The sequence below is a fragment of the Bubalus bubalis genome, chromosome 2 (assembly GCF_019923935.1).
Source record: "Bubalus bubalis isolate 160015118507 breed Murrah chromosome 2, NDDB_SH_1, whole genome shotgun sequence".
Lineage (NCBI taxonomy): Eukaryota > Metazoa > Chordata > Mammalia > Artiodactyla > Bovidae > Bubalus > Bubalus bubalis.
The window spans coordinates 132,337,576-132,481,754 of NC_059158.1; positions in this window are offsets into that span (position 1 = coordinate 132,337,576).

A 144,179-nucleotide genomic window follows, 5' to 3' on the forward strand; every position below is an offset into this window, starting at 1 on the left:
AGTATTTATCACAAAACTGAGCAGCGTATGGTCAGTAGGGAATTCTCTCCAACTGATTCTCAAGTCTTGAGAGGGGAATTCTGTGGTCATCAGGGTCACATGGATTCTCCTCTCTAACGAGCTCAAAATCACACCATATCTGGTTTAATTACATCTGGACCACAAATTTCATGTAGATACTTTGTTTTTCTTAAAAGTTCTGCTTGCCATTTCTTATTCTGATTGTTAGAAGAAAACAGAACTTGTCATATCACTGGTACATGGCCCCTTGACCTTCTATCAACTGTATGGAGCAGTGTAGTTCCTTTATGGGTTTGCTCCACATGTGTCACTGTGGGCTTTCTTTGTGGTGTACTGCTTGGCTGGTTTCCCTGTTTGTTAGATCTCAGGTTTCCTCCTTAATTGGATTTGCTTTTGTGTTTTGCTAAAACACATCCTTAATAATTATTTCAGAAATAGTATATGAGGAATCTATTTTCCAAGGGTCTGCATATCTGGGATATCTCCCTGCCACTCTTGATTCAAATTTCATAAGAAAAAAATGTTCTTTGATTTCCCTCTTAAAGTTTTTAGTATGTCTTTATTTGTATCTAATACTAAGTCACTGAAATTAATGTCATGTCTCATAATTTCTTCTGGAATTCAGTACTATCTTAATATCATTTTAATTAGTATATTAATATTATTTTAACAAAGGAGAGTCTATGAGTAAATTTTGATCTTTGATGAGTCTTTTGGGCTGCACCCAGTAACAAGAAACCACCTCCTATTTCTTTTACACCTTTGCAATACCAACTAGGCATCTTTTTTTCTCATACATTCTATTTTGTTACCATGAAGCCTTCTAGAGGGGTTTTATTTTGTTTATTTTATTTTTAAAAATTAATTAATTTATTTTAATTGGAGGCTAATTACTTTACAATATTGTAGTGGTTTTGCCATACATTGACATGAATCAGCCACGGGCGCAAATGTGTTACACATCCAGAACCCCCCTCCCACCTCCCTCACCATCCCATCCCCCAGGGTAACCCCAGTACACCAGCCCTGAGCACCCTATCTCATGCATCAAACCTGGACCAGCGATCTGCTTAACATATGATAATATACACGTTTTAATGCTACCCTCTCAAATCATCCCACCCTTGCCTTCTCCCACAGAGTCCAAAAGACTATTCTTTACATCTGTGTCTCTTTTGCTGTCTCGGATATATAGTTATTGTTACCATCTTTCTAAATTCCATATATATGCATTAGTATACTGTATTGGTGTTTTTCTTTCTAACTTACTTCACTTTGTATAATAGGCTCCAGTTTCATCCACCTCATTAGAACTGATTCGAATGCATTCTTTTTTAATGGCTGAGTAATACTCCATTGTGTATATGTACCACAGCTTTCTTATCCATTCGTGCTGATGGACATCTAGGTTGCTTCCATGTCCTGGCTATTGTAAACAGTGCTGCGATGAGCATTAGGGTACATGTGTCTCTTTCATTTCTGGTTTCCTCAGTGTGTATGCCCAGCAGTGGGATTGCTGGGTCGTACGGCAGTTCTATTTCCAGTTTTTTGAATCTCCACACTGTTCTCCATAGTGGCTGTACTAGTTTGCATTTCCACCAACAGTATAAGAGGGTTCCCTTTTCTCTGCATCCTCTCCAGCATTTATTGTTTGTAGACTTTTGGATCGCAGCCATTCTGACCGGCATGAGATGGTACCTCATTGTGGTCTTGATTTGCATTTCTCTGATAATGAGTGATGTTGAGCATCTTTTCATGTGTTTGTTAGCCATCTGTATGTCTTTGGAGAAATTTCTGTTTAGTTTTTTGGCCCATTTTTTGATTGGGTCATTTATTTTTCTAGAATTGAGCTGCAGGAATTGCTTGTATATTTTTGAGATTAATTATTTTTCAGTTGCTTCATTTGCTATTATTTTCTCCCATTCTGAAGGCTGTCTTTTCACCTTGCTTATAGTTTCCTTCGTTGTGCAAAAGCTTTTAAGTTTAATTAGGTCCCATTTGTTTATTTTTGCTTTTATTTCCATTACTCTGGGAGGTAGGTCATAGAGGATCCTGCTGTGATTTATGTCAGAGAGTGTTTTGCCTATGTTTTCCTCTAGGAGTTTTATAGTTTCTGGTCTTATGTTTAGATCTTTAATCCATTTTGAGTTTATTTTTGTGTATGGTGTTAGAAAGTGTTCTAGTTTCACTCTTTTACAAGTGGTTGACCGGTTTTCCCAGCACCACTTGTTAAGAGATTGTCTTTTCTTCATTGTATATTTTTGCCTCCTTTGTCAAAGATAAGGTGTCCATAGGTGTGTGGATTTATCTCTATTTTGTTCCATTGATCTATATTTCTGTCTTTGTGCCAGTCCCATATTGTCTTGATGACTGTGGCTTTGTAGTATAGTCTGAAGTCAGGCAGATTGATTCCTCCAGTTCCATTCTTCTTTCTCAAGATTGCTTTGGCTATTTGAGGTTTTTTGTATTTCCATACAAATTGTGAAATTATTTAGAGGGGTTTTAAAAGCAGTATTTCTGTCATTATTTTTTGAATCTTATTTTCCCAACTCACTTAGAAGTTAAATATTTCATGAGAAGTGGTGTGGGGCCCAGAACAAGTGAACCACTGGTTGTCAGGCAAGATTTAGAAAATAGAAGCTTCCTGTAGATTTAAAGCTAGAAAGCCCACATGCATAAAGAAAGTCCTCTTAGTCCACTGAGAAATGCTTGTGGGTTTCTGAAAACTCCCTTTTCCCTCCACAAAAGAGAGAAAATCATTAAACATGTTTATTTATGCCCCAATCAATTGCTTTCTGTAGCATAGAAATTTGTAATTCTCTTGCCAATGGAACAAAAGTTGCTTTTAAATGGTAACAGTCAAAAAATGCCCAAACAAAAATATTTGCTGCATTTTTCTTTCTAGTGACCTCAATAATACCTAAGTGGATATATAGTTATTTCTTGGACTAAAGGAAACAGAGGATTGTGTTTAATGAAGTCTAAGGGACTTTACGGTGTAAACATCTGAACCCCTGAGAAAAAGTGGGGCCATCTCCTCTGCTACTGAATGTGTGTAAAACACACAAAGGGCTTCCCTGGTGGCTCAGTGGTAAAGAATCCTCCTGACAATGCAAGAGATGCAAGTTTGATTCCTGGAGAAGGAAATGGCAACCCCCCTCCAGTATTCTTGCCTGGGAAATCCCACGGACAGAGGAATCTAGCAGGCTGCTGTCCATGGGATCACAAAGAGTCAGGCACAACTTAGCTACTTAACAACAACAAAAATATACAAAGATAGACATTGTGGGGAAACCCAGGAAGATAGTCCATAAAAAGCTATGTTCCTGTGATTCCATGTGTTAAAGACTAGATGGAGGAGGGGATAAAAATTTAAATGGAGATCAAATCTAGCATTAAAAAAAGGATAAAAAAATACATAAAAGCTGTGGGGATGTTCAAGATTCTTCCCTGGGATTTGAGGCAAATTTTGAATAGTGTTCAGTGAATATCTGGGTGTCTGTGCAATAATGTTAAGAAGGATGATGTCAGTTTCGAGGAAGAAAGTCCTCATTGCTCCATTTTCATAGGAACAGACAAGATTAAGAGTTCTGCTCACATGGACCCCTAAGCTCTACTAAATTTAAAACCTGACATTGTTTTTCAACAATTATGTTGGGATTATCTAAAATTCACTCAACTATATATTTTTGATATCGTTAGCATGGCTTGCTAATTGCTAATAGCTTAAAGCTCAACATTCAGAAAACGAAGATCATGGCATCCGGTCCCATCACTTCATGGGAAATAGATGGGGAAACAGTGTCAGACTTTATCTTTTTGGGCTCCAAAATCACTGCAGATGGTGACTGCAGCCATGAAATTAAAAGACAGTCCTTGGAAGGAAAGTTATGACCAACCTAGATAGCATATTGAAAAGCAGAGACATTACTTTGCCAACAAAGGTTCGTCTAGTCAAGGCTATGGTTTTTCCCGTGGTCATGTATGGATGTGAGAGTTGGACTGTGAAGAAGGCTGAGCGCCGAAGAATTGATGCTTTTGAAATGTGGTGTTGGAGAAGACTCTTGAGAGTCCCTTGGACTGCAAGGACATCCAACCAGTCCATTCTGAAGGAGATCAGCCCTGGCATTTCTTTAGAAGGAATGATGCTAAAGCTGAAACTCCAGTACTTTGGCCACCTCATGTGAAGAGTTGACTCATTGGAAAAGACTCTGATGCTGAGAGGGATTGGGGGCAGGAGGAGAAGGGAACGACAGAGGATGAGATGGCTGGATGGCATCACTGACTCGATGGACGTGAGTCTGAGTGAACTCTGGGAGTTGGTGATGGACAGGGAGGCCTGGTGTGCTGTGATTCATGGGGTCGCAAAGAGTCAGACACGACTGAGCGACTGAACTGAACTGAACTGAACTGAATTGCTATTGCTACTGCATATAGTAGGTAGGTTTTGAGTAACTCTCTTGAAAACAAATATTCAAAAAGAGTTTTTATGTCCATTGCATTCCCTTTCTTGAGCTGAAATGAGCAAAACCAGCTGTGCTTCAGCCTGGAATCACAAAAATTAAGGTTAATGGTTTATCATGAATGAACTTCCAGCTATAATTTCAAGTCTTGACCTCTCAACCATAGACGCATGGAGTTCTCCATTTGAGACTGTAAATAGTCAGCTCTGCTGAATATTGTTGCAACCTGGATGACAAACAAAAGGCACCTTAGAAGAAAAAATGACTTTTCTTGAATGTAAATATGTCTTTCCAGAGGTTGGAAAAGTGCAGATGATCTCAAGATGTCCATCTGACAAAACCTGGCCTGACAAAGGGCTGAATCAGGCCAACAGGGCCTCCAAATGCATCAGGCACTATTTTTTCCCTGATATAAAGCACTACAAACTCTTTTTTTACCCACAATTTTACCAGTCAGAAAGCTAACACAGCCCTTTATCCCCAGACTCCATCTTTAAGAGAAAGCAGGAATTAACGTTGTGTGACTTTAGGGCTATATCAACACAATAGGACCACCTTAATTTAAGGCCATTCTTCAGATGATGTCAATTTTGTGTGACATTCCTGGTGGTACCTCTAAAGCAATGCAGAAACTTGGGGTACCTGTGCCTCCTCAGAGATTAAATTGTACAGTGTCAATTTCCTAGTTGTATTGTACTGGTTTTCTACTTCCAACCATCTCTAATCATTTCAAATAAATCTAAAGCCAGACACAGATGCAGTGAGCCGAGTCCCTATATATATGTTTAAAATAATCTTTGAGTGTAAAAGTTTTCCCTGATAAAATGACTTTTGACTCTTCCCATCCTCCCTACACAACTTACCTTTAAAAATTGATAGATAAACAGATAAATGGATGAATCAAACAATCTGGCTGTGCATATTGATAAGATATAATGCAAGAAAAAGGTTAGGCTTCCCAGGTGGCAAAATTGGTAAAGAAACTGCCTGCTAAGGCAGGAGACAGAAGAGACACGGGTTTGATATCTGAGTCAGGAAGACCCCCTGAAGGAGGGCATGGCAATTCACTCCAGTATTCTTGCCTGGAGAATCCCATAGACAGAGGAGCCTGGTGGGTTACAGTCCATAGGATCACAAAGAGCTGGACTCAACTGAACCAACTTAGCATGCACGCAAAGAAAAAAGGTTGACTCAAGAAACCAGTGGGATCTTTTTTCCTTAAAGTCATCACTACTTTTTTTCTAAACTTCTTATGAAAATAACTCAGTTTCTAGCAGCAGCTTGTGCTGGTAGAGGCAAGCCTGATATCCAGTAACTGTGGTATGATTTGAGGGGCATGTGAATTAAGTGAAATTTCAAGTGCCTTGCCCATCACTTTACACACAAGGCCTTTCACAAATATTAATTTCTTCAGAGTCCAGCATTAGCATCAATCTTTGAATTCTTTTTCCTTTCAGTCCTCTTTAAATATACTCAGTTCATCCTTTCATTCACACCTAGATTCTTTCCCCCAGTATTCATCATGACTCCCTGTGTGCCACTGCCTGTGTTGGGTATGGGGAAACAGTACTGAATAATAAATCCCTGACCCCACAGAGCAACGAGTCTAGTGTTAGCAACAGAGCAGAGATTATTCTTCCCATAAGAGGAATGCAGCCAGGAACCTGGAGGAAAGCGGGGGAAAGGGTCAGGAAAGTGTCCCAGATAAGCAAAAGGAATTTTTAGGTCCCTCAAGCTATTTCTCACTATGGTTCAGTGCTGGCTTCAATACCACTCTTGACTCTGCACCAAAGACCAAGGTGAGTATGACTTCCCTTCGTTAGCTCTGGCTCACATCCAAAGGCAGTAATGCCAGAAGAATTGCTACTTTAAAACAAAGAAAAAGAACAAAACAATAACCATCATGAAATAAAAGCCTTAAAGCTAAAGAAAAACAAAAATGTCATGATATGTGCATTTTTTTCTGCAAACTGATTTGTTCTGTGGTGGAAGACAGAGTCTGCATTTGATTTCTACAAGATATGCAGTAATGGGCTATGTACTCCAGGGGAAAACTATCCTTAAGGGAGCAGGAACGTGATGGATTCACTTCTCGGTGAGGTTTATAATATGTGGCAGTTTTAGCGCAAGCAGGTACTTGGTCTATAAACTGGGAGAGCACAGAATTAGCCGTGGCTCGTTTCAAAATGAAGAAGAATGCAGCTCTCCCTCTCGCTCTTGGTTGTGAGTCCTTCTGGGGATAAACAGGAAGATTAAGTGTTTTCCTGATGTTGTGTTTGCCTGTCACGGTAGTGTGCACACGCCCCATTGCCAGCACCTTTACACAGCCCCCCAGACCTGCTATTTTTGTCGGCAGGAGATGTTCATTGTGAGACCCAGGTCTCATTCTGTGCTGAATGAAGTCAGGGTTATTTCCGCTTCTTGTTCCAATGCTCCCTCTCAATTAGATACTCTACGATTAGCTGCTTCGCAATTAGACACCGGATCTCTCAGTCTGTGAACATCCAGTTTCTTGGTCCCCGGAGGCCATTTCATGTCCTCCCTCCTCAAAGCCTGCTGTTCTGCTTGTTGCCATTTAAATGGTGCTAAAGAGAGCAGCCTGGCTGCCAGCTGGCTTCCCGGGGGCCCCCCGGTGCTGCTGGGCCTCCGAGACCCTGGTCTGAGCTTCAGCCGGTGTGTGGAAACCCCAGCTGTCAACTCCAAAAGAGATTTCATGTTACTGGCCTGATTCATGCTAACTCATAAGAGGTTGCTGATAAACTAAAATCCCAATATATCTATTTACCATTAGAAATATACTTGCCAAGCAATAAATCTGCATCAGCCACTCAGCTTGTTTTTTTCACACAATTAAAGTCTGTTGGGGAAACCAAATTCTAGATCACAAGGTTTCTTGGTGAGGGGGAAAACAGACTCTTGAACGCTGCTTGTTGGTGTGTAAATGGAGACACGTTTTCTGGAAGGCAGTGTTTTATTATGTGCAACATTTACATTGAACAAGCATGATGAGTTCTTTATTTGTGTCTCCTATCACCCCTTGAAAATTTATTCAGTGGTGGAGCTCCCATGTCACTGTCTGAAAACTTGGCCAGCCCCCTGACTTTTCCACTTACTCATATGGAATAGATTGGCCTATGATCAAAGTCATAAACACTGGCTCAATTCAGAAATGAAAACTATACAGTGCAAGCTATTAATCAAACTTCAGTCTTCATTCAGAGGTCAGACTTCTCCTTCCTTTCTCCCAGCTGGGGCCTCCGGTTGATGGGCCACCTATCTTTAGGATGATGGTTTTGGTCACGTCATTGAACTCCTCTCTTTCCCTCTTTCTAGTGACTAATTGCATCTTCTGGCCTCCCAGAGGATGGAGCAGGGTGAAGGAAGAGGCTGTCAGGCATGGTGAGGGTCACCATGCTTCCCTACCCCTAGACCTGCCCCTCTGACAGGGCCTCGCATCACAGCTCAGCTAAAGACACTCTGGTCAAAAATCCACTTCTCCTTCCAAACTCTCAGCCCTTTTTGCCTGAGTGATCCAAGGGAGGAGGAATTGCCTTTATTTTCATCCTTGATATTTTGTTCAGGCATTTAACTTTGGTGTAGAACATCATTGCAATTCAGATCCATGTACTTTTGGTTTATTTGGGTCTATTTTCTCAAACTGAATGCCTAGAACTGAAAAAGTTGTTTTCGTGGGTGTTGGTAACATGGTGGGTAGGAGCGAGGGTTCTGGAGTCTACTGTTTCCAAGGCCAAACTTCACTTTTTAATGTCCTGTAACATACGCATTGAAAGACTTAAAGATGTGCATAATAGTAGCAAATGCTTATTTATCACCTGCTAGATAGCAGAGACTATTCCAAGAGGTTGATCTGTTCTGATAACTTCAGTTTCTCAGCAATCTTGTGTTATGTATTATAATTATCTCCATTTTGCTGGAAAGAAACTGAGGCAGAGAAAGACTACACGCCTCAAGTCATAAAATGATAAATTCCATCCAACAGTCTGACTCCAGAACCCATGTTCTTGATTTCTTTGCTTAGTAGTGCTCATGAACACAAGAATTCTAGTTCTAGGAATTTAGCCTCAGGAAATAGATACACAAAATAACACAGCAGGATCTTAATTGAAATATCTCTAATAACTTGAAAAAACTGGATACCACTTTTGTGTTTGATAGTAGGAGATTGATAAAATAAATATGCTAGTATAAACCCAAACCCTTTAAACATATATTTTAGAGGAATATTCACAGATAAAAATGCAAAACCGCACCAGTAGTCAGGGAAATGCAAATGAAAGTAAGATCAGATACCATTTTTAACCCCCCAGAGTGGGAAAAAGAATGAAAAGGAGACGTAATGTTCAGTGCTGGCAAGGATGCAGGAACAGGCACATTCCTTAACTACTGATGAGGATGGAAATTGTTAGGATATCTTTGCAAAGGAATTTGACCAGAACTTCTAACGTGCTTAAAAATTAGAAAGGTGTAAAACCTTTGGCTAATAATAATATTTATGGGAATCTTCATTATTTAAGATAAAGCATGTACATAAGGCAAAAATCTGGAAATAATGGAATGTCAATAAGACAATGATTGACTAATTTTGGTACATTCATGCTATGTTATGTTAATCCAGCTCTTTAAATAATGAATTGGATCTTGATTTATTGACCTAGAGGAATGTCCATGATATACTGTGTGAAAAGAAAAGTTGCTTTCGTGATAATGTGTAAAGCAAAATCCCATTTTGTGAAAACAAGAATCTATGTGTGTATGAAAGTTTGTATGAGAGTGGAGAAAAGTGTGGATAGTTACAAATCAGGATATTAACTTTGGCTATCTTGGTGGGTAGCATAAATATGTGGGGTGGGGTATGTGTGTGTGTGTGTTTATGAATCTTTGGACTATTTCATTGGCTGCAGAAAGCAGTTATATTTAGAAATATTTTATTTAAGAAAAAAGAATATTAGATTATATGAAAGACATATGTGTTTGTTTATGTGAGTGCTGAGAAAAAGACTGAAAATATTATAGAATACAAAATATTAAAAGGAATTATTTCTGACTCATGGGATTTTTATTGTCTTATATCTGTCCATGTTTTCTGAATATTAATTATATAAGGAAAAAAAAACTTTGCTAGAAAAAAAATGAGAAACTTGTTTGTAAGGAAAGATAGACTTAAGAATTGAATTTCAAGAGAAATTTTTTTAAGAGGGTGATTGGTAAATGGAGTCAGAGCAAAAAGTTGAATGTACATTTGAACAGTTCAGGGTTTGAAATGTCTTCTCCATTAGAGGGCAACAGCTTCTGTGTCATTAGCTAGTAATCTTGTTCACAATACGTGACCTACAAAGATTAGGGGGAAGCCCAATTTTGAGATTTCCTTTGGCAATATTTGCTATCTAAAATGCTGTGGCTTATACAAAACTGTCTTTTGTCTAGAAGAGGGGAGATAAAGAATTTGGATTAAGGAAAAAAAGTAATTTGGAATAGAAGCTTAATAAGAAACAAAGATGGATCCAGGCAGGCTTGGGGACACAGGACATACGAGGAGTGCAGAGGGGGAAGTGGATCACTTGATTTCAGAGCAATCCTGATGCAGGGTGCCCTAGGGCTTAGTGCAATGTAGCCATAAAGCCATGGAAATATCCAGTGAGAACAAAAATGCATTTTGTGTTAAGAATTGGACTTAACTTTTTCAGCCAAAGGCACATGGTATTTGTGTCATTCATCACTTGCCATCTGCAGCGCTTTGTAAGGTACTTTTGTGGGGGCAGCGGGGGAGACTATATGCAACATTCATCAAACCCTCACAGAATTAGGAGGGAGGTATTTTAAGAAAAAAATTCTTTTTATTCTTCCTCATCTAGGTAATATTCAAACCAAAGCTTTAGTTATACAGAACCTCAGCTCTGGTATCTTCTCAGGATAAGGTTAGTACATGAAGAAAAGGAAGAAGAAAAATATTATGTAATTAGAGATAGAAAGAAGAAGGCAATGGCAACCCACTCCAGTACTCTTGCCTGGAAAATCCCATGGATGGAGGAGCCTGGTAGGCTGCAGTCCATGGGGTCACTAAGAGTCAGACACAACTGAGTGACTTTACTTTCACTTTTCACTTTCATGCATTGGAGAAGGAAATGGCAACCCACTCCAGTGTTCTTGCCTGGAGAATCCCAGGAATGGGAGAGCCTGGTGGGCTGCCGTCTATGGGGTCGCACAGAGTCGGACACGACTGAAGCGACAGGAGCAGCAGAGTTGGAAATTTAATGACGATTAAAAATCCTAAGCTTCTTTGTCATTTACCACTGTGGTTGAAGCAAACCTTCATTGAGCAGACTGGATCATAAAACTGAAGCTGTGAAAGACCAAAGACCAGAATTCTGGTTTTTCTACAGGGATCCCATTCAGGAAGAGGACTGTCATGTGAAAGGAGGAATAGACGGCAATTTATTTTTTTACTGTCTGTGATCCCAGTTGTACAATTTTGAACCCATTGTTGTGGGGAATGTCAATGGTCCCTAATTGGTCCAGCATAACCAGGTAATGGGTTTCAGTTTGGGGCTATATGCTGTTTATTGCAGCTGTTGAGAGGTAGTGGTTCCTGGTAATGGTGAAATGGAATGCCTTTTCTTTTTATGTCCCTTTTTGTCTGATACAGTATTTTTAGTTGTTAACTCAAGGTTGAAATAGACCTAAATAACAACCTGCAAATAGGAGCTTCAAGTAAAAACCTCTGTTTGGCCCATGCCAAGTAAACCGAAACCCAGACTTCTGGCTTTTCAACATCAATTAGAACAAGTGCTATGGAAGATGTTTCTAATTAGGCATTTCTGGAGAAATTTATGACATGCAATCAAGAAACAATTATAATCCTAGAAGCTGATTTGTAAGGAGCAAGTCCTTGTTTATGCTTACTCCTTCCCTCCTATTTGGAGGCTTAGATGTGAATATTCCTACAAAAGTCACTCCCCACCTCTTCTCCTTCAGCTCATCCTCTTGTAGTCCACTGACTTTTATCTCTGGCCTCTCTCTGTCCACCAAGGGCTTTCCCTTTGTCCATAAACACACTCTAGTCTACTTCATCCTTTGAAACTCATTATCCACACACACCCTGAAAGCCTTCCTTCAATCTCCAGTCCTTTTGACCTCCTAAGTCCAAAGTCACTAGAAGTGTAGTATGGATTTTCCTCTCCTACTGTTTTCTCTCTCATTCTCCCATTACTCACTGGTGACTCAGGAAAGAATCCGCCTGCCATGTAGGAGACTCACGTTTGATCCCTGGGTTGGGAAGATCCCCTGGAGAAGGGAATGGCAACCCACTCCAGTATTCTTGCCTAGAAAATTCTATGGACAGAGCAGCCTGATGGGCTACAGTCCCTGGAATTGGATACGACTGAGTAGCTAACACACACACTGCTGTTACTCATTTCCAAACTAGTATTCATATTCGTCTCCGTATGGAAGATAAAAGCGACCCTAGATTAACAAGTTCTCTTCCTCCCTGGGCTCTAGAGCACTTGACCTTTCTGTCCCTTCTTCTTTCTTGAAATTCTTCCTTGGCTTTTGCAATCCCAACCACATTGTTCTTCCTCAGCCCTTGTGGGCTCAATCTCATTCTTGTCCTTAGAACCTGGTATTTTTCAGGTTCTGCCCTTCTCTCTCTTCTCTGCTTGTGTACATGCTAAGTCACTCAGTTGTGTCTGATTCTTTGTAGCCCTATAGACTGTAGCCCCTCAGGCTCTTCTGTCCATGGGATTTCGCAGGCAAGAATACTGAGTGGGTTGCCATTTCCTTCTCCAGGAGATCTTCCCAACCCAGGGATGAAACCCATGTCTCTTGTGTCTCCCTGAATTGGTAGGTGGGTTCTTTACGGCTAGTGCCACCTGGCTTTGGGATAAACAAAATGATATTTATTCATTTCAGATATTGCGATAAAAGGCAGGAATGCAAGATGACTAAAATATCACCACCTATTAGGAATACTTTGACATACTAACCTCTCATAGCCTAAATTTCTAGATGTCGTCAATACTTGAGATCCAGATCTTCATTTCCAACTCTTGACTGTGGATCCCCAGTTGAAGACCAAAAGCAAAGAACTCAAAACTCCTCCCTCATTGCTTCTTCCCTGGTCCCTCCCATGTTTAATGGCAGAAACATTCCTCTCATATAGACACACTGGAAACCTGTGAGTCATCCTACGTTCCTTTCTTTCAACCTCCACATCCAATAAATTTCCAAGTCCATCACTTGTCTAATAGAGGTTGCTTGAATACCTGTCATTTCTTCACTGCTTGGTCCCCCTCCTCATTTCACACTTGGAAAATATTAATACTACAGAATCTTTTGCTTCCCTTTTCTCCAAGTTCTGCATCAACCCCAAATTTATCCTCCACAATGCTGCCAGAGTTCCTATTTAAAAATACAAATTTGATCTCATCTAACCTGCTGTACTTTGGCCACCTCACGTGAAGAGTGGACTCGTTGGAAAAGACTCTGATGCTGGGAAGGATTGGGGGCAGGAGGAGAAGGGGATGACAGAGAATGAGATGGCTGGATGGCATCACTGACTCGATGGACGTGAGTCTGAGTGAACTCCAGGAGTTGGTGATGGACAGGGAGGCCTGGCATGCTGAGATTCATGGGGTGCCAAAGAGTGGGACACGACTGAGCAACTGAACTGAACTGAACTGAACCTGCTGTAAAAGACTTCAATGGCTCCTCATTGTCTAAAGATAAAGCCTAGATCATTTGTAAGACCCTTCCTATTTTGTTTACAACCTCCTTTCACAGTTTCTTATCTTGCCTTCGCTCTTCACCCAGTCACTCTCATTTCAACCACGTGTGTTACTGGATGTTCCCTGAGAGGAGTGAAGTCTCTGTCTTGGTTTATGTTGTTCCTCTCCTCACAGTGCTTTTCTCCTATCACCCCACGTGGCAACATCGTCCTGTTTCAAGACAAGGTCCAAAGGCTGTCTCTTCCTGAAGTTTTCTTTGACCTTTCTCAGGAAGAATAAAACACTCCTTCTTCTCATGTGCTCACAGAACTTTTCTCCCCCTTCTTTTTGTAGCCTTATCAGGTTGCATTCATAGATGTTTGAAAGTTATCTTGTCTCCTTGTGGATCAAGGACTGCTTCTCAGGCATTCCATCATCCTCATATCTTATCTTGGTCCAGCTCTCAACAAACATGCTCCATGAAGAGAGGAATGAAAGATCCTGCAGAATGCCACCGGGTCCAGGGTTCTGTGGCCAAACCAGTCTTGTGTGATGTGAGCATTAAAGCAGTATTTGTTCCTGGTTCCCACAGATCCTAGCATATGCACCACTACAACTGAACCCTGTGACCCACCGGAGTCTAAGGAGAAGAGCTGTGAAGAGAAGCATTTTGTCCTTGTGGGAACAACACACTCATTTCTACAATCTGCCCATGGTGTCTCGGTCTAGTTAGGTTTTCTACCCTAAGGGTGAGAATTTCTAGCCAGAATTGCAGATTCCACTTCTTCCTGAGTTGAGTTTCTGTGGATCACTTTAGAATCCAATTCTCTTTCATCACTTTTTCCTGGGCCACAGACCTCCAGACCAATAGTGCATGCATATGTACTAAGTCACTTCAAGTAGTGTCCAGCTCTTTGTGACCCTATGAACTGTAGCACACCAGGCTCCTCTGTCCATGAAATTCCTCCAGGCAAGAATACTGGAGTGAGTTGCTGTGCCCTGATCCAGAGAATCTTCCCTACTGGGGATTGAACCCATGCCTCTTGTGTCTCCTGCATTGCGGGTGGTTTCTTTACCCTCTGATCCACTGGGGAAGCCCCAGACCAATAGTAAGAGGCCTTAATTTTAAGATGATTAAAACAAACCAAAAAAATCATGTCTGTTGGTTAATTGTAAATTGCTTGCTCAGCAAATTTAAGTTTACGGGGGTAAATTTAAATCATTCATTGTGTTTCTAAGTAATGAAGGCACTTCCCCATGGCACCATCATGCACCCAGATGGGAAATGACTTTTTTTGGTGGGACTGGACATATGTGTTGCTCCCTCAGATTTCATGCTGGTTAAAGACAAGCGGCTAATAACTCCCAGACTTGTGCATGATAACCACATCTCTGGTGGCAACGGTACTACTAATTTTTCCACAAGAATTTTCTTTCTGTTACATGCGTACTTTTAAGAGTAGGTAGCCACAGCTGTGACCAGGATGACATTCCTTTCCATTTGTTTTTAATAACGACTCAAGTTAGCTTGTGAAGAAGATTCTCAACTGAGATTTTTCTTTCTGTCTGTCTTCTAAAGTGTTTATTACTAAAAGATTCAACTTTCAGATTCTCTGAAGAAAATTCTTTCCTAGGAAAGGTAAGAGGTTAAAGAAAATGTAGCTAAAATTAGTTTCTTTTTTGACTCTGCAAAAGGGATTGCAGCCATGGCAATAGTCAGAAGCAGTGACTTAACGAATGGTTTCAGAAATGAGCTCTTCACTGTGATTTGAACGAGCTCTCCATGAATCCTATTTTATAATTACTGCTCGATCCTTATGGGGCACTTGAAAGCATGAATGACTGTCTACCAGGTTCATTCCTCAGGTGAAGCTTCTGCTTAACTGTGTCCAATCTGAGGCATCACACTGAACTCTCACCCTACCGTTTGTTTGCTGATGATAATTTAATTACACCTGCTGGCCTTCAGAAATCTCAATGATTAAGAATTGCTTTGTTTGTTTTGTACTCTGTTTCATTAATCTTCCTGGATTCCTTTTCCTCTGAGGAAATCAAAGTGTTTCTTGTTAATAATTTTCAGTATACCTAGAGGAATTTGGTGGGCTTCTCTGGTGGCTCAGAGGGTAAGAATCTGCCTGTAATGCAGGAGACCTGAGTTTGGTCCCTGGGTTGGTAAGATCCCCTGGATAAGAGAATGGCAACCCACTCCAGTATTCTTGCCTGGAGAATTCCATGGACAGAGGAGCCTGGTGGGCTACAGTCCATGGGGTGGCAAAGAGTCAGACACAACTGAGCGACTAACACTTGTACTTTTTCAAAGAGATTTGGTAATAAGTTAGAAGAAAATAATGGTAATTGACCTCCCAAGGTCATTCTAAGTCACCAGAAATTGGGATAGGAATTTGGAGATTCAAGTGTCCTGGTTGCTTAGTTAAGATGAACTTTGACCAAAACATCTAGACCATATTGTCTGTCATATGTAGGCTTAACTGGTCCTTAGCTCTGTAAGCAGGACATGCTGTGTCTGTGTATATACAGTGTGTGTCTGTATATATACAGGATATACTCCAACCCTACAGCTGTTGCTTATCTCTAAAATTCAGAGAGGACAGGATAGCAGTGCCGAAGTGGGTCCACAAACTTCCAATTACTCTGATTCTCATGCTCTTTACCAAACACCCCACCAAGATTTACAGAACAATCTGTGGCTAACTTTTGGAATTTAGAATGTTATCATTATGGGTTTGCATGTTCTGTTGAAATGAAGGGAAAGGGGAAGGAATGAGAAGGACAGTGATGATCTAGAGTCTAATTTAATGTTGCCACAGATCTCTGTGTAAATAGCAGTGAATTTCTATTCTTTTTTTTATAATAAGTATAAATATTTTATTTTTAAAAATTTATTTAAATTTATTTATTTTAATTGGAGGCTAATTACTTTACAATATTGTATTGCTTCTGCCACATATCAACATGAATTTCTATTCTTTATAAAAGATGGTATGATTCCAACCAAGTCAATTGTTTCTGGAGTCAGGAAATGGGGTGTGTTGGTAATGCATGGAGGGGAAAGAAGGGTGTTTATGCAAATACAGGCCTCCCCACAATGGCTGGGTCATAAAACATTCACCTAGCAGCTCGAGATAAATATTAGGAATTGAGGAAACAGAAGTAAATGTCTTCTTCAAAAACAGGAAAACCAGGGATTTCCTTGGTGGTCCAGTGGTTAAGACTGTGTGCTTTCAATGCAGAAGGCACAGGTTCAGTCCCTGGTCAGGGAACTAGATCCCACGTGCAGCATAGTGCAGCCGGAAAAAAAAAAAAAAAAAAAAAAGGAAGAACAATAAAAACAGAAAACCAGACTAGAGGCCATGAGCAGAACTTGTTCCTAATGTTTGTACTGTGATAATCAAAGGTAGCGGGACTGACATCTAAAATGTGACACTCATCTGATCAGTTAGGTCGTCTGAGGACAGTTCGGATTTGGGGGAGTCCCTGTTCCATTTGCAGTGCCCTGAAGGATCTCCAAAACTGTTCAGCTCAATTTAGGTCATTCCTTTAATTATCGTTTTCCCATCAGTACCCCATTACTGACTCTGAATGATGGCTTTGTGCATTTTTCACTTAAGGGTAATGAACTGCTCTCTTCATAAAGTGCCATCATTCAACTTTGTTCCAAGGAGCTTCCTTGTAGACAATTTCCATTTTAATCAGAAGTGAATGGGACTATTGCCTTTGAAGTGGACCATCTGTGGGTTTACCAGGAATTTTATCAGCTTTGATCTTTATTCAATTTAACTTTCTGCCAGAGCTTCCAGTAAAGTTCTTTTAAGGCTGCAGAAAGCAGAGCTCAGAGCTCAGGGCAGGCAGTTCCCTTGCACTCACTGTGCCAGCCCATATGTTCTGCTCAAAATGAGGCCATTTGCTTTTGTGAATCCCCATGTTGGAGGGGTGGGGAAAGCCAGTTGGGAAGGTGAGAGGATGGAATGTGTGGACACAGACTTTATTGTTGGTGTCAGTCTAGATGAAAGTGAGAGCTGGAACCTTCTTCCCCAAGCTCATGGTCTGTTTCTTTCTTTCTTTTTTTTTTAAACAACTTTATTGAGACAACTGATATGCAATGAATTGCAGACTGAAAGACTACAATTTCATAAAATTTAACATGTTTATCTGGGAAACTGTCACTTCAATCAAGATAATACACATATCTTCCACCATAGAAGTTTCATAGTGCCTCTTGGTCATCCTTTTTTGTTCCCATCCCTAGTCAAGCACCATGACTATAGATTACTTTGCATTTCTAGGATTTTATGTAAGTGGACTCATGTTTTTGGGGGGAGGTCTGGTTCCTTTCACTTAGCATAATTATTCTGAGATTAGTTCATGTCATCACAAGTATAATTATCCCCCTTTATTGCTGAGTGTCCATTGTATGGGCATACTGCAATTTGTTAACCCATTGAGCAATCATTCTTTTTGTTTTATAAAATCATTAAGTATTAGAGATAGAAGGGGCTTTACAGTTCCCTTGTGTGTGTGCTAAGTTGCTTAAGTTGTGCTTGGCTCTTTGTGACCCCATGGACTGTAGCTTGCCAGTCTCCTCTATCCATGGGATTCTCCAGGCAAGAATACTGGAATGGGTTGCCGTGCCTTCTTCCAGGGGATCTTCCCGGAGGAGGATTGAACCCATGTTTCTTGCATCTCCTGCATTGGTAGGTGGGTTCTTTACCAATAGTGCCACCTGGGAAGCCCTTAGATTACAATTCCCTTAATCTAAGGAAATTGTTGTAAAGATAACTGGAGCCAGAACACTACTTGAGAATTTCCTTGGAGATATTGAAAATACCTCTTCCTGCCCTTCAATCCCAAAGATGAGGTGGACCCAGGGTTCTGCATTTTGAACTGTATCTTCTGGTTATTCTAATCCAGATATGTGGCTAATAATGCTTCAGACGATGAACCAAATGGTTTCAATAATTTGTTCCAGGTCATAGAAGATTAGGAACAAAGGCTGGATTTAAATCCAGTTTCTGATCTTATATCATGCCAGCACCAAATCACATCTGACACATGGATGCTGACACTGTGTGCTGGCATGAATCATTGCTTTCTAATGAAAGATAAGGCCACAGCTCTGGTACTCTGAACTGCTCTCATCTGCTTCCAGAAGAGGGCACTGATAGCAAATCTTTTATTTTATGTCTGCCTGCCTGTCTGCCTCTGTCCTTTCTTCCTTTCCTTTCTCCCTTCCTTCTTCTTTTCTCTCCTCTCCTCTTTTATTGTCACCAAAGTTGCAACATGAAAAGAAATGCAAGTGAGACAACCATGGTATGGGAAATTATTTTGTTTCAGTAAAAAGACAAGGCCCCTGCAGAAATTTCTTGACTTCATTGCACTTCTTTTTGGCAGGGCTATATGGTTAATTCCCCGACCAGGGACTGAACCTGAGCTCCAGCAGTGAAAGCCCAGAATTCTAACCACTGCTGCTGCTGCTAAGTCGCTTCAGTCATGTCCAACTCTGTGCGACCCCATAGATGGCAGCCCACGAGGCTCCCCCATCCCTGGGATTCTCCAGGCAAGAACACTGGAGTGGGTTGCCATTTCCTTCTCCAATGCATGAAATTGAAAACTGAAAGTGAAGTCGCTCAGTGGTGTCTGACTCTTAGCGACCCCTTTGACTGCAGCCCACCAGGCTCCTCTGTCCATGGGATTTTCCAGGCAAGAGTACTGGAGTGGGGTGCCATTGCCTTCTCCGATTCTAACCACTAGGGAACTCCTTTCACTGCATTTTAATACAACCTCACCCATTGATGTTTTCACTTATTTGCTTCTGGTGTCTAATTTTATGACTCAGCACTTTCTCTAAGTGAGTATCTGAAAACTGTAGAGATACATAGGACTGAGTCAAGAATGCTGAAAATTTAACCAGAGCTAGAAAAAGGGAACAGGACTCAGTCTTTCAGAAGAATGTAATTTATCTTTTTTTCCTTTAAAGTAGTTTATCTTTGATAGTGTTAGCATTTTTCTAATAATTCTTTTATGGTGAATTGGGTAGTTAAGATGCGCTTGCTACTTTTGAAGCTTTAGGATGAAAGTGGGCTTTTCTTCAGTCAATGAGATAAAGCAAGAAAAGGCTTTGAGAACTCAAACCCTTTCTTGGGCAGAATTGTGAGAAGGCACACTGTGTTCCCAGGGCCCCCAGACTCTGTTCCTTTTCTGTAAGGACCTCTTCCTATCCTATCTTTGTCAGGTATGGATTTTCCACTGTTTCCTTATTAGATCCTTAGTATGAGTTACAGTCTTATGTATCCTGTGCTGACTACATTTGCATTTTAACATTAATTGCGGGCATAAAGAGCTTTGTCTTTGAGTCACAAGGTTTGGTAATAAGACGGAAAATTGGTAATTAGAAGTTCTAATCTGTGTTCATCTATTTATCACTTATAAGCCTGTAGGGAAGTCATTTAACCTTTATGAGTCTGTTTTCTCATCTGTAAAATGGTAATGATGCTCATAATCTGCACATTTGTGAGCAGTTTTAGAGATTAGAGATTATATATATATATATATATATATACACACACATATATGCAGCTAAGTTGCTTCAGCTATGTCCAACTCTGTGCGACCCCAAAGACGGCAGCCCATCAGGCTCCCCCATCCCTGGGATTCTCCAGGAAAGAACACTGGAGTGGGTTGCCATTTCCTTCTCCAATGCATGAAAGTGAAAAGCAAAAGTGAAGTTGCTCAGTCATGTCCGACTCTTCGTGACTCCATCGACTGCAGCCTACCAGGCTCCTCCGTCCATGGGATTTTCCAGGCAAGAGTACTGGAGTGGGGTGCCATTGCCTTCTCCGATATATCTATCTATCTATCTATCTATCTATCTATCTCAAGTGCCTGGGCCACAAATGATAGTTAAAGGAATGTCAGATATACAAGTATCAGGCCTGCAGAAGATGAAGACTTCTGGACTTTTCCTTTTGACAAGAGGACTTTTCAAGAACAACTGAAACTGGATTACCAGGATGGAGAGTGACGGCCACTGATTCAACGAGGGTGATTTGTGTTTGTGGCCTACTGTCTTATTGCCACCTAATTTGTCTAGATACTCACTGTGACCATGAAGCTTGAATGAGGGTCATAAAGCAAACTAGGTGAGTGTTGAATTGAGAAGGGGCTCCAATATACTTAAATGAGTTTAGCTATTTCAGTGTTGCATTTGAAACACAATTATTGAATACAAACATATACAGAATGACAAATGCATTATTCCATGAGTCTGACAAGGAAACGAATCTCATTACTTTATGGTCACACTTCTATGACAGAACAGTTCTATTTTGCCAAAATGTATATCTGTGTTTATGCATATATACATGCTCCTTGATGGTCTATTTCTATACCCAACCCAAAATAAATACAATGAAAACTGTCTCCTTACAATCCAGTTAGTTATTTCTTGCATGTGTTGTGACAGAAACATTTTCACTGTGATTTCTGTTCTCGGATAATGAGAAGCTGTGATAGACATTAACAGAAGAGGCTTCAAGTGGAAAGTTCTCCCAGATTTTCTCACCGCCTCCCTCCAAATTTGATATGCTGCGATGTTTTTAGTCTTATTATTCTAGTGTCTGGGTGGAGATGTCAGGAAAGAAAAGATGAAGTGCTGGAATCTAAAAATGGGTAAACAGCTGTCAAGAGAAATTCTGAAGATGTGTCTTAAAGCTTGGAGAAGGTTTAAAGAATTTATTCTTGGCACCATTTCCTATAATCAGTAATTAGTAACCCATTGAAAGGATATTTGTTAAATACCTACATTTTAGATAAAGACTATTGAGATTGCATTAAGCCAGTGGGAAAACATACTGAAATATTCGTTCTAGAATAGATTTCAGTATCTGGCAGTAGGTAGCCTCCTGAAGTCAAATCGTTCTTGGGAATCAATAACCCAATTAGGCCCAGGAGACTGGGATCTCTAGATTTTAGTAGACTGGCACAGTTGCTGGAACATCTGCCTATGGCTATGCACCTTAGAGGAAAGATGTTTTCTTTTCAGGCTTTAAAGCTCAGAAGATTTCAGAAAACAGCTCTCCAGGTACTGAACAACTACTTATCGATATTACAGTTGGGCTCGTTGCTGTCCCTGCCCTGAAGCTTTTGTTGAAGTCGCCTTCCAATCAGTCAATTCAGGGTTTAATCTGGCTAATCCCTTTAAGCACTGGAATCCTTTTTCTGTTGTAATTTTTCCAGTCCAAGGAGAAGGAATACATGTTTAGATTCATAAGAGACCTGTGTTTTCTAGCACACTGCAGCAGTATCAGACATATGTAGCAAAAAAAAAAAGCAAACTATTTTTCTTCTTCTATAGTTTTGTTGTTCAGTTGCTCAGCCATGTCCAACTCTTTGAGACCTCACACACTGCAGCAGGCTTCCCTGTCCTTCACTGTCTCCCAGAGCTTGCTCAAATTCATGTCCATGGAGTCAGTGATGCCATCCAACCATCTCATCCTCTGTCGCACCCTTCTCCTCCTTCTGATGAGAAATATTTGTAGTTTCTTGAACTCAGGTGCAGTTAAGTTGTGTATGTTTCCCCTGCACAACTTAATTACCAGGCATGTTAAGTAAGTCTGTCAATGATGACAATCCAGTATGTTGGCATTTTCCTATCTCTGGAAGTCCTTGGTCAGGCAGATCATGGGTACAAAGCACAGCGTTTGTAAGACCACGCCCCAGTAAATCTCAGATTAGAAGGTTGGCTTTGCCACTACCTGGTAACTTCTTTTCCAATCAATTAAAAATATTTGTGGAAAGTAATGGTGGTCTGAATTACATTGGTGACAAAAGCTAGAAGTAAAGGGATGGTTTCAAAAATATCCAAAAGGTAGACTCAAGAAGACTGATGACTGTGTGACTGTATGAGGCTGGTGGGGCTGCTGCCACAAACCTGATGGCTTAAAACAATGAAATGTATTCTTTCACATATCTGAAGCCAGAAGTTTGGAACCATGGTGATGATAAGACTGCATTCCCTCCAAAGGCTTTAGGCAAGAATCCTCCCTTGCCTCTCAGTTTCTGGGGACTCTAGCATTCTTTGACTTGTGGCTGAATAACTCCAACCTCTGCCTTGTCTTCCTATGGCCCTCTCTTCCTTCTCTGTCTTCTTTCTATGATAAATCTCCTTCTGCCTTGCCCTTAGAAAAACACATGCCTTTGAATATAGGGACCACCAAGATAATCCAAGATGATCTCATCTCAAAATCCTTAATTATATCTGCAAACTCACTTTCTTCAAATAAGGCCACACTCATATGTTTGGGGATTAGGACATGCACATGTCTTTTTGGAGGTCACCATTTGACTCACCACAGTGGCCAACCTGAATATATTTGATTGTGCAGGTTCAGTAAGGGTAAATCCAAAGCCCCTGGTCTGGCTAAGTGGGAAGACTGTGGTGGCAAATAGCCAAAGAGGAAAGATCAGAAGAGATGCCATTTTTGTCATTTAGTTTTAGACACAAGTATAAGACGAGGGATAGAGAAAGTAGAAACTTAACTTCACCATTTGCCTTGTATTCACATAGTCGTGAGATTTCCAATAATGCTGTCAATGTTATTCAATTAGTGGTCAAGAAAATAGATAAAAAGCTACAGTGTTCCTGACTATATTAGATTATTATATCATCTTTGTAAAACTTTACTTGAAAAATACTTCAACATAAACAGTATGATGTAGGAATGAAATTAATTTTTCATTTGTAACCTGGCAGCAGTTAGTTATCATTTGAAGGATCCTGATCAGGAGTCCATACTCTAGCTATGATTATCAGGCACTTACAAATATTGCTATGGAAATCTGCACGTGCGGATTTTCTCATTAGCATAAGAAATGTAAGGAATAACTTCACTGCTGAAATGGGTGGTGCTCAGAGTACATGTTGACTCTCAATTCCAAGCACCCTTGCATGAAAACTTATAGGAATCTGGCCAGCCCAGCTGTCCAATTCCTTTGGAGAAGCCCTCAAAGGAGACTAAAGGAGAAGCCCTTTAGTCTTGTGTCCCACGTTTCACGGAGCACCCGCACATGATCAGAATGTTCCCATTCTCACCATTAGAACATTATGGTGTCCAGCTTGGAGTGAACCTTTCATGCCTGTTGGCAAGTCTGAGGACAGAGTGGAACTTCCCCAAACTCACCAGTTCAGGTTAAGTGTCTTTGTGTCCACTTGCTTAAAAAAAATGAGCATTTTGGAAGATTTTTGGCTAAAGACTCACTTTCATCTTAGCCTGCCACTTTTTGAGGAAGATATGGGGGAAACTGAGGTGGCCTCACCTACGTCTAATCCCCAGAAGCTGTTGACCGAAAGTTCTATTTACCAACAGCCTCAGGTGTTTGTTAAATGTACACATTAGTTTGGATAATTTTGCAACAGAATCTCTTGACCTTTGAGCCCAGTTCCCTGTGAGAACTGTTGACAATACATTCTCTGGGTATCCAAGGAAAGAGAGGATGACTTCATACCTGGGTAAAGTGACCAACTGAGTGATCTCTTCACCCATAATCTGATGCAGGGGTCTACCTAAAACCAAGTGTTCTATGTGCTTAGTTGCTCAGTCATGTCCGACTCTTTGCGACCTCTTTGCGACCCCATGAACTGTAGCCAGCCAGGCTCCTCTGCCCATGGGGATTCTCCAGGCAAGAATACTGGAGTGAGTTGCTATGCCCTCTTCCAGCATATCTTCCCAACCCAGGGATGGAACCCAGGTCTCCCACATTGCAGGGGGATTCTTTACCATCTGGGCCACCAGGGAAGCCCAAGAATACAGGAGTGGGTAGACTATCCCTTCTCTAGGGGAATTTCCTGACTCAGGAATCGAACCAAGGTCTCCTGCATTGCAGGCAGATTCTCTACCAGCTGAGCTACAGGGGAAGCCCAAGTGTTCTATAGTTACTGCATGAAACATGGAACTCAATGACTTCTCTGTTTGAACAGGTTGGATTCTCTGAGAGAAGTTCCTAGAATTTACAGTGTACTGACTAATGGTGGACTACAGTGCTATTTATGTAGCAGGCTCAGTGTTTGATAAATATATGTGTGTGTGTGTGTGTGTGTGTGTGTACATTCACAAATAGAAGAGTTGGGGACCCATTTGAGAGGTTGTTTAGCCTTAGCAAGATCTTCTGTATGTACACACACACATGCATACACACCTGAATGAGAGGAGATAGTCTTTCTGATACTTTATAACTGATGATTCAAAACTGGAGGACTAATGAGTGATTGCTACTTGATATTTGCTTCTATAAATGAGTAGTATTCTTGATGATTCAAGTAATAATTATTACCAGAAAACAATAATCTATAAAACTCCATTTGTTAAACCCATGTGATTTGAAAGAGTTCCAATCATTTTTCATCAGTTTAAAAACCATAAAAGGGGCCAGCTCTAGTAACTTAACAATGCTGTTAGTTCTGTATATAATAAAATTGCCCCTGAGTTTATACTTCTGAAAATGCCCATAGTTGCTGTAAACAAAAATAATTTATTGAAGAGAGACTGTGGAAATGCTATAAATGTAAAGTAAGGGTAAAATTCTCTAACTAAAACATTTTATGTTTCTAAGAGTAAAATTTGCATGTGGAGAGAAAATAATAAATGAGGAAAATATGTCAGTTTTAGAGAAGACAGCAAGCAAAAAATTGTGAAATACTAGCTACCTACTTATAATTTTTAGTGGTATCTTTTCTCTCCAGTTTTGGTGAAGAAATTAAAGACTAGGCAGAAAGCAAACAAACTGCAACTTTTTATTGAAATTAACTTCCTAAAGAAATGTATGCAATAACTTCAGGGTAATCATTTGGAGTTGACACTTCTCCTGAAGTACAGCTAGTAAGTGTCACAGAGCTACCCAGGTATTGATACTGAAACTAAACAATCCAAGAAGTTTTTGGCTAGAAAGTCTTACTCTGATGGGAAAAGGGGAGAAAGGATGATAAGGAAAAGGAAATGGCCAAAGGGAAGCTAAAACCCCAGTGAGAAAATCTGATTCATTTCTAGTAATCATTGACTCATAAAATCTTAGTAGCAAAGATGACCTAAGAGTCACCTAATTCTGTCCCCTCAACTGCATTGCAGGCAGCAGTCACCCTGACCATTAAGGCCGTATTTATAGTCCACACTGCTGTAATTGTCTGTTGCATTGCTTTCCCTCATGTTGAGTCCAGCTCTTTAGATTCAGTGGGTCCTGGTTCTGTCCCCTGGAATACATGGGATAACTCTTCTCTCTGTTTTACCTGACACCTTTTCAAATATTCAAAGACAGCTGCTGTCTCTCTTCTCTGTCTTAAAATAAATGGGTAATCAGGGACAGTTATGAAGTCTGAAGATTGGGATGGCAGGGACATTCCAGGGAATGTCGCACTACCCCTCTCCAGCTGATCTGCAGGGAACAACCTGACAACCTATAGAAGAGTCCCTGAGACAGATTAATTCGTCCTCATTCCAGATTGTTTAGTCAAAAGTCAGGAATAAGAATTCTAATGCTGTATTGAGTGTTTTGCTATTAAGTAAAGGCTGAATAAAGTCTGGGAGTCATGAATTGTGACATTATTTTTAAATTGCCATTATCATTTATTATCAGCCCAGTGTTACATCCTTGGTTTTATGATGCAAACAAAAAACTCAATGCAAATAAAAGATTAACATGATGTTTTGGTAATGCTTAGACCAAACAAGTGATTATTTTATATTTAATTTTTTTTCCTTTAAGAAACCCAGAGACACAGCCTAACAGGGACTTGCAACTGGAATGTAAGATGACAGGTATAGAAACCATCCAATCAACATTCTTTTGGACACTGTTGTATTGTCCATAGTTTAGAACACTTTAACAGAGTCAATGATTCAGTTTCAGTGTACAGTAGCTGTTTTAGAGTACATCCAAGTGATTGTTAGTTACCGCTTGAAGTACCCTGATTACAAATACATGACATGAATGGTTATCCAACATTGAAAAGACAGAACTCAGAAGTCTGCACCCTCACCCCCCAGGAGCTACTCCAACATTTCAGCTAATTTTCTTCCTGATTTTTCATCAACACCAGAGATTTTGTAATGGTTATATTACTAAAAATATGTGAATGTTTATTAGAAATGATTTCTTTGTTGATAAAATTAGTCATGATAAATACATACAGATCTGTTGAAAATATATAGGCAGTCTTGCTCTTGCAGGCACGAGGTATAAGAGTCTCACGACCCCAATAACTGTAGCCTTCAGAAAGGTACTTGGGATTTCTGACTCTGACCAGTAGGTTCAGGTTTAGAAGGTTTTGGTTACTTGACTCCTATTAAAAATTTAGATAAATCCTGCCACTATAATAAACTTTTCATTCAAGAGCTATTGCAGCACCTGAAAGACTTTGGGACTTTGTCAAGCTCACAACAGCTTCTGTGACTGCTTTTGTTACTGCTTGCCTGTATGTAGGACAGAGTTTCATCTGATACATTCTATCATTCTACCTGGAAGCAAGGATATGGGAAGAAAGACCTAAAACTTTCACTCACCTCTAGTTATTGAAGATGTGTTAGACTTGATTATTACTGCTCAGAAACCTTCACTCTCTTCCCTTGACTTTCTCTCTTAACATGTAAGGAATACACTTTCCCATCCTTTGACACTGGGATGGCCACAGAACAATGTTCACAGGACATTTTAGCCAATGTTCTCTCACTTCTCTGCCAAGACAGTGAGAGGAACATGCCCTAGGTGGCACTAGGGACAAGGAAGCTGAGAAACACAGGGAGCCGACCTGGTCCTGAACTGCAGCATAGATATGCCCAGTCATCAGCAAAGCTATGACTGCAGACCTGCAGAGAAACATAAGTGTTTGTTGTTGCATACCATTGAGACTCTGGTGGTCAGTGTTTCTAATAAACATCAGCATGTTTGTGTTTCTAATAAACATCAGCAATTGCCACAATTGCTATGTGGCAATTGCTGACTGCATACAAGGCTACAAATATTTAAGTCCCCCTTCCCTTGTGGCTCAGCTGGTAAAGAATCTGCCTGTAATGCAGGAGACCTGGGTTTGATCCTTGGGTTGGGAAGATCCCCTGGAGATGGGAAAGGCTACCCACTCCAGTTTTCTGGCCTGGAGAATTCCATGGACTGCAGAGTCTGCTGGGTCGCAAAGAGTCAGGAATGACTGAGTGACTTTCACTTTCACTTTCCCCAAGAAAAACTAATAGTCAGTTCAGTTCAGTCACTCAGTCGTGTCCGACTCTTTGCGACCCCATGAATCGCAGACCGCCAGGCCTCCCTGTCCATCACCAACTCCCAGAGTTCACCCAGACTCACGTCCATCGAGTCAGTGATGCCATCCAGCCATCTCATCCTCTGTCGTCCCTTTCTCCTCCTGCCCCCAATCCCTCCCAACATCAGAGTCTTTTCCAATGAGTCAACTCTTCACATGAGGTGGCCAAAGTACTGGAGTTTCAGCTTCAGCATCATTCCTTCCAAAAAAATCTCAGGGCTGATCTCCTTCAGAATGAACTGGTTGGATCTCCTTGCAGTCCAAGGGACTCTCAAGACTCTTCTCCAACACTACAGTTCAAAAGCATCAATTCTTTGGCGCTCAGCCTTCTTCACAGTCCAACTCTCACATCCATACATGACCACAGGAAAAACCATAGCCTTGACTAGACGGACCTTTGTTGGCAAAGTAATGTCTCTGCTTTTGCATATGCTATCTAGGTTGGTCATAACTTTCCTTCCAAGGAGTAAGCGTCTTTTAATTTCATGGCTGCAATCACCATCTGCGGTGACTTTGGAGCCTAGAAAAATAAAGTCAGCCACTGTTTCCACTGTTTCCCCATCTATTTGCCATGAAGTGATGGGACCAGATGCCATGATCTTCGTTTTCTGAATGTTGAGTTTTAAGCCAACTTTTTCACTCTCCTCTTTCACTTTCATCAAGAGGCTTTTTAGTTCCTCTTCACTTTCTGTCATAAGGGTGGTGTCATCTGCATATCCGAGGTTATTGATATTTCTCCTGGCTATCTTGATTCCAGCTTGTGCTTCACAAAGCCCAGCGTTTCTCATGATGTACTCTGCATGGAAGTTAAATAAGCAGGGTGACAATATACAGCCTGACGTATTCCTTTTCCTATTTGGAACCATAGTCATCAGCATCCAAATCAGAGTAGGGTCTAAGCACTTGAATATTGCTTCATATAATTCTCATAACAAATCTGGGGGGTGGACATTATTTTTCCTATGATACAGATAAAATAATCATGACTAAGAGAGTTAAAACACCTTGGTCCAAATCATACAACTAGAAAGTTAGCCTCAATCCCGACTGTAGATAGAGTCCATCATCTCCCCCTATATTTCATTGCTCACTCTTACCAACTTGCTTGGGTTGAACTGAAACCTTAAGTAAAACTATATCCTTGCACATGGCAAGAGAGACAAAGAGTGAACCCATGCACCAGTGAGGGTCGTTCATGTGCTCACTCAGTCATTTAATACTTGTTTGGTGAGAACCTACTATTGCCAGTGCACTATTGTGTGTCCTGGGGATTTAGTTCTTGCCCTCAGAGGGCACACATTCTCATCTTATTACAGCTGTGTTAGTTAAATATATGCTTAAGGGATTTTTTTTTTTTTATGGTGTAAAGATTATGGCCTCATTATATACTATGTCTGTAAGCAACAGCCCTAGTTCAAAGAAACTCCCTATCGTTGACAGTCTGACATTTAGTGTGGTGATCACTAACTATTAATAGTGGAATGCACGTAACAACCATTCTCAGAAATGTATTGTTACTAATGATAAACCTGAATTGTTGCTCCACAGAGTTCTCTCAGACATCACAGGTCAAAGAGTTTGGAAAAGCAGAGTTACTCCTACTGATCCACCAGGAGAGGGGGAAAAAAAGCAATGGGATATTATAATTCTTATTAATAAACATTATTAAGCTCAGACAATTTCTGAATTTTAGAATAAAATAATTAATCTACTAAAATGATGCTAAACCAGAAAAGATTAAAAAGTGTAATTAAAGAACAGTAATGACATTTGTTATCAGAGGCATCTCAGCAGACTATCTGAACAGTGCACCAAACAATGTGAATTATTTCTACCATCATAATGGTATTTGCTATAATACAATGGCATACAAGAAATCTAATTGCAACCTGCCAAGGATTAAAAAAAAAAATTATAATGTAAAAATACAGGAAGAGTAGATATGATCTGTATTTTTAAAAGAACATGGTAATACTACTATATGGTTCAATTTTTAGATATCAGGATTTAATATAATAAGAAAAGACAGAGAAAATGAAAATTGGGGAAACTTTTGAATAGGTGCTTTAAGAAGGGGATTTGCAACTGAATGGAAACCGGCTGATTTTGATTACACTTTAATATGAGATAAAGTAAAGATGGGATAAATCCAAAGTAAAGCATAATTATAAGTTTCTGCATAATCCCTGGAAAAAATATTAAAGATTAGATTCCAGAATTGTATTAGTAGCTCCATAAGATTTTACCATTCACAGTTACCCACTGTACATTAAGCATTGTCATAAAACAGATAAAAATATATTCATAGATAGAAATAATCATAAAGGTATTAAACAAGATATCTGGATTTAAAGTTTTACCTTCCTCTTTCTGAAATAGAAAAAAATCATAAATACAATTTATTATAGAAAATAATCTGTATAAATACAAGAGTAAGAGCGAGGAGACAGAATGCTATGAATTCATTTGTCAGTAGAAAAAACAATTACATGCAAACCACTTTTCCTATAAAGAAAGCATGTATACAGCATGCTTTACATTATCCCTTGGTTTCTTTTCACAGATATATAAATTCCCATGGATGGGAACACAGATAATGAGTCATGGAGATTAATTGACCAAGTAATCAGACTAGTGGTCCTTGCTCCACAAAGGCTAAGAAAGATGGGCATCATTCATTCTAACATAAAATAACCCTCAGTTGTGAACAGAAAAGTCGACATCCCATAACTTAAATGCTGACAACTGATAGATTTGCTGTACTGCACATAGGTGAGAATTATAGCTTTATTTTAGGTGAATATCTGAGATTTGGGAATATCTGATTATGAAGAGTCTGAGACTGGCCAATTAAGTGTTGATCGAAACTTACCATGAAGTATGGTTTCCATCCATTCTAAACTTTCAGAAACCAACAGTGTGGTAATAAATTTAGTGATTTGAGTGTCCTTTTTGTTTACCTGCAATACAGAAGGAAGTGGATATACACAAAATAAACTTCTGCTAAAAATCTGAATGGGTGATGAAGGCCATTTATCAATGCAAGATCAAACATACTTTTAGGGGTTGTACATTCTAAGAGTTGTGGGAGAAGAAGGAGGAGGAGGAAGGGGAGGAAGAGGATAATAAGGAGGAGGAGAAGAAAAGGGATGGAGGAAGGGAGAGAGAAGGAATTAGAATATATTCTTTAAAAAAATCAATTTAGACATTTTTAGAAATGAAATTTCAGTTCAGTTCAGTCACTCAGTCATGTCCGACTCTTTGTGACCCCATGGACTGCAGCACGCCAGGTCTCCCTCTTCATCACCAACTCCTGGAGTTTACTCAAACTCATGTCCATTGAGTCAGTGATGCCATCCAATTATCTCATCCTCTGTTGTCCCCTTTTCCTCCTGCCCTCAATCTTTCCCAGCATCAGAGACTTTTCAAATGAGTCAGTTCTTTACAACAGGTGGCCAAAGTATTGGAGTTTCAGCTTCAGCATCAGTCTTTCCAATGAATTTTTCAGGACTGATTTCCTTTAGGATGGACTGGTTGGATCTCCTTGTAGTCCAAGGGATTCTCAAGAGTCTTCTCCAACACCACAGTTCAAAAGCATCAATTCTTTGGTACTCAGCTTTCTTTATAGTCCAACTCTCACATCCACACATGACTACTGGAAAAACCATAGCTTTGACTATATGGACCTTTGTTGGCAAAGTAATATCTCTGCTTTTTAATATGCTGTCTAGAAAAACAGAAGTCAAAAGTCATTGTAGCTGGGGAAATGTAAGTAAAAATTGCATTCCTACAGTAATGTCATCTCTGAAGAAATTATCTTTATCCATTTTGAAGTATTTTTCTAGAATATGTAATTAAATAATAATATTGACTTCTTATATTTTAAAAAGGATGGAAAGTGAAAAGTGTTAATTGCTCAGTCATGTCTGACTCTTTGTGATCCTATGAACACAGCCCAGCCAGGTTCCTCTGTCCATGGAATTCTCCAGGCAAGAAAACTGGAGTGGGTAGCCATTCTCTTCTCTAGGGGATCTTCCAAACCCAGGGATCAAACCTGGGTCTCCTGCATTGCAGGCAAATTCTTTACCATCTGAGCCACTAGTGAAGACCCCCTCCTAAATAAAGATATGTTATTTATTATAATATTACATTCATGAACTACTAAAAATATTGACACTTAAAGTGGTTAGAGTACTAGAAGACCTAGATATGACTGTGAGTTATTGCATTTTAGAAGAATGTGTGATTTATTTCTGATTATAAGGTTGTTATATTGCGGACAGTATGAATACTTAGAATCCTAAAAAGAAGAAATTGACAAATCTATAATTCTTTCACACTATTTATAGGTGTTATCACTTTGAAACATTTTCTTTCAGTCATTTTGCTTCTCTCTTTAAAAAATATACATATACAAATTTGTGTCCTAATTTTTAAAATAGTCTATCAGAAACATTTTTGTATGTGATTAAACATTTAGTAAGAATCATTTTAAATGTTGTATAATATTCCATTACATAAATGGGCTCTTCCTTTAATGTTCTATTTATTTGTATATTTATATTTGCTATTTTCAATGACCTCAGAATGGACAAAACTCTTTGCATTTCAGAATACTTTCTTAGCAAAGATCCTTATGACTGTAATTATTGAGCCAAAAGCTAAATGTTTTATACACTGTTATGGCAGACAATGACTAACTGTTTGCTAGACTTGTTTGATTTTCCTCCTGGGCACAGAGATAGAATGCATTTCTCAGCCTTCTTTGGTGTAAGATGTGTACTCAAGAAGGAATTATTTCCAGAGGAACATGGGGAGAAGTGATGAAATGATGTACAGTGCTTCCAAGTGTGGCCTCTAGACACCTCACACAGTGCTCAGCCTCTCTCTCCTTTGCCTGCTGGCTATATGTTAATGCAGAGGGAGCTTGTATGGACTTTGTGGAAGACAGCAGAGCATCTGTCAGGCTGTTTTTGAAGGTCCGTGAAGCGAAATAGCCCTAATTTGCATTGCCTCTAATTGATATTATATGAGTGAGAAATAAAATTCTATTATGGTAAGCTATTAAAATTGGGGGTTTTATTCATTTTACTACCAGTGTAATCTTAACTAATAGGGATGTTGGCTTTAGAAATGAGCTACAACTCTCTAATATAAATCTAAAAGATGTGGAATCAGCATTGTGTAGTAAGGAAACTAATATCAGAGGATCGAGAGATGGAGACCCATGTAATACAATAGAAAAATATGTGTTAAAATTGTCACTGAAGATAGTTTGAAAGCAGATCAAGCACTCTCTAAGCTGGTGGTAACTCTAGGGGAAGAGACTGGAAAGCAGAATTATGTGATGTTTATCAATTGTTACTAGGTTCTGTTAGGAATATATTGGAAGAAAAAAATGAATCAGAAAATAGCTGGATGATTTTCAAGCAGAAATAAGAAAATACAGAGAGAAAAGAAATTTGGGGCATCAAAGAGTTGGAAAAGCTAACATTTCTAGACCCCAAACAATAGAAAACAAGATTGAAAATGCTTTTAATCAAGGACCCCATGACAAAGACCAATTTATAATATTAAGGGCATAGCATTCTCTCCCAAGACTCCCATGCTCTGTATGACCTCAATGATGCTGGCATTAAGTTGTATGTATGTGAGAGAGGCATAGGGGTGAGGAAGCAAGGAAAGATATCAGAGCTAATAATTTTATTTAAGAAAGAGATTTGAGTGGTATTCCTGGCATGTGAGACTGAGTGGTAAAAACATATTGCCAAAGAAATCATAAATCTGGAGTAAAAAAGCCTTTGGCTGCTTGAGCCTTCAAATCATTCTTGGACCCCTAAACTTGCCTAAGCAAGAGGTGGGCTGAAAAAGCTATTTGGTCTCATCGGAGGAGGCCTCCCACTTCACTGGAATTATGAGCAAGATGGAAATGGACAAGGAAGCAACTCCCAGAGGGAAAATCCAACAACCATGGAGGAAAAATTGAGAAGAGAAGCCACCGACAGAAAGTGGAATCAAGGTCAAGGCAAAGCGCTTCTCCACCCTGGAGGAAGGAACTTTCAGTCAGCGTAAATGCTATTAGAGCAGTGACTCCCACGTCCAGAATCTTCCTTGTTTTGAATGAGAGGATTTATTTATTTATTTTTTGTAATTATAAAAAATGCTGTTTGGCAATACAAAGAAATGAAGTACTGATAGCGTCACAGAATGGATGAACTTCAGAAACATTCAGCTAAGTGAAGGAAGCCAGACACAAAAGACCACATATTGTATGATTTCATTTCTATGACATATGGAAAAAATGCATAGCTACTGAGGCAGAAAGTAAATTAGTGGTTGCCTGGTATTGAGGTGGGAGTGAGGAATGATTACAAAGGGGCCTGAGCTGGAAATATTCTAAAACTGGATTGTGGAGATAGTTGTACAATTGTTAATTCACTTAAAAATCATTTAATTGTATACTTAAAACAAGTACATTTTAAGATGTGAGAATTCATCTCGGTAAACTTTTTTTTTTTCCATTTGCTGGTGAATGTGGAGGAATATAAGGAGGCAAAGTCTTCCCAGATTGCCCAGTCATAAAGAATCCACCTGCCAGTGCAGGAAACATAAGAGATGTGGATTTGATCCCTGGACCAGGAAGATCCCATGGAGAAGGAAATGGCTGCCCAGTACAGTATTCTTGCCTGGAAAATCCCATGACAGAAGGAGCTTGGTGGGCTACAATCTTTGGGGTTGCAAAAAATCAGACACAACTTAGTGACTGAGCACGAAGAATGAAATTTGGAATAATCTGTAGAGTCATAGGGTACTATATGTAAAAACTTGAAAAATTCAAATGTTTGTTTTCTCTTATCCAACAATTCCATTCCTAGGAATTTATTCAAAGGAAATATTTGGATACATGCTGTAAGATTGATTTTTTGTGTGTGTGTGAAATTGTCTACAATATTGAATAATTGAAATACATTTAATTATAAGTTAAATAATTAAATGTCTATCAACAGGGGATTGGTTAAATGCATTAGAATATATCCAAATGTTGAAATGACCTACGAGTGTGGTTTTTACCATGGAAATCTTAAGGTATTTTTGTAGAAAACTATCCAACCACAAAAAAAATGCAGTTAAAGTATGCTACTTATGGTATGGCCCCATTTATGTTTGCTAAAACACAGGGGGATAAGGGTGTAGGTTTTTTCTGTTCCTGAAATAACATGAATTTTTATCAGCCACCATACATTATCAGAGAAATAGCAACAAAACATATATACTTCAGAAATAAGCTTATGTTAAAGCAAAATAGAAATCAGATTAAAATTTCATGTCTTTGGTATGTTTGTACTACAAACTCAGTTTGACTAAATTCAGGGATATCCCCCCTCCAGTTTGAAAACAGTTCAATTTATGTGCAAATGTATAACTCATTTGATGTTCAACAACCCATCTGACATACATTTTCATATTTTAATTTCTTTGACAGTGATGAAGTAAATCTTATAATTCACATTTATTTAATTTTTCCTATGGGTTGATTCTAATTAAAGTACCATAAATAAAATTTGATCTGTGTTCTGGAGAAGATTCAACTCTGCAATATAATACATAGGATCATTTTAACAAAATTAACTAAAAGAGTCAGATGTGGTTTGAGTAGGGTCACTCTTCCAGGTCTAATCCTTTACAATCACCTAAACAAACCTGAAAAGGAAATATTTAGAGGTTAAATTCCTATCAGGAAGTAAAGAATTTGTGAATTTCCTTTATTGAAGAAAGTAAATATTTAAGGAGTTTTTACATCAAATTACCTGGGAAAAATAAATGTGACTCTAATAGCTCTTTCTTATAGTATGTTGCAAACATATTTGCTTAAAGGATTTACGACATTTGTTTATTGGTGCTAAACTCCAAATTAAAGTACCTTTCTGTATATCCTGTATAAATCTAGGATAGAATTGAGTAAATATGTCAGATTATGTGGGCTTCCCGGGTGGTGCAGTGGTAAAGAATCTGCCTGCCGATGCAGGAAATTCAGGAGACATGAGTTTGATCCCTGGGTAGGGAAGATCCCCTGGAGTAGGAAATGGCAACCCACTCCAGTATTCTTAACTGGAAAATTCCATGGACAGAGGAGCCTAGCAGGCTATAGTCCATGGGGTCACAAAGAGTTGGACACAACTGAGCGACTGAATGCATATGCATACATGTCAGATTATGTATTAGAATTTTCTGAATAGATTAGAACAGGTAGTTGGGGCATACTACAAAAAACAAAAATCCCCATTTATTTTCACAGCACCTCTGACATTAAGCAGCAGGTAGAAAGCTGTGTGTTAGAAAGTAGTGCTGCCTTGCAATTTATTTCAAGACGGAACAAAATAATATAGTTTTTGTTCAGTCACACTCAGTCATGTCTGACTCTTTGAGTCCCCATGGACTGCAGCACACCAGGCTTCCCTGTCCTTCACCATCTCCCGGAGCTTGCTCAAACTCATGTCTATTGAGTCGTTGATGCCATCCAACCATCTCGTACTCTGTCGACCCCTTCTCCTCCTGTCTTCAATCTTTCCCAGCATCAGTTCAGTTCAGTTGAGTCTCTCAGTCATGTCCGACTCTTTGTGACCCCATGAATTGCAGCATGCCAGGCCTCTCTGGCCATCACCAACTCTCAGAGTTCACCCAAACCCATGTCCATCGAGTCGGTGATGCCATCCAGCCATCTCATTCTCTGTTTTCCCCTTCTCCTCCTGCCCCCAATCCCTCCCAGCATCACAGTCTTTTCCAATGAGTCAACTCTTCCCATGAGGTGGCTAAAGTATTGGAATTTCAGCTTCAGCATCAGTCCTTCCAATCAACACCCAGGACTGATCGCCTTTAGAATGGACTGGTTGGATCTCCTTGCAGTCCAAGGGACTCTCAAGACTCTTCTCCAACACCACAGTTCAAAAGCATCAATTCTTCGGCTCTCAGCTTTCTTCACAGTCCAACTCTCACATCCATACATGACCACTGGAAAAACCATAGCCTTGACTAGATGGACCTTTCTTGGCAAAGTAATGTCTCTGCTTTTTAATATGCTCTCTAGGTTGGATATCCCAGCATCAGGGTCTTTTCTAATGAGTCAGTTCTTGGCATCAGGTGGCCAAAGTATTAGAGCTTCAGCATCAGTCCTTCTAATGAATATTCAGGATTGATTTTCTTTAGGATTGACTGTTTGATCTCCTTGCAATCCAAGGATCTCTCAATAGTCTTCTTCAACACCACAGTTCAAAAGCATCAATTCTTCAGCGCTCAGCCTTCTTTATGGTCTAACTCTCACATCTATACATGACTACTGGAAAAACCATAGCTTTGACTAGATGGACCTTTGTTGGCAAAGTGATGTCTCTGCTCTTTAATATGTTGTCTAATATGTTTTTTTTTTTTCTTTAATATGTTTGTCACAGCTTTTCTTCCAAAGAGCAAGTGTCTTTTAATTTCATGGCTGCAGTCACCATCCGCTGTGATTTTGGAGCCCAAGAAAATAAAGTCTGTCTCTGTTTTCATTGTTTCCCTGTCTGTTAGCCATGAAGTGATGGGACCAGATGCCATGATCTTAGTTTTCTGAATGCTGAGTTTTAAGCCAGCTTTTTCACTCTCCTTTCACCTTCATCAAGAGGCTCTTTAGTTCCTCTTTGTTTTCTGCCATAAGGGTGGTGTCATCTGCATATCTGAGGCTATTGATGTTTCTTCCAGCAATCTTGATTCCAGCGTGTGCTTCATTCAGCCCGGAATTTCACATGATGTACTCTGCACATAAATTAAATAAGTAGGATAACGTAGCCTTGACGTACTCCTTTCCCAATTTTTAACCAGTTCATTGTTCCATGTCGAGTTCTAACTGTTGCTCCTTGACCTGCATACAGATTTCTCAGGAGGCAGGTAAGGTGGTCTGGTATTTTCATCTCTTTAAGAATTTTCCACAGTTTGTTGTGATCTACACAAAGTCTTTAGCATAGTCAATGAAGCAGAAGTAGATGTTTTTTCTGGAATTTTCTTGCTTTTTCGATGATCCAATGGATGTTGGCAATTTGATCTCCGGTACATCTGCCTTTTCTAAATCCAGCTTGAACATCTGGAAGTTCTTGGTTCACGTACTGTTGAAGCCTAGCTTGGAGAATTTTGAGCATTACTTTGCTAGCATCTGAAATGAGTGCAATTGAGGGGTAGTTTGAAAATTCTCTGGCATTGTCCTTTTTTGGGATTGGAATGAAAACTGACTTTTCGAGTCCTGTGGCCACTGCCGAGTTTTCCAAATTTGGGGGCATATTGAATGAAGCACTTTAACAGCATCATCATTTAGGATTTGAAATAGCTCCATTGGAATTCCATCACTCCACTGTCTTTGTTCGTAGTGATGCTTCCCAAGGCCCACTTGACTTGGCATTCCAGGATGTCTGGCTCTAGGTGAGTGATCATGCATAGTGGTTATCTGGGTCATTAAGATCTTTTTTTGTATAGTTCTTCTGTGTATAATGATAGGTATATTGATAGGTTGATAGATATTTTAAGTTCCAGGTTATTGATAGAAACTATGGATGTAAAACAATAAAACTTTAATTGAGAAGTAACAAATGAATAATTAGACTTTGTTTGAAACCAATGAATATTCATGACAATAAAAACAGGGTGTGTGTATGAGTGGAAGAGAGAAATATTTAGATACAACTCACAGGACATTAATTGCCTGTTAATATTGAGTTGGCCAAAAAAGTTTGTTTGAGTTTTCCCATACCATCTTATGGAAAAATCTGAGTGATCTTTCTGGCCAACCCAGTAGAAAACACTGGGGCTGCTTGAGAAATAAAGCACTGAACTTTTGGTTTACTTAATAAAAGAAACTATTCCTTTGAATTAAGGGCTTTTCTTGCAATATAATACAGAACTATTATAAATTTTTAAACAGATGATATTTAGAATTGTCCTAGCTTTAGGACAATTACCATTTTCTCCTAGCTTTAATATGGAATAGGAATGTCATAGGAACATCATATATTTTGACTGGGTACTGTGTGTAATATCATATTCTTATCCTTTTAGATAAGATGCTGTTTTGAAAAATTTTTTTTGTCTGTACTGGCTTCCTGTGAAGTGAAGTGAAGTCGCTCAGTTGTGCCCAACTCTTTGTGACCCCATGGACACTAGCCTGCATTACACTCCTCCGTCCATGGGATTTTCTAGGCAAGAGTACTGGAGTGGGTTGCCGTTTCCTTCTCCAGGGAATCTTCCTTACCCAGGGATCAAATCCAGGTCTCCCGCATTGTAGACAAACACTTTACCGTCTGAGCTACCAGGGAAGTCCATGTGGGATCTTATTAATAGTTACCCACTCAGGGATGGAACCTGTGCCCCTTGCATTGGAAGTGCAGAGTCTTAACCACTGGACTGTCAGGGAAGTCCCCTAGATGCTGTTTTTAAACTTCAACTCTTTTTTTTTTTTTCACTTTCTGTTTTTTTTTTTAATTTTATTTTATTTTTAAACTTTACAAAATTGTATTAGTTTTGCCAAATATCAAAATGAATCCACCACAGGTATACATGTGTTCCCCATCCTGAACCCTCCTCCCTCCTCAGGAGAAGCATTTGGTTGAGAGGAAATCCTGGGGCGCAGAGGCAGCAAAAGGGCAGAGCGGCTCACATCAGTGTTACTGCCCCATCTCCTTAACATTCACTTGCCCAGCTTCTTTATTGCTATTTTAGCCTCTAGGGCAGTGGTTCACAGCTTTGGCTGCATATTGCAATCATCTGGGGTGTTTGAAAATCATGATGCCTGGTCTCACCTCCAGAAATCAGACTTAACTGGCCTGGGGTGTGGCTGGGGCATGAGGGCTTGAACAAGTCTCAGGTGATGCTGACTTGCAGGCAGTACTGACAGCCGTGGCTGCAGGCAGCAGTTTTCAGAATGTGATCTCGGGACTGACGGACAGCAGAGCAGCACCAGGGAAATGTGTGAGGAATGCGAAGTCCTGGGCTTCACCCTAGACCTCCTGAGTGAGAAGCCCTGAAACTGGATCCCAGCTATGTGTGTTTTACCAAGCTTACAGGTGATCTAATGTTGTACACTCAACTTTGAGAACCCCGGCTTAAAGACATGAAACTTCCATTGGTAAGACTGAAGCAAGTAAAGACTGAGGCAATGTGACTGTTGTTCACCTATCTTTTTTTAATCTTTAAAAGTGGCTGATAATCTAAGAGGACTTTGAAGGCTTTTCCCGGGGTTCTTTTCCTTCACAAGTTTTACCGTGTAGCTGATGACATCACACTGAGTATGTCTGTTATGAATATTTTTCGTGACTCTTCCTCCAAATTGAGTATTTTTAGGCTTGTCAGGTATCTGGGTGTAGACAATAATGAATGATGTCTTTAGCTGTACACAATAGTGACCTTACATATCTTCTGATAAACTGTGAGGACTGAATCTAAAGAGGAAATCTTACTGCTGTCAAGCAACTGAGGCTTTTTTTTTAAGATCCTTGAATTATTTTCTTTGATCATTGTAACTATATGTCTAATTAAGACCCCAAATCAAAGAAATTGTTTGATAAAACATAAATGCTAAGGAAGCACTAAATAGGTCATTTTTTTTAAAGAAGAATCTCTAAATGCAATAAGCTTCATTTCTATTAGCACTGCTTGTCTCGAATTACTTTCCTTCCTATGTATTTCACATGTATTAGTCTTCTATTGCTACTATAACAAATGACCACAAATTTGGGTCAGAATCTTGATATGAGCTTGCTGCTGCTGCTGCTGGTAAGTCACTTCAGTCGTGTCCGACTCTGTGTGACCCCATAGATGGCAGCCCAAATCGTCCCTGGGATTTTCCAGGCAAGAGTACTGGAGTGGGGTGCCATTGCCTTCTCCGGATATGAGTTTATGCTGGGCCAAAATCAAGGTGCTGGAAGGACTCCATTCCTTTAGGAAGCTCTTTCATTTTTCTTTTTTTTAAAAATTTTTATTTATTTATTTAATTGGAGGCTAATTACTTTACAATATTGTGGTGGTTTTTGCCATACATTGACATGGATCAGCCAGGGTGTACGTGTGTTTCCCCGCTTTCAGAGGCTCTTGGAGAGAATGTTTCCTTGCCTTTTTCAGCTTCTAAAGCCTTCTTGCATTCCCTGGTTTATGACACCTTCCTCTTTCTTCAAAACCAGCAGTGTATCATCTTTATAACACTCTCTTTTTTCCATTGTAACATCTTTTTTTTTTTTTTTCCTGATCCATAGTTCAGTTCAGTTCAGTCGCTCAGTCGTGTCCGACTCTTTGCGACCCCATGAATCGCAGCACGCCAGGTCTCCCTGTCCATCACCAACTCCCAGAGTTCACTCAAACTCACGTCCATTGAGTCAGTGATGCCATCCAGCCATTTCATCCTCTGTCGTCCCGTTCTCCTCCTGCCCCCAATCCCTCCCAGCATCACAGTCTTTTCCAATGAGTCAACTCTTTGCATGAGGTGGCCAAAGTATTGGGGTTTCAGCTTTAGCATCATTCCTTCCAAAGAAATCCCAGGGCTGATCTCCTTCAGAATGGACTGGTTGGATCTACTTGCAGTCCAAGAGACTCTCAAGAGTTTTCTCCAACACCACAGTTCATAAGCATCAATTCTTCGGCGCTCAGCCTTCTTCACAGTCCAACTCTCACATCCATACATGACCACAGGAAAAACCATAGCCTTGACTAGATGGACCTTTGTTGGCAAAGTAATGTCTCTGCTTTTGACTTCTAATAAAGATCTCTGTGATTATATTGAGCTCACCTATCTCATCTAGGATAACCACTCATCTAAAGGTCTTTAACTTCATCATAACTATAAAGTTCTTTTTGCCATGTAGGATTCACAGATTCTAGGGATTAGGATGTGAACATCTTTGAGGGGCCATTACTTATCCAACACACATGTCAAGAGACCGACAAAGGGTAGGGAACATGTTTTGATAAGTTGCCTTTGGAGTGTAGTGGAGAGTAGAAAAGTAACTTCTTAGAGAGATCCACAAGGCAATACATTTCAGATTGTTGTGTACTTGAAAATCACTTGGGGATATGTAAAAAAATAAAAGAATATTCCTGAGCCCTGTCCCCAGAGATTCTGATTCAGAGGTTAAGCTGGGGAACTGCCCTTCACCCTAGGCACGTTCACATCCCCCCTCACCAGCAGTGCTCCCAGAGACAATTTCATTGGTTTGGAGTGCAAGCCAGTATAGCCACTCTGGAGAAGAGTCTGGAGGTTCCTTAAAAAACTGAAAATACAGCTACCATATGATCCAGCAACTTCCCAGGCAGTGCTGGTGGTAAAGAACCCGCCTCCCCATGCAGGAGACATGAGACAAAGGTTTGATCCCTGAATTAGGAAGATCCTCTGGAGAAGGGTATGGCAACCCACTCCAGTATTCTTCCCTGGAGAATCCCATGGACAGAGGAGTCTGGTGGGCTGCAGTCCATTGGGTCCCAAAGAGTTGGACACGGCTGAAGCAACTGGAGCGACTTAGCACACGTGCAATTACAGAACGCGGGGAGAAGCTGCCAGCAGGGAGGGGTGAAGAGCACAGAAACCAAGACAACTCTACAGCAGCAGTATCATTAACTCTGGGTAAACATCAGAATTACTAAGGGAACTGCTAAATACAGTTTTCTTGAGCCCCACTGGAGGAGGCTGTGATTCCAGAGGTCTGGGAAGGGCCAGGACCTGTGTTTTTGAAAAATCTTTCAGATGATTCTGACTGAGAAACATTGCCCCCATCTTAACAGAATTCCTCAGTGTTCTCAGCAGTTCTACCTGATCCAGCCTTACCCAGAGGAATATCCTATTTTCTTGTATTTGAAAACAATCTTCCTGGCTGATATTCTTTTTCTTTATGACTGATTAAACTATGAGTCATGTTAAGTTTTTATTTTCGTGTCCCCAGTGCCTTTGTGTCCCCAGAGCCTGGCACACAGTGGATAAATGTTTTTGGAATAAGTCAGTGATTCTCAGGTTTCACCCTGTGTGAAAATCACCTGGATAGTGATAGTGTGAAAGTGAGAGTCACTCAGTCGTATCACCTGTAGCTCTTGTTAAAAAACAGGTGGTTGCACCCATCCCCAGAGTTTCCAACTCAGTAGGCCTTGGTGGGACCCAAGAGTGTGCATTTCTAACAAGTTCCCGGGTGCTGCTGGTGCTGCTGGTCTGAATTCCACACTTTGAGATTGCTGGAACACATAGAGTTTGAATTGTTAAAGCTCTAATTCTTTTATTACAAAATGAAAAATTTTTATAGATGGTTGAAAGATTTAAAACTTTTCCAGTTTTTGAATTGGCCTTAACATCTTTCATCCCTTGTATTTTTTCCCCCTTAAAAATTTTATCCTCTCGAAATTGAAAAAGAAAACCATATTTCTCCAGTAACACCTTTCCTGTGATATTTTATTGTTTATTTCTCCTCTATATGTGAATTCTCTTGAAACAAAACAATTGGAAATAATGGAGGAGTTCCTACTGATAATTCTTTCAAACTTGTGTCATTAGCATTGCAGATGCATAATCTAACAGTAAATTATCTTTTAATCTAAAGCTTTAGTTTAATTTACACTTTTGCTTGTTTGGTTAGTAGTTTTGTTTTTTTTTTTAATTTTTTAACAAAAAAAAATAAAGTGGGTGAAAATAGGAAGATTGTCACATATGTATTATGAGACCAGTTACCACTAGAAACACACAGCACAATTAAGAAAGATGAGTACTACAGAGTGATTTGTCTGATTTTCCTGAGACTTGACAGTGCATACTTTTTATTATAGAGATAAATATAAATTCATTCAGCATATATTTTCAGGAAATTGTATTTCTTTGAGCGAATACATGATTTTTTCCCCTATATTTATCTAGCTAGAGATTATACATGGGGATTGATAGCCCTTATATGTACTTTTCAACCTAAGAAATCCTTTGTAGGACTTAAGGATAGCTTTCCTTATTCATACAAAATTGTAACAGTATGCTTTCTTTGTAAAATACTCCCTAAAGATTGGATCAGCTTTGCAGCCTTATGCCTTTGAATCTGGGTGTACTAAGAGTTTCTGATGGTGAAGTAATAAAAGGTATTGATTTTATTTGTTATACTCTCATGAAAAGGCTGTATAGCCAGATTGATGGGATGGAGGATTACTAAAAAGATTTTATAGGGTTAGGAAATTTGAATTGTGTAGACAGTGCTGAATTTGAGCATATTGCTGCATTGAAGGCAGGCATCTTGTAAACAAACTCTTGCAGCAAACCACTCTTTCGAGGACATTAGTCATAAATACATTTTTATTAAGTGCATGCCAAGACTCCAGCACTGTGTTAAATCATCTTCTATCTCAAAAGTTTATTTTTGTCTTTTGCATATAAATTGGTAAAAAAAATTTATTACCCAAAATAGGTATACTCAAGTTAAAAAATTTAAGATATAATTTGCATACAAAGAAAATTACAGATTGTAAATGTACACATAGATTTTGACAAGGCGTATACTCCTGAATTGCAACCCTTGTCAATCAAGACATTTTCATCACTCACTAATTGCCTCACATCATTTCCCAATCAACCCCTCCCTCCCATAAATAACCACTGATCCAATTTCTGTCACATGCACTCTTGTGTCTGTTTTCTTTCACTAAGTACAGTACTTTGAGATTCATCCTTGTTATGTGTATCAGCAATCAGTTCCTTTTAATGGCTGACTAATATTCCATTGCATGCGGCATAGGCAAATTTCCCACAACCTGCTGAATCTTCCCCAATGGAATGAGAATGTTGATAGGATATGAAGGCTACCCTAAGTTTCCTCCACTCCTCATACATTTGAGCCATTTTTCCTGAGAGTTGAAACCTTTCGCTTCCTTCATTGGTATCACTAGGGTCCCACTGTTCAATCAGAATTTAAATACAGAGTAGAGGACCAACATTTCTAGCAAGCTGTCCATGGGGTGCTGAACATCCCATATGAACATTAATGATTGACACTCTTTGCTTTAAGCAAATATTTTGCAAATATAAAGGATTGAGGAAAGGGCTAGAAGAATTAAAAATGAGTAACCAAATTTCTTCCAGTAATTCATGTTGATGGACTGAATGAAGCAAATTTCCAAGATTATAAGAAGATTGTGGGAGGTGACAGGGGCAAGAATTTTTCCTCAGAGGTGGGAGAAACATAATTAATTAGAGGGGAAATGGAGAATGGGACATGAGCAAGTCGCTCCTTTCTGTGCTTGATAAGATGGGTGGGGGCAAAACAAGAGGCAAAGGTGAGATGGGAAGAAAGTAAGACAGCTTGTGGTATCTTACAGGGATAAAAAGCAGATTTCAGTTTACCTAAAGAACCAACGCTTCCCTTGCTTTCCTTCCAGATCACTATTCTCCCATCTGCTGCCTCCCTGAGGGCTGCCAGCCTCACCTGTTTTTCCTTGTTGTTGCCTCCCAGCAGAAATGTGAGTACAGTTCAAAATTAAAAGAGCAAGTATATCAGTGCTCCTGAATCACTCGTTTAAAAACACAGCCCAAAGAAATGGGATCTTTTCTCTCAAGTGCAGTGATAAGGTGCTTAAATGCCAACATGATAAGACCAAGATAAATAATAGCAACAAGCCCTGTGATACACCCCAAAATGTCAGGCTGGTGTCACATGCTGTCCAATGAAATGTTCTGGATGATCTAGGGGCTGGGAGGGGGATGGGGTATACTTTTCATTCATACAGTTTATTCTTTTAAAGTGACAAACGGCTGTGAAATGTTTCTATCACTGCCGTGAAGTGTCTAGCTATCTCAGTCTTGCAGTCTTGGCACAGACACTGTGCCCAGATAAACATATGTCTCGTATTTCATCTGTCTTTGTTCAGTGCTGCTCGGGCATATCTCCTTGGCTGCCAGCATCACCCAGCAGTCCTGGAGAAAGGGGCTCAGCGTGTCTCTGGTTATGTTGTATCAACATGCTAGTGTATCCCCACCCTCTACTCACCTTAGGTCTTTCCTCCTTTCTTCTCAGAACTCAGAAAGGAGATGAGATAACTGAAGTCATCTGGCCTTTATCCTAGCCACAACTTCCCTCTTCCTCAAGGGAAAAGCTTTTGCCTATTCTTAGGCCCTTTAGGTATTTTAGAACATAAGGTGGTTACACATCGTTTGCTAGTGGAATATAGTCTAACAAAAATACAAAGTGATCTTCACTTTCATTTAGTGTCTGTTGTTAGTAATATTGATGTATTTCATTGTGAAAATGTGAAAAAAGTGTTAGTCGCTCCATTGTGTTTGACTCTTTGTGACCCCATGGACTGTAGCCTGCCAGGTTCCTCTGTCCATGGAATTCTCCAGGCAAGAATACTAAAGAGGGTAGCCATTCCCTTCTCTAGGGATCTTCCTGACCCAGGGATAGAACCCAGGTCTTCCACATTGCAGGCAGATTCTTTTATCATCTGAGCCACCAAGGAAGCCCCATATTTCATTACACTATATTTTATTGGCATTATTTTGAAGTTATTATATATTATACTTATGAATAAGTGATTATATTTTTTTTAATGTTAAAAAACTTGAAATGCTTTAAAATGAAAAATGTTGAAATAGCCCAGCTCTGTCTACTGAACAGACCCAGTAATAATGACTTCTCAGTAATCACGAGAATGTTGGCAGCTGTTGACTAAAAGCAGAAGTAGGGGAAGGTCAATATATAAGGTTTTGGTGAAGGGGGAGTTTAATACCATTAAGCACTCTTTTTTTTTTTTCTTTTTTTAAATTTATTTTAATTGGAGGCTAATTACTTTACAATATTGTGGTGGGTTTTGTCATACATTCACATGAATCAGCCATGGGTGCACATGTGTTCCCCATCCTGATTCTCCCTCCCACCTCCCTCCCCATCCTATCCCCAGGGGTCATCCCAGTGCACCAGCCCTGAGCACCCTGTCTCATGCATCAAACCTGACTGGCGATCTATTTCACATATGATAATATACATGTTTCGAGGCTATTCTCTCAAATCAGCTCACCCTTGCCTTCTCCCACAGAGTCCAAACATCTGTTCTTTACATCTGTGTCTCTTTTGCTATCTTGCATATAGGGTCATTGTTACCATCTTTTTAAATTCCATATATATGTGTTAATATACTGTATTGGTGTTTTTCTTTCTGACTTACTTTGCTGTGTATAATAGGCTCCAGTTTCATCCACCTCATTAGAACTGATTCCAATGCATTCTTTGTAATAGCTGAGTAATATTCCATTGTGTACATGTACCGCAGCTTTCTTATCCATTCATCTGCCGATGGACATCTAGGTTGCCTCCATGTCTGGGCTATTGTAAACAGAAGCACTCATTTTACAAAAGGTTTTTTGTTAGTTTTGAGGATCTGATGTCACCATAAAGGGATTTAATGCTTCTCTAGGTGTGAGGAAATGCAAGGATTGAGATCATAAAATCTGTTCCTAAAAGCATCTATCTAAAGACCTGTCCCACCAGATTCCCTGGAGCACAGGCTGCCTCACTCCACCCTGCATTCCCTTAGGGGCTATGGAAAGTCAACAGGGTTCAGTCTCTGTAGGGACAGATGGCAAATACCATCGTTTTTCAGTTGTTGGCAATGCTTTTGGTAAATGCCAATTTGTAATTGACACACTCAAATTGTGGGCTCTGAATACTGTTTCTTCCTGAAAGGAACCAGTAATTCATGGAGAGATTGCCGGTTCCAGATACAGAGTGGCAAATGACAAGCTGAGATGAGATCATCTTGTTATGCTAGAAAGCAAGGCAGCTGCCCATTGGCTAACGGTGGGCAATTTTGGCATCAAAAGAAAGATGACAGCGATTGATTGAAATACACTGATTAAATAAATATGCATGAATCTATAATGATACTCAGAAGAGAAAGCCAAAGCACCAAACACAACTCATTTTTCATTATTAGAGTTAGTCAACTCTATACTCTGAAAATCTGTATTTAAAGGGAAAACACTGTCTTGATCCGCCTTTCCTGTGAAAATCTATTTTCAAGTTATAAAATAGCACTAGTGCATGAGGGAATGTTTTCTTACAGAAGTATTTTAATGAACACATGTAGAAGGAATAATAGAATAATTCACCATTCTATAACATCTAATGAAATAATTGATTCAGGCAATAAATATTTATGGATGCTAAAACTAAGAAACCGATGAGGAACTGGATATTCCAAGGAAGGTAAAAGGTCACCTTATAACTTTACAACTACTTATCAGTGAGCATCTTTGCCCGTCTACGAAGGGCAAATAGGTATTGTGTACTTCCTCATGTGGTATCACATGAAATACATAGAACCACCTGTGAAGTATCCATGTCAAAAATGTTAGCTCTGTATTTAATCAAGTCTTTATAACTAAATTCTAGTTACAGAAAAATAGATGATAGAAAACAAATTGGAAAAAAAAATCAGCAAGTTATGAACTGTTATGGAACAACTGACCCAGGTCACTACTTGAGAAAAGGGTGATGTGGACGATGAATGTGCCAGACAACAAGAGACTTAAGAGACATATTAACTTCAACAGCAGAAGCAACAAAATTCCCTTCTGTTAGTTAATTCTGTGTCTTGAATCTGAATGTGTATTTAAGCAAAGAACTGGGATTGGTTTTTAGACTCATGTTATGTATCTGCTAACCTCTAGTGAAGAATATGGCTGGCTATTGATTTCTGCATCCTCTGCCCTCCTCTTTCTACTTCCATCCAAATCCAGTGGGGACAAGTTCATGAAACTAATAGCAAATAGAGGGGCATAAATAGTTCTTACTCAAATGGAATTTCTCTGAGGCTGTCATGGATTCTGGGGTGGGTGGGGGAGGTTTCCACAGAATCAAATGCTGTAACAAAAACCAGGTAATTTTGTGATCAATACTAAGTTATAATTATATATGCTGAGGTAAATGTAATCAAATCTCATGCTCTATGGTGGAAATTATTGTACACTGTGCAGGATTGTGCTGCAGGCATCTAAAAAGAAATTTCCTCTGAACCGTCTGTAGAGTATTAATAGTTGATTAGAGTTCTCTAAGTGTCAAATATAGGCAGATATAATGGGAACAGTAGTCCAAAATACAAACACCATTTGATCAGGTCCCTCTGTTTAAAATTCAGAACATGTTTTATACATGTACATGCATGTGTATGTATTTATCCAGTTTCATTGAACTTATTGTCATGGAATTATCCTGACTGGTTTTTAAAATTTTAATTGGATGAGTTTCTTAGTCACATCTAGATGACGAACAGTTCCAAGATAGTGGTAGAGATTAAATATCCTTAAAAGGGACATTTGGGGATAGAATAAACTTCATTCTGTAATACACTATAATCTAATCTCAGAGCAGTGATTATTTCTCCTTTTTATTTTTTTGGTCAGATTCCTTTGAGAATCTTAAGAATAGTCTAGATTTCTCTTCAGAGAAACATGTGAATATGTGAAAAATTAGCGTACAATTTCTGAGAGTTCCTGCCAACTCCCCACTGTGGTGGATTGCATTTTCTAGAGATGGCCACAATAATAGTTTCCATCCATATGCACCTCTGCAGTGTAGTTTGCTGCTCTCCCATCAAAAAGTAGAGTCTAAAGCTTCTTCTCTTGCTTCTGGGAAGGCCTGAGTGATTTGCTGAAACAGAAGAATCTAGTAGAGGAAATATTCTGGGACTTCCAAGGTTAGATCATAAGGATACTTGTAGCTTTTCCCAGGAACTTTTGGAACACTCGCTCTTGGTAGTGTTCACTCACTCTCAAGACACTTCATCCCTGAGCATAGCTACCATGCTGTGAGGGTCACAGACTCCAAGGAGAGGTCAAATGTGGCCACTCAGGTTAGCACATTCTATTGAGCTCATAGCCAACCACTACTGCCAATATGCCAGTCCTGGGAGGGAGCCATCTTGGATACTCAGCCCAGTTGAGCCATCAGATGAGTCAGCCCCAGCCAACATTAGACTGCAGTTGCACGAGAGACTCTGGGAGGGAACTGCCCACTTGAGCCAGCTGATCCACAGAACTATGAATCATAGTAACAAAGTTTTGTTCCAAGCTACAAAGTTTGGAGTGATCTCTTACACAGCCATAGACCCAAGGACCCTTACTGAGAATCCCTATTAATGATTTATTGAGAAAAGGAAATGAAGTTAATACAATATAGTTAAAAATTCTTAGGTCTAACAACTTAATAGCAGTACATTAGTATATCTTGTAAAGATTTTACCTCCTAGGTTTTTAAAGCATTTAGATATATTCAGACTTGAGCAGTTTTGTTTTTTTTTATTTTATTTACAAATAACAGGCAAATTTGGCCTTGGAATATGGAATGAAGCAGGGCAAAGACTAATAGAGTTTTGCCAAGAAAATGCACTGGTCATAACAAACACCCACTTCCAATAACACAAGAGAAGACTCTATACATGGACATCACCAGATGATCAACACTGAAATCAGACTGATTATATTCTTTGCAGCCAAAGATGGAGAAGCTCTATACAATAAGCAAAAACAAGACTGGGAGCTGACTGTGGCTCAAACCATGAACTCCTTATTGCCAAATTCAGACTTAAATTGAAGAAAGTAAGGAAAACCACTAGACCATTCAGGTATGACCTAAATCAAATCCCTTATGATTATACAGTGGAAGTGAGAAATAGATTTAAGGGCTTAGATCTGATAGATAGAATGCCTGATTATGGATTGAGGATTATGGATTGAGGATATGAGAATTATGGAATGAGGTTCGTGACATTGTACAGGAGACAGGTATCAAGACCATTCCCATGGAAAAGAAATGCAAAAAAGCAAAATGGCTGTCTGGGGAGGCCTTACAAATAGCTGTGAAAAGAAGAGAAGCAAAAAGCAAAGGAGAAAAGGAAAGATATAAACATCTGAATGCAGAGTTCCAAAGAATAGCAAGAAGAGATAAGAAAGCCTTCTTCAGCAATCAATGCAAAGAAATAGAGGAAAACAACAGAATGGGAAAGACTACAGATCTCTTCAAGAAAATCAGAGATACCAAAGGAACATTTCATGCAAAGATGGGCTCAATAAAGGACAGAAATGGTATGGACCTAACAGAGGCAGAAGATATTAAGAAGAGATGGCAAGAATACACAGAACTGTACAAAAAAGATCTTCACAACCCAGATAATCACGATGGTGTGATCACTGACCTAGAGCCAGACATCTGGGATGTGAAGTCAAGTGGGCCTTAGAAAGCATCACTACGAACAAAGCTAGTGGAGGTGATGGAATTCCAGTTGAGCTATTCCAAATCCTGAAAGATGATGCCATAAAAGTGCTGCACTCAATATGCCAGCAAATTTGGAAAACTCAGCAGTGTCCACAGAACTGGAAAAGGTCAGTTTTCATTCCAATCCCAAAGAAAGGCAATGACAAAGAATGCTCAAACTACCGCAGAATTGCACTCATCTCACACGCTAGCAGAGTAATGCTCAAAATTCTCCAAGCCAGGCTTCAGCAATATGTAAACCGTGAACTTCCAGATGTTCAAGCTGGTTTTAGAAAAGGCAGAAGAACCAGAGATCAAATTGCCAACATCTGCTGGATCATGGAAAAAGCAAGAGAGTTCCAGAAAAACATCTATTTCTGCTTTATTGACTATGCCAAAGCCTTTGACTGTGTGGATCACAATAAACTGTGGAAAATTCTGAAAGAGATGGGAATACCAGACCACCTAATCTGCCTCTTGAGAAATTTGTATGCAGGTCAGGAAGCAACAGTTAGAACTGGACATGGAACAACAGACTGGTTCCAAATAGGAAAAGGAGTTCGTCAAGGGTGTATATTGTCACCCTGCTTATTTAACTTATATGCAGAGTACATCATGAGAAACGCTGGACTGGAAGAAACATAAGCTGGAATCAAGATTGCCGGGAGAAATATCAATAACCTCAGATATGCAGATGACACCACCCTTATGGCAGAAAGTGAAGAGGAACTCAAAAGCCTCTTGATGAAAGTGAAAGTGGAGAGTGAAAAAGTTGGCTTAAAGCTCAACATTCAGAAAACGAAGATCATGGCATCCGGTCCCATCACTTCATGGGAAATAGATGGGGAAACAGTGGAAACAGTGTCAGACTTTATTTTTCTGGGCTCCAAGATCACTACAGATGGTGACTGCAGCCATGAAATTAAAAGACACTTACTCCTTGGAAGGAAAGTTATGACCACCCTAGATAGCATATTGAAAAGCAGAGACATTACTTTGCCAACAAAGGTTCATCTAGTCAAGACTATGGTTTTTCCAGTGGTCATGTATGGATGTGAGAGTTGGACTGTGAAGAAGGCTGAGCGCCAAAGAATTGATGCTTTTGAACTGTGGTGTTGGAGAAGAGTCTTGAGAGTCCCTTGGACTGCAAGGAGATCCAACCAGTCCATTCTGAAGGAGATCAGCTCTGGGATTTCTTTGGAAGGAATGATGCTAAAGCTGAAACTCCAGTACTTTGGCCACCTCATGTGAAGAGTTGACTCATTGGAAAAGACTCTGTTGCTGGGAGGGATTGGGAGCAAGAGGAGAACGGGACGACAGAGGATGAGATGGCTGGATGGCATCACTGACTTGATGGACATGAGTCTGAGTGAACTCCGGGAGTTGGTGATGGACAGGGAGGCCTGGCGTGCTGTGATTCATGGGGTCGCAAAGAGTTGGAGACGACTGAGCGACTGATCTGATCTGATCTGATCTGATGAGTATACCTGGCTATTCAGACAGAGTTTTCCTAGTACAATCAGTAATTCTTGTGCAATATATGGTATCATTTTACATTGAATTTTGATGATTCTCACATTAAATTTTTTCTCCCTTCTCTTTCTCTTACCCACCCTGTTATATACATACAAAAATCATAAATATTACTGTATTCTCATGTTATATGTGATCAATATCTCAAATCGTCATATCCCCAATCAACTGTCTTCCATTAACGTTCTTGATTTTAATATCAGATTTAATATCAGATGACACTGAGAAGAAAAATGTTTTGAAAACAGTTGTTTATATGCTTTGATCCAGAAATTCCACTTGTAGATACTTTTTCCTTAAAAATGAATGATTAATTTAGGTAAAGATTTAGGTTGTGTATCACAGCATTACATATTATAAGGGGAAAATTGAAAACAACCAAAGTGCTCATCAAAAGTTTTCAACATTTTTGTATTGCATAAATTACTTTGCAATACTGTTTTAAAAATAATGTTTTATTTTAATGTTATATAAGGAAAAATCATAAAAAAATAAAACAGACTGCAGACTGTAACCCCTCATTTATTATTTCTAAAAGTTTCCTTTCTCAGTGTATAAGGAAAGGATGGGGGTGAATCCATGAATACATGGATTCACAATCCATATATTCAACCATAAATTTTTTTTCAGGAATTCTGTCCTAAAATATTAAACCTTAATAACTTCTCCTTGGTATTATGTCTTCTAACATTCATGACTTCAGTCTTTGATTCCTATATATTATTTTTCTAATGTTCCTAAATAGTTTTTACATGTATTTAACGTGCATTTTGCATTCTCAACTGTATAAACTCCTTGGTTATTGCCTTCTCTTTCTTTTGTACAGTCTTCTATGACCAGTACATGCTAAGGACTTTGCTGGTAAATGCAGGGGTCATCAAACAATGACCTATGGGTCAAATCTGACCAACTACCTGTTTTTGTACAGCCCATGTGCTAAAAATAGCTTTTACATTTTTAAATCATTGGAGAAAAAAGTAACATTTTATGATGTGTGGAAGTTAATGGAAAATTCAAGTTTGTATCCATAGACAAAGTTTTATTGGAACACAGACAGGCTTTAGGCTTGGTCATGGAATGCTTTGGCCAACAGTACATTAGCAGATGTGATGTGGGTGAGGTTTTGTATGTGCTTGCAGAGCTTGGCCTGTATTTGTGAGTGTCTGTGATCTGCCATGAGGTAGCAGCCATATGTCTGGGTAGCTATTGGTCCCAGAGTGAGAGGCCCACAGAACACACCTGAACCTGAAGCAGAGTCATCTCAGTCAGTGCACACACCCATGAGTGAGAAATGAATGTTTGCTGCTAAGAGTCATTGAGTTTTGTGTATGGTTTATTATGTGAAAACCTGACAGATACTGTAGGATTCATCACTTGTTAATTATAGTGATATTTGTGTAGCTCTCCTATGCTGAACATACAGAAACTGGAAATCTCATTCGATTTAGATATATTTATACTGCTTTATGAGTATGTTCTTGTTGTTCAGTTGCTCAGTCGTGTCTGACTCTACGACCCCATGGATTGCAGCATGCCAGCCTTCCCTATCCTTTACCATCTCCAGGAGCTTGCTTAAATTCACGTCCATTGAGTTGGTGATGGACATCCAACCATCTCATCCTCTGTCATCCCCTTCTCCTCCTGCTGTTGATCTGTCACTGTTTCCATTATGCTGGGCTGGATGAAGAGTTTTCCACAGTCATAAGTTTAAGAAAAATCTATTTATCCTTTTTCGCTAAGCTATTCTAATGCCTTGAAATCATTTGCAATAGACTTATTGTCTAATATTTTATGATGTTAAAATGAACTGAACTTCTACGATTCTTCATTCTCCCACTACTCTTGTTTGGTATATAATGTGACATGCAATTGTATGCATTTCTGTAGGTGGTTTCCAAGTCTTGACATGCAAACATATTTTTTCCTGTAATGGGAATCTTTTGTTGATATAAAAATTTGCCCTATTCTAAACCCATACAAATTAGGTGCTATTTTCCTTAAGTATATAGAACCATGTTGTATTAGTAAAGAGTATAATTTCCTTAAAGCAAGTTTTCTGAACAGTGGCACTATTGACAGTTTAGGTTAGAAAATTACTTGTAAGTGACTATCCTGTGCACTTTAAACTTCAGCAGCATCCCTGACCTCTACACACACTAGATGCCAATAGTGACTCTCCACATCCACTCCTCTTCCCCACCCTGTGCACTGATGGTCAAACATCAGTGTCTTCAGACATTTCTGTCTGTTGTCTGGAGGTACAATCACACAAATGAGAACCACTACCTTAAAGAGTAAGTTTTAATACACTGGTTTTCACACCTAGTTACACATTATAATAATACAGTAAGCTTTTTTAGACACCTTGTTTTGAAATAATTTCAAAATTACTGAAAAATTACAATTATAGGACAAAGAATTCTCAAATCCCACTTGTTAATATTTGCTGATGTACTTTTTCATTCTTTTTCTATGCATATGCATAGATACTTGTTTTTTTCTGGATCATTTGGAAATAAGTTGCAGGCAAGATGCCCTCTTCCCCCTTAATATTAAGTGTGTATTTCCTAGGAATAAGGATATTCTGTTACACAATCACAATATGAGTAACAAAAACAGGAACTTTAATGCAATATTATTCAATTCAGAGTCCGTATCCAAGTTTTTCCAATTATCCCCCCCAATGACTATTTTTTTTTTTCACAGTCCAGGCTCTAATGAAGGGCACACATAGTATTTTCTTATCATATATTTAATCTCCTTTAATCTAGAGCAGTTTCTCAGACTTTCATTGGTTTTTATAACCTCAGTGTTTTTCAAGAGTACAGACTACTTTTTCTTGGTAGAATGGTTCTCAATTTGGATATGTCCTCATGATTAGATTTGGATTGTGCAGTTTCAGCAGAAACATTTTGAAAGTAATGCTGTGAACTTCTCAGTGCATCTCATCAAAAACCACAAGATTCATCCCTTTACTGGTATAGATTCATCTCTTCACTGGTGATTAATTATTTGGTTATGGTGGTGTTTTAGTTTCCTAGGGCCACCATAACAAATGATCACAATGTCTTAAATCAAGTCTTCTCCCACAGAATGGAGGCCAGAGTTCAAAGTCAAGGTCTTGTCAGGGCTGTGCTCCTTCTGGAGGCTCTAGTGGATAACCCTTCCTTGAGTATTCTGACTTCTGGTGGCTGTCAGTGTTTCTCATGGCTGCCTCATGCCAATCTCTGCCTCTAACTTCACGTGGCTTTCTTTTCCTTCTCTCCTCCATGCCTTTTCTTCTGGTCTCATAAAGACCCTTGTCATGGGATTTAATCCACAGCGATTTCATCTTGAGATCTTTAACTTAATTGCATGAGCAGAGATCCTTTTCCCCAATAAGGTTACATTCACCCAACTTCCTAATCCTGGGAGGTTAGTATGTGGATCTAATTTGGGAGGGGGCTACCTTTAAGTCAGTACGGGGGGCACTTGCCAGACTTTTTCACTATAAAGTTACCATTTTTCTTTTTTCATAGAAAAGTAATCAATAGGGAGGTACTTTCAGACAATGTATATTTTATTCCTCATCAAACTCTTACCCATTTGTTTTAGCCTCTATTGATGATTCTTACCCAACTAGAGATTTTCTAGCTGCATTGTTCCTTCTACATTTATTAGTTGGCATTCTAAGAGTCTGTCCTTCCTTCCCTCCCTCTTCCTTTTTAATTTCAATATAGATTTATTTTGTTCAATGGGTTATAACATATTGTTATTTTATTTTCATGCTCAAAAATTCCCAAATGTGGACAGCAAGGGTCCCATTAGGTAGCCTTCTGTGCTCTTGGACATGATTCCTACCATTCTTTGAGCAATTTTATTCCTGGCACAAGAAAATGTTCTAAGCTCATCTTCTATTTTTTTCTACCTTTGTCTTATCCTTGCTTTCTTTTGGTGGGGAATAATATTTAAAAACCAAGATTTGGGTGTCTGAGAAGCTTTTTTAAATAAAAATATTTAAGCCCGACTTTCAAAGATTGTAATTCTCAAGTCCTTGAGTAAGGTCCAGAAATGTGTGTGTTTGTGTTTGAGTATTTGTGGCTGTGTATACATGTGTATGTGGAAAGTTTCTAGTAGCTTTGTTGCATAGCAGCATGTGGGAATTATCATTCTAATGAAGTTAAACGATGATTTAGTTCACACTAAATTTTTCAGAGCATTTTTTTTTTAAATCTAAAAAGACAAATAATTGCTTCAGATCTTAATTACTGGATACCAGAAAACTAAGCAAGATAAAACCTACACTATCTGAAAAAACATGCTAGATACCAGATGTCAGTGATGGATGTCTGAGAAGGAAAAATGTGTTCCATAATGTAAAATATTATTGATTACAAAATTAAGTCAACTAAGATTCAAGTCTAGATATAATTATAATCTCAATTTAAGAAGAAAGTAGAAATTTTATTCTTAAATTGCATTCCTCTCAATATAATCTCTCTGTCTCATATACACAAAAGAATATATCACTTTGTGGGAAGGGGTGCAGGGAACACAAGAGTTTTCACAATGGAATAGAAAAATCATTTATTTCAATATCCATTGCCTGACTATCTTGAATAATAGATACCTCAGAGAAGGAACAAAATTACTTCAGTGAAGCCAACTGTACTGTTGAATAGTTTTATCACATTTTGGGTATTGAACGTGATAAAGCATTTTTGCCATATGAAATTTTGGGTTAATCTTTTTTTACTCCTTAAAAAAATAAGAGAATTCTAAGGAACTAACACTTATATATTTGAGGAAGAATTTCTTATATATCTACAGATGATCAGTATATTCGACTCTGGGTCTGTAAACTTTGCCTTTGTCAAAAAGAATACAATATACTTCCTCTTTTAGGTCGTGACACATTTTTACCTATCAAAAATCATCGAGATAAATTAGAAGAAAATCCCCCATGGGAGTAAGAATTATGGTTCTTATTATCAACAAATAATAATAGTTGTCATTTTTGAGTTTGCATCAGGAATTTTACATATCATCTCTATTTTACCATAAGGAAAATAGGTACAGATAAATGAAATAACTTATCCAAGGTCATGTAACTTAGAAATAAATTGTCAAGCCAGGACCCAAGCCCAGAAAGAAATCTCAGCAGCTTATGTTAATAACAAAGGTGCAGCTCAGGTTTTTCTGCAGCTCTTCTGAGTTTCATCTCCATTCTCTAACCCTGCTGACAGGGAAGACTGTTTGGAATTTTGCCAGAAGCTGTAGCAAAGGGAAAGAGAATATTGTGGCTCTGAACCCTTCTCCTTGGCAGAAGAACAAAATGGTTTCAGTGCAGCCAGATACAGCATTAAATAACTATGTCACTCTCTGAGCTTGAATGTTGATAATTTGTATTTCAGTGTCAATGTCCAGAGCAAGTTATGGCCAAAGCTGATGTCAGTGAGGTGGAGCAAGTATAATCCTCTCACAGGTAGAGGCAGCAAATATCTGTCAACTGTAGCCAGCTTACTACAGACTGGTGTACAGAGGGCATCATTTGACTTTAAGCCAGTGAAGCAGTCCCCTGGTTTCAGTGATTGGTCTACATTGGTCCAGTCATAGTGAGGCAAAGACTGTTGATTGACATTTTGGGGAAGAGTTGACCTTGCTCTTTCTCTAATATGGAACTGCTGCAGCCTTTTTTTCTGTCATAAGGGAAGAAGTGTGACAAAAAGGCTGAAATATGTAGCAAGGCAAGAGTCAAGAGAAGTGGAACCCCAGAAATGAGGACCTCACGAATCTCTGGAACAGCTCACTCTGAGGTGGTCCACCTCCGAACTTTCCAATGATGCATCCCAACAAATTCCTTTAAACCTGTTTGAATAAGAACTTTTATTATTTGTATTTCTAAGTGATAATATAACATCCAAGAACTATTAAAGTCATAAACTTTGTCTTGGAAGAAGTATGCATGTGCATGTGTATCATATACTTCATTTTGTCTAAAAACAATTTATCAAGACTATGACATTTTTGAAAATAAGGAAATTACCCATAATCATACTTCCTAGAATATGAACTATTAATCAGGTTTGTATGTCTTCTTTAGTCCTCATTCTGCCATGTGATTTTATTTTTACATAGGTTGTTTTAAAGCATACAAATCATTTGGTATTCTTACCTTTTCACTTAAATGTACTTTGAATTCTGTTCTCACGTTGCTACATTTTATTTAAAAGATCATTGGAATAGCTGAAAAATAACCCAGCAATTGGTTATAATATAGTATGGATGAAAATTTCTCTAATCTTGGATATTTAGGTTGCTTCCAGTCTTTTACTTTATAGATAACAGTACCACACATATAGAAATATGTGTGCATGGAGAAAAATGGGAAGGATACACATAAAGCATTAAGCCAGTGGATACTTTTGATTAGGCTTCTGTGCCCTCTGGACCATTAGGTGATGAAACTCATAGAATTAGGCAGGAATTGGGCTCTGCCTTCTGCACGTCACTGTTCTAGATACCCATGTGTGTATATATGGTGTTATTGTGTGAAGTAAAAAAAAAAAAATAGCATAAACATCGTGAAATTCTTGCTAGATAAAGATTCTAATTTGGAATAGTTGGTTAAAATTCAGAAGATAATAACTTGTAGGTGGAAGCTACTAGGCTGGGGAGACTTGTAAGCATATTAGAAATAACAAGTCAGAAGTAAGTGCTAATGAGATCTATCAGAAATTATAGATATCTATCTATATTTGAGATCTATCAAAAATTATAGGCAAAACCAATTATTTTCTTCTGTTGAGGTCCTCCACTGGCTCATGTAAATCTTGCTGGCCAGTATCTGCTGAGGTTATGCTGAAAGTGTTCTCCAAGAACCTGTGTGATGCCCTGCATGGGTCAGATGGCTCTTCTGGCCTGGCCGGCTCACTGGCCTCTAAGGATCCTCATTTCTGGTCCAGTACCCCCAGAAACTCTGCATTTTGAGAACTTTCCCATGAGCCTGAGATAATATTTCCCTTGCTTGCTTGTGATTCATTTATATTTATATCTATCTTCTATAAATAATTAAAAGGGGCTGATGTAGTTACTCTAGAGTGGCATCCAGGCAGTTCTCCAAATCTGTTTATCTTCCTCCATCTCATTGAAAAGCTGGAAGCCTGGTGGACCCTTGATTAGATGTTGAACTTTTTGACTCTGCTGATCTTGGTCTGGAGGTACAAGGCCACAGCTGTAGATCTTGACACCTGTTTCTCAGTCCAGGTTCCAAACGCAATTTCTTGACAACTCTATCAGCAAAAGCATTTAACTTGTGTCCACAGGGCCATTAAAAGTAGAGCTGGATAGCTTGTTTAATGGATCTGATTTCTTAAATTAGGGAATTCTTCTGTGGCAGAGTGTGGGCTGGCTCTGGACAAAGTGATACTGTCACGTGAGTGTATGTTCCTTGGTTCTTTGTCTCGTCACAACAAAGATTTGGAGCAATGGACATTAAAGCCCTCGGCGCATCACAGCTCTTGGGTCTTGGACAAACCATGTTACAGCTCTTAGGCAAATCAGTGTTACAGCTCCATTTTATTTAGAAGATAGCAGGAGAATCCAAGACTCAAAGAGAAGAGGGTGGAGGAGTGCGTGGGGAGGGAGGTGGGGGGGGAGAGAGAGAGAGAGAGCGCGCGCGCGCGCGCACACGCATGGGGGAGAGAGAGAGAGAAAGAGTGAGCGTGCGCGCACGCGGGAGAGAGAGTCCCAGAGAAAGCGCTTTGGCTCCTCCTTTTATATGCTTTTTCCTCCACCTGGGCCTGCCCTATGCAAATTGGGCTTAGCCAGGAGTGCTGTTTATTCTGTTTGTTCTGCCTGAAGTCTTCACTCTGGTCCTTGGACCTTCCTTGTCTTTTAGCCACCGCAATTTTGGACTCCTTTTCCCTATTCTACCTACCTAACATTCCCCCCTCAAGAGATGGGAGGCCCAATTCTTTGGGAATAGGGGCATCGAGGTCTTTCTGGCTACTTCCTGCTGAACTTGGGTGGTGAGGGGTATTGGGCCTCCCCCTCTTGCTAGTCTCAATCCTCAGAGTCCTTATAGCGGTGTCCAAGGTTGTGTGATATTTTCCATGGTCAGCTGTAGTTTTATATCTTTGTTGAACTGGCACTACATGTTGTAGCTGGTTGACCTGGGCAGAGACAAAACAGGTTAGACAATTGACAGTACATAGAATAACCATAAGCATCATCAATATAGCATAACAAAGACTAGTAGGGACATTGGTCAATTTTAAATTCACATGGCCAGGATGGCTCAAGTCCCTCCTTGTTCAGGGATCAGAAGATCTATCTCCTGTCTGTTTTGGAGTACAGTCTCTGTCAAGCTGTGTTGGCTCCTTAGAGTTATCCTGAGAAATCTTATCCCCAGAAACCAGATTTTGGGGGTGTTCATTAGAATGGCACTCATTGGTAGTTCTGAATAGGTATCTGAGATCTCCCAGGGGCTCAGAGGTGTATTGAGTGTCCTCTTCTGTTTTCTTCCATGGCTTGACTCGTGAGTAGTGAATCCAGGAGTCATGTCCTGGTACCTTGACTGCTGTGGGGGTAGAAAGTATTACAGGGTAGGGGCCTTTCCATGTGGGCTGGAGTTGAGCCTTTGGGGACCCATCTTTCCAGACTTTAATTAGGACTTGAGTTCCTGGAGCATATAGTGGTGACTCTTTAGAATCTTTTGGGTCCTGGTTCATACCCCACAAGCGTATATCCTGTTGGAATTGCCCAGTGGCTATGGTATAAGACTGGAGGGTCTGAACCTCTGGATCTAGGAAGAGGTCATTGACATAAACAAAAGGTCTCCAATATAGCATCTCATAAGGACTAAGACCAACCTGTTCCTTAGGGGCAAGGCGGGTACGGAGGAAAGCTATTGGTAAAGCCTCCTTCCATCCCAGAGAGGTCTCCTGGGTTATCTTTTTTATCGATGATTTTAAGAATTGATTGGCTCTTTCTACTTTTCCTGAAGATTGAGGCCTCCAGGCACAATGGAGATAATAAGTAATGCCCAATGCTTTCGAGACCCCTTGGGTGACCTTAGAAGTCAATGATGTCCCATTGTCACTTTGTAATGACCTGGGCAGACCAAATCTTGGAATGATTTCATGGAGCAGTTTTTTTACCACCTCCTCAGCCTTCTCAGTCTGGGTGGGAAAGCCTTCAATCCATCCTGTGAATGTATCTATCATGACTAATAGGTATTTATACCCTTGAGAAACTGGCATCTGGGTGAAGTCCATCTGCCAGTCCTCTCCTGGGTAGGCCCCACATCGTTGGATGGGCTGGGCCAGCTGGGGTCTTTGAGCTCCTTGAGGGTTGTTTAATTGGCAAATGGGACAAGAGGAGACCACCTGTCTTATATTTGTTTGGAGGCCTGTTCCTCTGAAGGACCTTTCTAGTAATCTTTGGAGGGCCTTTTCTCCTAAATGAGTAGTGGCATATAAGGAGTTAACCAACATCCATTGGAGGTTTCCAGGCAGAAAAAGGAGTCCCTCCTTTTGGAACTACCCCATATGATCTTCTTGAAAGCCCTCGCTCTTAGCTTTAAGAGTCTCACCTTCAGTATATGAAGGAGTTTCTGGCAAATTAGTCTGTGGAACTAAGGTGGCAACCCCTATTAGTTCATGGTTCTGTAATGCTGCTCTCCTAGCTGCCTGATCAGCTGCTTGGTTCCCTCGTGCCACTTCTGTGTTCCCTTTTTGGTGTCCTTTACAGTGGGAGACTGAAACCTCAGTAGGCAGATGGACCGCCTCCAAGAGTCGAAGAATCTGATCACCATATTTGATTGGGGACCCTCAGGTGGTCAAGTGGCCCCTTTCTTTCCAAACAGCCGCATGTGCATGTAGCACCAGAAAGGCATACTTGGAGTCAGTGTAAATGGCTATTCTTTTTCCTTTTCCCAGCTCTAAAGCTCGAGTCAGGGCTATGAGCTCAGCTAATTGGGCTGAAGTACCTGGTGGCAGAGGCTTAGCCTCTATGGTCTCAAAATTGGAGACTACTGCATACCCGGCTCTTCTTTTTCCATCCAAGACAAAGCTGCTTCTATCAGTGTACCAAATTTCCTCAGGATTGGTCAGAGGATCTTCTGACAATCCCTCTCAGGGTTTTGTCCAGTGGTCCAAGGTTTCTAGAAAAGAGTGAAACGGGAGAGAGCCCTCGCGGGTAGGTAAGAGGGTGGCTGGGTTAAGAACCTCACAAGGGGATATAGTGAGGCCTGGATTTTCCATCAGCATTACTTGATATCTGAGGATTCTTTGATCAGACAACCATAAATGGCCTCTCCCATTTAGGAGTTGTTTTACTTGGTGGCTGGTAAAAATAGTTAGTTTGCCCCCAAAGGAGAGTTTTAAATCATCTTCTATCATGATTGCAATAGCTGCAAGATTTCGAAGGCAGGGGGGCCAACCTTGGGTAGTAGGATCGAGCCTCTTGGATAAGTAAGCCACAGGCTGGGGCTCAGATCCCAACCTTTGAGTTAACACTCCCAAGGCTATTCCCTCTCTTTCATGGACATAAAGTTGGAATGCTTTTTCTGGGTCTGGCAACCTCAAGGCAGGTGCCTGAGTTAAGGCCTGTTTTAGTGTAGCCTCTGCCTCCTTTTGAGGAGTTCCCCACATCACTGGGATTGAATCATCTCGTCCCTTTAAGCTTTCATATAAGGGCTGGGCAATTAGACCATAGTTGGGTATCCAGATTCTACAATAACCAGTTAGCCCCAGGAAAGATCACAATTGTTTTCGAGCCATGGGGGAGGGCAACTGGAGGATTCTTTGTACCCGATCAGAGGACAGCCTCCTGGACCCGTGTGTAATCTGAACTCCCAGGTAAGTGACCTTTGTCTCGACCATCTGTGCCTTAGCACGGGAGACTTTATATCCCCTTTCTGCCAAGAAGTTTAGAACCTGAATTGCATGTTGTTGGGCACTTTTCTCATCTGGAGAGCAGATTAGTAGGTCATCTACGTATTGTAATATTTTCCCATTTGGTCCCAGGTCCTGATCTAGGAGATCCTGGCTAAGGGCCTGTCCAAACAGGTGGGGGCTACCTCTGAACCACTGAGGTAATACTGTCCAAGTTATCTGTTGGTGTTTTTCTCCTGGGGCCTCCCACTCAAAGGCAAAAAGGTATTGGGATTCTTTAGCCAGTGGTATGCAAAAAAAATGCATCTTTGAGATCCAAGACTGTAAACCATTTGGCACTGGGTGGGATTTCTCCCAAGATTACATAGGGATTGGGTACTGTGGAATGGAGGGGGACTACAGCTTCATTTATAATCCGGAGATCTTGAACCATTCGCTAGGTTCCATCTTTTTTCTTTACTGAGAGGATTGGGGTGTTACATGGCGAACTGGTGGGGACCAATAGCCCACAAGCAAGGAATTTATTTATTAAAGGCTGTAGTCCCTCCCGAGCCTCTCTTTTGAGAGGATATTGTTTCCGGTTAGGAAACCGAGTAGGATCTCGGAGGACAATGATGACCGGTTCAGCTTGGTGGGCTCGTCCAGGAATCCCCTGGTCCCACACCTGGGGGTTAATTTTGTCTTCCCATAGTTTTTGGTCCCTCTCTATTGAAGGTGTAATGGGTTCTTCAGTAGTAACCAGGAGCTGTAGAGCTCTAGGGGCTGAAAAACTTCCCATCACAAGGGTGGTCCCCAGTTTAGTGAGTATATATCTTCCCAATAAGGGGGTAGGACACTCAGGGACCACCAGAAACTGGTGGGAAAATATTTGTCCATCCCAGCAACAAAGAAGTGCTTGGGTGAATCTTTTAGTAGTCGCTTTTCCTGTAGCACCCAAAATGGTACAGGTTTGGGAGGAGAAGGCTCCGGAGTAGGAGATCAAGACAGAGTAGGTAGCCCCTGTGTCAACCAAGAAATTCTCAGACCTACCTGCCACATCCAGTTGCACCCTTGGCTCCAGCCCCGTGATGGTTATCTGTGACAGGCGGGCTGGCTGAAGCGGGCCGCTTCAGTCCTCTTGAACCATCGTGAGGGTAGGCTTGGCGCTTGACCTTGAGGCTTTTGGGTCTCAAGGGCAGAGTGCCACCCAGTGTCCCAGTTGATGGCATTTGTGGCAAGCCGTTCTAGGAGACTTGTCACTGTTTGGACACTCTTTGGCCCAATGCCCCACCTGTCTACAGATCAGGCATCTGTCTCGTGCCTTGTCCCTCAAGGACTCGGGGTTTGCCATAGGGCTTCTCTGGAGGGCAGCCAGAATCTGGGCATGCCTTGTCTCTTTCTTTCTCTCCTTCTCTTGGGCCTTGGCTTCCTTCTCCTGTTCTCTGTTATAAAAGGTATTGGTGGCTGTCTGGACCATTTCATCTAAAGAGGCAGCAGGGTCCTGCTGTTGTAGCTGCTGTAACTTAATTCTGATATCTGATGCACATTGGGACAGGAATTTGTCCTTTCAAATCACCCGTCCCTCGTAAGAGTCTAAGTCCAGGTTGGTAAACTTTTGAAGTGCCTCTTTTAGCCTCTCCAGAAAGGCAATGGGGTTCTCATTGGGCTCCTGAGTTATTGCTGAGACTGGGCACAGTCCCACAAGTAATAGGCTTCTTTATGTTTCCATGGGTGGACTTCCTTAGGGGTGAGTCTTTCTGAAGCTTATCCTACCCAGAACTGTTGCAACCTAAGAGCCAGGCATCCCCGGGTCAGGGTGCAGATCCCCAGGCAGGCTGAGGCGTGACAGCCTCCTAGAGATCGAATCCTCAGGAAGGTCGAGGCATGATGGCCTCCTGAGGATTGGGTCCCTGGGCAGGTCGAGGCGTGACGACCTTCTGGGACCCCTGGGACTAGAGGATCCCCGAACAGGTTGAGGCATGACAACCTTTCGAAGACCGATCCCTAGGCAGGTCAAGGTGTGATGACCTCCTGGGACCCCCTGGACTGGAGTTTGGGCGTCCCCAAGATCTCCAGTGTGACCAGTGCTGGGTAGAATTAAGAGATTTGTAACTCATTGCTAGTTTGCCCACCATGGACGGGAATAGATATGATGTAAGTTCATCCTACCCAGTACTGTTGCAACCTGAGAGCCAGGTGTCCCCGGGTCAGGGTGCAGATCCCCAGGCAGGCTGAGGCGTGACAGCCTCCTAGAGATCGAATCCCTGGGCAGGTCGAGGCGTGATGGCCTCCCGAGGATTGGGTCCCTGGGCAGGTCGAGGCGTGATGACCTCCTGGGACCCCTGGGACTAAAGGATCCCTGAACAGGTTGAGGCGTGACAACCTTTCAAAGACCGATCCCTAGGCAGGTCAAGGCATGACGACCTCCTGGGACCCCCCGGAATGGAGTTTGGGCGTCCCCAAGATCTCTAGTGTGACCAGTATTGGGTAGGATTAGGGGTTGGATATTATAGAGTATTTCCCTCCCAAGGCCAACTATTTTCTGGTTGTCTCTCCAGAAGATTGTAGAGGCAATCTTGTGGGTCTGGATGGGGCTCAGGAAAAGAGCATGAAACAGGAGGTAAGGGGGCAGAGCACAACCTTTGAAAGAATGACGTAGCACAAGGGTATAATGTAAACCAATTAAAATCAATTGGGTCCAAGATGACAAGTCAAATTCAAGTAAACCTTAATCCCCAATCTATAAGCCAACAGACACACCCAGAGGTGGCAAGACAGCTCCAAGGCACAAGGTCAGAAGAGGGAGGAGTGGGTGGTTTCCCAATGGCTGGGATGATCCTCTCACTCATTAGCATATGAATTCCATGGCTGCAGCCCTTGCCCTCGGCAAAGGGTCACACCCTGAAGGGTGGCTTCTCTCTGGATCCTAACAAATCTACCTCTTATCGCTTTGTCTCTCAATCAATTTTTGCAATGAGGCATCAGAGCCTGAGTTTCATTAGTTTTGGCCGGGCTTGAGTCTTGGGAGAGAGCTGAAGGACAGGAGGAAAAAGCAGTGGGAAAAACATGCCAAGGAATCCCCTTCATAGCCCGCTGGAAAATTTGCTAAATATCTGACTGGTGATCACAGTTTCATTGGTCTAATCTTTGGCAGAGAAGAGAAAGGACAGAAGAACCCCCACCGGCTTGTGTAACAGCTACCGGGGCTCAGCAGATATCGCCTTTGGGACATGCTGAGGAGTAGCCTCTCCAGAGTCCCTCAATTGTGCCCCTGCCGCCCGCCTGTTTGCGGGAGGTTCGAGGAAACAAGAAACGAGAGATTGTAAAGGTCCCTTCAGCCATAGGAGCGAGGACCTCTTACCTTAACTGGAGGTCTTTTGGAATCTGAGACTGGGCCGCGTGAGCTTTCTGCTGAGTTCGTTTTTTGCTGTCCTGGTTTCCAGCACGATGGGCCTTCTCCTGCACTGGGTTTCTTCGCCTTCCGCTTCTAGCGTGGGAGCTTTGCTGAGTTGGGCTCCTGTTGTGCTTGGCCTCTTCCACGTAGAGGTTGTTTCAGCCAGGTTAAATCCGAGTCACGGCACCATAGATGTCACGCGAGTGTATGTTCCTTGGTTCTTTGTCTCGTCACAACAAAGATTTGGAGCAACGGACATTAAAGCCCTCGGCGCATCACAGCTCTTGGGTCTTGGACAAACCGTGTTACAGCTCTTAGGCAAATCAGTGTTACAGCTCCATTTTATTTAGAAGATAGCAGGAGAATCCAAGACTCAAAGAGAAGAGGGTGGAGGAGTGCGTGGGGAGGGAGGTGGCGGGGGGGAGAGAGAGAGAGAGAGAGCGCGCACACACGCACCACGCACGGGAGAGAGAGAGAAAGAGTGAGCGTGCACGCACGTGGGAGAGAGAGTCCTAGAGAAAGCGCTTTGGCTCCTCCTCTTATATGTTTTTTCCTCCACCTGGGCCTGCCCTATGCAAATTGGGCTTAGCCAGGAGTGCTGTTTATTCTGTTTGTTCTGCCTTAAGTCTTCACTCTGGTTCTCGGACCTTCCTTGTCTTTTAGCCACCGCAATTTTGGACTCCTTTTCCCTATTCTACCTACCTAATAATACTATGTAGTAGGGCTGTAAGTAGGTAACTTAGGAGCAGAGAACAAAAGCTGGGGCTAGCTCTTTGGAAGAAACCTAGTAAGAAATCTCCTAACAGTGAAGTTGGTTGGGTAGAAGCTCACAGGAACAGGCTATGGTATTTCTTCCAAGATGATGGGCATGTAGGCCGACTAAAGTGAGAGGATCTGTAGTTCGCAGAAAGTGGAGGAAAGGATGAGGACCACCAATAAAAATTAGGCCCTTTCCTTCTGACGATTAGACAAAAGGCAATCTCTACCCACAACCCTTACATGATCACTGAATGAATAACTGGTGCAATCACTGTGACTGAAATAAGTAATTATTTAACATGTATATTTGGCTACATTCTTTTCAAAGAATGCAGAGAAATAACAATATATATATATACTATGAATTTCAAAAAATATTTTAATTTTAAACCAGTGGTTTTTGTATTATTTTGGTTTTTTTTTTTTTTTTTTTTTTTTTTTTTTACATAGAACTTTTCTTCCCCAAAACTGAAGTATGATGCCAAGAACATTTATCCCCTGATAATTCAAATCTGGGGTTATGCCAAAGCCTGTTGTAGGATTTCATTTTGTTACTTGGTCCTGAATATCTAATGTAGGCCAACAAATCCCTGTTCTTTTCCGACATCTCCCAGGCTGTCACAGCAGCACCACATAAGTGACTTGTCTACACAGGCTTTGGTCCCAGCCTCTCTCAGGCCCCCAGAATGTAACCTCCCTGAGGGCAGGCCACACCTGTAACATTCACTGGCTTCTCCTCAGGCTTGATAAGCACCATGCTGGCTCAATGGACATGAAGTGTTAATGGATTTCCTGTATCTTTGTAGCTACACTTACTGAGAAGAAGAGAGAAAAAGATTAAGTGGAAGTAGAATAATAAATAAATGTTATACGATGAGAGAACTTGAATAAAGTTCCCATTTAGTGACACATGTGCTTAGCACATCAACAAGATGTGTGGCTGTTTAAAAAGAAAGAAAAGAAGCAAAAAAATCTGTAGCATGTTTTATCTTTTCAGAATTCTCCAACTACAGTATATATTTCAGATTTTCTTAAGGGCTTTTCTCACACTCTCCAATTATCCTTTGAGGACCCATCACTAAGGAATGAAGCTGGCACTTGTGCTTTCTGAAATAGCCCTGGTACCTCATGGAGATGAAGTTCTCCGGCTTTCAGTTCCTATTTGCTAACAGTCCTATGCACATCAAGCCTGACAGACCATATATTGCTTTTGGCAGCAGAATGAGATCTGTGCACAAGAATGGCTGATGAGAGAAACTCCTTGGAGGGATTCAGGAGTGGAAGCTGTCGGGATTGGCTGGGAAAGGGCAGTGGAAGGGGCTGGTGCCCTGGGTGCTTGCTAACAAGGATGGCAACTCAGAGAGAGCTACTGCCAACCTGCAGGACCCCGCTGGCACATCACCTCCCATGTTTTCTGAGGGCACTATCACCCTCCTCACGTTTTGTAGGTCCTCAGCCCCACTGACTCCCCAACAAGGATTCTGTAAAGACAAAGGGCAGATTCCAGAATCATCATGAAGAGCTTGGTTTGTGGAGAAAAGCAGTCATCACATAGCGATTACTCAGGAAGCATAGAGTCTGAGTTTTATTTCTGAATGAAAAGTTACTTTAAGGTGGAAATATAGTTGACATTTTTAGTCAGTGTCTTTAAAATGGGCATCATTGCATTCCTGTATCCCACACTGATATTAGAAGGATTAATTAATGGCTTAGAGTGTGGACTTCCAAATTATTGCAACTTAAACCATATGGAAGGCTTTTAATGTAACAGCAGGCATATATATGTATACATGTTAATCACTAAGGAATTTCCTTTTATAAAAACTGTAAGCAATAGAATGTTTTCAACCCCACCATGCAGCTCTAGTTATTGACCTAATTATTGAAATAGTGCTCATATAAATACTATAATTCTTAGTAATTTCTTGCAGAATCTGATTCATTAGGGAGAAGTACTCTGCTATTTAAGCACTTAGGTACGTGTTCTCTGAGCGAGTCTACTGTCATAGCAACTGATTGACCACAGAAAAGCAAGGAATTGCCTTAAGTGCTTTTCCTTCCCCTTCATTTGGGAATCTTTTCTAGGCTCTTAGGAATTAAGTTTAATGACTCAGGCATCTATCATGAAAATTTTCACTTAATGAATGATAGTTCTGTGACAGTTTAAAAATTTCTGACGTGCCAGATTTAAGGGTCATTTAGATGCTATGCTTTAGCACCAAGGGTTGGGAGAGCAGGATACCAGAATACCAGAAAAATCATGTGACAGTTGAGTGGGAAGATAAACACTGTGAGTTTTATATAAATATATCTAGAAAAATTCAGATTTATAAACTCTGGTGAGGAATTTCAGGCTCATCTGGATCTCCTTAATTTTAATCACATGGTTAATTTGATCCTACAGTAAGTGCCTTAGTGGCTCAGTCATGTCAGACTCTTTCTGACTCCATGAGCTATAGCCAGCCAGGTTCCTCAGCCCAGGAGATTCTCCAGGCAATAATACTGGAGTGGGTTGCCATTTTCTCCTCCAGAGGGTCTTTCCAACCCAGGAGTTGAACCCTGGTCTCCCACATTGCAGGCAGATTCTTTATCATCTAAGCCACCTTAAAATCTTCAATGGGATCCTACAAATGATAAATTTGGGTTATAAACTGGGTTTTTTAATTTGGGTTATCACACATTTCAAAAAATAATCAAATAACTGATAAAGAAGTCTTGATAAGACTGATATCTTATAAGACAGATATCAAGCCCAATAAAAAAAGCCTTCCATATTTAGACATTGTCTAAGGAGGAAAAAAATGTCCATTGGGGGAAAATGTTCCAGTGGCTCCAAATCAATGAACAATGACACTCTTAGGTGGGGGTGAGGAGCAACTGTAATGGCTTCTGTATGAGGGGTGAGGAGCAACTGTGATGGCTTAGAATAAAGGTTTTAAAAACTGGATGCTTGGGGCTAGTGCACTGGGACGAGCCAGAGGGATGGTATGGGGAGGGAGGAGGGTTCAGGATGGGGAACACATGTATACCTGTGGCGGATTCACTTTGATATTTGGCAAAACTAATACAATTTTGTAAAGTTTAAAAATAAAATAAAATTAAAAAAAAAAACTACACTGTGACACTGGAATTTTCTAAAATCACAAAGTGTATAGCATGGCTACAGATGTTCAGAGAATCAAAGTATGAGACATCAGAAAATACTTGACAATTTAACTCTTAAAAAAAAGATTGGGGTGGGGGTTGGGGAATTAAAAAAAAAAAAACACGTCTGAAATCACTTATCTGAGACACTTGAGTCCTTTTTGGGTCTTGGCTAGGTAAAAATGGAAGTATACCATATCATACCCATATCATATACCCATAGTATACCATATCACACCCATATATAAAACCCTGCGTGAGGTCTGGGCAACACCCTGTACTAAAACAAATTGACATTTCATTGGTGAAATGTGTAGTTCCCATTGATTGTGATCAATGAAGATTACAAATAGCCTCAAGTCAGTTCAGGGTGGGTTTTGTTGCTGAATAAGTTCAGGTCTGGTCAGGCTTTAATGCTGAGTTATGAAAAGTCTTTCATTTTTCAAGCCTCTTTGAACTTCAGAGTTGGTGGATAAGGGATGGTGAACCTAGACTGCTTTATGCAATGATTAACATACTTCTCTCTCTCTCTACATTGAATAAAGCTGAAAATAGGTACTGTTCAAAAAAGAAAATAGGCGAATTTAGGAGAAGCAGAGCTACAGCAAGTTAATAGAGGAAAATGATATTTGGGAACATCTGCCTTCCAGCAGAACATTCTTATTATGTCTCTAATAAAATCAGTAAGCTGAGTAGATGGAAGAACTGATCTGAGTTACAGTGATTCTCTGTGTTATGTCAGCACAAACATGGGCAATGAGGACAGACCTTCGCACAACAGTGAGGCAAGAAAGTGGAATAAGGAACAAGGGGAGGTCTAGCAATAAGAGGTATAAGACAGACACCTTTGTGGAAAGGCAAAGGATTTGGCATCACTTAGAACACGTCCTGAGTTCAAACTTGACACCATTGCTTGGTTAACTCATCTAAGCCCCAGTTTCTCCATCTGTGAAATGGGGTAGATTACAACATAGAATTGTCAGGAGGCACCAATAAAATAAAACTGGTAAAACAGTGCAGTGCCAGGTATATGGATAGCAGTTAAATAAAATAAAATGTTAAAAACTGCTAAAATGTTAAAAACTTGTTACTAAAGGTAAATATATAAATATCTCATATAGGGTATTTAGTTATAATATTGATAGTGTCACAAGATTACATATACATACACAATTTTCTCTACTTGAAATATGCCTCTGGTGGGGGCACTCTTATGAAGAAAAACATTTGAGAGATGTCGCTTGCATAGGAATCTTATTTCAGTTATACCTTAACATAAGTAAGAGGCTTTTTGTTAAAATAACTTACTTTTCCTTTGCCCTGACCTTTCCACTTTGTTTTGTAGGATACTGGATTTTAAATCAACTAATACCAGGCCCTAGAATTCTGTTACACCTGGGCTCAAAAAACTATTTTGTTCTATAGCTTTCTGAATTAGTCTTATTTCTTGGTTGTCATATCTCATAACTCACAACTTTCTATGTATTGAATTTGGGGCTTTCTCTTCTTTTTCACCATAAAGCTACATATCTGAAAGACAGCCAGAACTTTCCTTTTTTTCTCCCTTAAATTTCACTGCAAAATGTATTCACATACTTTTTTGATTTTTTAAAAAATCCAAAGGCGAGTAATGTAGGGTTGTATGTGTGTCAAGAAAAAAGTAAAAAGGGGAAATGTATCTTGAACTTCCATAATTTCATCACCTCTATCCCACTTTACAAAGATAAATGATGTTAGCCATTAGGCCTATGTCCTTCCAAACAACTTTCGAAGTATATGCAAACATTTATATCCTGCATGTAGGGGAGGAATTTATTGTGGTTGATTTAGCAAAAATAAAATCATTCTATACATACTATTCTGCAGCTTGCTTTTTTCCTGTTTAACCATATACCATGGACATCATCTCATATTATTATTGTTCCCATTATTTTATAATAAGTTGTATTCCTTAAGCATAATTTGTATAGTTATTAGCTTATTCCTTTATTCACCAGAGTAATATTTATTGATCATCAAAATGAGGAAAATATGTGCAAATTGCTATAAAAAAAAGTGCAATTTAGTAAAAGATAAAGTTTTCACTCTCTGGATACTTATTATAATCTGGAAAGAGAAATAAAACAAGGACACATACAACTACCATATCAAGCAGTACAGAATATGTAAACTTAGATTTTAATACCACTGTAGGTCATAAGAAAGTTAATTCTTATGAAGGCTGATCAGGAAGGTTTTTTAAAGATTTTGAATTTAAATTGGAAATACTGATTAGATTTCAACTGACGTAAAAGAGGGAAAAAATACCTTTAGTCAAATGTCTGAGAGAAGAAACTAGAGTATGTGTTTAAATGGGGGCCATCATCCAAATGTACTGATGTATTAATAAAACATTTCTTCCTTACAAAGATATTAAAAAAGTTGGATGGCATCACTGACTCAATGGACTTGGGTTTGAACAAGCTCTGGGAGATAGTGAAAGACAGGGAACCCTGGCATGCTGCAGTTCATGAGGTAGCAAAGAGTTGGACATGACTGAGCGACTGAGACTAAACAACAACAATAAAAAGTGGGATGACCCAGAAGGATAGGATGGGATGGGGAGGGAGGTGGGAGAGGGTTTTTTTTTAGTTTAAAGTAATAAAGCTAATTGAAAAAAAAAAGTGGGAAGAAATGTACAACTTAAATCAAGAAAACAAGGCATTTGGTCAATTTGGCTGGAATGGCAAATTTCCAGAAGGTAGAAGTGATAAAAAGAAAAGTCTAAAAAATTAAGTAGAAGCTAGATCATGGAGAGTCTTGAACATCAAGGGACATCTAAAATCTGCCTATTTTGACTCTTGCATAGAATTCTCTTCCAGATCTTTCTTTTCTTCTTATCACAAGCTGTTAGAATTTAAGAAGAGACCAGATAAACTAATCTGGAAGCATAAAAGTCCATATTCTGTAGTCCTTATTCAGATGTCTTTAAAGCTATTGGTCCATTTTGGCAGACTCTTCCATTATAGACAGAGCTTTCCTGCTGGCTCAGATGGTAAAGAATCTGCCTGCCATGCAGGAGACCCAAGTTCTATCCCTGGGTAGGGAAGGTCTCCTGGATAAGGAAATGGCTCCCCACTCTTGCCTAGAGAATTCTATGAACAGAGTAGCCTGGCGGGCTAGAGTCCATGGGGTTGCAAAGAGATGTACACGACTGAGCATCTAACACTTTCACTTTCCATTACAGGTTGGCCTTTTTGTTTTCCCCAAAAGAGACATAAACATTCCATAATAGTTTATTCACATGGCCCAGCATTGTGCTAGACACCAAGATGTCAGTGATGAACAAGACAGTCTCAACCTCATGTGCTCATGGCCTAGTTACTAAAATTTCCAGTGCCTCTCCCCATTTTTGAGACACCATCAGTGTCGAATTTTGCTGGTCCATTAACATCAAAAGTTATTAGTCACCTCAACATCACATTCTGCTGTCTTGGCATAGTTTCTCATTTGTGGTTATGATTTCCTGTTTGCCTTGCTGATCTCTGATTTCTTGAAATCCCCCTGTCCTTTCTTAACACCTAGGTGATTTTCCTACTGAGTGTTATTTAAAGCAAAGCTATTTACAAATGAACATTTATTTTTTTTACAGCATTTCTGTAATTATTTCATAAAATAAAAAATATATTGCTTTTTGGATTTCCCTGATATTGCTGAGGACAACTATGAGGAAGATGATGATGAAACATAGGTGGACTTAGAAACATGCCAAATATTTCCTAAGAAAATGCTTATAACAATAAATACAAGTGGAGAAAACTTCTATTTGGGTTTTAGAATTAGTCATGTAACCCAGTATACACGTTTAGAATTTTTCATTATCTTGAGGAACAAACCCCTTTACTGTTAAGAAATGTTCTTCTTTACCTCTGATAATATCCTTTCCTCTGGAATCTACCTTGTCTGATGTTAATATAGGTATTCTAGCAGCCTTCAGGATGGTTCCCAACAATCCCCACCTCAGTACACACCCCATGTGTAGTCATTTCTCACATGGGACCAAAATTGGTCTGGGTAACTAATAAACTTGGCAAAAGGGAAGTTATTTTACTTCTGAGATTAGATAATAAAAAATTATGACTTCTGTCTTGGGCCCTATCTCTTTCTGGGATCACTTCCTCTGGGTCATGAGCAGCCCTATGGAGAGCCCAAGTGGCAAGGAGATGAAGCCTCCTGCCAAGCACCAGGTACGTGGGCCTGGATGCAGAGCAGATCCTGCACACCCAGCCAAGCCTGGCAGCTAGACTGTGTGAGACCCTGAACAAGAACTCCCACCTGAACAGCCCCGGGAATCCTGACTCACAGAAGTGATGAGGTAGTCAGTGTTTGTTGCTTTAAACTACTACATCTGAGGTAATTTGTGATATAGCAATGAATAACTTCTACATCTTCTAACTTTCTTTTGGGTGATATTTTCACGGTGTTTTGAGGGTCCCAAGGCACCCCAGTTTCAGTGATTGGTTAGAAGTACTCACAAGACTCAGAGAAGGTTATATACCTACTTAAAGTTTATTATGGCAGGAAATACAGAGTAAAGCAGCATGCGTGTGTGCTCAGTCCTGTCCAACACTTTGCGACTCCATGTACTGTATCCCACAAGGCTCTTCTGTCCATGGGGTTTCCCAGGTAAGAATACTGGGGTGGGTTGCCATTTCCTTCTCCAGAGAACCTTCCTGCCCCAGGGATGGAACCTGCGTCTCCTGTATCTCCTGCATTAGCTGGTGGATTCTTTACCACTGAGCCACCTGGGAAGCCCAGAATAAAGCAGCAGAAAAGATATTTTCATTGGGTAGAGTCCTGAGAGGCTTAGTACAGGCTTCAGAGTCCTTCTTCAGAGGCCACATAGAATGTGCTTTCTCTCTAGCAGAGAACTGTAGGAACATGTGTGAAATGTCTCTACCCAGTGAGTCCTGTTGGAGTCCTAGGCTCCAAGGCTTTTCTGGTGTGCTGCTCACATAAGCATATCTTGCTATGCAACCAGCCATGGCAGCTGAAACCCGGGACCCCAACAATGAAACCAGGTGCACCTTGTTCATCTTGATATCTATGCAGAGCAACTTGACAGCTGATATAGCACAGCTCATTGCTCTAGGTGTACATAACCAAATCAACAATCTCTGACATCCAAGGGACATATTCCCAGTGGTTGTCCAAGGGTCATTCATGACTCCAGGTTCTCTTGGATATATGAAAGGAATAAGCCACCAGACCTGCTCTGTTAACTCTTCCTTTACAAAAGGTGGCTAATACCATAACTGCCAAATATGTAACTGAATGAGATTTCAGAAAATTCCAGCCCCCAGATTTCAAATCTTGCAGTTTAGGCCTCAAACACTGTGAAGCGGAAAGAAGCATTCTCTATGGCCTCTGTCAGAAATCCTGGCTCAGAGAAATGATAAGAAAGGATAAATGATCATGGTTTGAAGCCACGAAGTTTTGGGGGTAGTTTGTTATACAGCAATAGAAATATAATTCAGGGTAGTATTTTCTTGTTTCTTATAACCTCAGCAATTCTTTATTGGATGAATTTTGTGTTTGGGGGCACTGAATTTTGTTGTATGTCATAAAATAGTGCTAGATTTTGTTCACCGTTAGCTAAATTACCAGGAATTTGTAGGATCCTTTTAAGGATTGCTAGGGTGGGTCCAGAGCAGTCTTTAGCTCAGGGCTAATTTGTCTCCACCTACTAAAGTGGCTGTGTCAGTGATTGACAAACTGTTTTGGTAAGGGGATACATGGTAAATATTGTAGGCTCTGCAGGCCAAATATATTCTCTGTTGTATGTTTTTCTTCTTGTATTTTTTACAATCCTTTAAAAATATAAAATCATTCTTGGTTTACAAGCTGTTCAAAAACCAGTCTGTGGGATGGACTTGGCCTGTGGGCTGTGTTTGCCAACCCTACCCTATCTGATGTTCTTTGCATGAAGAGGTCTTTCCACTCTGGCTGAAAGGAATATGAACTATTTCCAGCTGGACGTGAGTTCCAGAAACTTCATTCTCAGGATTCTTCCCCAGCCCTGGGTGGTTTCTTCTCATGCATGTGTAGATTGGCACTTGGCCAAAGACTTGAAGGGACCTTTCTTCAAATTTCAGTGTAGCTCCCTCTTGTCTGTCACTCTTCTACAAATCCTAGCTCTCGCGGCCTCTCTGAACTCCAATCTTCCTCTTTTCCACTCAGCTAGACTGCAGGCTGTGTGTGGGTTCCCTTTCCTGTGTCCCAGCCTGGAAATGGCCTCTAAGAAATAAGCTGATTTAGTCGCAGAAGTCACCTTTCTTTGTTTCACTCCCTTCAGGGATCACAGTCCTGTGCTGTTTCTTTTTCAATATTTTAAAAACCATTGTTTCATATGTTTTGTTTTGTGTTCCAGTTATTTCAGATGGGAGTTTAAATTTATCCCTTTATTCTGTCTTGGAAAGGATATTTATTTTCGAATTAAGTTATTATCAACGGTAATGCTTTTATTTCCTTACATATATTTAGTCCCAAATGTTGGTTTTGACTTATATTGAACATACATTTCTAGCAGAATTTTTTTAGATCTATTTAATATCTTCATTGTTAAATACCAAACAACATCCTTACACACTTAGCTCATCATACATTCCTGCGTGCTAAGTCACTTCAGTCCTGTCTGTCTCTGTGCGACCCTATGGACTGTAGCCTGCCAAACTCCTCTGTCCGTGAGATTCTCCAGGCAAGAATACTGGAGTGGGTTGCTGTTTCCTTCTTCAGAGGATCTTCCCAACCCAGGCATTGAACCCACGTCTCTTATGTCTCCCGCATTGGCAGGTGGGTTCTTTACCACTGGCGCCACATGGGAAGCCTGATAGATCATCATAAGTGCCATTAATAAAAACTGTACTTCAGTGACCATAGGTTTCTAGTTGAGACAAATCTTAAATGGTGAAATTGATCTTAGTCTAACTATAGAATTTTCCTCTTCAATATCCTTAGTAATAAACATATACTTTCAAGGGACATAGTCTCCTTTTTAAGATAGCTTGGTAAATTCTTAGATATCAAATAATTATTGTCAAAAAATGTCCATTATATTGAGCTAAAATGTAATTCCTTATAATGTTGGCTTTTTAGTTTTTATTAAGTTTGTGTTTAATGTAGATTCAGAGGATCTTTTCTTAGAACTCCTTTTAACCTTTCTTGTGCATTATTGATTTAGTCTTCAAACAGGTACTGTGTGATGCTCTGTGCTGAGTTTTGGGTTGCAGGGGCAAAAAAAAAAGGTCGTGTCCAGGGCTCAGGTATGGTTCAGTTCGGTGGGGGAGTTACAGCACAATTAAAAGAATAAACAGGCAAACATGAATGTTTGCCTCATTACAAATTACAGTGTCATATGTGCCAGGATTTGACATTATGATGGAAGTTAGGGAGGGTATTTTTTTTTTTTAATATTTATTTATTTGGCTGTGATATGTCTTAATTGCAGCATGTGGGATTTAGTTCCCTGACCAGAAATCAAATCCTGGCCCCTAGCATCAGGAGCATGTAGTCTTAGCCACTGGAAGTCTTAGCCACCTGGGAAGTCCCAGGGGGGACATTCTTGTGGACATGTGAGTTGAGATCTGAAAAAGCAAAGTAGGAGATAATCAGACAAAAGGAGTAAGAGTTTGCAGGAACAGGAAACAATCTGGCTTGGGGTCCTGGGGCAAAAAAAGAGCAAGTGGTATTCAATCTAAATATAGGACTCCCAGATAACGCTCTTCAATACTCTACTCACTCAAATGTGCATGTGCACAGTTGTGTACGACTCTTTGCAACCCTGTGGACTCTAGTCCACCAGGATCCTCTGTCCGTGGAATTTTCCAGGCAAGAATACTGGAGTGGGTTGCCATTTCCTCTTCCAGGGGATCTTCCCGACCCAAGGATCAAACACACATCTCCTGCGTCTCCTGCTTGGCAGGTAGATTCTTTACCACTAGCACCACCTGGGAAGCCCTACTCATTCAAATGATTATACCCAGTCTCACAAATAGCACTGCTGCTACTAAGTTGCTTCAGTTGCGTCTGACTCTGTGCGACCCCATAGACGGAAGCCCACCAGGCTCCCCCGTCCCTGGAATTCTCCAGGCAAGAACACTGGAGTGGGTTGCCATTGCCTTCTCCAATGCATGAAAGTGAAAAGTGAAAGTGAAGTTGCTCAGTCGTGTCCGACTCTTAGCGACCCCATGGACTGCAGCCTACAGGCTTCTCCATCCGTGGGATTCTCCAGGCAAGAGTACTGGAGTGGGTTGCCATTGCTTTCTCCGTATTATGGAAAACATAATATGGATTTATAAAAGGCAGAGGACCCAGATCTGCTGGATTGACAACATCTGTTAGATCATAGAAAAAGCAAGAGAATTCCGAAAAAACATCTACTTCTCCTTCATTGACTATACTAAAGCCTTTGACTGTGTGGATCACAACAAACTGGAAAATTCTTGACAAGAGAATACCAGATCACTTTACCTGCTTCCTGACAAACCTATATGCAGGTCAAGAAGCAACATGTTTTCACTGGACATGGAACAACAGACTGGTTCAAAGTTGGGAAAGGCTGTATATTGTCACCCTGCTTATTTAACTTCTATGCAGAGTACATCATGAGAAATTCCAGGCTGGATGAAGCACAAGCTGGAATCAAGATGGCCAGGAGAAATATCAATAACCTCAGATATGCAGATGACACCACCCTTATGGCAGAAAGCAAAGAGAAACTAAAAAGCCTCTTGATGAGGATGAAAGAGGAGAGTGAAAAAACTGGCTTAAAACTCAACATTGAAAAAATGAAGATTATGGCATCTGGTCCCATCACTTCATGGAAAATAGATGGGGAAACAGTGGCAGATTTTATTTTTGGGGGGTCAAAAATCACTATGGATGGTGACTACAGCCATGAAATTAAAAGATGCTTACTCCTTGGAAGGAAAGCTATGACAAACCTAGAGAGTGCATTGAAAAGCTGAGACATCACTTGGCCAACAAAGGTTTGTATAGTTAAAGCTATGGTTTTTCCAGTAGTCATGTATGGATGTGAGAGTTGTACCATAAAGAAGGCTGAGTACTGAAGAATTGATGCTTTTAAACTATGATGCTGGAGAAGACTCTTGAGAGTCCCTTGGACTGCAAGGAGATCAAATCAGTCCATCCTAAAAGAAATTAACCCTGAATATTCATTGGAAGGACTGATGCTGAAGCTGAAACTCCAATACTTTGACCACCTGATACAAAGAGCCAATTCATTGGAAAAGACCCTGATGCTGGAAAAGATTGAGGGCAAGAGGAGAAGGGGGGTAACAGGATGAGATGGTTGGATGGCATCACCGACTAAAAGGACATGGGTTTGAGCAAGCTCAGGGAGATAGTGAAGGACAGGGAAGCCTGGTGTGTTGCTGTTCATGAGGTCACAAAGAGTTGGACATAATTTAGCAACTGAACAGTAAATGGAAAACAGTTTTCTGATATTTTGGACATACTTATAAGGAAGCAAATTTTACTCCAGTGTAAGGATTCAGAAGGTTCTTGTACTCACTTCAGCTTTTCTGAGGCCTAAAACATACATTTTGGGGGGGCCCACTTTAAGTAAAAAAAATACTAATAATGGATACAAAGTTAAGTACAGGACTTGGAAGAGGTCTTTGCAAATGAAAAGCTTTGACACTGATGCTTCATTAGTAAATAAATCTATCATCTGCCTTGAGGTATTTAAACAAAAAGTTCATGATCATTTATTGGTAATGTTACCATGGGTATTCTGATGTTGTGTATTTCAGACCACTTTCCTCCAAATGCAAAGATTGTGTGTTTACTCGGCTTAAGTTTGAGAACTGAATAGGTCAAAGTTTGACTCTGTAATCTTCACCCCAAACTGGTTTATCAAATGAATTCTGTGATAATCAAACAATGATGTGGTGTTTGGGAAAGTGGGTAGACATGGGTGTGGCTGTTTATCTTTCTGGTTCTCAAAGGAATCCGAAAGTTAAATGTCTACCTTCAAGCCCTAGACAGTTGTTTTGTTCTAGCTCTCAAATCTCAAACCACAGAATCTGAGCTAAGAAAGTCTTCAGAATCAAAGCCTGGGTTTGATTGCCCTACTAACCAACAAGTGTACATAAAGAACACGTCAGGGATGGCCCAGAGAGAGCACCTCCAGCCTCCACCCCAGCTACATGTCCCACACCCTGGTCAGTGGAGGCTTGAGAAGAGGAGAGGGATGGTTTAATGTGTGTCCATCATCCCTGCTACATATGTTGTCAGGAAGGAAGGAAGCACATTACAAATAAACCCTCACCGCCACCACTCTTCAAATGAACAAAAACAAAAATCAGAACCCTTTTTGAGTCAGTTATGCTCTGAATCATTATTATAAAGCAGGAATAAGACTAACAACAACAATGAAATAATAACAGCAGCACTGAGATTGAGCTCTTCTGCATTCCCAGGGTAGTTGTCTGGGCAGATCATAAAGCTCTTAGCAAACTTTAATTAGAGCTCAGAGGTAGGTGAATTACGTGGCTAAAGTTCCTGCCATTCTGGTCACCAGAGAAGTAAACTCAGGTGAGGTTAAGTGGTCAAGTTTTGGACACCTGGTCACGCTCATCTGTGATTGCTTTTCCAGTCTGTCAGGTTTTTTGGAATCTGACTTGTTGCAGTGCTGCCCAGCCCCACGCCCTTGCTTGCAGGTGCTGGGCTTCAGCGCTAATGTGTCAGTAACATCAGCTCGTTGCTCTGGGGCTTGGCCACACTGAGTCTGGACCTGTTTGCTTTTTTTTTTTTTTTTAAATTAAATCTATAAGGGACATCTCTGAGCCCAGGAATAACCAGTCCCGAAGCCAGGTAGCTTCTGTTTGAGCACCTGGCAGGCATGATGTGCAAATAAGGACAGTGCTTTTCAATAGAAGATAAATGACTGCAGCTGGCTCCAAGTTGGTTTAAGTTTTTTCTACTTTAATATTTAGGAACAGTTTTAAACCACATTTTCACAGAAACTGCCACCACTTCTAAGCAGATGGGGGAATTTTTAGGGCTGGTAAAGAAATAAAAAAGTCCCCTTGAAGATACGTGAAGACTTGGAACTCCCGGTGTTGTGTGTCCCCCACCCACTCTGACTTCTGGGGTGTCCCAGCTCTGTGCCTCAGAGGACAGAGCAGTTCTGTCTCAGGCAAAGTCTACGGTAAATGGGTTGGCTCACCCTGGATTCAATTGTGAGCAAACTGATTGTGAGCAAACTGTCAGCAAATTAACTGATCAGCAATTTCCCAAGCATCCACATTTTCCATTGACATTTCCGGTCACACATATGTTGATACACATCGCTTCAAATCTAGGTATCTTTCTCTTGGTGCCAACAACTGGGAGAAAGGACCATAATATCTTTCACTTCTCAGGCAAAGAGTGATTGCCTTTCATTTATCCTAAAGCAACACTTCTTAAATTCCAGTGGTTTTCACTAGGTCAGGCACCCTGGGGTGTGTGTGGTATGGTGAACCAGCCCCTGTGCACCCCGATTTCACATTCATAATTTCAAAAAATATATGATACCAGACCATCTCACTCCCCTTTTCCGGTCCCACTTGTCCTCATTTCTCAGTCATTTCTTTGCCTTTAGATTTTCATTGTCTTTCTCTGGTCCTTTTCTCTTTCTTAAACTGAAATCAGAATTTCACACATTCATCCATCTTCCACAATGTTTTTTGTCTGACAATACCCTAATGATTTATCTTTATGCTTTTAAAATAATTTTTCCCAGTTTATAAGTGGGTTTTTTGTTTGTTTGTTTTGGGGGGAGGTTGGTCTCAATTAGCTATTTGGACTAATATATTTGTTTAGAAAAGAGGTGACAATAATTCCTGGTGCTTTTCTTAGATTTTAACTGATAGCTTGGAATTTATCTTCCTGTATGAGATATGTTTTTTTCCCCTTTAAACTCTTTGTTACTTTTGCATACATAGAACTTCATGGGCCTCTATGTATGCAAAATACACGGAAGCATTTGGCAGAGTATGCATAGAAGCTCACTGTGCTTCCCTGATGGCTCAGATGGTAAAGCATCTACCTGCCGTGCAGGAGACCTGGGTTCAGTCCCTGCATCGGGAAGATCCCTGGAGAAGGGAATGGCAGCCCACTCCAATATTCTTGCCTGAAGAATTCCATGGACAGAGGAGCCTGGTGGGCTACAGTCTATGGGGTAGCAAAGATTCGGACACTACTGACTAACACACACACAGAGAAGTTCATTTCTCTTTCTGCTCGTGGTGTCCAGTTATCTTTTCCTTACTGCTTCACGAGTTGATGCTGTACTACCCGGACAGTCAGTGTTAGCAATAACTTACCAACAGTGTAAAGAGCTGTCAGGAGACATGGGCTCAGCAGCGGGTGCCTACAGGAGAGCCCTGGCTGCTCTCCATGCCAGGGGTACTATCAGGACTCTACACCACAGGGCCAGAAGCTGCTTGGTTACTGTCTTCGTTTGCTAGGGCTGCCATACAAAGTACCGTTGACTGGATGGCTTCACCAACAGAAATTTATTTTCCAACAATTCTCAACCTTGATCAAGCTGTCAGCAGGGTCAGTTTACTTTGAGGCCTCTTTCTTTAGCTCATCCATAGCCCTCCTCTCCCTGTGTGTGTCTGTGTCCTAATCTCTTTTTGTGAAAATGAAAGTTGCTTAGTCGTGTTTGACTCTGTGACCCCATGGACTATGCAGTCCATGGAATTTTCCAGGCCAGAATACTGGAGTAGGTAGCCTTTCCCTTCTCCAGGGGATCTTCCCAACCTAGGGATAGAACCCAGGTCTCCTGCATTGCAGGCAGATTCTTTACCAGCTGAACTAGAGGGAGGGGACATATGTATACCTATGGCTGATTCATGTTGAGTTTTGACAGCAAACAATGAAATTCTATAAAACAATTATCTTTTAATTAAAAAATAAATTAAAGTTTTAAAAGGACACTGGTCATTGCATCAGGGCCCACTTTAATGACTCATTTTAATTTAATTATCTCTTTAAAGAATCTGTCTCCAAACAGAATCATATTCTGAGGTACTGGAGATTAGGATCCGGAAATATAAATTTGGAGGGAAATATAAATTTGGAGGGAGATATAATTCAGCCCATAACAGTGCATTAACGATGCTTCGCATAGATGCCATATTTCCAGCAACTACAATTAGTTCTAAAACACAGTCTCCAAACCTCAAAGTCTGTGCAAAAGTCGGATTATGGAGCCCCATTAGGTTTGGGTGTTGTAGGTTCCTCTCACACCTTACAGACTTTTCATGACATATGTAAACAAAGCGCTTATCTGATTCCCCAAACTGAAGCAGCCCAAAGGGTAGAGGAACCACCAATCAGAAGAAAGCCCCACCCTCACCATGAGGGGCAGATGTGTCAACCATAGCAGGAAGTGACTTCAGCATCGAAAGGGCAGCAGCAGAACCTTGAGAGGCAAAACTCTTGTCAGTTGCCATGTAGTACCATGAAAGCAGATAATAACAATATTCCTGAATTGTCAAGAGTAGGCAATGTTAATTTTAAAAGCCTGTAGTAGAGGCTGTGGAAGTTTTCTCATAAAATACAGTGAAAATAAACTTCAGTTATTAAAGTAATTCACCTATGTAAAATAAAAATTTCCTAGTTCTACTAGATTGGAGAAGGCAATGGCACCCCACTCCAGTGCTCCTGCCTGGAAAATCCCATGGACGGAGGAGCCTGGTAGGCTGCAGTCCATGGGGTTGCTAAGAGTCGGACACGACTGAACGACCTCACTTTCACTTTTCACTTTCATGCATTGGAGAAGGAAATGGCAACCCACTCCAGTGTTCTTGCCTGGAGAGTCCCAGGGACGGGGGAGCCTGGTGGGCTGCCATCTCCGGGGTCGCACAGAGTTGGACACGACTGAAGCGACTTAGCAGCAGCAGCAGTTCTATTAGATAAATACTTCTTTCTACAGAAAACGTCCTGCTTGGAATCCATGAAGATTTTTCTATAATCCTGAACACGACATATGAAAAAAAGGCTCTGGGGTCAGGGCTTTCCTGTCCCAGTGGTCCTTAATGTTTAGGTCCTTCTCTTCCTAGTGAGGCTTCACTTCCCAGTGAGGCAGTCAGTGACATTAGCTAACAGTTTTCAATGAAGATGTTATCAGGCAACTTTTAATTTAAGCCATCCCCCTGTAGTGTGCAGTGAATTAATATTTTAATAACTTCTATAATGTTTTTATGAATACTCTAATTTTGTGACATTGTAAGATGCTTAGTGGAAACATTTAAAATATACTACTATGGGCTTCCCTTGTGGCTCAGACAATAAATAATCTGCCTGCAATGCAGGAGACCTGGGTTCAATCCCTGGGTTGGGAAGATCCCGTGGAGAAGGGAATGGCTACCCACTCCAGCATTCTTGCCTGGAGAATTCCATGGATAGAGGAGCCTTGTGGGCTCCAGTCCATGGGGTCACAAAGAGTTGGACATGATTGAGTGACTAAGCACACATGTACACACAATTTTGATAACCTTGTTTTGGTATTTCTTCATGTTTTGGCATACCAGGAGCCTCAAAGCTGGGAGCAATCCACCACTTCTCTGCTCTAAGGGCCTGCACTGGAACGTGGGGTGTGCTTGACCTCACCCTCCTCTGAATCATCTCCAGTTTACACTTTGTGCTTCTGACCACCTCCTGCCTCCTATCATAGTTATTTATGAAACTGTTTTATCCATCTTACAAGATGTGAGCTTAATTTCCAATAGCCATTCCCCCACCTCCACCCCATGGAAAAAGTACCTAGTCTTTGTTTTTCACTTGGTAAACCATTTGAATCTTTTGTAGTGTTTGTTGCAGATACCTTCCAAAGCAACCCTCAGGACCCTCCCTGAGCTCAAAGGAAGATCACCCAGAATTGTTTACTAGAGAGTTAGTGTAGCTCGCCACAGTGGTGTGCTGGTAAATGTTTACCAAGAGGCTCTGAGGTGGGTGGTGAGAGAGAAGGCCTGATTCCTAGTGTTTGCTGGGTCTAGACCTCACTGATGGTGTAGCTGAGAAATGTGCAAAACTGGCTCTTTCTGGCCAATTGGACTTCAGAAAGTTCCAGCATATCTCTGGCTCACACTTCAGGGATAGTGAGAAATGCTATTCTGTAAGGAATGGATAAGCCCACTGAATCCTTTCTTCACCCACAGAAGGCAAACCTGTGCTACATATTCCTATGATTGTCTCACTTTCCATATGTCTCACATTCATATGTTGACTCCTCTCACACCTTCCCAACCAACTGCACAAGATCCTAACAAACACTGAGAAAACTTTAAAGTCATGAGCAATGAGTCATAAAATAGATCCACTCAGAGGTTTTTTAAGGGTCACTAATATGAAGGCAGTTCACAACTCTCAGAATTAGTAATGTGTGCATACAGACTGATTTTGGGATTATAGTCATTAACTCTCCAAATTAATTTTTTTCAAGTATTTGTTCAACTTCCTACCCCCTTTGCATGTAAACACATGCACTTTTTAGACAAATGCTAAATATGTCTATGACTCAGTGATTTGTATCAATGAGAGATAATATCACTCCTTTTCCATTCAACCGCTTCTGCCCTACTTCCATACACCAGAGTGAGCAGATTTCAAATTTCTTTAATTAGGGATTTTGGGCTTTACTCTTCTGTCTCTCAATATAATGTTTTGTTCTTATATTTTTACAGGTGGTCAGAATATTTAAGTTAAATTAACTCTCATTTTGGGCTTCCGTGGTGGCTCAGAGGTAAAGAACCCACCTGTCCATACAGGAGATGTGGGTTTGCTCCTTGGGTTGGGAAGATCCCCTGGAGGAGAGCATGGTGACCCACTCCAGTATTCTTGCCTGGAGAACCCCATGGACAGAGGAGCCTGCTGGGCTACAGTCAGGGGGATCTCAAAGAGTCAGATATAACTGAGCTACTGAAAAACAACAACTCTCATTTTATGTAGTATATGAGAAATACCCTTTTTTCCACTCTACAGGTACTCATACATGTTCATTAATTCTTACATGAACAAGCTGAGATTATTTCTAATCTAAAGGAAACTTTCCATTCTTAGAAGAACTAGTTTTCCCACCTGAGCCAATAAAGGTTGAACAAAAGTGTCCAGCCTTACTCTACTCCTCCTTTGTTATAATAAAGGCATTTAGTTGTCTATCTCGCACAGCCAGACTCTTTCTTAAACTGCCAAGTCTCAAAAGCATTAACAAGTTATAATTGAAATCTTATGCTTAGCCATGCTGGTTTCTGGGACTTGAATGGTAAGAAAGTTCTGAGTCTTAAGAACAAACTCACTAAAAAGACTATAGTGAAAAAGACAGACAATAACAACTATTAGTGAGAATGTAGGGAGACCAAATGCCTTATAAGTTGCAGATAAGAATGTGAAATGGTTAAGCCACTTTGGAAAATAGTTTGGCAGTTTCTAAAAAGTTAAACATAAACTTGCCATATGACACAGCAATCCCAGTCCTAGGTACTTACCCAAGAGAAATGAAAATGCTTTTCTATATGATAACATGTATGGAAATGTTCATAGTATGTTATTCATAACATAGTGCTACACTGAAAAAAATCCAAATGTCTATCAACTGATAAATGGAAAAAAACAAAATGTAATATATCCGTACAGTGAAATACTCTGCAGTGATAAAAAGTAAAGAAGTACTGATACATGCTGCAAGGTTGAGGGGCCTCCCAGGTACGCTAGTTGTAAAGAACCCACCTGCCAATACAGAGGATGCAAGAGACGCAGGTTCTATCCCTGGGTTGGGAAGATCCCCCAAAGAAGGAAATGGCAACCCTCTCCAGTATTCTTGCCTGCAAAATTCCACGGATACAGGAGCTTGGTAGGCTATGTTCCATAGGGGCTGCAAAGAGTGGGACTCTGAGTGACTGAACACACAACACAAGGTTGAAAAACCTCAGTAATGGTAACATTATGCTAAGTGAAAACAAACAAACAAACAAAAAACCTATGTGTGCTGTGATTCCATTTATGTGAAATTTTTTGTAAAGGCCTATCAACAAGAGACAGAAAGCAGAATGGTGGTTGTTTGAGGGCAGGGGCTAGGAATGAATGGACAAAGGGTCTTTCTGGGGTGACAGAAAATTTGCACATTTTGTACTACTGTAAATTTAGTAAAAATCATTAAATTTTATGCCTAAAAATGAGTGAATTTTATGGTGTGTGAATTACAATTCAATGAAATTTTAAAAAACCCAACACAACAAATAAAGGCCTTTGTTAATTCCACTTGGCCATTGATTTTCCTTGCCTGATGACAAATCCCAACATGGCTACGAGTCACCCAGTCACATCTTTTTCTTAGTAGATGAGGAGAGTGGTAAATATGTTCCTAGAGGAGGCAGTGGTTAGATCAGGCCCAGAAAACCCACAGATGCTCTGACAGATTTTTTTTTTCCCAGCTGTGGGCACACTGATCATGTTGTCTACAGGAAAGGACATGCTTATTCACTGAGTAACCATAGCTGGCCCTGGGAGGGAATGAGGTTCTGTGGAGGAATGTATGTCCCTGTTGTCATCTGCACACTGGCGGAGCTGTATTGGATGTAGGGTATTGCACTGTCTTGATCCCAGAGACAAAGCTAGTTCTTGAGATGGTTTCTTTTACCACCAACCTCTTTCTTACCAAATGTCCTCTCTTTGGGCCATAGCAGAATAGGAAGCTCATAGGGAACCTTCTGGTTTTAACTTGGGCTTTTGCTGCTGCCAGTGAAGAATATCCCGGAGCTTGTTCCAGAACAGCCTTATGTAAGATGGCAGTTCCCATAAGGGGACTGGCCAGGAGTTGGGAGAGCAGGAACTTTGGCAAGGAGTCTGTGATATTATTCCAGGCCCAGGGGGAAAACAATACCTTACTTTTTGTCCGTAAAACTAGCAAACTGGAAAATTAGGAAGTGCATACTGTTTTAATTTGGAGTTCTTAGAAAATAATGGACTTGAGAGTATAGTCTGGGTGACTTAATTTGCTTCCAGAAATACCTCTAAGGAATGTTTCACACTGGTGGTCTAGTTCCTCTGCCCTGTGGCCCCACCTACCTTTTCATCTTCATGTTCTTTTATTTTCTTGTATGTAACTGATTTTTAAGGTGTAGTTACCCCTTTAAAAAAAACTTTAAAATTCTTTTGTTATGCAAAAAAAAACTTAACATGATTTCTATTTTCCTGACAAGTTTTAAGTACACAAAATACAGTATTGTTAACTATGGACTGATGTTGTACAGCAGATTGCTAGAACTTTTTCTTTTTGCACAACTGAACCTTTATAACCATTGAATAGTAACTCCTCAATTCTCCCTCCCCAAAGATCCTGGAAACAACTATTCTATTTTATTTCTATGAACTTACTATTCTAGGTACCCCATGTAAGTGGCAACATTCAGTATTTATCCATCTGTGTCAGTGATATACCACTTAGCATAATTCCCACCAGGTTCATCCATGTTGCCATGCATAGCAGGATTTCCTTCTCATTTAAAGCTGAATAATATTACATCATAGGTATATACCACATTTTCTTTATCCATTCATCTGTCACCTGGACATTTAAGTTTTTTCTATAACTTGGCTATTTTGAGTAACATAACACTGCAGTAAACATGGGAAGGCAGAAACCTCTCTGAGATCCTGATTTCAATTATTTTGGACAAATAGTACTGGGGTTGCTGGACTATATGGTAGTTCTATTTTTAATTTTTTGAGGAATATTTATATTGTTTTTCATGACAGCTGCATAATTTTACATTCCCACCATCAGTGCACACGTGTTCTCTTCTCCACATCCTCACCAACAGTTAACTTTTGTTTTTTTGATAATGGCCATCTTAACAGGTGTGAGGTGAAACCTCACTGTGGTTTTGATTTGCATACCTCTGATGATTTGTACTTACCCTTCTATTACTAGTGCTTGGCAATGCCTGCAGCACAGCAGATGTTCAATAAATATTTGTCCAAGAAGTGAATTATTTAAAAGTAAAGTCATACTCAGTACATGCACAAATGAAGATTCAACCGGGGGGTGGAGGGTGAGGAGGCAGTAAGTAGAGTCTGTGACACAAAAGCACAAAGTTTCCAGGCTGATAGGGGTTCCTTCTGGTTTCATATTAGAAGCCTACCCAAAACAGCTGGGACCTGAGGACTTAAAAATTTCACCCCAATGGAAAGAAATGACTATTTTTAGAAGGAGCAAAATTTACATGTTTTGCACAATCCTTTAAAAATCATTATCTTAAATATTTACTTTCTGAATGTTTGTGCTCTGGAGCAAACCCCAGAAATTTTTTTTTTTTTTTCAATCTCTCCTATCCTTCAAGACTTGCCTTAAAGCATCTATCTCCACAGATGCTTTTCCTGAATCTTTCAAAAATTTTTTCAACAAATATTTTTGTCCTACCTTCCTTTGAACCCCCATATCCTTTGCAACACTCTTCTTGCCCACTCACTCTCCCCACCTCTGTCTCTTGTGACAGTTCTCTGCTCTTATCTAATTCTCCCCTCTTGAAGGCAAGCTCTGTCGTGACAGCAGCAGCTCTTTGTGTCCCATACATAAACTCTAAGGTACTAAACATTTGTTTGATTGGACTGATTAATCATTTGGTTGGTATCAGATTACTTTCTTAGGCAAGGGATACAGCTCTGAAGACATGGCTTATAGACCCCACGTACTATTTTAAAATATTAATAGCTCCTCTTCTAGAAACTGATGTCTATACATAGATGTTATTATCCAATTTTTAAATAGAAAAACATTTTTTTTTCCCTAAAAACATTTACCAACTTGAAGGTATAGAGAAAATATTTTCAGTTGATCAAGTTTATCAAAACAATGCCTAATTTCATGAAGGAAGCTTAATTTCATGAAGGAACGAACTGGGGTGAAATTCCATTGCTATATTTGATTGTTGCTATGAAAATACATAATCAGTATTTCACACTAGTAAACAGTATTTATGAAATGCTTTTCCCTGTGTGGATATGCCCCTAACTGATATTTTTTTTTATATGGACAGTTCAGTTCAGTCACTCAGTCATGTCCTACTCTTTGTGACCCCATGAACTGCAGCACGCCAGGTCTCCCTGTCTATCACCAACTCCCCGAGTCTACCCAAACCCATGTCCATCTCCCGGAGTCTACCCAAACCCATGTCCGTCAAGTCAGTGATGCCATACAACCATCTCATGCTCTGTCATCCCCTTCTCCTGCCCTCAATCTTTCCCAGCATCAGGGTCTTTTCAAATGAGTCAGCTCTTCGCATCAGGTGGCCAAAGTATTGGAGTTTCAGCTTGAACATCAGTCCTTCCAGTGAACACCCAGGACTGATCTCCTTTAGGATGGACTGGTTGGATTTCCTTGCAGTCTAAGGGACTCGCAAGAGTCTTCTCCAACACCACAGTTTAAAAGCATCAATTCTTCAGCGCTCAGCTGTCTTTATAGTCCAACTCTAACATCCATACATGACCACCGGAAAAACCATAGCCTTGACTAGACCTTTGTTGGCAAAGTAATGTCTCTGCTTTTGAATATGCTGTCTAGGTTGGTCATAACTTTCCTTCCAAGGAGTAAGCGTCTTTTAATTTCATGGCTGCAATCACCATCTGCAGTGATTTTGGAGCCTAGAAAAATAAAGTCAGCCGCTGTTTCCACTGTTTCCCCATCTATTTGCCATGAAGCGATGGGACCAGATGCCATGATCTTAGTTTTCTGAACGTTGAGTTTTAAGCAAAATTTTTCACTCTCCTCTTTCACTTTTATCTAGAGGCTCTTTAGTTCTTCTTCACTTTCTGCCATAAGGGTGGTGTCATCTGCATATTTGAGGTTATTGATATTTCTCCCGGCAATCTTGATTCCAGCTTGTGCTTCTTCCAGCCCAGCGTTTCTCATGATGTACTCTGCATATAAGTTAAATAAGCAGGGTGACAATATACAGCCTTGACATACTCTTTTCCTATTTGGAACCAGTCTGTTGGTCCATGTCCAGTTCTAACTGTTGCTTCTTGACCTGCATACAGGTTTCTCAAGGGGCAGGTCAGATGGTCTGGTATTCCCATCTCTTGAAGAATTTTCCACAGTTTATTGTGATCCACACAGTCAAAGGCTTTGGCATAGTCAATAAAGCAGAAATAGATGTTTTTCTGGAACTCTCTTGATTTTTCCATGATCCAGTGGATATTGGCAATTTGGACAAGGCAAGCTTTAAAAAAAGAAATCAGTTTAGACTTTTGGAGCTGCATAATATCTGTAAATATTTCCAATGTACAGCATTCCTGATACCTTTCCCATTCTCTTATTAGCATGAGCATTTCTAGAAAGACCCCAATTTTCCTTTCTGTCTCTATATGGTGTGAAGGAAGCCATATTAATTGGGTGATATTTATGTGAGCTGGATTCTAGCTTTGACTTCGGCAATGAATAACTGAGTAATCTGGAATAAGTCTCTTGGGATCTCAACTTTCTTATCTGAATCTGAATTATGAGGGAAGTGGACATCAGGATTTGCCATCTGTAGCTTAGGATTTCCTGTCCCCTCAACACTGAGGGTCTTTAGTTCACTTCCTTTTCTCCCCCATCCAGCTGTACCCAATCACTGTCCAAAGAACCAGATTCATGGGTCAGGAGGCTGAGTGACGGATGACCTGTCCAGGATAGAAAGGCTATGTTTACACCCTTGGGATAGACGTGTGGTGAGCTGGGATGACGTGAATAAGCCTAAGCATAGACAGAACAAAGGCTGGAGAAGAACTTGCAGTAAGAATAGATCCTGCACGTGTAGTATCTTGGGGAAGAGATGACAAGGGGTGAGGACAGAGGGCACCAGCTGGGCTGGAGACCTGTGCTCAGGTGGACTACACTCCAAGTCCTAAGGTTGTCACCAGGAAGCTTGGGTCCTTAAACAGTACCCTCTCCCTTCCAATCCCCGTAAACTCCTGGACAGACTTCTAGTAGCCTCATTAAGGGCCAATTCTGGTTTAAAACCTTCTTCATTATAAGATAAGTACATCATAATACCAAGTGAAGATAAGATATGGAGCCAAAGGGCATGAGAACATTGTGAGTCTAAAGTGGGACCAGGCCTTTTCTCCATTGGCTCACAGGGGAAGGTCCTATGAATAAAGGAAGCCCGTGGGATCTTCTTTCTCTTTCCCAGTTGGAGCTCACATAAGCCCACCAGTGCCGCCTTGGACTCTGCCTCCCTGAAGGTTTACCTCTGCTCTTGGGCTCCATGCTTCCCAGTGTTCTCATTTTTCTTCAGGATTGTAGTCTATGAGTCTCTCCTCTGGTCAGGGCTGGACCTCAGGAATGCAGAGCTAAATGCTTCCGTTCCTCTCTTTAGGCCCATCTGAAACCTTCTTTTAAACTGGCGGAGGAGTTATAAGGAGGACGCAAACAGGAGTCACAGCTTGTGTTACTTTCTAATTTTGCTTGAGATGGCTGAGCCTTCCAACAAAGAGACGTTTTTTAAACAGACTAAAGTAAAGAAGCCAGCAAACAAACAGTGCAGGCAGCACTTGGTGTCATGGAGCGCCTCATGTACTTTAAGGAAACACGCTGCTCTCCATTTCTTCTTAAACCCTTCTGCCATGAGTCATGCCTTTCCACCTTGGCTGATGGTTGTGAGTCGTGCCTTTCTGCCTTGGCTGATAATTGTGACTCTTGACTTGTATATCATGTCTGCCTGTCTTGTCTAGGATTTAATTTATTTTGAAACTTTCCTGACAGGACAGGTATACTAATGTTTCTTGAAAGCATTCACTACTCCAGTCCTCCCCATGATTAAGCTTTAAATTAAAGAAATGTAACTGCTTTGCCCTCTCTGCCTTTCAATCCAGATTCTACAGGACATGGCTTTATTTAGAGTTAGGGTGTGCATGGACATGAACTTGGGCAAACTTTGGAAGATGGTGAGGGACAGGGAAGCCTGACGTGCTGCAGTCCATGAGGTTGCAGAGTCGGACACAACTGAGTGACTGATCAACAACAGGGTGTTGAAAATGTTAACTACTTCATCACTTTATCCTCAGTTTGGAAAACCTGCAGAAAAATTTCTCCTGGATCTAAGGGCAAGAAACCTTTTGCTTCTTCTCTTTAATCAGTACATGTTCATAGATAGTCTGTGATTCTTATAATAATCATGTTTGTTTTTACTTTGGCACAGTTCTACTATAGTAATTGTGCAAAATGCTATAGCATGTCTCCTGTACACTAATTTTCATATTGGGTCTCATCACTACCCAACTTTGTGTGGTTGGTGTTGATTTTCTTCTTAATTCTGGAAGATTTCTCTCCAATCTGTTCATATTTCAAACTATTTTTAAACTCTATTTTGAGAAAATTTTAGGTTTATAGAAAAGCTGCAAACATAGAACAGAAAGGTCCTATGTACTTTTTACCCTTCTCCTCTTACTTTTAATTTTGTTCTATTGTATGTATTTGTAGAAGTCACCGACAATTTCTTTTCGAGCAGGCCCACATGTGTGTCACTAGTTTGGCCATCTGAAACTCTGAACCTCTGGTCAAACGGGTTGGAAATGACTTATGCATACATCTCTGGCAGCTCTGACATGGGAAGGATGCTTAGCTTAAAAATGAACTACACCTTCTAATAATTTGCTAAAAAGGGACTTGGCCACAAGGAAATAGGAACTAAAGAATATGATTCAGAAAACTGGCCAATAGGAAAATCTGGTTAAAATTCTGTATTTGTAGAAACTGAATTTTTAAAATGTTCATAATCAATATTAATCATAAGATGGTTTCATATCTATATAACAGTTTATAAGCATTTGCATCCATGTATCATATTTTCCCTGTATTATTTGGACTTAAAATAATTCATCACTAGTTTTTCATCAACAGAACATTAGTAATTTTTTCAGTGATCTAGCAATTTGTGGCCTTATAATAGGTTATATTAGAGGTTATGAAACATAGCATGAACCTACTTTTAAGGAGTAGATGTGCGTACGTGTGTGTGTGTGTGTGTGTGTGTGTATGTGCTGGAAGGAAATAACTCAAGATTTCAAAGTTTCAACTAGATAGACTAAATTTATGTGTTCATAATATCCCTTTTTGCATGTCTATATTTTCTAACTCTTTTTGTATTGAGTAACTGTGCTTTTGTACCAAAAGAAAGTTAATAAAAGAACTTTAATAAAGCATGGAAGAAAACACAAAATTCTGTTTTAATGAATTCCCCTAGAAAAGGATATTAAATTGTTTTAACCAATCTACTTTTGTCAGCCATTTAGGCTATTCCACTGTTGTTGAACAATTCTTTTTTTCAACTTTTCGGTATGGTAGGAAACAAAGAGCATAAATAATTGGCAACAAGAGCAACACCCAAAGAAACAATTTTAACAACCAGACAGTATGCTGTGATTTTACTAAAATCTGAAATGACATTGGAATTTTGCCATAAAAACATTTTATCTTTCCAGGTGTTGACTTTCCAGGCAATTGTCACAAAGCTAAACTGAATGAAGACATCTAGTGGCTATTGTCCCCATGTTCATAGCACTTTGCCTTTTGTACACATGGGATTTGGAAAGGGGAGTCAGGGACAGGCTTAGGAATCAGTCTCCTGGATGGTTGGTAACCAAAGGTGACTTGGAGAAGAGAATCACGAGTTTAAGTGTTTCATAAGAGCTCTATTTTTTTTTTTTTTGGTGTCACATTGCCGTTCTTAAAACCATGCACAGTCTGAGGCTGTGATTTCAGGGATTTTTTTGTTTTGTTTTGCTTCTAGTATCCCCACACTCTACTTGTTCTAGGATAGTTTTACAGCATTTATTTTAAAATAAAAATACTGGAATTTCCCTGGCTGTTGAGTGGTTAAGCCTCCATGCTTCCACTGCAGGGAGCTTGGGATTGATCCCTAGTTAGGGAACTAAGATCCCATATGCCAAACAATGTGATCAAAACATTAAAAATTAAAAAAAAAGTCTGCATTGACCAAGCAAATCTGTGGATTGGAAAACAGCCCTAAAATCTATGGTTTTCTTCCTAACAATGCAGCTAACTTCCTGAGAGCACTGTGATAAATCATTGATGACTTTGCTTATTAGTTTCCCCATCCATCTATTCATCCATCCTTCTGACAGATAATCATTAAGCACCATGACCCTGTGGAAACAAAAATCAGTAGAACCTGATTCCCTTGTCAAGATACTTGGAATTTAGGGGAAAAGACAAGCAAAAATCAAAGATTATAATTCAGTGTGGCAAGTGTGATATTGAAAGTGTGCAAAGAGTGCTAAAAGAGCAATGAGAAAGAACATCAAGTCACACTTGGAGATGTAGAGGGGAGCTCCAGACCACTGTGAAGAAAAGATGATGCCTTCATGGAAAGTTGAACTCTATTAAATGGGAGAGGTTCACTAGTTGATCTAAAAGAAATATCTTACATCTGTACTCCTATGTTAATTGAAGAAATGCTCATGTGAGGTCCCCATATAAGAAGAAGCTTTGCAGAGCTTCAAGGAAGAAACAAAAGATATACATCAATTTGCCTAGTTTATCCATGGCTGCCTATACCCTAAAGAGTGGTCTAGGTCTTAATCCCTTTTTCCTAATGTGCCCCAGGAAGAAAATATTCGTTTATAGGATCTTCCTCTCACTTGGTGTATGTTTGAAGGGTATCTGACCTTCATGAAAAGCAATCACCTCTATAGCCTCCTTCCAACAGGTCTGTCCTCCAAACATTTCCTTGTGGTAAACTGTGTAGTCTTTTTTTTCTAGCTTAATCCAAGCGCTATAATAGGGACAGAGAAGCAACTCCCAAACTTTGTTTCCATTTATGGATACACATAGCCCCAATATTAGTTTTCTGCTAAATATCTCTGGTTACCATTTTTAATGCTTTATAAATATTGTATTAGTTCCTGCTGTACAATGAAGTGAATCAGATATATATATATATATATATATATATATATATACCTACATATATTCCTTCCCTTTTGGACCTCCCTCTGCCCTCTTAGATCCCACCCATCTAGGTCATCCCAGAGCACCGAGCTGAGCTTCCTGTGCTTTACAGCAGGTTCCACTAGCTATCTGCTTTACATATGGTGGTGTATATGTCAATCCTAATCTCCCAACACATAATACCTCTCTTTTCTGAAAATGATCTGCTCCAAATCTGAACTAATTATAGACACAGTTGCAAATCAAAAAATATTGTTTTAAAAAATCATAAGCAAATTATTTCAGTTCCTAGCATACACTGTTGGTTCCTTTCCCAATGCCTACTTTTCCCTCTTCTTTTTCCTAAGGGAATTCCAGTTTGGCCCAGGGTAGATGCTAATTAGCTCAAATCAATCCTGAGGATTCTACCTCCTTCGTTAGTGGTTGATTTAGGAAAGGGAAATCACCTAGAGTGGGGGTGGGGGGGGGGTGGCCAGGAAAAGGTTTCCTTCTCCTAAAAGAGAGACACATGAGGAGGTGTTCTCTTTCCTTCTGGAACACTGCTGGGTCCAGATGTGCCTCTGGAACCACTGCGACCATATGGCCTCCAATGGGAGGATAAAGCCAGGCATGAACAAAGGCAGAGCGAGAAGAATCACCCAGGAGTAAAACAGCCTGAAGTATCATGCCTGGACTCCATCTTCCTTGGGCTGTCTTAGTTCTATGAAACAATAAACAGCTTTGCTGTTTGAGCCATGATGAGTCAAGGTTTTCAATTATTTGCAGCCAAAACACCCTAACTAGTAGCCAAGTACACACTAAAGTTTGTGCACTCTGTTTATGGAGCATTATGTCAGGCATTTAGTTCTAGGAAACAGGCTTATCCAATTTCCCAGTTCAAGGCAGATTAGAAACAACAGCATGTTCAGAAAGAAAGGCTGTTAGAGACAGGCAGCCAGAGAGAGAAGGAAGAGAGGTAAAGGAAGAAAAAGGAACTGAGGCTGGAATAGTAGGGGCTTATTTAATGTTGGAACAAACAAGTCCACCCACCTCCATAGCCTTTGTGGGTATCAGAGTGCATCTCGATGACTAATCCATAATGAAGGCCACATATCATCAATGGAAGTTTGCTTTCTGTTTAGTGTATTCTGTTTTAGAAGGGGATTAAGGCTGATTAATATTTAAAAAATATTTCTTTGTAAACAAGGAAAAGGTTAAATGATTAAAGGGATAAGATTATCTGAAAAAGGCACACAGAGAACAACTCTCTCCCTTTCGAAGCTTATAAATGAGTGCTCTACATATATGCAAACAGAATCTGTTAGAAGTTTGCTTCATTGAAAGAAAAGGGAGGGGGGAAATAAAGTAGTATTTTGATTGCTACACTGAGAGGCTCATTTCAGTTTTGATCCCCATGTGGAGCCCCAGCAGAGCAGAAGCAAAGCTGACGGATGAGGACGTGGTGCTGCTCTCCTGCAAGTTTCTTTTATTTTGGTTGAATGGCTCGGCAAGCCTGGCTAAGCTGTTTCCTCAGAAGCCTGCCTGTAGGAAGTAAATAAGCTGCTTGACTCTTCTCCTAGAGGGGGTTGAGCACTTGTAATTAAAATGTAAATAATTCTCAGGGGCAACAGCTCATAGACAAAAATAACTGGAAAGATCATAACCGAAACTGCAGGCAAAACAGGTCCTAAGTCTTTGTCTACACAAATGCTATGCCCACCAGTTGCTTCAGTCACCTCGGTGAGAAATCATGCAAACCGAGTCATTTGCAAGCATGAAGAGGAAACCAGCTGGTTGCTGTACACTGCTGACGCCAGGGACTAAAGTTGAGGGAGGCTTGTTTACAAAGTTCCCAGGGCTAGGACAACTCAGAACACAAGTGTTACAATGAATTCAGGGCTTTTCTGCAGTCAGCTGGTGAATTTGCAGGCCCTTCCACTCCCTGATTGGAAGAGCTGCTCCTGGCCCCACAGCTGTAGGCTCAGCCAGACCCCCACAAGCTTGCCCACTGCTGAGGCTGGAGGTGTAAGATGAGCTATCTGCACAGGTCTCCACCCACCCTTTGGTTTTAAAACCCTCCTTCATTTGAAGAGGTTCCTAAAACTTAAAAAAAAAAAAAAAAAAAATGCAAAGGCTCAGTGGTAAAGAATCTGCCTGCCAAGGCAGGAGATGCGGGTTCAAACCCTGGGTGGGGAAGATACCTTGGAAGAGGAAATGGCAATTCACTCCAGTATTCTTGCCTGGGAAATCCCATGGACAAACGAGCCTGGTGGACTACGGTCTATGAAGTCACAAAAGTGTCGGACACGACTTAGCGACTAAACAACAAACAAAAAGTTAAATAAAATGGAAGAAAACCTAGCATCTTTCTATCTAATTACTAACAAATCTTATGTGCCTTACATAAATAAAAAATGATATATTAACATGAATATGAGAGAAATAAAGAATTAAAGAATTTTATTAAGAATGAAGCTTAAGATTATTTAAGTTAATGGTTTTCACTGGCAATTTTTTCCCCCTTCACACTAGTATATTACCATCCATACTGAGAATGTTAGTGATAAGCTGTTGTTGTTAGCCAATATTTTGGTATTTCCTATATGCTCTACATTCATTGTTTCATTCTGTTATCATGATAGCATGTGTACAATTATTAAACCCATTTCACAGATGGAGAACGTGAAACTTTGAGATGTAATTGGCCTGGACATATTGAGGAAATGGTTGGATTACCAAACATGCCATTCTAATGCTGAAGTCCTAACCACTACATAGTTACTGACAATAGTTATACTGAAGGTTTCCAAGATTTTCTAGTTTTTTATTTAAAAGGACCTAAGAATGTCTCACTTCCATTCTAATATTTAGCTTTGAGGGAGGGAGGAGGCTAGAATCATGGCTAATATGTGGAAAATAGTGAGAAGCGATGTCTGCTCATGAAATCTCTTGTATGTTTGTCACAGGGAGAAAAGACTGAGACCTAACTTTAGAGTTTCTTTTTCAGGGAATTCTAATTTTTGAAACTGAGTTTAGTCCAACATTACAGTACTCTCCAATTCAAGGTTCTAAATACTCTTCCTTCTAGTTTTTTCATTCTGAAATGCTTGCTTGATTTTTAAGTTTCATTTTAAAAAACTGATCTTAAAGTTTTTTTACACTCTACATTCATTCATATTTTAGACTCATTCTTTCAAATTGTCTTTATTTACTGCCTTCATAATGTCTAAACAATTCCAAGCCTGCAGAAAAAGGTATGACACTAGTGGCTTGTTTCACAGTCTTTCTTGGAAGGTCCCACTTTCCTCCTTGATTACCTGGTTTGGGTTCACAAGATACACAGGGTTTCATTTTGGTGATCTCCAAGTGGCTTCTACTTAAACTGACCTTGGGATATATAGGCTAGTTCAGGTATCTGTATTTTAGTGTACTGCTTTTCAATATTAAGTGTGTATATATATATATATTATACCATTTCCTTCTCCAGGGGATCTTCCCAACCCAGGGATCGAACCCAGATCTCCCACATTGCAGGCAGACGCTTTACCATCTGAGACACCAGGGAATTCCATATATATATATATACATATCATATTTAAGTTAAATGATAATTTATATATATGTATGTATATATGCATGCTTAGTCACTCAGTCGTGTCCAGATCTTTGCAGCTCTTTGGACTACAGCCTGCCAACCTCCTCTGTCCATGGATTTTTCAGTCAAGAATACTGGAGTGGGTTGCCATTTCCTCCTCCAGAGGATCTTCTCCACTCAGGGATCAAATCCACATCTTATGTGTCCCCTGCATTTCAAGAGGATTCTTCACCTGCTGAGCTGTTGGGGAAGTCCTTATGTATGTATGACTTCCCTGGTGGCTCAGACAGTAAAGCGTCTGTCTACAATGCGGGAGACCTGGGTTCGATCCCTGGGTCGGGAAGATCCGCTGGAGAAGGAAATGGCAATCCATTCCAGTACTATTGCCTGGAAAATCCCATGGACAGAGGAACCTGGTAGGCTACAGTCCATGGGATCACAAAGAGTCAGACACGACTGAGCGACTTCACTTCACTTCACTTATGTATATATACATATATGTATAGACGTATGTATATATGTTACAAATATATGCTTGCTTTTCCAGTAGTATATGCTCACTGGAATAAAGTATTAAATAACAAGAAGCATATGAAGTTGAGGTGAAAAACTTAGATATTTTACTGCCAAAGATAAACCTTTTATGAAGTTTAGTGTTTTACCTTCTATGTTTTGGAGTTAACTACCTTGTGAAAATTCCCAACTCTCCACCACTTTGGTGGCAACTTCTTTTCCCTTCATTTTTTTGACTGACCCTATTTATTTAACTTATATGCAGAGTACATCATGAGAAACGCTGGACTGGAAGAAACACAAGCTGGAATCAAGATTTCTGGGAGAAATATCAATAACCTCAGATATGCAGATGACACCACCCTTATGGCAGAAAGTGCAGAGGAACTCAAAAGCCTCTTGAGGAAAGTGAAAGTGGAGAGTGAAAAAGTTGGCTTAAAGCTCAACATTCAGAAAAAGAAGATCATGGCATCGGTCCCATCACTTCCTGGGAAATAGATGGGGAAACAGTGGAATCAGTGTCAGACTTTATTTTTTTGGGCTCCAAAATCACTGCAGATGGTGACTGCAGCCATGAAATTAAAAGACACTTACTCCTTGGAAGGAAAGTTATGACCAACCTAGATAGCATATTCAAAAGCAGAGATGTTACTTTGCCAACAAAGGTTCATCTAGTCAAGGCTATGGTTTTTCCAGTGGTCATGTATGGATGTGAGAGTTGGACTGTGAAGAAGGCTGAGCGCCGAAGAATTGATGCTTTTGAACTGTGGTGTTGGAGAAGACTCTTGAGAGTCCCTTGGACTGCAAGGAGATCCTACTAGTCCATTCTGAAGGAGATCAGCCCTGAGATTTCTTTGGAAGGAATGATGCTAAAGCTGAAACTCCAGTACTTTGGCCACCTCATGCGAAGAGTTGACTCATTGGAAAAGACTCTGATGCTTGGAGGGATTGGGGGCAAGAGGAGAAGGGGATTACAGAGGATGAGATGGCTGTATGGCATCACTGACTCGATGGACGTGAGTCTGAGTGAACTCTGGGAGTTGGTGATGGACAGGGAGGCCCGGCGTGCTGTGATTCATGGGGTCGCAAGGAGTCAGACACGACTGAGCGACTGATCTGATCTGATTCTACTTAATTTGAGCCACTTGATGAAAGTGAAAGAAGAAAGTTAAAACGTTGGCTTAAAACTCAACATTCAAAAAACAAAGATCGTGGCATCAGGTCCCATCACTTCATGCCAAATAGATGGGGAAACAATGGAAACAGTGAGAGACTTTATTTTGGGGGGCTCCAAAATCACTGCAGGTGGTGACTGCAGCCATGAAATTAAAAGACGCTTGCTCCTTGGAAGAAAAGCTATGATCAACCTAGACAGCATAGTAAAAAGCAGAGACATTTCTTTGCCAACAAAGGTCAATATATTCAAAGCTATGGTTTTTCCAGTAGTCATTTATGGATGTGAGAGTTGGACTATAAAGAAAGCTGAGTGCCGAAGAATCGATGCTTTTGACCTGTGGTGTTGGAGAAGACTCTTGAGAATCTGTTGGACTGCAAGGAGATCAAACCAGTCCATTCTGAAGGAAATCAGTCCTGAATATACATTGGAAGGACTGATACTGAAGCTCAAACTCCAATACTTTGACCACCGGATGTGAAGAACTGACTCATTGGAAATGACCCTGATGCTGGGAAAGATTAGGGCAGGAGGAGAAGGGGATGACAGAGGATGAGATGGTTGGATGACATCACTGACTCGATGGACATGAGTTGAGCAAGCTCCAGGAGTTGGTGATGAACAGGGAAGCCTGGCGTGCTGCAGTCCATTGGGTTGCAAAGAACCAGACATGACTGAGCGACTGAACTGACTGACTGATTTTATTCAATTTGATCTCACTTCCAGCAGTTTCTCCTCTGGGTGGCGCCCTGTCCAGGAAGGGAGGTGCTGTCCTCAAATCTACTACTTTGTGGATCTCCTTGTCTAAGATTCTCCAGACGCCCAGTTGCTCCTCTGCGTCCATCTGCACAGACACTGTCTGTGATTTACTGTCACCTGCTTTTACTTCACGGTCTATGTATGCACGTTGTACACAGTGCAATAGCATATATTGTTCATGGTTTTGGGTATTGTTGTATTTTAGTCATTTGTTTTTATGCAGAAATACAGAAAGATTCAAAAACCATGTTGCTACTACTTCCATCTTCCCAGAATCTCCCTCTACTCTCAGATTTTCTATTTTATAACAAGTTAAACTAGCTACAGAGAAAGATCAATGTATCTTTAGTGGGACCCAGTCTTAGACATGATGTTCTACATAGGATATGTTTGTCAACTTTGGCTCACATCAATACACCTTGGGAGCTGTAAAAGCGCCCGATGCCAGGGTCCTATTCCCGAGATTTAATTGGTCTGGGATGTTTTGCTCCCCAGGTGATTCCACTGCAGAGCCAAGGTTGACAACCAGTAATAGTAAGAAATAAGAAAAACAATTTTCAAAGCCCAGCAAGGTCTTTATCGCATGTGATTCAGGCTAGGCTGGTTCATACTCTAGCCACTGGAGTAGCCAATTTACCCAGGTGTAGCCAATCAGGGTGCTCAGTTCCTGTCCAGGGGGTAGACACATTACCCAAGTTGAACCAATGAAAAAAATTTCCCACGATATTTGCTTGAGTTATCATAAAAGAAGTACTTTCTTTTCCTAGAAATTATGAATTGCAAGATTACTGAAACCTTGAACTTTCTGAGGCTATCGTTACTCCAAATGAGGAAAATCTGCCTGAGACTCAAGCATAGAGAGGAAAGCACTGTTGAGAGATGGAAAGAGTAGACAGAATCTTGGTAATGGTATTGATGGAGTTTTTAGGGGTCCAAAATATAATGCCCCTCTTTGCCTACACTCAGGATAAATTGAGAGATAGATGCAGAGGTTAGGTAAATGGAGATGAAATCATTTTATTACTGAGAAGCTGACTGAGGTCATGGCTTTGGATTGCTGCCCAAAAGAACCTTCTAACACTCTGCTCCTTGGTTAATCTGATTTATAACCAGTCACTGGCAAGGCTGAGATCTTTAGACTTTGTCCTCCATTGCAAGTTGCATGAGGTAGGAGGGTAGACTGGAAGACAGACTCTCTGACCAGAGAAAATGAAGGGTACTGGGAGAGCAGAACCATGTCCACATGCCAGTTCCTTTCCCCAGTTCCTCAGCTGAATAACTCTCTCCAGGGCCATGGCCCATGGTGTGGTGACCTGAGTTTCCGCTAAATTTTGGCCCCTACTTGCCCCTACTACATCAGTGCGCCTTCAGACCCCGATCACTCCTCCTCTCTCAGGAGAAATGAATGAATATAATGAGAATGCCAGAGTTCTTCTCATGCTTGTTCATCCTGAGCGAGTCACAACTGTTTGAGTTTTTGGATCCTGCTACATATAAAGCCACTTGCACTCCTGAATTTCCTGACTGTGGTCAAATAAATTCTCTTTCTTTGTTTAAGTCAGCTTGACATAGGTCTTTGTCATTTAGAAACGAAGTTTTGATGAATATGTCACCTAATTTTCTTATGTTTAATAAAATCAATTGCAAGAAACATGTAATGAGTGGCTGTAGGGAAATACCATTTTTCTAGTGCCACAAATGGGCCTCCTTTGAGGGCATACATATTAGGTTTGGTATTGGATTTGTATATGATTGTGCTCTTGGAATCATTGTAACATGGCCTTATCCATAGACTTTCCAAGTTCCCATCACTATTCCTTCACCCTTTGCCTTCTGGCCCGGGGTGATGAGTTTCAGTATTACTGGTCCTAGCATACTGCACCATTTAGAGTTCTTATCTGCCTACACCTTTTGTAAACAGTCCTTTGATTAAGCCTCCTGGAGTTATTCCACTTGTTCTTTGACTGTCACCTTTCCCCATTGGCCTCCTGCCTGATAGCAGATCAGTTACTATGTTACCTTGACACAGACATACCTTCACAGGCACTACAAGGTCTGCAGAAGAGCTCACATAGTCACTTTTATATACAGTTACTATACAAAGGTCAAAACCTTTGAATGTTTTACCTAAGAGAAACTTTTTTCCCACCCCACCCACTCCCACGCCTGGCAAATAAGGATAATATTTGGTTATCTGCTGAAGAAAAAAGAGTTTTTCAAAAGAAATATTCCCCTCCTTTTTTTCCCTGATCAGATTATCAAGAATAAAACACACAAAAATCCAGATAGGAAAAGTATGCTCGTCTCAATTCTCCAAGTGGTGAGAAGACATTTAAAAATTCACTTAATTTAAATTGTAAATATTGGTTTAAAGTATCACATTAAAAAAAAGAACTTGAGAATAAAGTGTTTTTTTTTTGTGGGGGAGGGATAATGTGCTGTGGCTTTTTATGTAGTATTCTCAGATGAGTGAATTATTTCTTTCTAGCTTTTCTCCTCTTTTTTCTCTTTAACTAAGGAAGAAAGAATCAAAAATGTTTTTTTCTAATCTTCATTTTTTTCTCATTTCCTATCTACTAACTTCATTTATTATTGAAAGAGCACTATACATAATTAAAATTACTTTTTGAAAGGGTATTTTAAATGGTATTGAAGTGCTTCTAAAGTTCTTTTAGCTACACAGTATAAACAAGTGAATATCTTTCACCACATTTCAAAATAACCAATGAGAAAACATAAGGGAGAAAAGATACATCCTATGTGCAACAGTATGAAAAGAGCATAAAATATTTATAAGCAGCTTTAACAAGAAATGTGTATGACCTATATGAAGACAATTATATAATTTTATTGAATGTATAAAGAAGATGAATAATAATAATAAAAGTTAACTTATATGTTTGTGTTTCTAGATGAGAAGGCAGTGGTATTTGTTTTGATACTTTGTAGAGTAATTCTAGAGTTCATCTGGTAAAAATTAACAGGTAGAGTATTTTAAAAATAGAGAAGCAATGGGAGATTAGTCATAGATAATCGCATCAAAATTATAAATAGTTCTATGTTAAAATAAAAGATAATTAGGGTGATGGACCTGTTCTCTATCTTCACTGTAGCAGTAGTTACATAACAATGTGCTTAGTCGCTCAGTCATGTCCAGCTCTTTGCAACCCCACGGACTGTAGCCCACCAGGCTTCTCTATCCATGGGGATCCTCCAGGCAAGAATACTGGAGTGGGTTGCCATGCCCTCCTCCAGGGGATTTTCCCAATCCAGGGACTGAACACAGGTCTCCTGCATTGCAGGCGGATTCTTTACCATCTGAGACACCAGGGAAGCCCTTCCCAGCAATAATCCTAGCTAAAACTCTTAAACTTTACACTTAAAAGGGGTGAATTTTATGTTTGAAAATTTTTCTGCAATAAAACTTGGGGAAAAAAGAAGCTAACCATAGTTAAAAAGATAAGCAATCAAGTAGGGGAGAAATTTACCTAAATATAACAAAGTGTTAATAAGCTTGCTATAGCACCCACCAAAGCTAGTCAATCATATAACCCATGATGCAGCAATTCCAATCCTGTGTATAAATCCATAAGTGTGTGATTATATCTGCCAAAAGATATGTAAAGAATGTTTATAGCAGCCTTATTTGTAATAGTTTCAAACTGCAAACAACCCAAATTTCTATCAACAATAGGATGAGTAAATGAATTGTGGTATATCCATACAGTAAAATAATAACATAGCAATGAAAAGGAATAAATGACATATGCAACATGAATGAATCTCCCAAACACAATGGTGAATGAAAGGAGCCTGATATAAGATTACATACAGGATGTTTCCATTTGAAAGACGTATAATACAGGGTAAACTTATCTATGATGAAAGATTAGAATATTTGGGAGTGGTGACTGCTGACTGGGAGGAGGTATGTAGGAGTTCTGGGTGCTAAAAGTATTCTGTATCCTTATCCACCCAAATGTTTATAGCAGCACTATTTAAACAGCTAAGATATGGAAGAAACCTAAGTTTCTATCAACAGATGAATCAATAAAGAAGATGTGGGGTGTGTATGTGTGATAAAATACTACTCAGACATAAAAAAGGAAGGAAATTTTGCAATTTACAGCAATATGGATGGACTTGGAGGGTATTATGCTTAGTGAAATAAATCATACAGAGAAAGACAAATATGTTATAACATATAACATGGAATCTAAACAAATAAAACTAGTAAATATTAAACAAACAAACAAACTCACAGATAGTGGTTATCAGTGGAGAGAGGAAAGGGGGGAGAGACAAGATAGGGGTAGTGGTTTAAGAGACACAAAATACTGTGTTTAAATAAGCTATAAGGATATATTGTAGAGCATAGGGAATATAGTCTATATTTTATAATAACTATAAATGGATTATAACCTTTAAAAATTGTGATTCACTGTGATTCCCTTCCCCTCCCACCTTCAGTCTTTCCCAGCATCAGGATCTTTTCCAGTGAGTCAGTTCTTTGCATCAGGTGGCCAAAATATTGGAGTTTCAGCTTCAACATCAGTCTGTCCAATAACTATTCAGGACTGATTTCCTTTAGGATGGACTGGTTGGATCTCCTTTCAGTCCAAGGGACTGTCAAGAGTCTTCTCCAACACCACAGGTCAAAGCATCAATTCTTCGGCACTCAGTTTTCTTTATAGTCCGACTCCCACATCCATACATGACTACTGGAAAAGCCATAGCTTTGACTAGACAGACCTTTGTTGGCAAAGTAATGTCTCTGCTTTTGAATATGCTGTCTAGGTTGGTTATAGATTTTCTTCCGAGGAGCAAGCGTCTTTTAACTTCATGGCTGCAGTCACCATCTGCAGTGATTCTGGAGCCCCCCAAAATAAAGTCTCTCACTGTTTCCATTGTTTCCCCATCTATTTGCCATGAAGTGATGGGATCAGATACCATGATCTTAGTTTTCCGAACGTTGAGTTTTAAGCAAACTTTTTCACTCTTCTCTTTCAATTTCATCAAGAGGCTTTTTGGTTCTTCTTCACTCTCTGCCATAAGGGTGGTGTCATCTGCATATCTGAGATTATTGATATTTCTCCAGCAATCTTGATTCCAGCTTGTGCTTCATCCAGCCCAGCATTTTGCATGATGTACTCTGCATATAAGTTAAATAAGCAGGGTGACAATGTACAGCCTTGACGTACTCCTTTCCTGATTTGGAACCAGTCTGTTATTCCATGTCCAGTTCTAACTGTTGCATCCTGACCTGTATACAGATTTCTCAAGAAGCAGGTCAGGTGGTCTGGTATTCCCATTTCTTGAAGAATTTTGCACAGTTTGTTGTGATCCACACAGGCAAAGGCTTTGCTGCTGCTGCATCGCTTCAGTTTTGTCCAACTCTGTGCGACCCCATAGATGGAAGCCCACCAGGCTCTGCTGTCCCCGGGATTCTCCAGGCAAGAACACTGGAGTGGGTTGTCATTTCCTTCTCCAATGCATGAAAGTGAAAAGTGAAAGTGCAGTTGCTCAGTCGTGTCTGATTCTTTGCGACCCCATGGACTGCTGCCTACCAGGCTCCTCCATCCATGGGATTTTCCAGGCAAGAGTACTGGAGTGGGGTGCCATTGCCTTCTCCATCAAAGGCTTTGGCATAGTCAATAAAGCAGAAGTAGATGTTTTTCTGGAACTCTTGTGCTTTTTCAATGATCCAACAGATGTTGGCAATTTGATCTCTGGTTCCTCTGCCTTTACTAAGTCCAATTTGGAAGTTCACGGTTCACGTACTATTGAAGCCTGGCTTGAAGAATTTTGAGCATTACCTTACTAGCATGTGAAATGAGTGCAGTTGTGCACTAGCTTGAGCATTCTTTGGCACTGCCTTTCTTTGGGAATTGTTGTCCACCTGAAACATAATATTATAAATCAACTATATCACACATATCACACATATAGAACAAAAATGTTCTGTATCGATCTGGATGGTGGTTACATGGGTGTGTACATAAGTAAAAATTCATTGGACTGTACACTAAGGTTTGTTTACTTGTCTGTATGTAAACTACACCTCAAAAAACAAAAGGATCTAATCTGAATTAATGAAATGAGCAAAGGACTTGAGATCACAAAAGAAGTAATCAACTGACTTAACTCTTATGACACATAAAGGCACATTCCATCTGAGTAAGCATACAAATACAAATGAAAGTTATTTTTAAGTTACAATACCTATAGCTGAGCAAGATAGGAAGTTATGAGGAAGATGCTAAGATCAAGGTTCACATGCAAATAATTATCAAGGAAATTCTTAAATAAGAAACCAGTAAGGGAGTGGAAGCCATAGAATAAGGAGAGGAACTCTGGTGTGTAAATGACATTGCATAGTTTATTCTGTCTCAAGTCAAGTGATCTGGGCTTTCATACTCCTCCTCCTCTATTAGTCAGAAGTCGACTACCTGTTGCCCTGGGGTGACGGAGAAGAACATCAACTTCCTCCCATCTCATTCCCCATTTCTGGCTCCCAGTGCATCCTGCCTAAGAGGTTGCTGTAGCTCAAGGATAGTTCTCTGTAGAAGGTCCAGAAGTTATGCTAAAGTTAATTGTGCAGAAGTTAGGGCAGGGGGTGGGGGTGGGGGTGGGTGGGGGAGTGGACAGATACAAGGGAATCCAGGGAATCTAGGTGTAGTGTTGATGGTATCTGCAATAATTGTCTTGATGTGATGTTAAGGGTTTAATAGCCTGAGGTATCATCTTGCATGAGATAGAAATGACCAATTATGATCAGTTGAGCAAGTAGATAAATACAGCCAGGAATGAATAAATCTTCTTTCCTCAAACTACTCTTTCCAATAAACTTCTTATACTTTTTATATAAAACAGTTGTCTTATTGCCAAGATTAGCCAAAGGGAAATATAGGTGATTTATAGGCAAAGAAGTGAGGAGCTGATTTGTTCAGGAAACTTCAGATTCTATTGAAATCTTAGAATTTGACAAGTCATGTTTATGTGCCACTTGGGTTGTGAAACGGTGTGTTTGTTTTCTCTGGCAGGTCTATTTGGTCAGCCTCCACTCTTGTCCTACCTTGTACAGTCATACATAGCCCCCTTCTTTGCTAGAGTATGTTGCACTTTAAGATATTTTACCTTAATGACATCCTGTGAGGCAGCAGGGCCAATTGTTTCCGAAATGAGCAAACTGAAGTTAGACCCTTTCTTTCTCAAATTTAGCAGCACATCACAGTCACTCAAGAGAGTTATGTAAACTGTTGCTTGGCATGCCTGGAGGTGGAGAGTGATCCCTGTTTTTAAAAAAACCTCCCAAGGTGATCCTGAAGTATAGCCAGATGTGGGAACACTGAGATTAAGTGACCTTTCCAGGTTCCTGAGGAAAGTAAGAAAACACATCCAGGCCATTAATTTATTTCTTAATCATCCACCCACCTATTTATTGAGCATTTCAATTTACGACAAGCATTCTGCTAAATATTGCATCAGTGAAGACAGTTATAATCCCCTTGACCTCATAAAAGATCATGATCTGGGGAAGGGCTTAGAGCATAAAGTGGGAGCAGTTGGGTATTGCAGCACACAGTTCCCTGGATGCCATTCAAAGTCGGGCAGACAAAGCCTGCAATTAACTTGGGAATGAGATAGACACTGAACTAAGAATTCCAAATATGATAAACCTTATAAATTAGAGCTTTAGTGTATTTAGGGAATAATAATGTCAGTCATCTTCACATATATCTCTGGTCATTTGGGGGCACTGGCACTTTCCTGTGAAGACAATCAAAACTGCTAACTGGCTATATATTTATATCAAGTGCTCTCTTTCATTAAAATATTACAGAAGCTGTGGGTTGGCTGCTGCACAGAGGTGACCCTGACCATTTGGTCTCAAATTCCACAAACCAGATTAAACTCCATATTGTGGTTTTTTGTTTTTCAGTTAACTAAGCCAAAGACAGTCCTACAGAGAACTTGCCAAGAGTCCAAAGAGACATACAATTCATCTTTTATTCCCCATCTTCTTCTAATGATTCAGTAGAGGACTAGAGGACTTTCTCTAGTCCTCTACTGAAGATAGACAGGTAAACAAATGGCACTTGGTGAAGTTGAACCACAGATTTTAAGGTTTTAAGGTCTTCAAACAAGCATCTAGCCATCTCACATGTATGGATGTGAGAGTTGGACCATAAAGAAGGCTGAGTGCAAAAGAATTGATGCTTTAGAACTTTGGTGTTAGAGAAGACTCTTGAGAGTCCCTTGGACTACAAGGAGATCAAACCAGTCAATCCTAAAGAAAATCAATCCTGAATATCCATTGGAAGGACTGACGCTGAAGCTCCAATACTTTAGCCACCTGATGTGAAGAGTTGACTGATTGGAAAAGACCCTGATGCTGGGAAAGACTGAAGGGAATAGAAGAGGGTGGCATAGGATGAGATGGTTGGATGGCATCACCGACTCAATGGACATGAGTTTGATTAAATTCCAGGAGCTGGTGAAGGACAGGAAAGCCTGGCATGCTGCAGTCCATCAGGTCACAAAGAGTTGGACATGACTGAGCAACTGAACAACAGATAAGCATTCTCCCAAAGCAAGTGTGGGCCGTTTGTCTGAATCCTGTAGCAGAGAACATGGTGAGGGCAATGGAATGGAATTCCTCTTGCATGAGTAGTGGAGAATAAAGGCTTTCTTGGATCAGGGCAGCTCCATGGGAAGTCCAGGGAAGAGATGAGGGGACTTGACTATGGCACGCTTTCCTCTACACAGCAGCTGACAAGACATAAACTTGCCCCATAGAGTTGAGCTCAATTGGTGTTTAAAAATCTAACCTATTTCTGCAGTATATCCTTAGCATACTTTTAGAAAGCCTCAAGATTATTTTAAAGAATGATTTAGTCTTCCTAACTCTATTCTTATAGACCTTTGCTGTTCTGATTGTCAAATTGTCTTTTTTTCCTGTTGAATTCATCAAATTCTTCCTGACAATCATGTCAATTTCTTTACATTCTTCTCCTTTTTGGTATTATTTATGATCTCATTTGGGGTGTGTGTGGGGTGGTCCTACCTGAGTTGGTTAAGATTTAGATTTCAAAGTGTTTCCCTAAAGACAGTATAAGATCAACAAAGCAAGTAATTAAACTGAGTAGGTGCTGACTGTGGATGAAGCATATGCCAAGCTGTTAGCACAGCAAGTCATTAAACAAAGTGATTACTAAACTCAATAAAGGAAGATGTGCCTTGGATAAGCTAACCTGGGATAATACGATAAACGAGTTGACTGCATCAGGCAAACTTTCAACCAGGGAAAAGGTTGAAGACAAAAGATAATTTGGCACTAAACAACCTTTCAGAGTTGGAGAACTGGAGATCAGAAGATCTCAAAAGATCATCAGGTCCAAGCCCTGTTCTTAAATATACGATTAACTGACTCCTCTGGGCTATATTGGTTGGATGGCATCACCGACTTGATGGACATGAGTTTGAGTAAGCTCTGGGAGTTGGTGATGGACAGGGAAGCCTGGTGTGCTGCAGTCCATGGGGTTGCAAAGAGTTGGACATGACTGAGTGAGTGAACTGAACTGAACTGGGCTATATTCCTGCCAGCTCTAGTTTTCAAAGTTAATCAGAATACATGAAACTTATTTCTTAAAAATGGCTAATATTATAAATGGCTCTTCCTTGTGTTCAGATGAAGGCTCTCCCTCATTTCAGATGTTTTCCTTGGTCAAATTTCTGGCCTCTTGAAAGGAATTGCTTGTCATATTTTTCATTAAAGGGATTAAACCTACAGACTCTAGAGTCAGGTTGTCTTGGGCCCACAGCTTCTCTGCCTCTTCCTTCACCTACCTGAGTTTCTTCACTGGTAAAATGAAAATACTAACAACTAGCTACCTCAGAGAACTGCTATGAGGATTAAATGAAATAATGTTTTTAAAGTTCTTGACTACTACTAGTATATGCAAAGTATTCAATAATGATGATAATTGTTATTAAATGCTTCTTATATTCAAAGATGGTAATTGAACAAATCCATTCGTCTTCTAAACATCAAAAAATTCAGTTTCCCTTTTGGCAGCTTCAAAATTGCCTCACTTTTTTTTTCTGGACAATCAATATGAGGCTATTTAACATCATGGTCGATACCCCTATGCCCTCAAAAAACTAAGACATTTACTATATTGCATCATGTGTTTTTATAATGGTGACCTTGAATCTTTAAAGGAAATATCATATGATATTCAGCACTTTGCAATTCTGAATTTGAAGATGTCAAGCAAGATCCATATTACTTTTTCTTTTTTAAACCAATCCTTAAAAGAATCAGCCACATTCTGAAAAAAACAGTGATGAAAAGTAATAGACATGCTCTTTGCTCTTATAGTGCTCACAATCTGGCAGGAGAGGCAGATATTAATAAAGCAGTAATAAAGAATGAGGACATAATTAATAAGTGAGGTAAGTACTCTAAAGACATGAAGCATGTTTCTGTGTGATTATATTAAATAGAAGCCTGACCTCACCAGGTTTTCCTGAGGAGGTTAACTCTAGAATCAAGACCAAAGCAGTCAGTAAGAGCCTGGAGCCAAGTGAAGGGGCAGTTAGGCTGTTTGAAGCAGTTGTGGGAGGGAGTTGCTTTGCCTGAAGGGGCCTGTGGTGAGGGTGGGTGGTGGGGAGAGAATGGGGGGAAAAATGAGGATCAGAAAGAAAGGCAGTGTGGCTGGGGTGCTGACAGCAAAGAGAGGAGTACCTTAGATAAGGCCGGAGGAGACAGGCCAGTTCCTGCACGCCCTTTCAGGCCTTGCTAAGGATTGCTGTTCTTATCTACAGAGTAGTGGGAAGTCACTGAAGATTCTAAGCAGATTGTGTAGAACATGATCTGACCTGCATTTTGCAAAGGTGACTATGACTTCAGTGTGGGAAATGGACAGGTAAGGGGGCTGTAATTGTTGTAGGGAGATCAGTAAGGAGGCAACAGGAGAAGTGTGAGTGAGATGTACTGGTGATTTGAATGGGTGTTTTCACAGGACAGATGGGAAGAAATGGACTCATGTTATAAATATTTAATAGGCAGGACTCGTTGATAGTTATCATGGGGGCTGAGGAGGAAAAAAAGAGTTAGAATGACTCCTGTGTTTCTGACATGAGTAACTGAAAGAATCAGGTACCACTTAGTAAGATGATGAACACTGTAAGAGAACCTAGTTTGGGTGTTAGATTGTTATGAATTTTGCCTTAGACATGTTGAATTTTATATAGTTAGAAGATTTCCAATGAGCATGGAATTCAAACAAAAGATGGGGAGTTCTGTGGACATTGCGTCCAACTATGTTTATCTAACATAGCTCTTTGATGGCTGTGTTTTTGTTTCCTGGGTTTAGTATCTGTCTTTCTAGAGTAGTTAGAACAAACCTTTCAAATTTTTCTGTAACTCATTGATAATGGCTTAGGATCTGGGTCAGTCCAGTTAAAGATGTCAGATTGAACATAAACATTCAAGTCCCTTCCTTCTTTTGCCCAGTTAAGAAAACAACAGAATGATTTTTAACAAAACATAAATGCACAAGGACAAAGGGAATAGGATAGGAGACAGCAGCAATAAAATTTAAAAAACTAGGAAGCAGAGAAACAAGTACTAACTGAATTAGGACAGTCAAGAAAGCTGAATCTTAAACTTAATGATAACCAATCCAATTCACAATACAGAGCCCTAAAAAATTAGAGTAACCGATACTTTAGTAAGTGAGTGATTACACAGGGGATTTGGTGGAAAGTTTTTTTAAGAAGCTGGTAGATTAGATTCCTAATTTCCTACTCCTATTCCTTGCAGGCAAGAGACTGATTCTTCCTCATACAGTATGAAACTGAATGCTTATTCCCATGTCAAGAACTAACTCTAGACTGAGATTACCAGGAAAGGAATAGGACTACTATATTGGTGACTGGGGAATCAAGTGTAAATAATTAAATTGTATGTTGAGACTTCCTCAATCTTCTTCCTCCACTTGGTTCCCAGAACACTGTTAGCCAGGCATATGTTTTCCTGGCAAAAGGCTGGAAGAATCCTCTGGGTAATCTAATCAGCCTAAGAGAAAAAATACTGACATGGGTCCTGTATGTTGGCCTATGTTACATCATCCTGTAGTAAATTCAATGGAGAATCCCCTTTCACCTGCAGTACATCCTCTTTTCAGTGCCCTGTTCTTAAAATAAAACTTGACAGCCAGTGATCACCATATATTTGAGGAATGTCTATTAATGCAAGCTACGGACCAAAACAAACAGAATAAAGCAACTTGAAGGAAACAAACTCTGTCAATAGAAAATTTAGAAAATTAACTATCTTGTCTTCAGAGAGATAAAAGAAGATATGAAACAATAACAGGGTTGTCTATAGAAGGAACAGTCAATAAACTCAAAAGGAACTTAGATATTAAAAATATGATATTAGAAATGAGAAATTCAATATAAGGGCTAAAAGATAAAGTTAAGGTATTCTCCCAAGAAGTAGAAAAGAAGAAAAGACTAACATACAGATAGAAGGAGAGAAAAGATGAAAATTAAGGAGCAGTATAGGAGGTCCTGCTGCTGCTGCTGCTAAGTTGCTTCAGTCGTGTCCAACTCTGTGCAACCCGAGATGGCAGCCCACCAGGCTCCCCCGTCCCTGGGATACTCCAGGCAAGAACACTGGAGTGGGTTGCCATTTCCTTCTCCAATGCATGAAAGTGAAAAGTGAAAGTGAAGTCGCTCAGTCATGTCCGACTCTTAGCGACCCCATGGACTGCAGCCTACCAGGCTCCTCCATCCATGGGATTTTCCAGGCAAGAGTACTGGAGTGGGGTGCCATCTAATAATAGGGTTACTAAAAGAACCCCATGGGGACTGAGCCAGAACTGTGTTTGAGTGTCTCCTGTGGAGGTATGGGTCAGCTGTGGACAGCTGCAGGGGCAGGGGCTCTGGGTACAGTAGACCTGGGTATGGCATTCTTGGAGGAGGTCATTATCAACCCCACCATAGAGCCACCAGAAGTTACACAGGACAAGGGAAGTGACTCTTGGAGGACACAAACAAAAGCTTATTTGCACCAGGATTCAGGAGAATGGAGCAGTGACCCCACATGAGACTGACCCAGACTTGCCCATGAGAGTCCAGGAGTCTTCAGCGGAGGCGTGGGTCAGCGGTGGCCTACAGCGGGGTAGGACACACTGCGTGCAGCAGTGCATGAATGGGACCTTTTGAAGGAGGTCCCCATTATCTCCATTATCTCCACCATAGTTTGGCCTCAGGTCAAACAACAGAGAGGGAATACAGCCCTACCCATCAACAGAAAATTGGATTAACCATTTACTGAGCATGGCCCCGTCCATCAGAACAAGACCATTTCCCCCCTCAGTCACACTCTGCCATTAGGAAGCTTCTATGAGCCTCTTATCCCTTTCCATCAGCAGGCAGACAGAATAAAAATCACAATCACAGAAAACTGACCAATTTGATCACATGGACCACAGCCTTGTCTAACTCAATGAAACTATAAGCTATGCAGTGTAGGGCCACCCAAGATGGACAGGTCATGGTGGAGAGTTCTGACAAAACATGGTCTACTGGAGAAGGGAATGGCAAACCACTTCAGCATTTTTGCCTTGAGAACCCCATGAACAGTATGAAAAGGCAAAATGATAGGATACTGACAGATGAACTCCCCAGGTCAGTAGGTGCCCAATATGCTACTGGAGATCAGTGAAGAAATAACTCCAGAAAGAATGAAGAGATGGAACCAAAGCAAAAACAGCACCCAGTTGTGGATGTGACTGGTTATGGAAGTAACTGATGTTGTAAAGACCAATATTGCATAGGAACCTGGAATGTTAGGTCCATGAATCAAGGAAAATTGGAAGTGGTCAAATAGGAGATGGCAAGAGTGAACATGGACATTTTAGGAATCAATAAACTAAAATGGACTGGAATGGGTGAATTTAACTCAGATGATCATTATATTTACTACTGTGGGCAAAAATCCCTTAGAAGAAATGGAGTAGCCATCATAGTCAACAAAACAGTTGAAATGCAGTATTTGGATGCAATCTCAAAAACAACAGAATTATCTCTATTCGTTTCTAAGGCAAACCATTCAATATCACAGTAATCCAAGTCTATGCCCCAAAGAGTAATGCAGAAGAAGCTGAAGTTGAACAGTCCTATGAAGACCTAAAAGACCTTCTAGAACTAACACCCCAAAAAGATGTTTTTTTCATGATAGGGGACTGGAATGCAAAAGTAGGAAGTCCAGAGATACCTGGAGTAACAGGCAAATTTGGCCTTAGAGAACAAAATGAAGGAGGTCAAAGGCTAACAGGGTTTTGCAAAGAGAATGCACTGGTCATAGCAAACACCCTCTTCCAACAACACAAGAGAAGACTCTACACATGGACATCACCAGATGGTCAATACCAAAATCAGATTGATTATATTCTTTGCAGCCAAAGATGAAGAAGCTCTACACAATCAGCAAAAACAAGACCAGGAGCTGACTGTGGCTCAGATCATGAACTCCTTATTGCCAAATTCAGACTTAAATTGAAGAAAGCAGGGAAAACCACTAGACCATTCAGGTATGACCTAAATCAAATCCCTTATGATTATACAGTGGAGGTGAGAAATAGATTCAAGGTATTAGATCTGATAGACAGAGTGCCTGAAGAACTATGGATGGAGGTTCGTGATATTGTATAGGAGGCAGTGATCAAGACCATCCCCAAGAAAAAGAAATGCAAAAAGGCAAAGTGGTTGTCTGAGGAGGCCTTACAAATAGTTGAGAAAAGAAAAGATGCAAAAGGCAAAGGAGAAAGGAAAGATATACCCATATGAATGCAGAGTTCCAAAGAATATCAAGGAGAGATAAGAAAGCCTTCTTCAGTGATCAATGCAAAGAAATAAAGGAAAACAATAGAATAGGAAAAACTAGAGATCTCTTCAAGAAAATTAGAGATACCAAGGGAACAATTCATGCAAAGATGGGATCGATAAAGGACAGAAATGATATGGACCTAACAGAAGCAGAAGATATTAAGAAGAGATGGCAAGAATACACAGAAGAACTGTACAAAAAAGATCTTCACGACCCAGATAACCATGATGGTGTGATCACTCACCTAGGGCCAGACATCCTGGAATGTGAAGTCAAGTGGACCTTAGAAAGCATCACTACGAACAAAGCTAGTGGAGGTGATGGAATTCCAGTGGAGCTACTTCAAATCCTAAAAGATGATGCTGTTAAAGTGCTTCATTCAATATGGCAGCAAATTTGGAATACTCAACAGTGGCCAGAGGACTGGAAAAGATCAATTTTCATTCCAGTCCCAAAGAAAGGCAATGCTAAAGAATGCTCAAACTACTGCACAATTGCACTCATCTCACATGCTAGCAAAGAAATGCTCAAAATTCTCTAAGCCAGGCTTCAACAGTATGTGAACCGTGAACTTCCTTATGTTCAAGCTGGTTTTAGAAAAGGCAGAGGAACCAGAGGTCAAATTTCCAACATCTGATGGATCATGGAAAAAACAAGAGAGTTCCAGAAAAACATCTACTTCTGTTTTATTGACTATGCGAAAGCCTTTGACTGTGTGGATCACAACAAACTGTGCAAAATTCTTCAAGAGATGGAAATACTAAACTACCTGACCTGCCTCCTGAGAAATCTGTATGCAGGTCAAGAAGCAACAGCTAGAAGTGGACATGGAACAACAGACTGGTTCCAAATCAGGAAAGGAGTACGTCAAGGCTGTATGTTGTCCCCCTGCTTATTTAAATTATATGCAGAGTACATCATGCAAAATGCTGGGCTGGATGAAGCACAAGCTGGAATCAAGATTGCTGGCAGAAATATCAATAACCTCAGATATGCAGATGACACCATCCTTATGGCAGAAAGTAAAGAAGAACTAAAGAGCCTCTTGATGAAAGTGAAAGAGGAAAGTGAAAAAGTTGGCTTAAAACTCCACATTCAGAAAACTAAGATCATGGCATCAGGTCCCATCACTTCATGGCAAATAGATGGGGAAACAATGGAAACAGTGACAGACTTTATTTTTGGGGGCTCCAAAATACTGCAAGTGGTGACTGCAGCCATGAAATTAAAAGATGTTTGCTCCTTAGAAGGAAAGCTATGACCAACCTGCTGCTGCTAAGTCGCTTCAGTTGTGTCCGACTCTGTGCGACCCCATAGATGGCAGCCCACCAGGCTTCCCCGTCCCTGGTATTCTCCAGGCAAGAACACTGGAGTGGGTTGCCATTTCCTTCTCCAATGCATAAAAGTGAAAAGTTAAAGTGAAGTCGCTCAGTCGTGTCCGACTCCTAGTGACCCCAGGGACTGTAGCCTACCAGGCTCCTACGTCCATGGGGTTTTCCAGGCGAGAGTACTGGAGTGGGTTGCCATTGCCTTCTCCAATGACCAACCTAGACAGCATATTAAAAAGCAGAGACATTACTTTGCCAACAAAGGTCCATCTATCAAAGCTGTGGTTTTTCTAGTAGTCACGTATGGATGCGAGAGTTGGACTGTGAAGAAAGCTGAGCGCCGAAGAATTGATGCTTTTGAACTATGGTGTTGGGGAAGACTCTTGAGAGTCCTTTGGACTGCAAGGAGATCCAACCAGTTCATCCTAAAGGAGATCAGTTCTGAATATTCATTGGAAGGACTGATGCTGAAGCTGAAACTCCAATTCTTTGGCCACCTGATGCAAAGAACTGAGTCATTTGAAAAGACCCTGATGCTGGGAAAGATTGAAGGCAGGAGGAGAAGGGGACACAGAGGAAGAGATGGTTGGGTGGCATCACTGACTCAATAGATCTGAGTTTGAGTTAGTTCAGGGAGTTGGTGATGGACAGGGTAGGCTGGTGTGCTGCAGGCCAGGGGGTCGCAAACAGTTGGATACGACTGAGTGACTGAACTGAACTGAAAAGAACAGAAGATAGTAAATCATAACAAAAATATTAATGTAAATATCCTGCAATCCCAGTTTCCAAGGTGAAGAGCCCACCAACTACCCATAACAATGGGTAAAAAAGATGCCCACCTGAAAATATCATGATAAATTTTCATTGACATAGGATAGCACCTATAATAGTGTCTAGCACATAGAAGGAACACAATGAATTTGTACTGAGGAATAAACAAAAAATCCAAAACAAGAGGGACAAGGACATCTAACAGAGAATATTAGATGTAATGAAAATCACAGTATGACTGTCTTAAGTCTGTTCAGGCCACCAAAACAAAATACACAGACTAGGTGATTTGTCAATAACAGAAATTTATATCTCACTGTTCTGGAGGCTGGAAAGTCCATGATGAAGGCACTGGGAGATTTGATATCTGGTGAGTGCCCACTTCCTGGTTCATAGATGATGCCTTATTGCTCTAATCTTACATGCCAGAAGGGCTTCCCTGATAGCTCAGTTGGTAAAAATATGCCTTCAATGTAGGAGATCCCGGTTCAATTCCTGGGTTGGGAAGATCTGCTGGAGAAGGGATAGGCCACCCACTCCAGTATTCTTAGGCTTCCCTTGTGGCTCAGCTGGTAAAGAATCTTCCTGCAATGTGGGAGACCTGGGTTCGATCCCTGGGTTGGGAAGATCCCCTGGAGAAGGGAAAGGCTATCCACTCCAGTATTCTGGTCTGGAGAATTCCACGGGCTGTATAGTTCATAGGGTGGCAAAGAGACATGACTGAGTGACTTTCACTTTCACTTTACATGGCAGAAGGGGCAAGGGAATCTCTCTGGGATCTCTTTTATAAGGGCACTAATTCCAGTCATGAGGGCTCTACCCTCAAGACCTAACCACCATGGAATGGGCCTAATTCCAAATATTATTACATTGGGCATTAAATTTCAACAAATGAATTTTGGAGAGTCACTTTCAGGCCACAGTGGACTACATAGAACTGGCAGAGGGGAAGAGAGCTCACGATGGGAGTGGGGGATGTGGGAGACAGAGGACTGAATCCTCATTTTCTAGGGTGGAATGATAATAAAGAATGTCTAAAATGTAAAACCCACAAAGTAAGAATTCAAATATGTTATTTAGCAATACGGAGGCAAATTCCTTAAGAATCAGCTGTTTAGGTAGGGAATGACTCTAGATTGTGAGAAATAGGATAGGGAGGTAAGGACCCGGGACCGTTGTTTTCAAATAAACCTCGAAGAACTCTGATTCTTTAAATTATGTGTATGTATAACTTTAGTAAAAATAAAATATGAATTAGACAAATCAGACCCTGGAAGTGCCCAAGGGTCCAATTCCTAACATGTTAATTGCATGGTGTTGGGTAGGTTATTTAATTTCTTTGCCTGTCAGTTTCTTTATATGAAAAATGGGAATAGCAATGGTACCTATTCTGTAGGGCAGCTGAGATGATTAAATTGAATAAAGTTTATAAAACTTTATCTAGCACCATGCCCAGTCTATGTTCTGGCATTTGGAGGGTTCCTTTTGCTTTACTTCTTGCTAATCATTTTTATTTTATTCACTCAGTTTTTCCTTGGATTATCATATTGCCATCACATTTCAGATCAGATTGGCTTCCCAGATGTTAAATGCACTTTATTTTACTTGGAATTCTGAGTGCTCTCAAATACATTGAATGATTATACCAGTATCTCGCTAAGTGCCAAAAGCATATACAGTGTGATTACATGTACATGAGAAATTCTTCCACAATATCTGGCATGCATTTATCATGAGTTATGAGCAATCCATATTTTCTCCTTTATTGTCTCCCCCCCCCCCCCAGTACAATGGACACATTCCCCCACTATAAAGTCAGGGGAATAATAGACATTTTAAAAACAACTCTTCTGTCATAAATTTATAATTTCATCTGTCTTTCTCATCTATTATGTGTGAATCTTACTAGTTTGACTCTGTGAGAGCCAAATTATTCCCAAGTTCCTACAGGCACCTCATTGTTCCTACCCACCAAAGCAATATTCACAGCCTGTTTGGGGCATAAATTACTCTAGTGTGCCAATATAGAAATTGAGGTTCTCTAGCTTGTTTGAAAATCACCAGAAAGGGGCAGGGTGAACATTCAAGTTCATGTTTTCTCATTCTAAGCTAAGTATTCTTTCTGTCATATGAACTGAGTGCCCATCAATAAATGACTTAATCTCTTTGGTCTCAAATTCATGACATGAAGGTATAAAGTAGATAACCTATAAGTTTCTACTAGCCCTAACATTCCATGAATTACTGGGGTAGTTCAGTAGTTTCTGACTCACAAGAGTTAGCTTGTATCATTAACCATATTTATTTCTTCCATATAGGGACTGTGGTTTCTACCAAGTGCCAAAAATTTGTATGCTTGTGAAGTCCAAGTTACTTATGTGCAATTTTCAATCCCTGTCTTATTCATAAATACCAAGGCACAAAATAGCTTTGGGTTTTATTTTTACATTCACAATCACTTGGGAATTTTATCAAGGCTGAGCAAGAGATTTGGAAACTCATAATGCATTTCCCAAGAAGCTGCAAGGGTTGTGAAATTCGCGGTGCTCTAGCCTTCCTGAGAGAGTGGGAGCTGACTGGACAAGACAGCTCATTTACAGTAATGTTCCTGGGTAATTCTCTGGAAATAATGGCAAAGGCAAGGTAATTGCTGCCCAGTTTTCTGCTTTCAGCTAGGGCTTGTAAGCAGTGGAACACCCACAGGCTTTTCTTCTCCCTTTGCCCCAGACTTGCACTCAGCAAGCTCCACTTGGAGCTAGGAGAGGCCATAAATAATACAGCCCAGCCCTGTCCCCTGTGGGAACTCAAAGGTACAAAAACCAAGTTAATACCATTGATAGTTTCAAACTGGATACAGATCAAAGAGAGTGAGATTGCTTTTTGTTTAACTCTTGGCTAAACTGTGTGTAATTAACTGTTTGACCCACACTTTTAGGCATTCCACTTCACTTGCCCACCCCTTACAACAATTACTCAGGGGTCTTCCTTAGTCTGAGTGGTTTTAGGCCTTGATAACTTATACCTCTGTGAGAGATAGCCATCAGTCTATGCTTAAAGACCCATGATCAACTCTTAAGATTCTTTTGAAAAAGGAATTGCTATGAAACTTCTTTTTAGAGCTGATTGGGAATAAAGGCATAGTACTAAACACCCTTCATAAGAATCCATAAGCAACTAAAGATGGTCTGATGCATTGATTAGAAATTACTGATCCTTGAGCATGTGAATAATTAATGAACCACTAAGTAAAGTTAATTATTATAACAATGCAGAGTCAAAAAATCTATCCTGGCCTTTGTTTTTCCCATGCCTTGTAAGGCTGGGGGTGGGGGCTGGGGCAGGCTGGGGGGCGGTGTGTGGGCAGGTTGGGGCATAAAACTGGGACAGGGGTGATGGTGGTGATCATATTCCAGAGACTACTCTGAGGCAAACTGAACTTTTACTGTGTGTCAGTGCTTTCTTGCTGGTGGCAGTCTATCCCCACCTTTACAATGCATCCAAAGGGCTCCCCAATTAAAATGGTGTCCTGTAAAGAATATGATAACATCAAGCAAAATGATTTATAAAACCTGGTTCCATTTACAGTGTTCCCTCTTTCAGAGAGCTTCCCTGGTGGCTCAGATGGTAAAGAATCTGCCTGTAATGCAGGAGACCTAGGTTTGATCCCTGGATTAGGAAGATCCCCTGCAGGAGGGAATGGCTACCCAACTCAGTATTCTTTCCTGGGAAATCTCATGGACAGAGTGTGAACAAGCTCTGAGAGTTGGTGATGGACAGGGAAGCCTGGCATGCTGCAGTCCATGGGTCGCAAAGAGTTGGACACTACTGAGTGACTGAACTGAACTCAAAAACAAGAATGTTGTAAAGCTCTTAGCATAGTGGTAGGCACACAGTGAATGCTCAATAAATGTTTTCATTCAATCACTCAGTCATGTCCAACTCTTTGCAATACCATGTACTGCAGCACGCTAGGCTTCCCTGTCCATCACCAACTTCTGGAGCTTGCTCAAACTCATGTCAATTGAGTCAGTGATGCGATCCAACCATCTCATCCTCTGTCGTCCCCTTCTCCTCCTGCCTTCAATGTTTCCTGGCATCAGGGTCTTTTCCAATGAGTCAGCTCTTCACATCAGGTGGCCAAAGTATTGGAGTTTCAGCTTCAGCATTAGTCCTTCCAATGAATATTCAGGACTTATTTCCTTTAGGATGGACTGGTTGGATCTCTTTGAAGTCCAAGGGACTCTCAAGAGTCTTCTCCAATATCGCAGTTCAAAAGCATCAATTCTTCAGCACTCAGCCTTCTTTACAGTCCAACTCTCACATCCATACATGACCACTGGTAAAACCATAGCTTTGACTATATGGATCTTTGTTGGCAAAGTGATGTCTCTTTTTAATACGCTATCTAGGTTGGTCATAGCTTTTCTTCCAAGGAGCAAGTGTCTTTTAATTTCATGACTGCAGTTATTATCCACAGTGATTTTGGAGCCCAAGAAAATAAAGTCTGTCACTGTTTCCATTGTTTCCCCATCTATTTGCCATGAAGTGATGGGACTGGATGCAATGATCTTTCTTTTTTGAATGTTGAGTTTTAAGCCAGCATTTTCACTCTTTCACTTTTATCAAGAGACTCTTTAGTTTCTCTTTGCTTTCTGCCGTTACTCCTTGTCCAATTTGGAACCAGTCTGTTGTTCTACATCCAGTTCTAACTGTTGCTTCTTGACCTGCATGCATATTTCTTTCTTTTTTTATTTTTATTTTTTAAAAATTTATTTTATTTTTTTTAATTGGTTTTGCCATATATCAAAATGAATCCGCCACAGGTATACATGTGTTCCCCATCCTGCATATTTCTAAGGAGGCAGGTAAGGTGGTGTGGTCTTCCCATCTCTTTAAGAATTTTCCAGTTTTTGTGGAAAATTAGCAAATGTTAGCTAGTATTTTTATTGTAATTTTATCATTATGGATCCTATCACTTAGCTCCTGAGGGTACCAACTAAACATTCACTGATAAGAAGGTGATATAATCCACCTTAAATAAACTGCCTGGGGCTTGCACAGAGTCTATTGGCTTTTGGGCTGGTAACTAGAAAGCAATGCATTTAGTTTTCTTGACCCTTGATAATGAGATTCTTATAATCCAGGGGCTTATAAGTTTACAAACTCTGACAAGACAAACTTTCAAAGTTTTGGACATATACACACTTCCCCAGAAGGGCCACAAACCAAGAGACTTTGCTGAGATGTCAACTTGAACTGAAAGGAGTTTTCTGAGGCCAGTAAATAAGTTGTTATGCTGATGAACAAGGCCAGAAAACTGCCTGGCATGTGTGTCTCAACTTTCTGGTATTGGTCTCAACTCATTTCACAGGCAGTCAATGGTGTTATTATTTTGTGTGTCTCCCAATTGCTAGTTCTGGCACTGCAAGTGAAGTTCTAAGAAAATGATTGTTCTTAGCTAGGCAGCAGAGTTTGGGTGAAGATGAGTATGTAGAATGTATAATTTGGAAGTAATTTCAGTCTATGACAGACATGAATGAGTCTTTTATACCAAACAAACAAGAGATTAAAGTGTTTTAGTGTGTATTCCCAGTGCAAAAATTGTTCATCAGGTGAAAATAAAATTTTGGTGAAATGAAAAGGCAGTAATTTATTCAATAGATATCTTCCCAAAATGACATGTCTCAGCTTACACATTACAGCATTGTTTGTAATATCTAAAAATTGGAAAAAATAACTCAAATATCCATCTGACTCTGCAATCTCATGGACTGTAGCCCACCAGGCTCCTCTGTCCATGAAATTCTCCAGGCAAGAGTGGGTAGCCATTCCCTTCTCCAGGGGATCTTCCTGACCTAGGGATTGAACCTGGGTCTCCTGCATTGCAGGCAAATTTTTTTACCATCTGAGCCACCAGGGAAGTCCATCAAATATCCATCAACATGGGATTAATCAAATAAATTATAGTACATCCATCAGTGGAATATTATTAAGACCTATAAAAGAATAAGCAAGCTATGTATCAGATAAAAAGATCACCAAGCCATATTATAAAGGAAAAAAAAGCAAGGGGCAGAATATTGTAAAAAAAAAGAGGTGGAAGGAAAAAATATATATACATATTTACTTATAAAGGCACAGGTTATTTCTGTAATGACACAGAAACATTGGTAACTTTGGTGGTAGAGGGGAATGGGAAACTGAGTGATTGGGGACAGAGATAGGAAAGACATCTCACTAGAGACAATTTACCTTAAAATTTTTTAATCATGTGAGCATGTTATTGTCTCAAAAATAAACTAGATTAAATTTTTTACTAAAGATGGAATTAAAGAAAAGGCAGTAATTTGTAGGATGTGATTTTGTGTATAGGAAATGACATGTCTACCTGAGGAACAGGCAGAAGCCAAAAACATACATGAAATTTTTCTGTTTTTCTCAATTTTGTAAATTTCATAAGTTTTTAGAAATACCCTTTAGAAATGTCAAGCAAATACACTGAACTTGTATGATGAACATTTCTGGTCATTTATGATCAGTTAAATCAAATAATAATGACAAACCAATATGCTTAAAATTAGGATTTTTTTTTTTTTTTTTTGCTATATCTTAGTAGACCCTCCATTACAAAATCGTGTTTATTATAGTGAATATGGTGATGTCTGTCAACATCCATTTGATTCCACCTTTAAGATTAGTTGTCCTATTGTTGGGTGGCCAGTGGCGGCCAAGATTAGTATAAAACAATCACCAGGGATTTCCTTGATGGTTCAGTGCTTAAGACTCTTTGCTCCCAATGCAGGGGGCACAGGTTCAATCCTAGGTTGAGGAACTAAGATCCTTCCTGACATGGCTGAAAAACAAAACAAAACAAAAAACAATCGCTGTAATGTCATCTTCCTTACAGATATTTAATTGGTTCAGGAATGGGCAGCATAAACCAAACCTGAAAAGTTTTTCTGTATGTATTAGTTTTCTATTTCAATTCTACTGATTTATTGGTAAGGTTATATTTTTATAGCAATGATATTATTTAATGTTTTTCTTCATACATGTTTTCATCTATCATGTTACCTAGAGAATAGTCTTTGTAATGAAATTCCTTGATGAACAATAGGTCAGGGCAAGAAGAATTGACTCATTTTATAAAATGCTTCCTCCAGGATGGGGAAGAGTCCACAGATTCCCCAGCACCTGCCTAGCAGTACAGCTTTCCTAGTAGTACAGCTTTCCAAGTGTCTGTCGGACATTGAACCTCACTCCCTGACACAGCACTGGATATTGATTGACAAAGGTTCTATTCCAGAGGTTGCTACAGTTTTTCTGTAAAAGGTCAGATAGTAAATATTTTGGGCTCTGAGTGGTCTCTGTCACAACTACTCAACTCTGTCCTTGCTTAGAAGCAGCCTTTGGCAATGAGTATGGCACCATTCCAGTACATCTTCATTTACTAAAACAAGTTTGGGGTCATAGTTTGCTGACCTCTGTTCTATTTTTTTTTTTTTAATTCAATTTCTAAGCAGAAAATTCCATTTGGGGGATGATATCCAGCATAGGCTACATTTAATTAGAGCTATTTATATCTTGTGATCTGATAACCTGGCCTCCTATATTGGGTGGTAGAGACACAAACTCTGGAGTCAGAAAAACTAGGTTGAAATTTCAGCTCTGCTCTGCAGTGGTTATGTGGCCTGGAGTTTCTCTCTCCTAGCTTTATTTTCCCATCTGTGGAATGTGGATCAGGGTCCTATTTTAGACGGGTATGTAGTGATTAAATGAAAGTGTATGTTAACTGATACAAAGAAAATGATCAAAACATTTTAGTTTCCTCTCCACCCCTACAAAAACACATGCAAATTGGGCAATACCCTACCTTATTCACACATATTTTGCAAACCCTCTCTTAGATGGCTAATGTTGGAAATTAAAAATTAAATCTAATTACCTTTAATTTCAGATTATGCTATTTTTAAAAATCTGTTTTCAGTTTCTGGGAATCCATTTTTTTTTTTTTTTTTTTTTTTTTTTTAGCTCTAACTCCTGCATGTTAACAGCCAGCCAGGACATGTCATCAAAGCACTCAAGCAAAGGCCTTAATTCTGATAATTCCGATTAACTCTCTAGGGAAGTAAAGAAAAGCTAAAAAAACATACAACTGGATTTTAAAAGTCCAATACTCAAAAGAGTTTTTGAGAAAAGACTAACAGTTTAGATTCTATTTGATATTTGCTATGACCATGAATCAGCTTTTTAGAACTGATTTTATTGTAAAACTTCTTAGGGAAATCACTCTCAGTGCCATAAGTGGTAGATTTTAACAGCTTGAAATTATTCCCCTTTGATACTTAATACTACTTTAAAATACCCCCCTTTGATAAGATTAATTTAAAAATATACATGCATATATGAGGCACTAGTAATAGGAAGTACTTCCATAGCAGGAGAGCGGTTCTGTGTGTTTATTTACTTGTATAAACATACTGTTACCACAACATTGAGTATATTTATCACATGCTTTTTAAGTTGGGAAATATTTAAGTCCTCCCATAATTAAAAAAAAAAAAACAACTTCAAAGCTTCCTCACTAGGGAAATGATGTGAATCAATGTTAAAATGGCTATTTAACATCAATAAAACAATAACATCTTCAAATAAATAATGTACCACAAAAGCAATATAATTTTGGAAAATAATAAAACATCCCAATAGATATTTATTGTTTCAAGCATGAGAACTGAGAACTGAGTGTCTTGGTCAAGGAGTCTTGTCCATTACTTCTGGAATCAGAACTCTTCAATAAGTGACTCAATACATCTGTTTCTTAGTTCATTCATTCATTCATTTACCAAATGCACATTTATTTAAAAATTTACCATTTGTGAAGCACTATGCTAGGTTGTGGAGAAGGCAATGGCACCCCACTCCAGTACTCTTGCCTGGAAAATCTCATGGACAGAGGAGCCTGGTAGGCTGCAGTCCATGGGGTTGGGAAGAATCGGACACGACTGAGCGACTTCACTTTCACTTTTCAGTTGCATGCATTGGAGAAGGAAATGGCAACCCGCTCCAGTGTTCTTGTCTGAAGAATCCCAGGGACAGTGGAGCCTGATGGGCTGCCGTCTATGGGGTTGCACAGAGTTGGACATGACTGAAGCGACTTAGCAGCAGCAGCAGCGTGCTAGGTTGTTGTCAGTCTCTAAGTTGTGTCTGACTCTTTGCGACCCCATGGACAGAAGCACACCAGGCTTCCCTGTCATTCACCATCTCCCAGAGTTTGCTCAAACTCATGTCTATGGAGTCAGTGACACCATTCGACCATCTCATTCTCTGTTGCCTCATTCTCCTCCTGCCCTCAAACTTTCCCAGGATCAGGATCTTTTCCCATAAGTTGGCTCTTCGCATCAGGTGGCCAAAGTACTAGGTACTAGGAACTTAATTCATTTCAGAGATAGATGCATAAAGAGTTAATTATAGGATGTTTTACAAGTGTTACTGCAGGAATATACAGCTGTAGCTAAAAGAAGAGTGCAAAGGGGAGAATTCTTTTAAAAGATGGTAGACAAGAATGTGGGTAGAGAAGTGGTCAGACACACTTCATAGAGGACATGAATAGCATCCAGGCTAGGTATTTTCTGAGGATGAAAAAAACAGGAATTCTGGACAGAGTGAAGTACATGATCAAAATTTTAAAAGGATAAAAGTGTACTTAGCACCTTTGTAGTTTAATAAAACTGGAACATAGTTTCATGGTGGTGTGGGGTAGTTCATGCTATATTACAAATCTGAGTCCTTCAACCTGTTGGCCAGTGATCCCTTGATCACTATATTGATTTTCTCTCTAACATCTATCCTCTGAATGGCTAAAAAAGCAGGTGTATTAATGAGGCACTTTCAGGTTATGAGGAGCACAGACATGATGCTGGTCTTGGTGACGGGCATTTACTATATGAGGAGCTTGGCAAGCCATGGTCCATAGCGTCACAGAGAGTCGAACACGAGTAAGCACACACACACGCACAAGAAGAAATTAGGAAGCAAATATATGGGAGGTCATTTTTGATAAAACAATCAGGGCTCATGAAGAGCACTGTTTATCACCTTGTAATTCCCATTTCCGCAAAGGAATACTGGGGTGGTCGTCATGTAAGGGTGCTTATTCTTCCTGCACAAGATTCCCTGCCATTCATTTGATCTGCCTTCTTTGTTCTCTGGTTCTTCCTCCTGCTGTTGTTTCTGCCTTCTGACTACTCCACAGTTTATTATCTTATGGCTTCTGAGCGACTGAACTGAACCAACTCATAGAGTCTGCTTAGTCTCTGTTTAGTTTCCTGGCTCATATTCTGCTTCGCTTCAGAGAGATCTCTCTCTGTGCTTTTATGTAGAAAAGAGTTAATAACGGGCCCAAGACTACTGTTCTTAGAAAGATCTGTTTGCAAGGGTGGTCCTTGACTGGCATCTGAGAATTTAGGTTTCTGCAGAGTTCTGACCATTTGCTAAACGATAAGCATGGTTTACTGTGCCGAAACAGTTTGTACAAACAATATGGTTTATGCTAGGCATCTGCTTTCCTTCTGGCGATCAGAAATTGGTATATGCTATGAAGAGGGTTACCTATGTGACCAATTCTCAGTAAAAACTTTGGGCACTGAGTCTTTAATGAGCTCCCTGATAGAGAGCATTTCATACCTGCTTTCACAATCTGTTGCTAGAGGGATTAAAATCTCCTGTATGAGTCTACTGGAAGAGGACTCTTGGAAGCTTGCACCTTGCTTCCTCCAATCTTTGCCCTATATGCCTGTTGCCTTTGCTGATTTTTCTCTGTATCTGTCAATATCATAGACTTAAGTATGATTATAAGCTAAGTCCTTAGCTTGTGAGTCCTCCAGGCAAATTGTTTAAACTGGGGTAATTTTGAGGAAATTGGACACAACTTGGCTTTCAGGCTCCTGAAGAAAGAATATCTTATTCCCAATCTACTACTTGGTCCTCATTATGATCTGGACTCTGGCTATCTCTTCATCCTCACCCCTTATTCTAGTTATGCCAGATTCCCTGCTGTTTCTCAAACATTCCAGGCATGCTCCTGCTCCAAGGCCTTTGTACTTACTGTTCCTTCTGCCTGTGCCTTTTCTTCCAGCTATCTGCATGGTTGTGTTCATTCATGTCCTACCTACCTAAAATAGCTATCTCCTCCCACTCATATTTCTTAACTGTCTACTCCTTCCTCTAGATCAATTCTTCATAGCAATTATCAATTTTTTACTTTATATTGTTTGTTTATTGCCTGTCTTTCCAAACTAGAGTATAACTAAATGAAGGGAGCGACTTTGTTTTGTTCACTGCTCTATTTTTTAGTAGCTAGAAAGGTGCTTGGCACATAGAAAAGACTCAATAAATACTGTTTGCAGAAGGAATAATTGATACCGCATCTCTGTTGGGCATATGTCTCATATCAGGCCACATTATATGCCCATGGACAGTGTACTGATGTCTGCCTTTAGGCTGAGCACTGTGGCAGAGACTGCTGATTATCCATCAATATCTACTCTTTCCTTATTCTGTAATAATGGGGCCCCTAAGTTTGGGCTTGGCACATAGCTATCAGAAATAAAGAGTGTAGTACCCAGTCCCCTATGCTGATAGGTGTAGCGGTGTAAGTGCAGGCCAATGGGGTATGAATGGAAGTTGAATGTACAATACCTAGGAAGTATCCTTATAAGAGTGGATTCTATTTTCTCTTCCTTTTTTCCTTCCTGCTGGGTGAAACAGACTGTAATAGTTGGGGTTTTGGCAGCCATTTGGATCATGAGCAACCTTGGTGATGGAAGGTACAGTCAATGGAGCAAAACAAGAAAGAAGAGACCAAATAATGTGGAGTCAAGTGCCAATTCTGAAGAACCTACCTCTTTGACAAGAATCAGAAATAAACTTTTATCTTCTTTAAGCCATGAATGGTTTTCTCTCACTTGAAATTGGCTCTAATCCTAATAATACAAGCACAAATCTCCAGTTTGACTTCTTGAAGCCAGGTAGAGAGTTACAAAGTACAGAGCATGGTAACATACACACTGTTCCCTCACTTGTTTAAAGGGAAGTTGTGGGCATGATAGGAAGGCTAGCAAGTGGAATGTTATCCTGTAGGAAATGGCAGCTGTGGGAAAGCAGTATACTAATGTCCCCCAGTGATTCACACCTTCCTGAGTCCACATACTTTTTTGCAACTTCCATGAAGAAAAGGAGCCTATCTCTCCAGCCCCTTTGCATCTGACTTGGCCTCGTGACTGACTTGGACCAACAGAATGTGGCAAAAGTAACATAATGACTGTTCCAAAGTCTAGTCTTATAAGACCTTGTAGCTTCCACTTTTGCCATCTGGAATCCTGAGAGCACCAAGCTCTGAAGCCTCGTGTAGCTCACAAGAGGATGTGAAACCCTGTGGGTGGGAACAGAAGCACTCCAGTGCAGAGCCAGCACCACCTGGCAGGCACGTGAATGAGGCCACATAAGCGATGGCAGGCCAGGCAATCAGAAGTCACTCTCAGATGGCCAGTCAACAGAATCATGAAAATGAAATGGCTGCTGTTTTAAGTCACTAAATTTTGGCAAGGTTTGTTATTCAGCAATAGGAGCATGAAAATTAATCTAAGTGAATACCTATTTCTTGCTGCAGAAAGATCTTATGACAAAGGCAAATATAAGTGAAAGGTACTTAGGCTTGGTCACTTTTCTCTTTTTTTTGGCTGTACTACATGGCTTGTAGGATCTTAGTTCCCCAAAGAGGATTTGAAACCTGGGCCCCAGCGGTGAAGCTCCATATCCTAACCAATGGACTGCCAGGGAAGTCCCAAGTTTGGCAACTTTTAAAGAGAAATATAAAATCTTCAGCTTACTGACTTTAACATTAAAAATGAGGAACACATCTTTATTTAAAAAATTATAAATTAAAAAAAAAAGTAGCGTAAGATAGTAGAAGGAATGTTGGGTGAGAAATTGGTAGAACTGAGTATGGTTCTCTTTTCATTAACTAGCTTTATGACCTAGAAAAAACTGCTTAGCCTCTTGGTGCATAATTTGTTTTCAATATAAAGTGTGCTGTAGTCCATGGGGTCGCAAAGAGTAGGCCACGACTGAACAACTAAACAACAAAATGAAGCCTACCCCTTGCTCACTCACTCATTCATTTATTACCCTTAACTGTTAGGAGACACTGTCATGAGAGGTGAGATGATAGGATACTGACTTTTATTTACACATTTCTATATGCTGCTGCTGCTGCTAAGTCACTTCAATCATGTCCGACTCTGTGCGACCCCATAGATGGTAGCCCACCAGGCTCTGCCGTCCCTGGGATTCTCCAGGCAAGAACACTGGAGTGGGTTGCCATTTCCTTCTCCAATGCATGAAAGTGAAAAGTGAAAGTGAAGCCACTCAGTCGTGTCCGACTCTTAGCGACTCCATGAACTGCAGCCCACCAGGCTCCTCTGTCCATGGGATTTTCCAGGCAAGAATACTGGAGTGGGTTGCCATTACCTTCTCTGATTTCTATTTGATTTGAATTAAAAAAAAAAGATTACTTTTATAATCAACAAAGATCATAAACATGTTATGGGCTGAATTTTGCCCCCCCAAAATTGGTATGTTGAAGTCCTAACCTCCAGTAACTAAGAATGTGACTGTTCTTGAAAATAGGGACTTTAAAGGGACAAGTTAAAATAAGGTCATTAGGGTCCTAATCCAATCTGACTGGTACAAAGAACGATAGTAACCCAGTCTGACCAGTGTCCTTCTAAGAAGAGGAAATTTGGATGCATAGACACCAAGGATCCATGTGCCCAGAGAAAGGACCATGTGAGGACACAGTGAGAAGGTGGCCATCTGGAAGCCAAGGAGAGAGGCCTCAGAAGAAACCAATCCTGCTGACAACTTGATCAACCCACCCAATCTGTAGTATTTTGTTAGAGCAGCCCTACCAAATACAGATATTTTCATCCTGAAAAAGAACTAGTACCTTCAGTGAGCACATGGTCCTGATTCTTGAGGTGACCATGTTCAAGCTAGAGACAGACAGTAACTTTTGATACAATGCAATGTGATAAATGCTGTGGTGGGACCATATAAAGAATACTATTGGAGTCCAGAGAAAGGGGACCCGTCTGGCTGTGAAGAGGGAGATGATGGCAGGTCCAGAGCGGAGAGTTTAAGAAACCCGTCCTGTGTTGAGATGCTACCTTCGGTATCGAAGGAGAAATAGAGATGATCACACTCCTAAATACTGGCCTTTCTGCTGAACCTCTGTGCTTGGTTGTCATATTGGTCTCAGATAAGGATTTCAATGCTGTGCATATCATTAAAGATATTTTAACATTTTCTCATAATAGTCTCTTACATTGAACACGTTTAGCTCTAAGTTTCTTCCTTGTCCTTGGTTTCTGCACTGTACATGCATTAGTAGCATTAGACAAGCATTTGTTGGGGTTTCGAGGCAACTTTTATTAGTTAGGTTAGGAAAACAATGTTTAATTTCTTTATATGGCAGAAACTAGTTTTTCTCCAAAATCCATACTTGCCTTCTTCCATAGAAAGAGATTACACTGGGTACATGGCTACTCAGCTAAAAACTATATACATCCATCCTCTTTTCACAGTTAGATGTGATTAAGTGGCTAAGTTTTGGTTGATGGAATGTAAGTGGAAGTAACATGCAAACTCATGTTATATGTAATTTCTGGACCATCTCTATAAGTAACTTGCCTTGGAGTTCCTCTTTTCCCTTTCCACAGGCTGGAACCCTGAATGTGCCCACATGAACTCTGACAATGAAGCAATAAATGAAAGGAATCTGATCCTTGAATGACTCTGTAGAGTAGAGATTCCTTGACAGGCTGGACTGTTCACCTTATTATAACATAAGAAAACAAGTTATTTAAGCCTCTGCATATAGATGTATACTTTTTGGTGTTTCTTTCTTGGGACAGCTTAATCTTTATCCTAATAAGCAAGTCCTGCTTTCTCTTGCTCTTATGGTCATATTTGCCTTCCAACTTCCTCTTCAGAAGCCCCATGCTGCTGCTATGTATCCCACCCACATGAGATGCATATACCTCTAGGTCACCAGAGACAGACATTTGCAGAAGAGTTTCCTACCTAAGTGTGGAATTCCCCCAAAGGAGAAGGCTAGTTACCTCCCTTCCCCTTTTGCATAGTTTCTCCCACACATCTCTACCTTGTTCCTTTGATCTTAGACTGCAGTGAAGGGAACCTTTCGCCTGGTAGTTCAACTGCTCAGCCAATGGACACAGCCCATCATCAGGACTTTCCATCCTGCCTCTATCACTTCCCTTTTTACCATCTGAGCACTGCCTCTTTTACTTTCCACAGAACCAGATAATGCACATTCAATACAATACAAATTAAAGGACACTTTCAACAAACAGTTATTGAACTGGCACTCTATAATGTGTACAGTGATGAAACAGGGAAAATGTTTGACTTTTCAGTCTACTTGGAGAAAGTAGACGACTAAGTTGGCAATTATAAATTAAAATGCAAAGTTCTAAAATTGGAATAAGTACAGTGTGTCGTGGGAAGACTCAGAAGACACACCTAACTCAGCATTTGTACAGGAGGGAGTGTGGTCAACAGTGCCAAGTGAAATAAAGGCATAGAAAAGGTCAAGTAAATGGGTACTTTGGCTGCATAAATCTCTACCCTGTTAGTAAGACATCATTTTAAAACTTCAAATAATTTAGAGTATGTGAAATAAAAAGGGAAAGTTCTTACTTCTACACATACTAATTTTAATACCCATAGTGATTCGTTAATTTTTAGTTCATGTTCTTCCAGGTGTATAGATAGGAAAATAGATTTATGAATATATATCCATGTAATGAATGTATCCATTTTATTTAAAAAAAAAATCTAATCACAGTATACGTATTGTCATGCAACCTCCTTTTTTCCATATGGACTTATTTCCTTATCATGCATATATATTTACCTAACTTAAAAATAGTTTATAGACTTCTCTACTACAGAGAAGGCAATGGCACCCCACTCCAGTACTCTTGCCTGGAAAATCCCATGGACAGAGGAGCCCAGTAGGCTGCAGTTCATGGGGTCGTGAAGAGTCGGACACAACTGAGCGACTTCACTTTCACGCATTGGAGAAGGAAATGGCAACCCACTCCAGTGTTCTTGCCTGGAGAATCCCAGGGGCGGGGGAGCTTGGTGGGCTGCCATCTATGGGGTTGCACAGAGTCGGACATGACTGAAGTGACTTAGCAGCAGCAGCAGACTTCTCTGCTAAGGATACACTAACTCACTTAATAAATGTCTTCCTTTTACTATGCTGCTGCTAAGTCGTTTCAGTCGTGTCCGACTCTGTGTGACCCCGTAGACGGCAGCCCACCAGGCTCCCCCGTCCCCGGGATTCTCCAGGCAAGAATACTGGAGTGGGTTGCCATTTCCCTCTCCAATGCATGAAGGTGAAAAGTGAAAGTGAAGTAGCTCAGTCCTGTCTGACTCTGAGCAACCCCATGGACTGCAGCCTACTGGGCTCCTCTGTCCATGGGATTTTCCAGGCAAGAGTACTGGAGTGGGGTGCCATCTTCTTTTACTATAATTTTATTTAATTTTGGTTGTGCTGGGTCTTTGTTACTGCTTGGACTTTTCTCTAGTTGCAAAGAGTGGGGGCTACTCTTCACTGGGATGCACAGGCTTCTTATTGCAGTGCCTTCTCTTGTTGCTGAGCATGGGCTTTAGGCCCATGGGCTTCAGTATTTGCTCTGCCTGGGCCCAGTAGTTTCAGTTCCCCAGCTCTTGAGCACAGGCTCAGTAGTTCTGGCACACGGGCTTAGTTGCTCTATGGCATGTGGGATCTTCCTGGACCAGGGATCAAATCCATATCTCCTGCATTGGCAGGTGGATTCTTTACCACTGATCTACCAGGGAAGCCCAAATCTCTTCCCTTTGAACACCTAGGTTGTTTTCCATTTTTTCCCCTTCTAATAGTAGTATTTCAAAGAACATTCTATCCATTGGACTTAGTGACAAATACTGAGAAAAGGATTACAATCTCAAGATTCTACACTTGCCCAAGATATGATAGGTGGCTCATTGGTAAAGAATCTGCCAGCCAATGCAGGAGATGCAGAAGATGTGGGTTCGATTCCTGAGTTGGGAAGATCCCCTAGAGGAGGAAATGGCAACCCACTCCAGTATTCTTGCTGGGAAAATCCCATGGACAGAGAGGAGCCTGGCAGTGGGGTCCAAAAGAGTCAGACATCACTGACCATGCATGCACACAGATATGTGTATGAGAAAAAAATTAAACATTTTTAGATCTGTAAAGTAACAAACACCCTCTTCCAACAACACAAGAGAAGACTCTACACATGGACATCACCAGATGGTCAACGCTGAAATCAGATTGATTATATTCTTTGCAGCCAAAGATGGAGAAGCTCTATACAGTCAGCAAAAACTAGACCAGGAGCTGACTGTGGCTCAGATCATGAACTCCTTATTGCCAAATTCAGACTTAAGTTGAAGAAAGTAGGGAAAACCACTAGACCATACAGGTATGACCTAAATCAAATCCCTTATGATTATACAGTGGCAGTGAGAAATAGATTTAAGGGCCTAGATCTGATAGATAGCCTGATAAACTATGGATTGAAGTTTGTGACATTGTACAGGAGACAGGGATCAAGACCATCCCCATGGAAAAGAAGTGCAAAAAAGCAAATGGCTGTCTGGGGAGGCCTTACAAATAGCTGTGAAAAGAAGAGAAGCTAAAAGCAAAGGAGCAAAGGAAAGATATAAGCATCTGAATGCAGAGTTCCAAAGAATAGCAAGAAGAGATAAGAAAGCCTTCCTCAGCGATCAATGCAAAGAAATAGAGGAAAACAACAGAATGGGAAAGACTAGAGATCTCTTCAAGAAAATTAGAGATACCAAAGGAACATTTCATGCAAAGATGGGCTCGATAAAGGACAGAAATGATATGGACCTAACAGAAGCAGAAGATATTAAGAAGAGATGGCAAGAATACACAGAAGAACTGTACAAAAAAGATCTTCATGACCCAGATAATCACGATGGTGTGATCACTGACCTAGAGTCAGATATCCTGGAATGTGAAGTCAAGTGGGCCTTAGAAAGCATCACTACGAACAAAGCTAGTGGAGGTGATGGAATTCCAGTGGAGCTCTTTCAAATCCTGAAAGATGATGCTGTGAAAGTGCTGTGCTCAATATGCCAGCACATTTGGAAAATTCAGCAGTGGCCACAGGACTGGAAAAGGTCAGTTTTCATTCCAATCCCAAAGAAAGGCAATGCCAAAGAATGCTCAAACTACCGCACAATTGCACTCATCTCACACGCTAGTAAAGTAATGCTCAAAATTCTCCAAGCCAGGCTTCAGCAATATGTGAACCGTGAACTTCCTGATGTTCAAGCTGGTTTTAGAAAAGGCAGAGGGACCAGAGATCAAATTGCCAACATCCGCTGGATCATGGAAAAAGCAAGAGAGTTCCAGAAAAACATCTATTTCTGCTTTATTGACTATGCCAAAGCCTTGGACTGTGTGGATCACAATCAACTGTGGAAAATTCTGAAAGAGATGGGAATACCAGACCACCTGACTTGCCTCTTGAGAAATTTGTATGCAGGTCAGGAAGCAAAAGTTAGAACTGGACATGGACCAACAGACTGGTTCCAAATAGGAAAAGGAGTATGTCAAGGCTGTATATTGTCACCTTGCTTATTTAACTTATATGCAGAGTACATCATGAGAAATGCTGAACTGGAAGAAGCACAAGCTGGAATTAAGATTGCGGGGAGAAATATCAATAACCTCAGATATGCAGATGACGCCACCCTTATGGCAGAAAGTGAAGAGGAACTCAAAAGCCTCTTGAGGAAAGTGAAAGTGGAGAGTGAAAAAGTTGGCTTAAAGCTCAACATTCAGAAAATGAAGATCATGGCACCTGGTCGCATCACCTCATGAGAAATAGATGGGGAAACAGTGGAAACAGTGTCAGACTTTATTTTTCTGGGCTCCAAAATCACTGCAGATGGTGACTGCAGCCATGAAATTAAAAGACGCTTACTCCTTGGAAGGAAAGTTATGACCAACCTAGATAGCATATTCAAAAGCAGAGACATTACTTTGCCAACAAAGGTCCACCTAGTCATGGCTATGGTTTTTCCAGTGGTCATGTATGGATGTGAGAGTTGGACTGTGAAGAAGGCTGAGTGCCGAAGAATTGATGCTTTTGACCTGTGGTGTTGGAGAAGACTCTTGAGAGTCCCTGGGACTGCAAGGAGACCCAACCTGTCCATTCTAAAGGAGATCAGCCCTGGGATTTCTTTGGAAGGAATGATGCTAAAACTGAAACTTCAGTACTTTGGCCGCCTCATGCGAAGAGTTGACTTATTGGAAAAGACTCTAATGCTGGGAGGGATTGGGGGCAGGAGGAGAAGGGGACGACAGAGGATGAGATGGCTGGATGGCATCATTGACTCGATGGATGTGAGTCTGAGTGAACTCTGGGAGTTGGTGATGGACAGGGAGGCCTGGCATGCTGCGATTCATGGGGTCACAAAGAGTCAGACACGACTGAGCGACTGAACTGAACTGAACTGAAAGTACTGTTTCTCTTTCTGGGGAATTTACTTGAGAAATCATTCTAGCAAAATCAAAAGCAAAACAAAACTATATCTCAGGGGGACTTAAAATGTATAAATTCATGAATGAGTGGTTAATCTGGCAAAATTTAAAAGACTAGTGTAGAAGATCATAGCCTGGTTCCTGAATGGGGACTTGGATATTATAAAGAAATTTATATTTCCCAAACTAATGTTTAAGCTTCTTCCAATTCCAAACAAACCCTGAGAGGGGCCTATTTTTGAATAATGACAAATTTTTCTAGAAAAATAAGTAAATAAGAATGGTTAAAGAATGTTTATCAAAAGGTGACTGGAGGTTGGTATTTACCTTATCAGATGCTGAAGAATTATAAATATATAAGAGTTAAATCATGTTAAGTACTGAGAATAGTCAAATCAGTGACTCAGAAGTGATACCGTGGAATTAGAGTTTATAAAATATAAAACAATATAAGAACATATTTTAAAGAAATTACAAATCTAAGGGTAAGGAACTGTTTTCTTAATAACTAATGTAGAGAAAAGGGAACATTTTGATGACTACTTTATTAAAATTTTGCATTACAGAATACATATGGATAGATTAAAGAGAAAAATTCAACTGTAAAAAATTAGGGTAGGTATAGAGGTTCATGGGCTTCCCTGGTGACTCAGATGCTATATCATCCCTTTATGAGGAAGGACTCCCTCAAGCCAGAAAGCAATGAAAGAAACCACAGAAACAGATAATATATTTTACCATATAAAAATATAAAATTTCTGTGGTTCTAAAAATACAAATATAAAAGGAAAAGGCAAATCCCAAACTGGGAAATATTTGTACAACATATATTTTTGCAAAAACCAGGGTTGCCATTGCTTGTCAAAAGAATTGGTTAAATCCAATTTTTAGCCTAGTTTATGCCTAAACCTTTATAGATGAGTGTGCCTGCAGAGAAATACAAAACTGTGTGCACTGGTTTACTGTTAATTGCTTTCAAGGGAGACTTTAGTCCTGTTCTAAAATTGTAATACATTTCCCTAGGTCAATCACTCTGCCATGTTTCCTGACAACTATTTAGTAGCACCTTCTCATCCAGCATCTTCTCCCCATCTTCACTCTAATTTGATGATCTTGCTTATAGCGGCAATCAGAAGAGGATTTACTACATTTACACCACCATATCATCCCACCCAGTAGCATCTCTCCTGTTGGAGAAGGATCTTCTGTGGTCCCATTAACACCTTCACAAGGGCACTGATTCCCACCCCTCTCAACTATTCATGGACAAGAACCTACCTCCAGAAATTCCCATTTCTCCTTTTCTCTAGTGAAACACTCCCTTCAGCCCCAGCCACATATTTTTTCACATCTTAATAAAAGATCTCTTGTCCCACTTTTCCCTCAAGTTATTGTACCATTTCTCTTTGCTTTGGAACAACCCCTCCAGAAGGAGTTATATACACTTGATTTAACATTTTCAATTCCTTAACTTCTGTTCTTTCTTGAACGTAATCCATTGAGGTTTCCATCCCCACAAACTCCTCTGCAACTGCTCTTGTCCACGTCACTAATGACCTTCATTATTGCTGAACCCAATGATCACCTGAGTTTTCTCTCACGTGATGAGCAGCGCTTGACACAACAATCACCCCTTCCCAGAAATATGTGATTCATCTGGCATCCAGAACACCACTCTCCTGGCTGTATTCTTCCTGTCTCCCTGTTTTTCACGTCTAAATGGCTCTCCTGATCTTCCACAACCCCCTAAGCTGTTTCCAGTGTAGTCTTGTCCATTTCAGTGAGTAACAACTCTATCTTTCCAGGTGCTCAGGCCTTAAATTTGAAAGTCAAATTTAATTCCTCTCATGTTCTCATATTCCACTTCCAGCCAGACTGAACCTGTTGGCTCTATCTTCAAAATAGATCCAGGTGCTGATCATATTTTACCATCATCACTGCTCCCACTCTGGTGCAAGCCAGGGCACATCTCCAGGGATTAATACATAATCTAACTGATTTCCCTGTGTCTACACTCACTCCTCTTATTCTCCACCCAGCAGTCAGAGTGATGCTGTTAAGTCAGATTAGAATGCCAGGTTTTTGCTGACCACATCCTGAAGTCTTCATGTATGATAACACCCCCTTCTCATCCTCATCTTTTACACTCTCTCCTAGCTCACTCTGCTTCAATCCCAGCAGATGGCTTACTGTTCCTGGAAAAAGCCAGGCAGCTTGAGCCTTTTCAGTGGCTCCCTTCCCTCCTTTGTATCTTCAAATATCTTCTTCCTCACTCACTCTCTTTAGCCATTTCTGATAAATCCCTACCCCTTTCTTTGCTTCATTTTTCACCTCAGTTCTCATTACTTTCTAATGCACTATATAAACAGAAGCAGGAGATATTAAGATGTGGCAAGGATACACAGAAGAACTATACAAAAAAGATCTTAATGACCCGGATAGCCATGATGATGTGATCACTCATATAGAGCCAGACATCCTGGAATGGGAAATGGGGCTTAGGAAGCATCACTGTGAACAAAGATAGTGGAGGTGGTGGGAATTCCAACTGAGCTGTTTCAAATCTTGAAAGATGATGCTGTGAAAGTGCTGCCAGCAAATTTGGAAAACTCAGCAGTGGCCACAGGACTGGAAAAGTCAGTTTTCATTCCAATCCCAAAGAAGGGCAATGCCAAAGAATGTTCAAACCACCACACAATTGCACTCATTTCACATGCTAGCAAAGTAATGCTCAAAAATCCTCCAAGCTAGGCTTCAATAGTATGTGAACCAAGAACTTCCAGATGTTTCAGCTGAATTCAGAAAAGGCAGAGGAACCAGAGATCAAATTACCAACATCTGTTGGATCATAGAAAAAGCAAGAGAATTCCAGAAAAAACATCTATATCTGCTTCACTGACTACGCTAAAGCCTTTGACTGCGTGGATCACAACAAACTGTGGAAAATTCTTCAAGATATGGGAATACCACACCACCTTACCTGTCTCCTGGGAAACCTGTATGCAGGTCAAGAAGCAACAGTTAGAACTGGACATGGATCAACAGACTGGTTCCAAATTGGGAAAGGAGTATGTCAAGGCTGTATAGTGTCCCCCTGCTTATTTAACTTATATGCAGAGTACATCATGAAAAATGGTGGGCTGGATGAAGCAGAAGCTGGAATCAATATTGCTGGGAGAAATATAAATAACCTCAGATATGCAGATAACACAATGCTTATGGCAGAAAGTGAGAAGGAACTAAAGAGCTTCTTAATGAAGGTGAAAGAGGAGAGTGAAAAGGCTAGCTTAAAACTCAACATTCAAAAAACTAAAATCATGACATCCAGTCCATCAGTTCATGGCAAATAGATTGGGAAACAATGGAAAGGTGAGCTACTTTATTTTCTTGGGCTTCAAAATCACTGCAGATGGTGACTGTAGCAATGAGATTAAAATACACTTGCTCCTTGGAAGAAAAGCTATGACAAACCTAGATAGCATATTACAAAGCAGAGACATCACTTTTCCAAGAAAGGTCCATATAGTCAAAGCTATGGTTTTTTCAGCAGTTATGTATGGATGTGAGAGTTGGACCACAAAGAAGGCTGAGTGCCAGAGAATTGATGCTGTTGAACTGTGATATTGGAGAAGGCTCTTGAGAGTCCCTTGGACTGCAAGGAGATCCAACCAGTCAATCCTAAAGGAAATCAACCCTGAATATTCATTGGAAGGACTGATGCTGAAGGTGAAGCTCCAATACTTTGGCCACCTGATTCAAAGAACTGAGTCATTTGAAAAGACCCTGATGCTGGGAAAGACTGAAGGCAGGAGGAGAAGGGGACCACAGAGGATGAGATGGTTGGATGGCATCACCAACTCAACGGACTTGAGTTTGAACAAGCTCTGGGAGTTGGTGAAGGACAGGGAAGCCTAGCTTGCTGCAGTGCATGCGATTGCAGAGTTGGACATGACTGAGAAACTTTACCACAAATAAAATTTTACTGATTTATTTGGTTTGCTGCTGCTGCTGCTAAGTCACTTCAGTTGTGTTTGACTCTGTGCGACCCCATGGATGGCAGCCCACCAGGCTCCTCTGTCCCTGGGATTCTCCAGGCACGAATACTGGAGTGGGTTTCCATTTCCTTCTCCAATGCATGCATGCATGATTTGGTCTATTGCCTGTTATTTACCTTAGAATGTAAGCTCTACAAAGACAGGGATTTTGTTTGTATTAGTTTTACTGATGCAGTCCCACTGCTGGCACATAGTTGTTGTCCTGTTTTTGTTTCTCCTTGGTTTTTCTTCGTTACATAGTATTTAAAAGCCAATCAGCCTACCTACCCAGCAGCTTTTTTCCCCTTCCTGTCTTTGTCACATTTGTTGTTGTTCAGTCACTAAGTTGTATTGGACTCTTTGCAACCCTATGGACTGCAGCGCACCAGGCTTCACTGTTCTATATACCTATGCGCCTCCAAGGTTGGTTGAATCTCTAGATACAGAACCTGCAGATATATGGAAGACTAACTATACATATAGTTAGTCTTACTCAGTGAGTAACTTCACTTCTAGAAATTTATCAGTTTATCTTGGATTTTCCAAGCTGATATAAAGAAAATATGTACTGTTCCAGACTTTTAATAGGTATATGAAAAAGAAAGGAAATATTCTGAACAACAGTGACAGAAATCTTTTAACCTGTTTTGGTTTTCAAACTTGGTTTGAGAACATATTAATTATCTAAGGGGTTTGAAATATATTTATGCCTGAATCCCACCTTCAGAGATTCTGATTTAATTGGTTTGGATTAGTTGTCTCTCTTGTTATATATTAGCAGCCTTTGATGATTAGTACTGAGATCCATTAATTCATTAGGGGCTGTAGATGGTAATTCTGTTCAAATCTGTGGGCCTGTATTTTTTCACAAACAAAATTAAGGGGTGAGAGTACATTATCTATAAGCATCTTTGCAACTGGAATACTCTATGTTCATACAGGAAAATCTCTTATTTAGATTATA